Raw genomic sequence first — 123,128 nt, 5'->3', positions numbered from 1 at the left:
GAGCTAAAACGGAGCTAAAATGGACGAAAAACCTTAAAAACGTACCGAGAATGCATATCAGTCAGAAGAACGCTCGAGGAGGACGAAAAGCAGTCGAACGCCAGGGAGAAATCTCTCTGTCGCGATTGAGATTCTCAAAATCTCAGTCGCGAGTTGCGGAGGCCAGATCGAGGGAAAATGAAGTTTTCAAGCTCGCCCCTATATCCCCTGTCGCAACTGAGATTTTCAGAATCTCAGTCGCGACAGCGAACCTTCCTGCACACAAAACACATGTTCGAAATCGGAAAAACACGTCTGTTCGTTCGGATAAAAGCGACCCTTCACCAGCAGACACGACCCGTCATTTACAACCCTTCAACAACTATAAATAAGTGATCCATTTCAGAAATCAAAGTTGGTTAAGTTGGAAAAGTTAGAGAAATTAGAGAAGAAAGTTGTTATGTTGAGTTTCTGATTCAGAAAAGAATCAGAAAGTTAGAGTTCATTTCTGTAAACAATCGTGTTGTACACGAATTGTATTTAGATTAGTTATAAACACAGTATTAGTTTAGTTTTTATTCTGATAGTGGACGAGACCAGTCTCTATTCCGAAGATCCAGCGAGAAGAATTGACGGCTGAAGCGCATGAGGTTTGACGAACCTACGGAGTTTGAGAGAAAGACTGACGACCCGAATCTCAAAGTTTTCGTTGCAATGCTATCCAAGTTTCTACTTCTCTGTTAACTTGTGAAAATTCACATTTCATTAATGATATACTTATTTATTCAATATATTCTTACTGTTTGTTATTTTGATATTGTTCTGACAAAATGATTTTCAAAATGATAAATTGGTGTTTTTATTAAAACGTTCTATTCCATCTTATTCATATAAGAACTTTGTTGAACACTTAACAAATTTAGTTTTTATGGATGACATGATCGCTGATCGCGGCTTATCAGAAATAAAACACTAGTTTGATTAAGGTAGGAATCATCTCAACGCCAGGGGGATTTCTATGGTTCGAAGCCATTTAATTGAGTAAATCGCTATATTGTTACATGTCCATAATCTCACAAAGTTAAAGTTGTTTACTTTGCTTTATGAAAATAAGATCTATTTTATTCCAATTACGGAAGTATCTGTTTTGTAATCAAAATTCCAAAACGGAATTGTTCTCTAAACTCGATATAATCCTTCTATCTAATCCTAATTTACCAAAACCTATTCCATCAACTAAACGTATTTCTTTTATTAAACCTAAACATGTGATTAAACCGAATTAAATAAAGTTTTTGTTAAAAAGCGTTCCCTGTGGGTTCGATATCTTTTATTACTATAAGCGTATACCGTGCACTTGCGGAAATCGCTCAACAAGTTTTTGGCGCCGTTGCCGGGGAACGCCAAAATTTTTGACAAAATTTTAAATTTTTCGTGTTGTATTTCGAATCTAGGTTTAAACATACTTATTTTAACTTTTATAATTTAATAGTTTTCATTTACTAATTTATTTATTTTTCAAAATTCTGTTTTGTAGGTAGTTTCGCTTCGTGCAAGATTTCAGGTTCATGCGCAGTTCTCGAAGTTCAGGCATTGTACCAGACCCTATAGACCCAGAAATTGAGAAAACCATTAGGAAGAACAAGAAAAATAAGAAAAACAAAAATAAGACCCCAGTAAAAACATATACCGAGCCAGAAAAAATGGCAGACCCACCAACACTTATGGAATACGCTAGGCCATGTGTGGTCGGTGTAACCAATAGTATCGTTAGACCCAGAATCACCGCAAACCAATTTGAAATTAAGCCAGCTTTGCTTAATATGTTGCAAAATAATGTAACATTTTACGGGTTACCTAACGAAAATCCTAACACCCACTTAACAAATTTCCTAGAAATTTGTGACACTTTTAAAATCCCAGATGTGACTGCGGAAGTAATCAAACTTCGCCTCTTTCCTTTCACTTTGAAGGATCGAGCCAAAGAATGGTTAACTTCTATGCCAGCCGCAACTTTTGCCACTTGGGAACAATTAGCCCAAGCGTTTTTATCTAAATATTTTCCTTTAGCAAAAACCGCAAGAGTCATAAAGGAGTTAACATCTTTTTCTCAAAATGATAATGAGACTCTTTATGAAACTTGGGAACGTTTTAAAGAACTTCAACATTTATGCCCACACCACCAATTACCCGCTGAACTTTTAATGCAAACATTTTAAAATGGACTAAATCCTACAACTAGGGGTTCATTAGATGCTATGTCGGGAGGGTTATTTATGAAGAAAACATCAGCCCAAGCGAGAGAACTTTTGGAGGAAATGGCAATCAACAGCAGTATGTGGCCCGCGGAACGTGGACATATGCCGGTGGCAAAACCATCATCCTCAGCCTCACCATCAGTTAAAGGTATAGTTGAACTTGATCCAGTCGCAATGCTACAAGCCCAATTTTCTGCTTTATCGCACAAAATTGACCAATTTATGGCACCGCAAGATACCAATGGCAATCCAATCCAAACGGATGTGGATTACGAAAATATGAGTGAGATCAAACAGGTAAATTTTGTCCAAGGGCAAAACCAAACTAATAATCCTTATTCTAATACTTATAATTCTGGATGAAGGAATCATCCTAACTTTAACTGGAAAGATAACAGTAACAATAATATTAGTGCTAATCAAAATCGTACCACTAATTATCAAAATCAGTCAAGAGATACGATTAGCACTTTATCTTCTAAAATCGACAAGTTTATAGATGCTATCAGTGGAAAAATAAGTAATCACGACGATGGTTTTAAACGGATCGAAAATAAATTCGATCAGCTTATTAAAAACCACTCATCTAGCATCCATAATTTAGAGATTCAAATTGGTCAACTTGCTAAATCAATTCCATCCCGAAAAGAGGGAAGTCTTCCCAGCCATACGGAAGAAAATCCGAAAGAGCAGGTGAAGGCTATTACTCTTCGTTCAGGGAAAAATTATCAAGGGCCTGAAATGCCCAAAGATGCAACATTATCAGGAAATGATTTACCAAAGTCCAAAGAGGATATCTTAAACACAAAAATTTCACCATCTGACGCAGGTACCAAAACTTTTGTACCCAAGCCACCTTTTCCGCACAAAGTCCGAAATAAGGACTATGATAAACAACTTCTAACGTTTTTGGATAAACTTAAAAATTTGCACATCAATTTGACATTTATGGATGCAATCACACAAATTCCTAACTATGGTAAGTTTTTAAAGGATTTGATTTCAAAGAAAATCAGTTGGGAAGGAATTTCATCCATTTCGTTAACTGAAGACTGTAGTTCAATAGTATCAAGTAATTTGCCCACTAAACTCAAGGACCCCGGATGTTTTACTATTCCGTGTAAGTTGGGAGATATTGAATTCCCAAGTTGTCTTTGTGATTTAGGAGCAAGTATAAACTTAATGCCATTGTCTATTTTTAATAAGTTGGGTTTAGAAGAAGATATCAAACGTACCAATATGGTTTTGCAATTAGCGGATCAAACCACTAAGAGGCCATATGGTATAATTGAAGATGTTTTAGTCAAAGTCGATAAATTTATTTTTCCTACCGATTTTGTTATCTTAGACTTTGCATATGATGTAAATTGCCCTTTAATTTTTGGAAGACCGTTTATGAACACGGGACGCGCTCTAGTTGATGTGTCGGAAGGGAAGGTAGTTTTAAGGATAGGAGAAGATAAGGTCGAGTTTAACATGAACAAAGCGATGAAATACCCTATGGAGGAATTCGCTTGTATGAAACTTGATTTAGTCGAAGAATGTGTCAATGATGTAATTCAAAGTGAAGAAATAATTGAACCTATAATAGATGAGGAACTAGACGATAAGGACCCAGAGCCTTTGATTCGAGAAGATGGACCAGTTCCGCCTTCAATTGTAACACCCCCTAAATTAGAACTTAAAGAGTTACCCAGTCATTTGAGGTACGCTTTCTTAGGCGAAGGCGATTCTCTACCTATAATTATTTCTAACAAATTAACAAGCGATCAAGAAGAAAAATTGAAAGATGTTGTTAGAAATAGGATAGGAAGTATGGGATGGCAAATTTCAGACTTAAAAGGAATTAATCCTAGTATAGTAATGCATAGAATTCACTTAGAAGAGGACAAGCCACCTAAAGCGGATAGGCAAAGACACTTAAAATCCGAACATGAAAGAAGTAGTCAAAAATGAGATTACTAAACTTTTAGACAATGGAATCATTTATCCGATCTCGGATAGTGAGTGGGTTAGTCCAATCCATTGTGTACCTAAAAAAGGAGGCATAACTGTTGTAAGAAATGATGAAGGTGAACTGATACCTACACGAACCACCACCGGTTGGAGGGTTTGTATAGACTATAGGAACCTAAACAAAGCAACCAGGAAAGATCATTTCCCTCTACCTTTCATTGATCAAATGATCGAAAGGATAGTCGGTCATGCATTTTACTGTTTTCTAGACGGTTATTCCGGATTCTTTCAAATTTACATTTACCCGGATGACCAAGACAAAACAACCTTCACATGTCCTTACGGAACTTTTGTATATAGGAGAATGCCTTTTGGTCTATGTAATGCAGCAGCAACTTTTCAACGATGTATGACAGCAATATTTAATGACTTCATTAAAGACATAATGGAAGTTTTCATGGATGATTTTTCAGTTTATGGAGATTCTTTCAATGCATGTTTACAGAACTTAGATAAAGTATTGTCTAGATGTGAAGAAACGAATTTAGTATTAAATTGGGAAAAATGTCATTTCATGGTAGACGAAGGAATAGTTTTAGGTCATAAGATTTCTGAAAAAGGTTTAGAAGTGGACATAGCAAAGACTTCAGTTATAGAAAAATTACCCCCACCAACCACTGTTAAGGGAGTAAGATCATTTTTAGGTCATGCAGGTTTTTACAGACGGTTTATAAAGAACTTTTCTGTAATCTCCAAACCACTTACTAATTTGCTTATGAAGGATTCAACTTTTGATTTTAATAAAGATTGTTTGCAAGCTTTCAATACTTTGAAAACGGCTTTAGTCAGTACACCTATAATATCGAAACCCGATTGGAATCTACCTTTCGAAATTATGTGTGATGCGAGTGACTTAGCTGTAGGATGTGTATTAGGTCAAATGAAGGATAAGAAACTTCATGTTATATATTATGCGAGTCACACATTGTCCGGTGCACAACTAAATTACACTACAACTGAAAAAGAAATGTTAGCAGTAGTTTTTGCATGTGATAAATTCCGATCTTATTTGTTAGGATCTAAGGTCATCATTTATACTGATCATGCAGCTTTACGATATTTATTTGCTAAGAAAGATGCAAAACCACATCTTATTAGATGGGTTTTATTATTGCAAGAATTTGACATTGAGATTAAAGACAAAAAGGGAGTTGAAAACCTGGTCGCCGATCATCTATCAAGACTTGAGGATGAAAACGGTCCCATCGGTGAAACATCAGGTATTCGAGATGATTTCCCCGATGAACATCTCATGCAAGTACAAAGTGTCATAGCTCTATGGTATGCGGATATAGCCAATTACTTAGCTGCACATGTTGTGCCAGATGGATTGACTTCTCAGCAAAAGAAGAAATTCTTTTCAGAAGTTAAGAAATATTTTTAGGAAGATCCATTCTTGTTCAAAACATATGGCGATGGAATACTTAGGAGATGTGTTAGTGAGTTTGAACATGACTCTATAATGATAGAATGTCATGCTAGCGCTTACGGAGGTCATAATAGCGTAAGCAAAACAGCAGCTAGAATACTTGAATGCGGATTCTTTTGGCCTACTCTGTTTAAAGATGTCCGTTCATTTATTATCCGCTGTGATAAGTGTCAAAGAATAGGGAATATAAGAAGGAAAGATGAGATGCCTCTTACGAACATATTGGAAGTTGAAATCTTCGACGTATGGGGAATTGATTTCATGGGTCCTTTTCCTCTTTCTTTTGGCAAAAATTATATATTAGTAGCCGTAGATTATGTTTCAAAGTGGGTTGAAGCAATTGCAACCCCGACAAATGATTCTAAAGTAGTTGTTAAGTTTTTAAATTCAATATTCTGTCGATTTGGAGTTCCTAGGGTTATGGTAAGCGACGGTGGTACTCATTTCGTAAATAGAGCTTTTGAGTTACTTATGAAAAAATACGGAGTACACCATCGTATCTCTACACCGTACCATCCTCAAACGAATGGTCAAGCAGAAATTTCAAATAGAGAACTCAAATGGATACTTGAGAAAACAGTTTCGTCTTCTAAAAGAGACTGGGCACATAAACGTGACGATGCATTATGGGCATACCGTACTGCATTTAAAACGCCTATCGGGATGACACCTTATAGATTAGTCTATGGTAAAGCTTGTCATTTGCCGGTTGAATTAGAACATAAAGTATATTGGGCTATAAAAACCCTTAATTATGATTTGCAAAGCGCAGGAAAAAAGCGTTTGTTTGACTTAAACGAGTTGGATGAATTACGCTATTTGTCCTACGAAAATGCGAGCATTTATAAGGAGAAAATTAAAAAGTGGCATGATGCCAAAATCAAAATTAAAAACTTTAATGTTGGAGATAAGGTCTTACTTTTTAATTCTAGATTAAAATTATTTCCAGGTAAACTAAAATCTAGATGGGCTGGACCATTTTTGGTTGTTCAAACATTTGATTACGGAACATTGGAGCTAGAAAAGTCTAATGGTGACCGATTTAAGGTCAATGGTAATCGTTGCAAAATTTATTTCGACGGAGTTCCTATTCAAGAAATTGAATCCGTGGATAAATTTTATAAAAATTAATTTCTTTGATTTTCATGTTTTTAATTTATAGTTTTTTAATTTATTATTTATTTTATATTTATAATTATTATTCTTCTTCTTTTTAATTTATTCTTTTCTTTTTGATTTATTTGTTTTTTTTAATTTAATTTATTTACTTTAATTTTTTATTTTTATATATTTATCATTAAGTACAAATGAGTTTTGTTCACATTAAAATTTTAATTTAGTCATGTTATGAAATTTTCATTAAGTGTTAAGTGTTATTGAGAAATTATACATGCAGAAATCTCATTTGAGATTTTCTATGTTCCAGGATTTGGAAATCTCAGTTGAGATTCCGAAAATCTCAGTTGAGAAATTTTCTGTCTTTTTACATTTGAAATAACTGTAAGGGATTACAGTCCTTTTTCTTTACAATTTTCTGCCAGTTAAATCGAAGAGGTATCACTTTGACACCTATTTCTTTCTAACAGACACATCCTTTCACTTATAGGATTTATATATTCCTGTAGGATCAGACTTCTTCCATTTCACTTCATCTTTCTAAATTTCTTTCTCAAGTTCTCAAATCCTACAGACTTCATTTTTCTTTTCTATCACAGACATGACTAAGTCTTTGAAAAACGTTCAAAAACACACTTCTTCTAAAAAGGGGAAAGTTGATATCTCCGATCGATATGGTGCATGGTTTCCCATTTATAACCATGACGAAGGGAAACGTTTTATGCAATTCAGATATGCTCAGTTCTTTGGCATGATGTATCTGGACGAGTTTCTGAACGAGGAACTCGGGATAAGCGAAGACATTGATCGCTATCTGACTAATTTGGGTTGGTCCAAATTTGTTTCTATGAAATTTCCTGTTATTGGAAATTGGGTTCTGGAATTTTTCTCCACAGTTCGATTCGTCAACAAGAGACGTGTTCGTCTCAGTTTTCGTTGTGAGGGGGAGGTATTCACTTTTGGATATCCAGAACTTCACAATTGGTTTGGATTTCCACCCCGAGACACAACTCAACACCATCCTGGAAGGGATATGACTTCTAGAGACATATGGAGGATGCTAACAGGATTTTGGCGATTCAATCCACGTCTTGCCTTTAAAAAATCCATTAATTCTAATTCCATGCTGTATCTGCATAAGTTCCTCTGTCATAGCCTTTTTGGTCGAGTCAGTAGCAATATTGTGAAAGATACTGATCTTTATGTGTTGGGCGACATTTTTCAAGGCAACTCAGTGAACTCCTCGAAGATTCTAATGGAGGGGTTAGTTGCTGCTTCCCGTTCGAAGAAACGGAAGATTGGTTTCGCCAACATCATGTGTGGAATAATTTTAGGAGCCAAGGGAACCATTTCTGTTCCTTGGACTGATACAGAACCATTCCCTATTTTAGACTACGAGTTCTTGGAGAACGAGGGACTTGTCCAACGAGTTTTCCGTTCTGGTCCCACATTCCTTTCTGCACCAGAGAGGCAAGTCTTCGTTCAAACGAAGATTAACAAGGGCAATGCACGTCGTCTGTCATCTAGTTAGGGATATATATTTTATGTGTTTCTGTTTATTGTTTTTAATATATATATATGAGTGATTGTTTGTAAATTATGTTTTTATAATGTTTCTATATAAATGTATATTATGGCATTGTTTATAATGATAAATAAAAGTGCATTGATTCCTTGGTTTATTTCTTTTATTTTAAGGAACAACCTTTGGTTTTCCTTTAATTTAATGTTTCAGTTTTGTTTATCTCAGTTTCAGGGATTAATGTTCACATTTTTGGTACTTAATTTTAAGAGGAATTGGTTTAGAAGTGTTAAAATCATAAAAAACAGTCCCAATTTTACCCAGATTTTTCAGAATCTCAGTTGAGATTTCGAATTCTCAGTTGAGACAACGAAGGAAGAATTTTTTAGGCAAAATTTCGCCCCTTCCCTACTTGCTGTCGCGACTGAGATTTTGAAAATCTCAGTCGCGACTTGCGACATGTAGGTGCGGGATTGGGCGAAATTTGGCCATCTTTTCCTATTCCTACTCTAATTACTACCTATTCAACTATCCTAATCAATACCTATTACTTACACCTATTTAAATCACCTCTTTTTACACCAATCAATCATCTTTTCTCTTCCCAATAATAAGATTCACTCATCTTCCCCATAAATATTTACCCTATTCATCTTCTTCTTCCCCAATTCACCACCATTATCTTTTATTCTACCCTTCATTCTTTCATATTATTTTCATCTATTTCACCCAAATTTCACAAACAAATCAATATGCCTAGACAAAAGACCGTTGCAAACAAAGCCAAGGCCACCGAGATAAATAGATTACGGGTTCAATATGACGCACCATTCGATATTACGTCGGAAGCCGAAGGACGCAAATATCGCTGATTCTCTAATGTCCTAATAGAGTTCGTCGACATGCCTTTTCTTGACACCGACACGGTAAATACTCTTTCTTTTACCGAGCGTATTGATGAATTTCTTACCGTTCTTGGTTGGAAACGATTTGCTAGTATGCGTTTTCCTAGTCTTAAAACACATATTATTGAGTTTTTGGTTACTTTAACCTATGACAAGAAGAAATGAGTTATCTCTTTTCGAAGTAATGGAATCCGTTATGATGTTGGGTATGCGGCCATGAACCGTTGGTTTGGTTTTCCTACTCGGAATTTTTATTCAAAGCCAAAGCCTTTTGATTCACACACGGTTTGGAATACTTTAACCGGTTTAGATGTTTTTAGTCCAAAGAATACATCTAGTAAGCTAATTAAGGATGATTGTCTATTCTTCTTTCACAAGTTTTTATCATTCTCCTTATTTGGTCGGGTTGAAAGTTCAAAAGTGCAAGTTCGTGATTTGGTTGTGTTTGATGCTATTTTTAAGGGTTTGACAATTGATAGTATTTAAATGATATTTACTAATTTAGTTCGAGCTTCCAAGTCCCGCAATAAGCAAGTGCCTATGGGTAATTTAATTACCGGCATTGTTTTGGGCGCTCGAGGTGAATTAGCGGATTATCAAAATATGTCTCATGTTGGTTTACCTTCATTGGCTCTCACGGCGCTTTAAAGAGCCAATTTATTGAAGAAAATGGGACCGCCTGCCTTTATCTCTTATGCGGATCGCACAAGACGTGTTTTTGCTACCATGGGTAGTGAAGCATCGGGTTCTCAAGGTTTAGGTGCCCAAGATGAAGATGAGGAGGATGAAGAGGAATTTGATGAAGAGGAGGAAGAGAAGAACGTTGATGTTAATGCCACCGAGCAAGCAAGTGTGGAACCAAATGAAGAAGAACAAGTTGGATGGCAACGTGTTTTGACACAAATGAACGAGCATAACCATCACATGAATTTGCGGTTAGATGAAGTCGTTGCCAACAATGCCGAAATGAGTTCAAGGATCACTACGTTGAGTCGTGAGCACAAATCTACTCTTCGCCGGTTGCTCTCTTTCTTCCGACGCCAAGGAGTTGAGACTACGCCTTCTCCACCACCATCACCTTGATAGGTTTTATCCTTTCCTTCTTTAACTCATTTTCGTTATTATTATTATGTCTTATTCAAATTGGTACAATATTTTTAATTATGTTTGGTACAATTCTCTTTATTATTATGTTTGAATGTTATGGTACTATATTTTTCATTTCTAATTCGTATGATTTATTTCGTACTATTTTTCGTGTTTTATCGCTTTTTGCACCAATGAGGACATGGTCCAAATTAAGTGTGGGAGGAGGTATTTCATATTCATTTTAATTTTAAGTACGAATGAATGCAACGAATAAGAATGAATGCTATTTATTTAAGTATAAATGCATATTGTTATTCAAGTTTAAGTAAAGTAAAATGCAACATTTTTCAAAAACAAATGCAACATTTTTTAATAAAGTGCAACACTTTTCAAAAATTAATAGCAATTTTTCATAAACATATAATTTTTGTTAAAGTATATATTTCATATGTTTTTAACACTTTAATTTTAAAAATAATGTTAAGCATATTTTAAGGTTATCATTATTAATAGAAATAATATTTCTATACGGGCTATATTTTTACAAATATTTTTACAAATCTCCGATACGATTTTATAAATAACGTATCGAGTAAATGTATATAAGTAAAATTTCTTTAGTTTCAAATCTCTACTTTATATCATGAATTCATGATAAATATAAATCTTATTTTCAATTTTCAATTAGGTTTATAGGAATAACTCGAACTAACATCTTTAGCTTTTTAGCTCGATATTATTTTTCGTCTTACATTAAAAACCAATTGAAGTTTTTAAGGAAACTTTAGCCATAATACATGTTGAATTTCAAGTCAATATAGGATGAATGTGCTATTTTTCTTTCCCAAATTTTATTTTCATGTTAATTAAATCAAGTAGTCGTATTCTTAACTTTTGGCCACGATTGAGACCAACCTTATCACAATCGAGGTATGAAAGGGAAGAACATTAAGTACCGTTTACTTTTGGCCACGATTGCGACCACCCTTATCACGGTCGAGGTATGAAATGAACGTTAAAAATTAAAACAAAAATTAAACGTGTTTAAAGTTTTAAGTAACGATTGCATCCACCCATGGCATGGTCGGTACCTCTTAAACGAACACGAAAGCAAATAAAATGCGTATAAAGTTACGATCGAGACCACCCTTATCTTGGGCGTAACTAAGCAAATATATTAAACCTAAGTCCTTAAATCTATATTTGTAATAGTTTAGGTTTGGGAAAGGAAATTTTGTGCTTAGAAATGCCTTGAGACGAAAGATTCGGAAACATGCGTGCTTACACCGTCCCGAATACTTCAATATAAAAATTGAAATACAAGACGAGTAATATGTCTCTTTTACACTAGCTAGTTTGATGCTTTGCGTATAAATATACCGTGAAAAGTTTATCTTTCGGTTTAACTAGTTCTGTTTATGAAGAGTTTGATTAAAAGAATAAATTCAGTGAAATTTTGCTCGGGACTAGCAAAAGCTTAAGTGTGGGAGTTTGTTAAGCCCAAAATATACCTAAAATATCATATATAAATACGTTAAATTTACATTGAAATCGAGTTAATTATATTCATTTGGAATACTTTTACGTCTTTATTTACTTCTTTGATGCAAGGTACCTAAATATTTGGTAAAATCCAAATAGGAGCAAAAACGGAGCTAAAACGGAGCTAAAATGGACGAAAAACCTTAAAAACGTACCGAGAATGCATATCAGTCAGAAGAACGCTCGAGGAGGATGAAAAGCAGTCGAACGCCAGGGAGAAATCTCTCTGTCGCGACTGAGATTCTCAAAATCTCAATCGCGACTTGCGGAGGCCAGATCGGGGGAAAATGAAGTTTTCAAGCTCGCCCCTATATCCCCTGTCGCGACTGAGATTTTCAGAATCTCAGTCCCGACAGCGAACCTTCCTGCACACAAAACACATGTTCGAAATCGGAAAAACGCGTCTGTTCATTCGGATAAAAGCGACCCTTCACCAGCAGACACGACCCGTCATTTACAACCCTTCAACAACTATAAATAAGTGATCCATTTCAGAAATCAAAGTTGGTTAAGTTGGAAAAGTTAGAGAAATTAGAGAAGAAAGTTGTTATGTTGAGTTTCTGATTCAGAAAAGAATCAAAAAGTTAGAGTTCATTTCTGTAAACAATCGTGTTGTACACGAATTGTATTTAGATTAGTTATAAACACAGTATTAGTTTAGTTTTCATTCTGATAGTGGACGAGACCAGTCTCTATTCCGAAGATCCAGCGAGAAGAATTGACGGCTGAAGCGCATGAGGTTTGACGAACCTACGGAGTTTGAGAGAAAGACTGACGACCCGGATCTCAAAGTTTTCGTTGCAATGCTATCCAAGTTTCTACTTCTCTGTTAACTTGTGAAAATTCACATTTCATTAATGATATACTTATTTATTCAATATATTCTTACTGTTTGTTATTTTGATATTGTTCTGACAAAATGATTTTCAAAATGATAAATTGGTGTTTTTATTAAAACGTTCTATTCCATCTTATTCATATAAGAACTTTGTTGAACACTTAACAAATTTAGTTTTTATGGATGACATGATCGCTGATCGCGGCTTATCAGAAATAAAACACTAGTTTGATTAAGGTAGGAATCATCTCAACGCCAGGGGGATTTCTATGGTTCGAAGCCATTTAATTGAGTAAATCGCTATATTGTTACATGTCCATAATCTCACAAAGTTAAAGTTGTTTACTTTGCTTTATGAAAATAAGATCTATTTTATTCCAATTACGGAAGTATCTGTTTTGTAATCAAAATTCCAAAACGGAATTGTTCTCTAAACTCGATATAATCCTTCTATCTAATCCTAATTTACCAAAACCTATTCCATCAACTAAACGTATTTCTTTTATTAAACCTAAACATGTGATTAAACCGAATTAAATAAAGTTTTTGTTAAAAAGCGTTCCCTGTGGGTTCGATATATTTTATTACTACAAGCGTATACCGTGCACTTGCGGAAATCGCTCAATAATTGTACTAATCCGTTTGTTCAATATTGAGTATAAATATAAATGCAAAAGGAAATAAAAATTAAGACAGGACAAAGTCAGTATGAGAACACAACACAAGCTGAGTGAAGAGCAACTCAGCACAAGAGAAGATAAGCCATCTTCAAAACAACAACTTAAGAATGAAGCTGATCAAAGAAGCTGAGTGGAACGGAACTCAGCATAAAAGAAGTCCGCTTCAGAACTAGATCCTGCAGAACGAAGCTGGCCATGGAAGCTGAGTGAAAAAGAACTTAGTATGAGAATTGGTGACAATCAAAGACAATGACTAGCGAAGTGAAGCTGAGTTATCTTCAGGACAGCATGAATGATCCGTTAGCTAAAGGACAAATCCGACAACTGTCTGCACCAATAATTGAAGCCTTGGAATTACGCAAAATCCAAATTCCGAGATGCATGGGTCAACTGGTCGTTGCTATAAGACAAACTGCCGCAAGAAGACAAAGCCTGTAGGAAGAAGACAAGCCTGACATCTGAAGAAATCAGAAAACAAGATTGGCCTGCACATCTGAAGCTGACCAGAAGGTTGTCCCCCAAAAGAGCCGTTTTGGATTCAACGTACAAATCAAATTCAAATCATTTGATCCTCAAAATAAAACTATAAAAGGACAAGCAATCCTCTTGGATCATTGCCGAATTACAGAATATACAAGAGAGAAAAATACAAGCTCAAAGCACTCAAAAATAAGAAAGAAATCTTACACCAACTTTCTATCCCTGTGTAAATGCTAGATTGATTGTTTTGTAATCATCTAAAGTGTTCTTTATCTGAAAAAGAGCAAATTGTATCAATCGTGAATTGAGAGTGTTGTGCTGAGTATTTGGTTGTAAATACTCAGTGGTAGAGAAATCTAGGTGCTGGGTTGTAGCACTTAGTAGGAGTTGAGTAGACGAATAGAGGAAGATACTCTTGCATATTCAACTTCCTTGTAACCGGTTTGTGCTCTACCCTTAAAGAGCTCAGCATTGGATTCTAAAAGCCCGGAGGAGTCTGGGGACTGGACGTAGGCGGAGAGGTCGAACCAGGATAAGTCATGCTGAGTAACTTCTAACTCTCTCAATATATATATATATATATATATATATATATATATATATATATATATATGTGTGTGTGTGTGTGTGTGTGTGTGTGTGTGTGTGCATGTGATGTTTGTTATATTTACTCAGCATATAAACTGTTTAAAGCTGACACTGAGTAAATTAGAGTGCTGAGTTGGAAGCTAACCACAAAAGTGTCAATTCCCAACTCGCAAGTGAAACAGTCTTAGTCAACATCTGACTAAAGCTGTCTTACACTAAGATCGGCCAAGCTGGCCAAAGCTGAGTTGATAAACTCACTAAAATTATTAAGTCAGCAAGATTAATTATCCAAGAAGTTACATTAGTTCCTAACCCCCCCCCCTTGGAACTAATCACACGGGACCAACACCAACAATAAGTGGCAAGCATCCATCTCCACGATGTCACAATAGACCTCGTCTTGGTATTCCCCGATCTCAAGGGGTACCCTACACCTTTGGGTAACCTTCATCTCACCTACGTCCTTGATCCACCCCACACTATACGGATTAGGGTGCGCCTCAATATCCGAACTTTTGGCTGCCGTGTCGCTGATAATATTCTCTTGACTCCCACTATCAATGATCACATTGCACTTCACCCCTTGCACTAGACATCGGGTTCGGAACAATTGATGCCGTTGATCCGACGCCACCTTACTTGAGACCAAAATTCTTCTTACTACATGTATGGCTTGTCCACCATCATACTCCCAATCATAGTCATCATCAATCGGCTCACAACACACATCCCCTTCATCATGATATTCCTCATCGTCTTCATACCGCTCAACCATGTTGGCGCTTCTTCTCTTGGGACACTCATTTGAGCGGTGACCCAACTCATTACATCGGAAGAATTTGAATGGAGCCGGTCTCGCATAGGGGTTGTTGCCCCTAGGGGGTTGTGTCGCCTTAAAAGGCCTCACATCTCCACTAGGTGCCTTTCCCGCACTTGGCGCCTTGGGATCGCTCAAACTTGCAATACCCTTGCCCTTATCAATACCCTTGGGAGCTCCTCTCCCACCATAAGTATTCTCAACCCCGGCTCTCCTATAGCCTTCACGTCCCCTCAAACTCAACTGTGCCTCAGCCTTCAATGCTAAATTATGGGCGTCTTGCACCCGAATCACCATCTGTGTTCCAATCCGATATTGGATGTTGTACCTCAATCCTTCAAGATACCTTGAAGTCTTTTGGCTTTCGGTTTCCGATAAGTTAGCCTTTGCCGAAAGCCGCAAGAACTCCGAGGTGTATTCATGCACACTCCTTGCACCTTGTGAGCAATTTCGATAAGAGCTGTAGATGTATTGCTCGTAATCGGGTGGTAGGAATCTCTCTCTCAACATCGACTTCATTCTAAGCCAAGATCTAATCGGCTCCCTTCCTCATCTTCTTCTCCCCTCTTTAACATTATCCCACCAAACTGAAGCTCCCCGTTTCAACCGGTAAGCTACCAAACGGACTTTCCGATCCTCCGGTATTCCCGCATAATCAAAGAACCGCTCCACCTCTAACAACCAATCAAGAAAACCCTCTATGTCGAGTTCTCCCCCGAATGACGGTTAAGTCCACTTTCAATTTGAAGGCGTTGTCCCTCTCAAAATTGCCTCCAAACCCCATTCTCACATCCGGCTCGCCCCGATATCTGCCTCTTTCATTACCCCGACCCCCATACGGGTCATTCAAACCAACATTCTCCCTCTCATAACCACCTACAACATCATTATGCACAATATCCATATTCTCAGCATGCACATGCGTGGGACCAACTACATCATTCACATGCACATCATGTCTAGGTCTATCATGCATAGCATTATCATCCATCCTAATCCCCATATTCCTAGCAATCCTAGGCATATCGTAATCATCAAACAAGTCCCCATCACTATCACTATCCTCATTTCTAATGATTACGGGATTAGTCTGCCTTACCTCTTGAACCCGAGGGTCCATGGCTTGGGGTGCATAAGTTCTCCTTGGTGGTGGTGTCAGTTGTCGGTCAAGTAGAGGATGGGCTTGTTCTTCTTGCAGCCGGTGCGGCTCTCCGAGTAAGAGAGCTTGATTATTGCGGGTTGTTATAGTGAGTTCTTCAAGAATGAGACAAATATCTCGGGTACTCGTGTCGTGCTTCTATTCTATCGCTCTTAGAGACTCCATGATATGCTTCACGTTGCCTTCTAGCGTCTCAACTCGTTGCTCCATGGATCTGGTGGCTTCGTTTGTGATACGTGGTTGAACCATTTCCGAGAAGAAGTCTCCGGAAGGAAAACGACTCAGCTCTGATACCAACTGATGTAGAGTGAAATCGACTGAGAGTTTTAATCGTAAACTCACAAAGAATACAATCTTTTCAAGCTAAACTTGAAGGTTGAATAAACCCAAAACAAGGATGAACCTTGAGCTCCAATGGAGGCTTGAGATAAATTTCATAAAAGTTAGGTTTCATTACAAATAATGGAGCTTATATACTCCAACAAAATGAAAGGGGAAAGACTAAAAGCCATTGAATAGGGTTTCTAACAAAACATAGGACAAGGGCTAGGATGGGAAGGGTAAGAATTAATGGCAACCTAATAAATATTGGGTGATGGCAAAACAGTAATTAATCAAGGGCAGGATTGGTCCCCCCCCCCCAATGGTAGAACTTGGAGGAGAAGTATGCTCCTGGCAGGACACGCCCCGCGTGGACCTTGGTACGCCCCGTGTGACTGAGCCACTAAGATGTGAGAGTCTTCGACGAGCACTTCACGCATGGCATTCCGGATTCACGACCCGCGTATTGGAGCCTCTGATCCTGGTGGTCCTCGCTGATGGACTTCACGCGAGGCGCCCCTGGTGGTATGCCCCGCGTAGTCGGCCTCCTGGACAATCTTCACTTCGGACTCTGGTTTCACGCCTCGCGTACTTGGAGATGCACCCCGCGTCATTGATCTCATGGATAATTCTTCGGCAAGGGAGTCCTTTACGCCTTGCGTGCCTGGCTGGTTAGCCCGACTCTCGCTATCCTCGTCTCTTAGCTCAGAGCTCGGTCTTAGGGACAGGATGCCCTCATCAAGTTAATCACTAGCTTCAGCAATCGTCAGACAATTGCAATACATGCCAGTCGGATCATCGGGGAAGTCAATACCATAAGGCAGGTGATCAGCCTTACCTATGGTTGCAAACACAAGAGCTATGCCAAACAAATGGAGCTTTTTCTGATTTTCCATATCAATGACGAGGTGAGTAGAAATGATGATGCCTAATTGTACCAACCTTAGCTTTGTATTTATAGAGTTAGAAAACTTTACAGTAAAACCTCTATATAGGAACACACTTGGGATCAGACTATTTGTATAACAATTGAGAGGTTCTTGCTAAATAGAGTTTGGTAACAAAGGTTTTACTGTATAGTAAATTTGCATACGCTGGTCCTTTGCTTAGTAGTGCAATGAAATTTTCTATGTTTCCTTAATTACAATGTACCAATTAGTTATATTATCAAACAAACAAAAATCTCCACAATTCCAACATGAGTTGTTCAGCGCGTTTTTTTTAAGTGAAGGCTCTTTCAATTAAAGTTTACTACATATAATGCAATGAGAGTTGATTTGAGTGGTAAGTTGATATCTATGTTCGACAATTTCTTATTGTAGATAATATGTTAATTCTATTGTACATATATACTAAAACTCAAATCTAGATATTCTTTAACTAGAAAAGAAATGTAATTTCTAAATTGAGACACAGAAAATTAATCTTCCATAGTGATATCACCACATGGCGTCTAAAAAACCTGAACCAACTCTTGGAGAAAGAGATCGTGTGACATCTCTTCAATGAAATAGAGTAGTATGACTGCATTTCAATGATTGGTTTATAGTATATCCCATCTTCTTATTCATTGTCTTCAAATATGTGTACTAAGTTGGTTGTCCTTCTTTGAAAATTTGTTTGAATGATGATTCGTTACACCGAAAACACTTCAAAGGAGTCGGTATTATAAATTGATTGTTTTTCCAAGACATCTCCTAATTAATATTTGTATAATATGTATTATTACCAGTGTTCTAAAAGTCGGCCAAGTCGCCGACTAATCGGCTGACTAGTCGGCGAAATTCAGAACACTGACCGATTTTTTATAACTGTGCGGGTTAAGTCGGGGGTCCGATATATTTCCACCTAGGCGGTTCAAGTCGGGGTAAATCGGGGCAAGTCGGGCTAGTTGGGCAAGTCAGGTTAGGCGGGCAAGTCGGGTTAGGCGGCTAAAAATCGGGCCAGGCGACAAAAAAATCGGGTTAGGCGGTTAAAAATCGGGTCAAATCATAAAATTATAAAAATTTTGCTACAAAATAAATAATACAAATAATTAATGATCACAACAACTACTAAAAATAATAAAACTAATTTACATAGCACTCTAAATAAAATTAATTTCAATATATTAAATTACGAATTAAATATTTTGAGGAAGAAAATAAAGAATTATTTGATGAATATGGAGAAAGTAGTAGACATATTTTTTTTTATGAATATTTATGGATATTTTATTATTTATTTAAAGTAAATATTTATAATATTTAGATAATATTTATTAATATTATTTTTAGATGTGATCATTTATATTTTAAATATGTTTATATAATATTTATTTAATTATAGATATAAAAAATAGAAAAATACCTATCCGATTAATCCCCGATTAATCTTTTGAAGTCTTGTCCGCCCACTTTTACAACACCGATTATTACTCATCAAATACATTTATTTACCCAAAATATAAAAGTTATTTCACATTTTTTTAATTAACTCTCAATCTATATTTAATAAATAAATTGATTAAAATATCAATTATTTGACTCTTTAAAGCCTCTATATATATATATATATATATATATATATATATATATATATATATATATATATATATATATATATATATATATATATATATATATATTAATAATAATAAAATTTTGATCATCCAAGTGACCGAGTGCAATGTTTTTCAAGGCGGATGAAACAATTCCAGAATGAGTAAAATATCTCCAGATGGGTCCAAGATGAGTGACCAAATTTAATTCAGGCCCAGAAAGCCCAAAGTGGAACTGCCAACTGCATAAGTCGGCCAAGCGAGTCCTTGACCGACAAGTAAATTGTGCCAAGTCACATAGAAAAACCTAGTGGCATTTAATCTTAATATTTTTTTTTTGATAAATTAATCTTAATATTTTCAGACATAATCAATTTTAACTATATACGTTGTCAAAAATTTCAAAGACTGATTTTATTATTATTTAATTATCATATTGAATCTTCTAAAAATTAATTATATCTAGAATTTTTATTGTATTATTAATATAATTACAAAATATTAAATGTGATATTAATATAGTTACAAAGAATCAACAAAAAAATATACGAAACCATTTCCATTTATCAACAAACGTGTTTGAAATATCTAATATGACAGTTAAATAACAGTCAAACTAATCTTTTTTTAATTTTTTATAACGTAGAACTAACATTGATCTTACTTGGAAACGTTAATGTTAAATTTTAACCATTTCGTACATTAAAACTAAATCTGCATTTTATCGAAAAATATAAGTTAAATTTGACCCTTATCCTTTAAGTACTAAAAATATAATTCTGTAATAAAAACACGAAGGTACAAAACGTCTAGCTCACTAAAATTTTTAATGAGCTAATATTTTTAAAATTATTTTAAACAAGTTCAGAAATTAATAAAAAAATTTCTAAAATATAGAGGGTGTTTGTTTCAGCTTTTCGGAGGAGCGTTTAGCGTTTCACTCCAAACTACAGGAAATATAGTTTTTGGTTAGGTTTATATAACCGCAACGTTTAGCATTTTCTCTGAAAACTGCAGGGTTTTGGAGCGTTTCACGAAAAGCTCACAACTGTTTGTTAGTTATATGCTATTGACAAAATTATCCTTCTTATTTCCACAAAATATGTTTATTCTTTAACATTATTTATATTTCTACATAATAATTACCGGAAGAACAATGTTTTGTTGCGTTTAATGAATTTTTTATTTTTTATATAGATTATTTTTATTAATTTATATAACACATTTTTTATTTTATAATAGGATAAGGTGCAAAAATACCCCTAACATTTGTAACTAGTAGCAATTTTACACTTAACGTCTAAAATTATTCAATTATACCCTAATGTTGGCAGCCAAAAACAATTTTACCCCTAACATTGACAAGTTGGGTCAATTTGAGAAATAATTTATCAAAATGTATTCTTGGTCATGAATGTTGTCATCTACACTTCATATGTGCACTATTTTATCATTGTTAGTAACAGATCACAAACATATGATTAAACGTGAATTTTTTTTAAGAAAATAAAAAAAATATATTCTTTTGTACGAGTTGGGAAAAAAATTCAAATATTTCATCGAATTTATAAATATTAATTTTCAATTTTATTATTAAATCACAAAAAAATATGAAATCTCTATTTTAGAACTACTGATATGTGCAGTTGGTGTAAAATAGACCTGTTCAAAAGCCCACTGGCCCATCCAAGCCCGCTCTTCAAAGACTGGGCTTGGACATACATGTTTAGTAATAGGCCTAGCCCGGCCCAAGCCCGCTCTTCAAAGACTGGGCTTGGACATACATGTTTAGTAATAGGCCCAGCCCTGCCCAAGCCCGCTTAGACCCGTGCATAGAGTATGTTGGGCTTGGGATTTGTCTCAAAACCCAGGCCCAACCCAGCCCGGCCTGAAATTTTAATAATAATTTTAATTTAATAACTTTTATAGTTTAATAAACTTTATATTCCAAAAATAAAAAATTTAAATTTCTTCAACATAAAAATTTTCAAACGACGTGTACATATTACTATTTTATTTATTACTATCAAAAAAGTATTTTTTTATTTAGGATTGCATTAATTGATTTTTATTAAAATAATCCTCTAAAATTTAGTTTATTGTATTTTATTATTTATATTTGTATTATAATTTTTTAGTTTAATTTTAATTTTTAAAAAATACAAAGATATTAGTTGGCCGGGCCGGGTTGGGCTTGTGAATTAGTTTTTTTAGCTTGGCCCAGCCCGGCCCGACCCCGATATAAATATAGTGCGGGCTTGGTTGGGCTTGGACAAAGTAATTATGTCATAAGCCCGGTTAGGCCCGGCCCAAGCCCAGTCCGGCCCAGCCCATGAACAGGTTTAGTGTAAAATAAGAAATAAAATATCTATGTTTTCTAATAATATCTGAAATCGAGCAATATTAAGGGTAAAATTGCTCTTAGCTGTCAGGTAAAATTGCACCATTTTAGACGTTAAGAGTAAAATTATTTCTAGTTGTAAATGTTATGGGCATGTTTTCACATTTTCCCTTTCATAATTTCATCATTGATTAATTTAAAACATGTCCATTTTAGACATTTTAAATCTGAACAACAACAGTTCAATATAATTTTACTAAACACTAGTAATTAAACATCTGATAATAAACAGCTAACAGTAACAGCTTACTGCGACTGGAAACAGCTAACATCAATCGCAACAACTATTAGTTAACAGCTGAACCAAACATACCCTAAATCAACATCGAGGATTAAAATTTTAGAATTAAGTAAATTGAAGTATAACTAATTGTGCAGTAATCTAAGTCTCATTAATTAAATCAAACCTATTTACAAGTTAAAATAGCAAAACAAAATAGTGGAAATAAGGGTCAAAACTTTAAGATAGTAGCCTTGATAAGACGATACGCTGCCGTTCCAATAAACTTATTAACATATTCAGTGGGATGGAATCCATCCCAGAACACTGCAAGTCGCCTATTCTCGCACACTGGTCTGTTTGGGATGCACAGTCCGATCTCATTTAACTCACAGCAACCGCTTAATGTTACATTATTTATACCTGCATTTTCAAATATTAGACTCATCAGGATTTTATTTAGGGATATCACTCACTAATATATCTCCAATAGAGTCAAATTACTCTCCGACATGTAGGGCTGTAAATGAACTGACCCATTCAATTTATAAATGAGCCGAGTTTGAGAATAACAAAAATCAGCTCAAATGAGCACGCTTAGTTATAGGTTTATGAACACTAATTATGAGAAAGCTTGGTTCGATTATTATTTTAACAATAGTAGGAAGAAATGTAAAACAACGTACTTTTATATAAATTTTAGGTTCTTAGGTTTCAAAACTATAAAGTCATGTGTTACAGAAATTTTAGTTTTCGCCAAAGTTTTCTTTAATGATGCTCTAACGCTGGCAATAATGTGGCGGGACATTTTTCGCCACAAAACGCTTTTAGTGGCGAAACATTAATCTTTTAAGGAGAAACATTTCCCTACAAAAACGTTGTTTTTTGCAGTGGTTGTTCACGAGCGAAGTTAATGAACAATATCAACGAGCTGCTCGTGACAAACTCATTAACAAGCTCGCGAGCTGCTCACGAAAAAATATTGAGTTCGAGCTGTCAATATTTTTAACGAGCCGAGCATGAGCATGTCAAAACGCACCTCGATTACAGCTCTACCGAGATGGAGAAGCACACAACAAGACATTCGCAGACGGATCAATTTCCGTCGGTGAACCGTTGGTGCTCGTTTGATCACACGAAAAGAAAACTAAGTTATTGCATGTATATTTACCCGGAATATACGTTGCAGGTTCGTATCCGAGTGAGCCAATTTGAAGAAATTTGGCACCAGGAAGGGCGAGATTTAAGCGAAAAAGAAGCAAAGCAAGTCGTTGGTTGAAGAAATTGGCAGCAAAATTAAGCTTGTCAACACAAATAGAGCTTTTTCTGCTAAAAAGGATTGTTGAAACAGGCGTGCATCCTATGCTCGACACTGAATTCACTCCCACCTTCCTTGCTCCAAGCGCATGTAATAGCTAGAGAAATTCAAATTAACCCACAATTTTATTATATATATATATGTAGGACAGAGAGAAATTTTACAGCACTTTGGTGAGTAATACTCCCGAACCAATGAAAATTGAATCCAGTGAAATATAACATACCCTTAATTGCACTGAAAAGTGGTCCATTAGAAGACCAGCATACTGAAAAGGAGTGTACAAAGTGCTTGTATTGTAGCCAGGCATGAAGTAATTGTTAATGTAATCATTATTTCCAGTGGCAACCAAATAGAAGCATTTGTTTAAATGCTCGAAAGCAGCTGTTTCATTGTTGTTGAAAAGGTCGATTATTCGTGACACTGTAACTTGGTGATTCTGCAACTGCTTCGTCAACTCTACATTATCACCCTGCAACCACCAATTCCAAATTTATTTAATGTAGATTTATCTCTAATGTATTAAATATTAAAAATTTATCTTTAACATTACCATTACTTGACAATAAATTTGAACCGCTATTTTACTACGACATCAGACCTTCAAAACAAGTTTGTCGATAAACACATTTTATGATTTTGGCATTTATTTGTAACTATGTTCACTTTTTTTGGGGTTAATTTATATGTGCCAGAGTGAAAATTAAATAACGAGTTTGAACAACGGCAAATTAGTCGGGTCAATTTTTACAAATTTAACCTTAATGTTTCAAGCGAAGTTTAATTGTGAAAAATTGTGAAATTTTTTAGCCATACGCTATAGAAATTGTGAAAAATTAATACTAATGTTTCCAAGCAAGATTAATTTTAGCCATACGCTATAGAAAGTTTGAAAAAATTGTTTGACTGTTAGTTAACTGTTACATCGGATCTTCCAAACAAGTTTGTCGCTAAAATGAAGCAATTTTGTATATTTTTTGTTGTTTTTTTTTAATTATATTAATAATACAATAAATATTTTAGATAGTTTGACAAAAAAAAACTGTGATTAATTTATATATAACAGATTTAGTTTTTTTGCATTTTAACAAAAATTTGTAATTTTGATAGTAATATTGCAAATACTTTAGATATCATTGATATTTGAAAGGTTAAAGTTGACAATTAAATACCAATTAAACTATTTCTTTCTAATTTTCGATAACGTACGGCTAAAATAGATCTTGTTTGGAAATGCTAGGATTAAATATGCATCATTTTCTAGATTAATGCTAGATCTATGCTTCTCTTAGAATATTAGGGTTAACTTTGGTGCTTTGGGGTACAATTTTACCATTTGGTATCACAAAAAGTTTAGGGGGCAAGTGTAACTCCAATTGAGTATTAGAATATTTTCCACCAATTTTTTATTCCAAATAAGGAAAATAAACTACTAATTGATGTTATCATTTAATTAAATGCAAACAAGGGATACTTGTTCTTATATATATTTAAGAAAATTACCGCTTGTTTGCCAGTTTCATAGAGGATTCCAGAAGCTCCCGATGCATAATTTACACCATCCAATATTTCAGACCCATTAGCTTTTAAAAACGAAGGAATTAACTTTTTAAAACCCAATAGCTCACCTGCAAAAGTTCATGTAACACCCCTGCTTAATTAATTAATTAAGACCATGATACTAATAATTAAACAAATAATAATATACCAATTGTATCAGCTGAGGTTTTGCCGTTGGTGAACCTTCCGGTCGGACCGTCGGGAAAATCAATTCCATAGGGTGGATAATTTACTTTAGTTTCAGTGATAAGATTGTTGTTGTTGCCATTATCAACTAAGGAGTCTCCGAAAATGAAATAACATGGAACTTGTTTTTCTTGATTGTTATCATTATTAACAAAAATGGACTTTGAAACTATGATTAATAGGCTAAATGATAGCAATAAACATTGTGGTTTTATTATATCCATTTTCAATTTAGAGAACTGGAAAATTATAGCTATGGGATTAACTTATTAACCCATTTAACCTTTACAATAATAGATAAATGGTCCTTGAATTTGAATTTTTGAGGCAGAGAGAAAGAAAAGGACCATCATAAGGGTAAATTTTAATAATTGTGTGGTAACTCCACTGCCAAGGAAATAGTCTTTTCTCCTTTTTATGATTTTCTCTCCAATTATCTTTTTCTTTTTTTTTTATTTTAAATTCCAGATCTAACGCTTACACAAATTCAATCAACATATAATTCTTTCAAAATAAAATTAAGGCCCCTACACTCTCTTTTTTGTGTACATTCAGCCCTTAGCTATGTAGTCCTTCTATTTTTACACATTTAGCTTAAACATATTGTTAACAAAGAGGCAGAGCCCAATGGGCCTAAAGTGTTAAGGGTCTATTCAAGGAAGGGTAGAAAATGAATTACCTAGAGTAAGATTGTGGTGTTGTCTTTAGTAGTGTTAGTTATATAAATGGGGAAAGGAGAGAGAAGGGGATATTATTGTGTTTTGTTATTTTGGGTAATGCCCTACAGTTGGCAGGAGGAGAGGGGATTGTGTCCCTGCGTAGTCATTTTGTAACTTCATAGTGAAGGTTACACGGTGAGTGATGATGATTCTATCAAGAGAGCAGGGTGCTCGTGCAACGCAGACGGAAGGAAGTTCTGGTGAAGATCTCATGCTAGGGCTACACCCCACTCCAAGACCTCCGAGGAGACACTTGGAATTAGGTGCAGCAACAACACAGCCAATGCTGAACCATCCTTGGCCAGCAGAAGAGTGAAACTGCCTATGTTCGATGGAGCCATCCCACGAGGGTGGCTCACCAGAGCAGAGATGTATTTCCGGATCAACCGTACACTAGAAGAGTTTTGGTTGGATAACACAGAAATTTGTATGGAAGGACCGGTGATAAACTGGTTCAGCCTCCTTCGGGAATCAAATCCGAATTTTACATGGGAAATTTTCAAAGGGGAGTTTTTGCAGCGTTTTGGTCATTTGGAAATACCTAATCCATATGAGGAACTTGCAAGTATTCAACAGCAAGGATCCATAGCAGACTTCATTGAAGAATTCGAATTAATTGCTTCCTTGGTTCCTCACCAACCAGAATTACAATACGTGGGATATTTCGTTAAAGGTTTGAAGGAGGAAATTCGTAACAAGATTAGGATGCATCACCCTCCTACAAGATTGGAGGCAATAAGGTTAGCCCGGACGGCAGAATCGACCATCACGAAAGAGAAGAGAGTCGGTGGAAATTTTCACGTTGGAATGAAGGAAAGAGGTTCTGGTGCAGGTCACGTGACCTCAAGCACTTGGAGAGGGTTTAATGATTCTAGGGCTACTGGGTTGGGCCGAGATGGATCTAATGGGCTAGGTCAAACAGCAAACCTAATTCAGGGATAAGCAGTGAGAATTCGAGAGCCTTTTCACTCTCATCTGTCACGCAAAACTCAATGATATTGAGGAACAGAGGAACAAAGCACATCACGCAAAAAGAATGGGATGACAGGAAGAGAAAGGGCTTATGTTTTTGGTGTGCACAACCTTACTCTCCGCAACATAGATATGGTGAGGGGAAGTTGAGAATCTTGCTCCTGGCTGAAGATGAAGAAGTCAATGAGGAAGGGGAAATTGTTTTTGCAGAGGCCACATTTGTGGAGGACGGGAACGGAATGGATGAGAATGGCGAGTGTCAAGCCTTAGAGTGGAATGGAATGGAGGATTACCAAGAGGCTGATTTAAAAACTTTCAAGTTCATGGGCATAATTTTGGGAATACCAATTTCATTTTTGGTGGATAGTGGGGCTACCCACAAATTCATATCGCATCGTCTGGTGAAATCGTTGGGCTTGCCGAAAGAAGAGGGGAAGAAACTGGTCATCAGATTGGGAGATGGGTATCAAGTGAGAACTTCACATCATTGTCTGCAGCTTAAAATAGTGATGGGTGATTTCGAGTGCAAAATTAAGGCTATTGTGCTCGATATTAGGAACTTAGATTTAATACTCAGAATCGACTAGTTGAAAATGTTGGGGGAGGTCCATCACGATTGGAAATTAAAGAAAATGAGATTCTGGAAAGACGGAAAACAAATTGAGATTAGTGGGATGGATTCAAGACGCCGTGAACCGGCATCACTCCATGTCTGGCTAGAGGAAAAGGGTGCAGGTTTGGTGGAAATTAACTCTGAGAGGATTGGTAAGCACTGTGTGAAAAAGGAAGTTGTGGATGGGAGAAAATTGAAGCAATTAGAAGGGTTGCTTGGGAGGTTTCAGATTGTTTTCACTGAGCCTAGGGGACTGCCCCCCCCCCCCCCCCCCAAGGAAGGTCTGCAATGCTATCAATTTAGTCCCCGAAAGCGGGCCGCTGTGTGTACGACCATACTGTTATCCACATTACCACAAGGATGAAATCGAGAAACAGGTGGAAGACATATTGGAGCATGGAATAATTCAGAATAGTAACAACGCGTATTCGAGCCCGGTTTCGCTAGTGAAGAAAAAAGACGCATCATGGCGGTTGTGCGTTGATTACAGGGCCTTGAACAAACAAATTGTTCCAGATAAGTACCCAATTCCAATAGTAGAAGAGCTCTTAGATGAGTTACAAGGGGCAAAGTACTTTTCAAAGATCGATCTTAAGTCGGTATATCATCAAATTCAAATGAATCGAGGTGATGTTGAGAAAACAGCTTTCCATACTCATAACGGGCATTACGAATATCTCGTGATGCCATTCGGTTTAACTAACGCCCCAACCACGTTTCAAGCAGTTATGAATGACATATTTCGTCCTCTCTTAATAAAATCAGTGCTTGTGTTCTTTGACGACATTCTAATTTTCAGTAAAACTTGGGAGCAACATATAAGTCATTTGGCAGAATTATTGGAGATCCTGAAGCAGCAAAAATTTGTAGCAAATAGGAAAAGATGTCAGTTTGGGGGATTGACGGTTGAATACTTGGGGCATATAATTATAGAGGAGGGTGTTTCCATGGACCCAACCAAGGTTGAAGCAGTGTTGTTATGGCCGGTTCCAAAGACGGTTGTAGACACCGAGTCGGAGGACCTGTGACGAAAACCTGAAAACAAGACGGTGGAAGCGATTGATTCCGGAAGTTTTGAAAAAAAATAATAAAATAAATAAGTTACGGTGGGTCGCTGTTGTTGATTGGATGGCTCGCGAATGCTTAGCGGCATGGTGCGAGTACTTAGCGGCGGCCGGCGCGCGTTCGACGACAGTCGGACACCCGCTCGACGCCCGTCGGACAAACGCATCCAACCAGGAATAGCACGCGCTCGACGTCCGAGCAATGCACGAGCTTGGCAGCGCGGAACACACGTTCGGCGGTCACGACGCGTGGACGCCCGACGGCGTGGAACGTGAGCTCGACGGCCGCAGGGGGCGTGTACGCCCGGCGGCGCGAGACGCGCCCCGGCGGCTGTTGGGCGAGCGCCCAACCGCGTCGGGCTGACGCCCAACGGCAGTTGGGCGCGCACGCCCAACCTCGCGTTGGGCGCTCGCCCAACGCTGTTGGGCGACCGCCCCACAATGTTGGGCGGTAGCCCAACGCAAGGTTGGGCGGCCGCCCAACATGCTTTGGGCGGCCGCCCAACCCCCTTGGGCGACGCCCGATTTTACTCGGGCGTCGCCCATTTGTCCGGGGACCCGTTTGCCTATAAAAGGCACGGATCCCCATGCATTGAAAAAAGGAGGAGGGAGAGAGAATTTTTGATGCTTTCTCACTCTAAACATTTTTAGAGAGAGAAAGTCAATTTTTTGGAGAAAATATTTTTTTCCCAAAAAAATCCAAATTTTCCAAAGTTAAATTTTTACTAAAAAAACACAAAAAACCGAAAAATCACGACTCGTGGAATCAATCGGCTTCGTCTGTCAGATACCGAATTTAAGGTATTATCCGAGGACTAGACTCTTTTATTTTATTTAATTTATTCCTTTCCTTTATTTATTTTTATGTTATAGTTTTTTATTTATTTAGTTATTCTTTTATTTTATCACGTTTTATTTAATTTGGCATATTTATTTAATTTTCGTCTCGTGTTGAATAAAATTCGGTTTTGCTTTAAAATAAAAAACCTCGTTTTGATATCCCAATACGAACCGTGATCCGATAAAAAGGTAGTTCGGGTGTTAAAAACGTTGTAATTATAAGTTTTAATTTAAAAGAATTTCCGAATAATGTTTTAAAATAAAAACGTCGTTTTAGGAACTTCCGTTATTGACTATGATCCATTTTTGGGAGTTCGGAAATCCAAAACGATTGAATTAGACTTAATTTAAAGCTTTTGAATAAATCTGGAAACAGTTGGAGTAGTTCTGTAATTTTCCGTTTCTGTCACTAATTGCTGTTTACCGACGGATTTTCCGTCGGTAAATCTGCTGGAATGTAAAAAATGTTGTTTTGGTCCATCCTTCTTAACTTTTGAGCTTTTGATCCTTTATATATATATATATATATATATATATATATATATATATATATGTATAGTTATGTAATATATGTTTTCAAATTATTTTTTTAGACATTTGGTATATATAATTATTTAGGATGTTTGTATATCATTTTTTATTTTATTTTTAAATATAAGTATATGTATATATATATCTTTTCTTTTCTTCTTCCTTTACTTAAATGGTAATTAATCTCATTTTAGAGGCTTAATATCACTACACATATACTAGCATTTTTATTCACGACAGTGATGACCTCTTCGGATGGCGATGCGCCGTTCGCCATCGCTCACCTCTTCGGAAGGGAGGCTTTTGCTCGTTTCACTTCCCGAGTCTCTGAACCTGTGATGACTTCGTCCATTGCTCCACCCTCCTTCGCGGCGGCTCTAAAAAAGACTATTTCTGCAACATCAATCCCGACGCCATCCCAGCCGATTATCTCTGAGGAGGGAGGATTTATGGCTGTCAAAATCCCACAAGCACTCTACGAGGAGAGAATCAAATCAGTCCAGCACTCGGTGATTGGGAGAATCACATTGAGCAAGGGTGACAGGCCCTGGAAACATGCTGAGTTGAAGCTGAAATTGAACCAGGTATGGAAGAGGGATATGGATTGGAAATTGATATCACTCGGCAAAGGCTTCTATCAAATTGTAATGCCGGATGCCAAAGCTCTTCAAGCAATATGGGGGCTTGGTGCAATTTCGCTGAAGCCAGGAATTACCCCTTGGACCCCTGGCTTCAACCCGGATCAACATAAGTCCACCTCTGCACAGGTCTGGGTAAGACTTTACAACCTGCCTTGGGAATTCTGGGACACAAGAATTATAGCCAATATTGCTAGGGCTGTCGGGGTTCCTCTGCGCTTTGATCAAAACACGGTTAATGGCGAGTTCGGACACTATGCTAGAGTGCTCGTCGATGTGGAGTTGACTCGTGATATTCAATATAAGCTGCGCATCGATACGAATGATCACAAACACTGGATTTATCTGGAATATGAATATCTCCCCACCCTCTGTAACAATTGCTCCTCAATCGGCCACTCGATTGATCAGTGCCGCAAAAGAACAGACGCCATCCCTCAGCAGCAGCACGGAAAGTATCAGGGACATAAAGTTGGGAGGAAAACCCAGGTGGATGACAATAAGGCAAATCGCCCTCAACCTGCAGAATCCTTGAGAAAACCTGTTACTGAAGACAACACTTTTGGTAACCAACTACAATTGGTTGTCCGCAAGCCTGATGACAAGGGAACGGACCTCAATAGGAACAAGGCTGGGAATGACAGCTGGGCCGACTGCTGTGAGGGAGTCAACGGTACAGACTCGAAGAGACAATGCGTGACAAGACGCATGAGGTAAATTTCCTTTCTGAATCTACTGAATGGACAAAGCATGCAATTAGATCAGCTAGCAGAGATGCTAATCTTGGGCAAGATTTTGCTGCTGAGGGCAGTGAATGGATTACAAACCGGAAAAAATCTAAAGCAAGGAAAAATGAGTCTCGCATGAAAGGGCGAGTGAGCTCTCCTGATATACACACATGAATATTTTGTACTGGAACTGCAGGGGGGTCTATAACAAAGGAACCCAACGTGCCCTTAAACTCCTTTGCAGATCTAATCAACCTGATTTGGTTTGCTTAGCGAAACCGATGGTAGTTTTTAACAGGATTCCTGATGTGTTCTGGACATCTCTTGGTTTGCAAATAATCTCTCAGAATGTGAATAATTCTATTTGGCTCTTTTCTAGAATTAACAACAGTAATAGTTGTAGCAATATTGTCAGTCATGAGCAGCACATCACCGTCAGATACAGTCTGAACTCCGAAGACTACCAGATCACCTTTGTTTATGGCAATAACAACGCAAGCAGGAGAAGATATCTTTGGGACTCGGTTCTGGGAGTTAGAGACTGTGTCAGGAGACTTGTGATAGGGGACTTTAATGCAGTTACTGGGGCGCATGAGAAAACAGGCAGAAGCCCGTCTGCAGGGAGCTGCAGAGACTTTAGGGATTTCATTCGGAATGGCGATCTGACTGAGGTTGAAAGCACAGGGCTGCAATTCACTTGGTCGAATGGGAGAATGGGAAATGATCATGTTGAGTGCAAATTAGATAGAGCCTTGGTCAACGAAGACTTCTTGGATAACTGGGATAGAGTCAGTTGCTTGGTTCATCCTCGAAGCAATTCTGATCATAGTCTGATCACTTTGTCTTGTCTTAAGGGCCCTGCCAGAAAAGGAAGATTTAGGTTCCTTTCAATGTGGACCACCCATAGCTCTTTGCATGAGCTGATTTCTGATCACTGGTCCTCTTGCTCTATCTCGCTTCCTCCCGCACAGCTGCTTTGCTACAAGCTGAAAATGCTCCGGCCCAAGCTTCGAGTCTGGAACATGGAGGTCTTTAGCAGAGTTGAAACTAACATTGCAGAAGCTATGTCAAGGTTAGAAGCTGTGCAGGCCAGCATCTCACGAGATGGGTGGAGTGATAGTCTCTCTGAGCAGGAAGTGATTGCTCAACAGGATCTTGATCTCCAGCTTTACAGGCAGGAGCTTCTTCTCAGAGACAAAAGCAGGGAAAAATGGCTAAAGGCTGGGGACAGGAACTCTAATTACTTTCATAGATCGGCTAAAATAAAAAAGATCCAGCCTTCACTGGATAGCCTTCTCATCAATGGTGAGATGGTCAGCGATGAGTCTGTCATTTCCGATCATGTGGTCAGCTATTTGAATCATTGTTTACTGGTGCTGTAAGGCTTGTAGACTACGAGGCTGTCAACTCAGTAATTCCCTAGAGTGTGACTGAGGTGGAATATGCTAGATTGACTGAAAGACCGTCAGAGGCTGAAATAAGAAGCGCTGTGTTTGGGTTGAACAGAGACAGCTCTCCTGGTCCAGATGGATTTGGTGGGGTCTTCTATCAGCATTTTTGGGATATTGTCGGTTCAGATGTGTGCCGGATGGTTCTTAGTTTCTTTGACTCTGGCTGTATGCTCCCCGGGATGAATTCTAGCGTCATTGCCCTCATTCCAAAAGTCGACGGGGCAAACGAATTGCATCAATTCCGTCCTGTAGCTATGGGTAATTTCAATTACAAGATCATATCTAAGATCCTCTCTGCCAGGCTGGCTCCTATCGCAGCCCGTATTCTATCTGACAATCAATTTGGATTCTTGCCAGGAAGAAGTATCCACCATTGCATAGCCGCGGCATCTGAAGGGGTGAACATGCTCAAGAAGAAATGTTTTGGGGGGAATATGGCCTTGAAAATTGATATCAGGAAGGCCTTTGACACTCTTGATTGGAATTTTTTATTGGCAGTCCTTGAAGCCTTTGGTTTCTCCCTGCGGTTCAGAAATTGGATCCTTGAAGTTCTGAGATCAGCCAGGATCTCTATTGCTTTAAGGGGAGGTGTTAAGGGTTTCTTCAGATGTTCATGTGGGGTTCGTCAAGGAGACCCTCTCTCCTCAACGCTATTTGGAATTGCTGAAGACTTCCTCGGAAGATGGGTTTCCAAACTCGTTAGTGAAGGAAGACTTGATCCTATGAGATACACCGGAAGCTCCCCCTTCCCGTCTCACCTTCTATTTGCTGATGATATGATGATAATTTGTCGTGCCTCTGTAAAAAATATGAACTGCATCAAAGATATCTTCAGCTTCTATGAGGCTAATTCAGGTCAGGCCGTAAATTGGGACAAATCTCAAGTCATTTTTGGGAATTTCATTTCGCCTGCTCGGAAAATACGGCTCTCAGACATACTTGGGATCAAAATAGCTTCGCTACTATTGATCTACCTCGGAGTCCCGTTGTTTCAAGGAATGCCTAGAGCTTGCTTCTTACAACCGCTTGTTGACAGGTTTCTTAGCAGATTCAGTATCTGGCGCGGTAAATGTCTCTCCTTTGCAGGTCGACTGACCTTAATAAAAGCCTCTCTGACTGGAGCTCTTGTGCATTCGTTCCTAGTGTATAAATGGCCTGCGAATCTCATTGCCAAAATTAACAAGGCGGTTCGGAACTTCTTGTGGACTGGGGATAAAGACAGCAGGAAATTCATAACTGTGCCATGGAAGATTTGCTGTCAGAACCTTGCGCATGGAGGACTAGGAATCAAAGATTTCAAAATCTTCAATACGGCTCTGATTGCAAAGCTCTGCTGGGAAATAATTCAGGGAAGGAGCTTTGTTGCCTCCCTTTTGCGCATCCGTTTCCTTGAACAATCTGGTTTGCCGAAAAGGTTTTTTATCAAACTCTTCTATTTGGACATCTATGAGAGTCATTTATGACCAGGTGATTGCAGACCAGATTAATATTCCACGGAAATCACAAGCTAGCATGTTCAGGCCCCTTCATGAATTTCGTGTTAATGGTAACTGGACTAACCTGGACTCTCTCTCGAGTAGTGTTCAGGAGGCAATTCGTGGAACTGAAGCTATTGATGAGCGCGATATTTGCATCTGGATGCCGGCACCCTCGGGAAAGCTAACGGTGAAAGATTTCTATGCTGAGCAACGTCACGGGAATATTGTTGAATGGAGCAAACTGATTTGGAGCACCTCCATTCCTCCTAGTCGAGCGGCCATCTGCTGGAAACTCATGCATGGAAGGATTGTAGTTTAGTCCATGATTCAGGAACGGGGAATTACTCTTGCACAGAGATGTGAATTGTGTAAGGCGGCAGGTGAGGATATTGGTCACTTGTTCGCTACTTGCAGGGTTGCAAAGGAGATATGGAAACTTGTTTTTGATATGAATGAGATAGATTGCAGATTTTCACTTGACTTTGCTGATCTGTTTGCTGATATTTGTGCGGCCCGTGTCAGAAGAAGCAGGAGAAAGCGTTGGTGGTACTCTGTGGTCACCTGCTGCTGGTTCATCTGGACCACTCGCAACCGAGCGATCTTTGAGTGTGAGCTTCCTTCAATCCAAATTCTGAAATCTCGCCTGCTGCTTTTTATCCTAGAATTCAATGGAATGGCAACTGACCGGGCTCGGCCTCCTCCTGAACCGGACTTTGTGACGGTGAGGTGGGTCGCTCCATTGTATGGGTGGATCAAGGTGAACACTGATGGTGCAGCAGATCGCAATGGTAATGCGGGTGCCGGAGGAGTGTTTCAAAATTATAGAGGATTCGCTATTGGAAGTTATGCTTTTCCTATCCAGAACTCCCAAGCACATGAGGCGGAAATGAAGGCTATCATCCATGCAGTCAAGGAGGCGTGGGAAAGGACTTGGAGTTGCCTTTGGATTGAGTCTGATTCCAGTTATGCAGTGAATTTGCTCCGTAACAGGGAGAGAGAGGTGCCGTGGAACGTTAGACGAGAGTGGCTGAAGTGCCTTGCCAGGCTTACCGAAATGAATTGGACGATTACTCACATTTACAGGGAAGGAAATCAGGCGGCCGATCGGCTAGCAGCCTTTGGGCAATCGGCTGATAACAACCATTGGTGGGACTCGGCTCCTCCCTTCTGCCAGTCATTTCTGTTTGATGACTTGTGCAATGTTGCACATATCCGCTTTATGTAATCTCTTGTTTTGTCTTTACTTTTTTCTTTCCCTTTGCTTGACCTTCTTCCCTTGTATCCTCTTTTCTTTTCTCCTTTTTTAATAATATCAGGGTTGTCGGCTGTGCCAGGGGTGCCAACCTAGTTGGGATGTCTGGCCTGCCTTCGCGTCCCATCTTTCAGAGAAAAAAATTAATCTCATTTTAAAAGAATATTTACTTGGGGTTTTGGGAGTGATTTATTAGTGGATAAATATGTATTATTTTTGACATTTAAAATTACATTAGTTATGTATATATATAGTTTTGGGATATTTGGGTTATATTAGTTATTATTAAATAAAACTATTTTGGGAATAAATGTTATTTTCTTATCTATGAGTTTTATTTACTATTTTCACATGTTTAAAGTATAAATGTATTATATTTAGTATTTTCATATATGTATTATATAATCTCTTTTCATTAACTTTTATTTCATGCTTCCTTTTTGGATTAAAATGTATATATATATGCTTATATTATTTCCTTTGTTCTTTTGGGCCATTTAGGGGTCCATGTTTCAAATGGGCTTTATTTGGGAGTGAATTTTGGTTTAAATATGTTTATTATTGTAATTATGACTAGTAGAGAATCCATTAAGGAAAAGGGGAAAATAAATCACAAAAAGAGTTTTCAATTTAATTATTTAAATTAATGAATTTTTAGAGGTTCCTAATGTAAATAAATTGAGTTTTCTTGACATTTCAAATCGTTTCTCAAAACACCACGTTTTAAAACCTTAGTCCGTTCCAACGACGGATTAAGCGAACATTGTAATTAAAATCGTTTCTTTGTGAATAATAGAGTTTTGAATTGTTTTCTTAAAGGATTTGTACAAAATAAAATTGACTTGTATGTTTAACCACGTTTTCTTATTAAAGGTTTTTATCTCAACGTTTTCAAACACTCGAGTCGTTCCAACGGCGATTCGGGTGAACTTCATCAGACGGGGTTTTAAAGCGCACCTAAATCGTTCCAACGGCGATTAAAGTGCGAACCATGTAAATAAATTCGTTTTGGGGAAATAAGTTAGCATAGAATTAACACGCAACACGACATGTAAATCACGTTGTAACTAAATCACTTCTTTCTTCCCCCCTCTCTTTGTATGTATATTGAACTGATGTAAATGGGTGATTCTTTACTAATGTGGCTTTTCAATAATATATGCTCAAAACGGTTTCTAAAAAGAGAAAGAAAAGGTTTCAAATGAATTTTAAACTTAAAGAAGTATACGATTAGTCCGTTATCGCCTAACATGCTGAGTAGGAGGCCGGTGGTTCATAACTGGGTGATGTCGGGGTGCCTAGTAGCCTTTCTCCGGAAAGGAGCTAGCCTTCTCGGCTCGTACCTAAGTTTCCCGAACCCACACCGGTCTCCCGCAAGGGATCGGTGTTCATTTTCCCATTCGTGGGTGGCGACTCTTCCATATCTCCGAGCTCCAGTCCTGCCGAGCAGCTTGATTCCACGATTGGTTGCTTTCGGCGCCAATCACCGCTTACGTCGCCATGAGGTTGTCCACCCCCCCGGTCCGCCTGGGAGATTAGGCCGCGACACCTCGTCTAACAAGTGGCGACTCTGCTGGGGAAGCGAGAAATTTGATTCCGGAAGGCGTGTATTAAGCCCTTAACGGGGACGGATCGTATTATTTCTTTTCGTATGCATTCATGTACATTATTGCAAACCTTTTGGGTAATTTTCGCGAAACCTCTAGGGAGAGTCCATTCGTCGCTCGAAAGAGGCTAGTGTAAGTTCCCCCTTACAGTAAGGCGCCAAAGGGTCCCCATCCATTCGTTAGGGGCGAATTTGTGCGGTCCTGTGAGGTACCGCGATCAGCCGTGTCAGCATATAGTAGCCTTAGAAGTTGCCATAGGATTACCCGTTACTATTTTTGGCATGATAAATGAATCAGTTCGTGTTTTCAAATCGCCATGATACGTGTCTAAATCCTAAAGTATGTAAAGAAAATGAAATGATGCGTTAGTATATACTCTTGAGTCGACATACTAATTACCCTAAAACATCGAAACGATTTAAACTAAAGACGACTTAGTCATCTCGTATGAATGAACATGTGCGGCCCGCCTTGTCCCTTTCTGTGTCCCGACGAAGGCACATGTTCGGGAAATGCGTTACGACGTAAGCACGTATTAGTATGCATCGGTTTGGTGTTAAGGATAGTTACATTTTGATACAAAAGACTATATTAACAGTAGCCGTTATTCACATTTTTTAAATAAATTGGGATAAAACGAGATCATAACGAAACGAAAACGAAGAACATTTCTGTTTTGAACGACCCTGTCGTAACGTGAAAATTTTCGCATAAGTAGCCCGTCCCTTCCGAATAAAAGACGAGCTTTTACGTTATGCCCTGTGTCGTTCTTAAGAGAAATGGACGTATCCGCAGAAGCGACTAAGAAAAGAAAAGCGAAAAATGAACTAAACGACCAAAATCATTTTGAATTTACGATATATGTCAATCCCGAGCGTAGTTAAAGAAAATAAACCAATGCCGTTGAATACGTGCCTCGAACGAGTGTATACCCCGTTTAAAATCTCGAAGCCGAATTAAGCCAAACCATATAATTGCGCCATATGGACGAGACTGTGGGTTTTGACTAACGACTCGATCATTTCGACCGTTACCAAAACTGCAAGAAATATGGCCCGATGTACGTGTTTGCTTAAGTCGTGCCTAAAGGAAAGAGAACGGTGATATCCTCGCTTTGAATAAGCATGCGATTCAACGAAACGTTGATTTTCTATAACCACACTAAGATGATATATCCCGTGGATTGGGAAGAACAACGAACTGTTACTAGCCGAAAGGTTACCGTGCGCTCAAAATAAGACTCGCCGTCTTTTCACGTAGCTAAAATGAGCAAAACGAAGAACATTTCTGTTTTGAACGACCCTGTCGTAACGTGAAAATTTTCGCATAAGTAGCCCGTCCCTTCCGAATAAAAGACGAGCTTTTACGTTATGCCTTGTGTCGTTCTTAAGAGAAATGGACGTATCCGCAGAAGCGACTAAGAAAAGAAAAGCGAAAAATGAACTAAACGACCAAAATCATTCTGAATTTACGATATATGTCAATCCCGAGCGTAGTTAAAGAAAATAAACCAATGCCGTTGAATACGTGCCTCGAACGAGTGTATACCCCGTTTAAAATCTCGAAGCCGAATTAAGCCAAACCATATAATTGCGCCATATGGACGAGACTGTGGGTTTTGACTAACGACTCGATCATTTCGACCGTTACCAAAACTGCAAGAAATATGGCCCGATGTACGTGTTTGCTTAAGTCGTGCCTAAAGGAAAGAGAACGGTGATATCCTCGCTTTGAATAAGCATGCGATTCAACGAAACGTTGATTTTCTATAACCACACTAAGATGATATATCCCGTGGATTGGGAAGAACAACGAACTGTTACTAGCCGAAAGGTTACCGTGCGCTCAAAATAAGACTCGCCGTCTTTTCACGTAGCTAAAATGAGCAAAACGAAGAACATTTCTGTTTTGAACGACCCTGTCGTAACGTGAAAATTTTCGCATAAGTAGCCCGTCCCTTCCGAATAAAAGACGAGCTTTTACGTTATGCCCTGTGTCGTTCTTAAGAGAAATGGACGTATCCGCAGAAGCGACTAAGAAAAGAAAAGCGAAAAATGAACTAAACGACCAAAATCATTTTGAATTTACGATATATGTCAATCCCGAGCGTAGTTAAAGAAAATAAACCAATGCCGTTGAATACGTGCCTCGAACGAGTGTATACCCCGTTTAAAATCTCGAAGCCGAATTAAGCCAAACCATATAATTGCGCCATATGGACGAGACTGTGGGTTTTGACTAACGACTCGATCATTTCGACCGTTACCAAAACTGCAAGAAATATGGCCCGATGTACGTGTTTGCTTAAGTCGTGCCTAAAGGAAAGAGAACGGTGATATCCTCGCTTTGAATAAGCATGCGATTCAACGAAACGTTGATTTTCTATAACCACACTAAGATGATATATCCCGTGGATTGGGAAGAACAACGAACTGTTACTAGCCGAAAGGTTACCGTGCGCTCAAAATAAGACTCGCCGTCTTTTCACGTAGCTAAAATGAGCAAACGGATCCTCGACGCTAAGAACAAACGCGTTACGCGATGAGTCCGTTCCCTAAAATAAAATCCAAAAGTGATTTCATCACTAAATAAACACGTGGCTGCGTCTCTCGATAGATCCAAAAGATCCCGTTGGAATCCAAAAATCGAGACACGAACTCACGCAAATAAAAAGGAACGGGTCATCGTCAATAACGAACGATTGGACTAGAAGAATAACTCGTACCACGTCTAAAAACCGAGATACGCTCAAAGGGAGTCAAAACCCGAACTAATGCGTCTCGCGAAAGGACAAAAAATGAGTTATTCCGAAAAGACAATCCAACTTGGTCGAGTTCTTAGTCACTGAACGCTGATGCGTCAAAACGAACTGTGTTGTATGATGAATGTTATACTTTTCCGCAATAATCGACGGCATCACGCGTCCCCTGGACCGCAATGTGAGCCCCAAACCAAAATCCTAGGAAAAAGACTTGGACCATCGAGTGCGTGGAGGAATAAGGGTGGAAGAGAGATGCTGTGATACGTGTAACTAGACTGACGTTTGTTCTTCTTATCTTATATATCCATAAATAAATGAACACACACACCACAAATCATGCATATAAAATCATGCATACATACTAATGGACACCGTTCACGCAGACTTCATCATTAAGCGGTTGTGGTTCCGCAAGAGTAATCGACTAGTCGGGCAGTTGGATCAGTTACGGATCGCCAGTTCCAAATCAGCAGTTGTGACGTCCGAATCATCGTTGTCCGAATCAGCTCAGTATTCGATCAGTATGTCTATGCCAGATGAGAGAATATCAAGGTTAGAAAGAGTGGTAAACAACCTCAACGATCAGTTAACCGCAATTTTAGTCTAGCTGGACGAGCTTGCAATTAAGAGTAACAAGAGTAGCAGTAAACCAGCTGAGAACATTGTGAGCACGGGTCCCCGTTTTGGAGATAACTATCAGGATTGCGTAACAAGCAGTTTGGGGAAGAGAAAGCAAAGGGAAGAGGGATGGAAGCAGCACATCACTCAGGAAGTGCACGATCTACGTGGGGTAAACTCTGGAGGTCAAGACTTTTATAATCTGAAGAACTATTCGTCGGCAACTGCTTTGCCTTTGAAGTTCCGGCTTCCTGTTATGAAGAAGTTTGATGGAACTGGGGATCCTACCGCCCATGTGAACCAATATGTGGCAGCAGTGAAGCACACAATTCTGACCGAGGAACAGATATTAGGGTTGTTCAGTGCTTATCTGGAGGGGGATGCCCTCGTGTGGTTTCATGCGTTGCCGCTGGTGACAAAGAGGGATTGGAAGGAGTTAGCGAAGTCATTCATCGCCCAATATAGCTTCAACACTATGTTTGAGGTTACTTTGAGGGAGCTAGAGAGCACCAAGCAGCAGGCTGGGGAGTCTTTGTCCGACTTTATGAGTAGGTGGAGAGCTAAGGCGACAATTATGAAACAGAAGCCGTCGGAGCAGGATCAGATCCGGGTGGTAATCGGTAATACTTTACCGTATGTTAGGAATGAGCTGCGGTGTATGCCTTTCACCGATTTTAATCAGATGTATGACTACGCTTTGACAGTTGGGGGGGATGGAGAGCCGAAAAGAGCTTATACTAAATGGACGAAGTCGGGGTATAGTACCGGAGGGCCAAGTGCTAATATAGAACCTACCGCAGTGAAAGTGCTTGAACTTAACGCTATCGGGAAAAGGCAGTTCGCCCAATTTGATCTGACCTATGCAAAAGTTTTCGAACGATTGCAGAAAAAGGAGTTGCTGAAAGCCCTTACTCCCAAGAATAAGACAGGACCCACACCATGGATAATAACCAGGGGGTATTGCGAGTTCCATAGTAACTACGGGCACACCATTGAAAATTGTGAGAGGCTAAAGCATGAGATCCAGGATCTGATTGATAAAAAGAAAATAGTCGACCCATCGTTAGCAAGCCCTCCCCCTAAGCGCAATCCATCGCCTAGTCATGGGGTGAGCGCAATCGGATCTGGGATGGAGGAGAGCTTTGTGGTGGAATCATTCTATGAATTTAAGGAAGAGCTTTTGAGTTCCGAAGACAAGTTAAATGTGGGAAATGGATTGCATGTGTCCGTCTTAGGAGAGGGAATAACAGAGGAGGTGATAAATGACGAAGGGAAATCCGAAGAGGTGTCTGTTGGTCCCTTGTAAGGTTGCAAATATAGTTCCAAGGGGGGGTTAGGAACTATTTTACCTTTTTAAAATGATTAGGGCAGATTTCTTTCCTTTGAGAAAAGATTATGTAACAGCGGCACTTAGCAATCAGCAAGACACTGGCTTAGTCAACTAGTGACTAGGTCAGCTTCGTTGCTTAGGTCAGGAAATAACACTTAGAGTCTATTCCTGAACTAACTCGTTGGTAGCGCACAACTCAGCTTGACCTCTTTTACTTGGTCAGTTTTAGTTTGTTTTAAGCAAGCAATATATTAAGGAGTTAAGGGTTAGAAATACTTCACTCAGCGGAGTTATCCAGGTTCGGCTTCTTCTAAGCCTACGTCCTGTCCCCGGAACACGTTCCGAGATTTCCAATTCACTACTGAGCTCTTTAAAGGTAGAGACTCGAAAACCCTTTACAAATCAGAAGCTAAGTATAACAAGAGTACCTTCCTCTATACCTCTACTCACTTCTATTCTACTTCACTAAGTACTAAAACCGAGTACTTAGCTTCTCCTTTCTATTCCTAGAAATGATTAAGATTTGTCCTAAGCAACAATTGCTAGAACACCTTAGATGATTGAGGATCAATCACTCTAGACTTTTACACAGATGAATAAGCTTGTAGTGTAAGAATTTGCTTTTCTTTTGATGGAGAACTTTTATACACGTTTGGTCAGCGTAACAGCTTTAGTTCAAAGTTCTCTGTTGAATGTGGATTCTGAATGCTCTATTTATAGAGAGCTGTGAGAGCTTCTGGTTATTTCGAATTTCGAAATAACCGTTGGAGGGAAACAGCTTCATGTCGCTTTCACTCAGTCTGTTCAACAGTTCTCTTAGCAAATCAGATTCCAGCATCTTCTATTCTTCGGTCAGTGTGGCAGTATGTTCCTCCAAATCGGGTAATGTCAAACAGACAGCTTCCTGCGTCTTCTGTTCTTTACCAACAGAGGAAATACTTGGTCTGGAAGTTGCTTTGTAGTCAGCGGCTGTCTTGTACGTTTTGTCGAGACAGCTCAGCAGCTTCATACCGAAGTTGTCTACGTGGATCTTCTCGATCCTTCATTGGTGAGCTCCGTTTCAATACTCAACGGTAGCGTTTTGAAATACGCGGGCTGAGTGATCTTGGGCTTGTTTGACTTGGGCTTTGACTTCCATATAGGGCTTGGGCCTTATGATCTTTATGTCTTATAACAATTATAAACTCAACATTGAACAAACACATTAGTAACAATAAATCAAAGCATTTAAACTTAATGTGTTATAGAATATTTAATTTCACTTAATTAATTTTGTCAAATCAAAATCCTGTGGAAAGGTGTTTCAACAAACTCCCCCATTTTGATGTTGGCAAAACTAATCAGCAAGGAACTCAGCGTTGAGCTCCCCCATGATAGTTGACCTCATTGATTAAGTGAACTCCCCCGTCAGGGCTGAGCTACTGACTTAGTTTTATTCTAAACATTCTAAGGTTTAATTGAATAAGTCTAAGATCAGTTTTCAGGTATAGGTCAGCTTATGGGTCATATTCTATTTTACTCAGTATTCAGCGGAAATAATGTATAGTGACAGAGCGCTGAGTAATTTATTTGTTCAATGGTTTAGTTTAGACAGGTTCAATCATTAATTTTTACGCAGCATGCATTCAGATAATACTTAGCATTTGAAAAAATGAATAACAAAAGAAGTTAGGCATATTAAATTGCTTGAATAAAAATAAAAATAAAAGGACATTCATATTCTAAATTCTTCCCTAACTTCTAACTTTGAGTTCCTTCTCCTGAATTGCCACTTTTCTCCCCCATTTTGCTAGCATCAACAGTAGGCAAATTCCCGGTAGGGGCAGTGGACTTGGTGAGTTCTTGTAGCAGACGAATTTGACCCTCCAAAGAATTCATGTGATTGACCATAGTCAACATGAGTTCGGTCATTTTGGTCATTTGAGTTGGGGTTGGTTGCTGCGCCTGAACCGAAGAGAAGTGGTTGATCAGGTCATGGATTTCACGCAGAATTTGGTGAGTTACAGATGGATGAGAGGACTGATCTTGAGTGGACTGGTTATGGTTTGGTGGAGGATGAACTTGTTCTTTAAGTAGAGTGTGAGCTGAGGCAATGACATGCCGTCCTGATTCAGTAGCACCTAGGTGTGCAAATTGGGTAGGATTGGGCTCGCACTGAGTGCCTTGAGTAGCATAAGGACTATGGGGTGTGTTGACTTAAGGTGCTGAGTTGCTCTGGTATTGAGTTGGAGGTGGGATTTGAGCTTCTTTTGGACTAGCAGGGGTTTTGGCTTGTTTCTCACTTTGAGGAACAGAGGCTTGTTTTTGTGGAGAATCCTCTTGAGTGATGTTAGGCTCAAGAACAGTTTCTTCTTCCTTATCCATATCTCCTGCTGTTCTCATTTTCTTCTGAGCTGACTCAGCTATTTCCTGATCAGCTTTCTTCTTGTTTCTTTGCATTAGCCTTACTTTTCTTGGGACAGTACGAATATCCTTCGAGCAGGTTCCCTTTTTCTTCTCCTTCTCAGCTTGAGCAATCTCAGATGGCACAGTAGAAGTATACTCAATTTTAGGTTCATTTGTTGGTTCTGTACCCTCATCAGATTGAGCAGTTTCAGAAGACTGCTCCAGATCTGTTAGATTTTCCATTTCTCTAATGGCTTGCTCAATCTCAGCCATAATATCCTCCTTCTCGGTGCTTCCATTTCCGTCATATCCTTTCAAGGGTTGACTATGTGATAGTCCATTCAACAGACCTGCAGTGATAACATTTCCTGATGAACTTATTTCACCTATAGTCTCTATATTCTTGTCCTGTATTATCTTTGTGATGAGATAACCCAAACGGAGCTTCCTTCCACTTCGTTGAAAAGCTCCGACCAAAAAGACAGGAAGATTGAATGGAGTGCTGGTCAGCATATGCCAAATGAAACATTGTTCGAAGTTGGAGGCGGATGAGGGTGAGCTGAGTTTAGGAAAGATGAAGCTGGTCAGCATGAAGTGGACCATCTTCTGATTTTTGCCCATGCAGGTGCTGGGAACTTCTCCTTTGTGGTTTCTGGGTTTACAGAACCCCTTCATCTTTTCTGCGATGGCTTTTGGTATTGGCTCCTTTGTTGTCCTGAACTGGATCCCTGTGTTTGGTATATCTAGCAGTGTTGCTAGATAATCAGGAGTTATCACTATCTTTTGACCTTTAACTGTGGTCTCTAAGTAGTCAGAGTCATCTGCATCAACGTGCAGGTTGGAGTAGAATTCTCTCACTATCATGGGATAGGTTTGTCCGGAAAGAGAGAAGAGACCTTTCCATTTGTTCTTTTCGATCCATTCACAGAATGGTTTCTCAGAAGAGACGAAACCAGAAGGAAAGTATCGGCTCCTTAGTACTTCTTGATTCTTGGTCCAAGAGTGTACCTTAATCATCCTTCTTATCATGCTAGTTGAAGGACCAGCCTGATTAGTGGTTTTGAGGGTTGGAGAGAAGGTATTTTTGCTATAGGACATTTTTGAAGTTCTGAAGTTCTTAAGTGCTTAAGGAAAATTCTGAAGCTTTCTAAAGTTCAGTACGCGTAGAGAGAAAGTAGTGGGGAAATACCCACTATTTATAGATTTTTTAACTTAGGTTTCCGTGTGAATTTAGGTTGATTTTGCCCTTGGGTTGTCCAATCGGCAGAACCCCTGACATTTATGACACTTTAAGACGTATTCGGCGCATGCGCAGTACATATGTCATTACGCGTGTGGTGGCATTAAATGCTAATGATTACTTTTACTCAGCGTGTGTTGTTATAAACGTTTCATATTTTGAGTAGTCAGTTTTGTTCAACGGATAGTTATAGAGATTAGCTACTCGGCATGAGATAACTCACTCAGTGTGCATTTATTTCTGGGCATGTGATTTTGAATGAAAATCTTTAGGCACTCAGCATGGTATCACTCATTCAGCATGCATCATATCACATTTTTACTTAGGAATTTTAAGACAGTGGATTAAACATACCAATGGCTTCTCTCAGTATGCTGAATTGCTCTCGTGCTAGAGGCTTTGTAAAGATATCAGCAAGCTGCTCATCTGTTGGCACATAAGTCAGCTTAATTTCTTTCTTGAGTACATGATCTCTGATGAAGTGATGTCTTATGCTGACATGCTTCATCCTGCTGTGCTGAATTGGGTTCTTTGAGAGGTCAATTGCATTTTTGTTGTCGCATTTGACTTCAATTGTCTTTGTTTGAACACCATAATCTTCAAGCTGTTGCTTAATCCATAGGACTTGAGCAACACAGCTTCCAGCAGCAATGTACTCAGCTTCAGTTGTGGACAGGGCTACTGACGCCTGCTTCTTGCTGAACCAAGATACAAGACAGCTTCCTAGGAAATGGCATCCTCCAGAGGTACTTTTTCTTTCGAGCTTGTCCCGTCCATAGTCAGCGTCAGTGTATCCAATGAGTGTAAAGTCATGAGTATTTGGATACCACAAACCTGCATTTACTGAGCTTTGCAAATATCTAAGGATCCTTTTTACAGCTATGTAATGGGATTCCTTAGGGTTAGCCTGATATCTAGCACAATAACATACTGGGAACTGAATGTCCGGCCTACTTGCTGTTAAGTAAAGTAAAGAGCCAATCATACCTCGGTACAACTTGCTGTCTACTGACTTACCATTCTCATCAGCACAGAGGACAGTGTCAGTGCCCATAGGAGTGGATATTGGCTTACAATGTTCTAGTTCATATTTCTTCAATATCTCCTTGGCATATTTAGCTTGACTGATGAATATGCCATTCTTTCCTTGTTTAATTTGAAGTCCAATGAAGAAGTTGAGTTCTCCCATCATTGACATTTCGAATTCAGTCTGCATTTACTTGCTAAATTCCTTGCACATAGATTCATTAGTAGCACCAAATATGATGTCATCTACATATATTTGTGCCAGCAGGGTATCTTTACCCTTTCTCTTAATGAATAAGGTTGTATCAGCTTGACCTCTGACATAATTTCTAGTCAGTAAGAAGTTGGTCAGCCTCTCATACCAAGCACGTGGTGCTTGCTTGAGACCATACAGAGCCTTTTTGAGTTTGTAAACGTGGTTTGGGAACTTAGAATCCTCAAACCCCGGAGGCTGATTGACATAGACCTCCTCGTTTATTACTCCATTAAGAAATGCACTTTTAACATCCATTTGAAACAGTTTAAAATTCATATAAGATGCATATGCACATAAAATCCTAATTGCTTCTAGCCTTGCCACTGGGGCAAAGGTCTCACCGTAGTCAATACCTTCTTGCTGACTGTAGCCCTGAGCTACAAGTCTTGCCTTGTTTCTGACTACGTTTCCTTGTTCATCCAGCTTGTTCCTGAAGACCCATCTCGTTCCAATGGTCTTTTGGCTCCTTGGATGTGGCACTAGCTCCCATACATTATTCCTCCTGAATTGGTTGAGTTCCTCTTGCATGGCATTCATCCAGAATTCGTCATGCTCAGCTTCGGCAAAGTTCTTCGGCTCCTGAACTGAGACGAAAGCTACATTGCCGAGATACTTCCTTAGTTGATTCCTTGTCATCAGCGTATTTCCAGCTGAGTCAAGAATTGCATTTTCTGAATGCCCTCTTGGGACTCTTATCTCCTTGGGTAGATTCGTGTCTTGTTCTATTTGTGTTTCAACATTCTCTGCAGAAGTAGATGGGTTAGTGAAAGTAATCTTAGGTTCACTCTTACTCTTGGTCAGTCGTTTTGTGAAGGACTCAGTAGCTGGTTCTTGATCAGCAGGTGCTGAGTTTGGTTCATCTTCTATCAGCGGCTGGTATCTTCCTGCAGGGTCAGTTTCATCGAATTGCACATGTATAGATTCTTCTAATACTTGAGTTCTCTTATTAAAAACTCTGTATGCTTTGCTGTTTGTTGAGTAGCCTAGAAAGATAGCCTCATCAGCTTTTGAATCAAATTTGGCTAAGCTATCTTTGGTATTTAAGATAAAACATCTACAGCCAAAGGCACGAAAGTATCCAATGTTGGGCTTTCGTCCTTTCCAAAGTTCATAGGGGGTTTTCTTAAGTATAGGTCTAACTAGAGCCCTATTCAGAATATAGCATGTTGTGTTAACAGCTTCTCCCCAAAAATACTTTGGAAGCCTATGCTCATCCAGCATTGTCCTGGCAATCTCAACCAGAGTTCTGTTCTTCCTTTCAACAATCCCATTTTGTTGAGGCGTTCTAGGAGCAGAGAAATTGTGGTCAATGCCGCTGGCTTCACAGAATTCAACAAACTTTTGGTTTTTGAATTCTCCACCGTTATCACTACGGATATGAGCTAATTTTAGGTCTTTTTCATTTTCAATTTTTCTAACCAAGTTTGAAAATGTCTCAAAGGTCTCATCCTTTCTGGTCAGCAAGATAACCCACGTATACCGAGAGAAGTCATCTACAATGACCAAGGAAAATCTTCTTCCACCCAGACTCAGCGGCTGGACTGGACCAAAGAGATCCAAGTGTAGTAACTCTAACGGACGTTTAGTTGAGACAATGTTTTTACTATGAAAAGATTGTTTGGTTTGTTTTCCAGCTTGGCAAGCGTGGCATAGTTGGTCTTTTTGAAATTTAAGTTCATGCAGTCCCTCAACCAATTGCTTTCTTGCTAATTTGGCCAGGAGGTCCATGCTTACATGACCAAGTCTCCTGTGCCATAGCCAGGAATTTTCTTCCTTTGTGACTAAGCATACAGTGTTAGAAAACTTCTTTTCTAGGTTCAGCATGAAGACATTATCTATCCGAGGGGCAGTTAAAATTAACTCATTCGTTTTTCCCTCATATATTTTACATCCAGTAGCATCAAATATAACTTTTCTCCCATTGTCACATAGCTGAGCTACGCTGAGTAAGTTATATTTGAGTCCGCTGACTAGGGAGACAGATTCAATAGTAGGGTTACCTCCGATGATTCCTGAGCCTACTATCTTACCCTTCTTGTTGTCTCCAAAACTTACACTCCCTCCTCGTTTACGTTCAAACGTGATGAACTGAGTTTCATCACCCGTCATATGCCTTGAGCATGCGCTGTCAATATACCACATCTTTGACTTCTCGGTACATCTCAGGCTTACCTGCATTGTAACTAGTTACTTTTAGGTACCCAATTCTTTTTGGGTCCTGACTTGTTAGGTGCAACAAGTATAGCATCATATTTTATTTTATGGCGACATACATGGACAGTATGGCCATTCTTTCCACAGAAGTCACAACTGACCTTCTGTTTAGGATTTTTTACTGACTTGTCAGCACCCCAGTGCTGAGCGTGCCAGCACACTTTAGTAGTGTGTCCTAACTTCCCACAAAAGTCACATTGGACTCTTCGCTGGGGATTTCGTCTCTGCTGAGTACCTTGGTACTGTGTACCTTGATACTGAGTTCTCAACGGAAAATTGTTTTTGTTTGGAACCTTTAATTGGTTCTGAATGGTTGTGACATCCTTCCTCAGTTTCTTTGAAACTGACTGGACTTCAGAGACAGACTCATGAATGGTTTTCATATTTTCATGCAAAACTGAGTTGTCCTGAAGAAGATATCTGAGGTCACTCAGTTTGACCTCTTCTACTTCATCACAGCGCCGGCTGAGTGCTTTAATCTTCCTGTTACACTTTTTAACAAGTGTATAGAGATCACTCAGGGCGTTACCCATTTCATTTCTGAGTTGAGAGAGTGAGATTACCTCATTAGATTGCTCTTCATTATCTGACTCATCAGATTGGTCAGCATGCTCAGAAATGCATGGCTCAGCAAGTTCGTCAGCCATAAAGCATATCTTCGCTGACTTGGTGGCCTCAGTTTCTGTTGATGAAGATTCATCACTGTCACTCCAAGTAGCCACCATTGCCTTCTTCCCACTTTTCTTGTCTTTCCTCAGCGTGGGGCAGTTTGACTTAATATGGCCATCTTGATGGCACTCAAAGCATGTAACGGGCTTTGAGCTATCCTTCTTGAATTTGCTGTCACTTGAGTCAGCCTTATACTTGTCAAATTTTCTATAAGGCTTTTTGGAATATTTGTCGTTCTTCCTGAACAGCCTCTTCATCTTTCTTGTGAACATGGCCATCTCCTCATCATCAGTTGAACTCCCGTCAGTGGAGTCAGCCTTCATGACAAGTGAATTCTGCTTCTTGTCATCAGATTTTTCCTTCACCTCAAAGTTTTTCATGGATATCTCATGGGTCAGCAATGAACCGATGAGTTCGTCATATTTGTAGGTGGTTAAATCCTGAGCTTCCTCAACTGCTGTCTTCTTTGCTTGCCAGTCTTTTGGAAGACTCCTGAGTATCTTTTTGACTTGTTCTTCCTCAATGAAGATTTTCCCAAGTCTCTTGAGCTCATTAATGATGTTGGTGAACCTTGCGTTCATGTCTGAAATGCCCTCATCATTGTTCATCTCGAACAGCTCGTACAGTCTCATCTGCTGATTCACCTTGGATTCTTTTACTTTGTTTGTTCCCTCGTAGGTGACTTCCAGCTTCTTCCAGATCTCTTGTGCCGACTCACAACCTGAGATTTTGTTATATTCTGCAGCATCGAGCGCACAGTGAAGCATATTGATAGCCGAAGCATGGTTTTGAAGCTTCTTGAGATCATCCTCTGTCCATTCAATTTCAGCTTTAACAACTGACTGGCCAGCAACAACTTTCACAGGTACAAACGGGCCTTGGACTATAGATAGCCAGGCACTCATATTTGTAGCTTGAATGAAGTTCTTCATCCTATTCTTCCAAAAGGTATAGTTTGACCCGAAGAATAGGGGAGGCCTAGTAATGGACAGCCCCTCAGGTAATATCTGAGTTGTCTGGTTTCCAGGGAGAAACCGAGTGCTGTTTTCACCCATGGTATGGATCAACTCAAGGTTGTTAGACCTTTAGTAATGAGCTTTTAGGCTCTGATACCACTTGTTGGTCCCTTGTAAGGTTGCAAATATAGTTCCAAGGGGGGGTTAGGAACTATTTTACCTTTTTAAAATGATTAGGGCCGATTTCTTTCCTTTGAGAAAAGATTATGTAACAGCGGCACTTAGCAATCAGCAAGACACTGGCTTAGTCAACTAGTGACTAGGTCAGCTTCGTTGCTTAGGTCAGGAAATAGCACTTAGAGTCTATTCCTGAACTAACTCGTTGGTAGCACACAACTCAGCTTGACCTCTTTTACTTGGTCAGTTTTAGTTTGTTTTAAGCAAGCAATATATTAAGGAGTTAAGGGTTAGAAATACTTCACTCAGCGGAGTTATCCAGGTTCGGCTTCTTCTAAGCCTACGTCCTGTCCCCGGAACACGTTTCAAGATTTCCAATTCACTACTGAGCTCTTTAAAGGTAGAGACTCAAAAACCCTTTACAAATCAGAAGCTAAGTATAACAAGAGTACCTTCCTCTATACCTCTACTCACTTCTATTCTACTTCACTAAGTACTAAAACCGAGTACTTAGCTTCTCCTTTTTATTCCTAGAAATGATTAAGATTTGTCCTAAACAACAATTGCTAGAACACCTTAGATGATTGAGGATCAATCACTCTAGACTTTTACACAGATGAATAAGCTTGTAGTGTAAGAATTTGCTTTGCTTTTGATGGAGAACTTTTATACACGTTTGGTCAGCGTAACGGCTTTAGCTCAAAGTTCTTTGTTGAATGTGGATTCTGAATGCTCTATTTATAGAGAGCTGTGAGAGCTTCTGGTTATTTTGAATTTCGAAATAACCGTTGGAGGGAAACGGCTTCATGTCGCTTTCACTCAGTCTGTTCAGCAGTTCTCTTAGCCAATCAGATTCCAGCATCTTCTGTTCTTCGGTCAGTGTGGCAGTATGTTCCTCCAAATCGGGTAATGTCAAACAGACAGCTTCCTGCGTCTTCTGTTCTTTACCAACAGAGGAAATACTTGGTCTGGAAGTTACTTTGTAGTCAGCGGCTGTCTTGTACGTTTTGTCGAGACAGCTCAGCAGCTTCATACCGAAGTTGTCTACGTGGATCTTCTCGATCCTTCATTGGTGAGCTCCATTTCAATACTCAACGGTAGCGTTTTGAAATACGCGGGCTGAGTGATCTTGGGCTTGTTTGACTTGGGCTTTGACTTCCATATAGGGCTTGGGCCTTATGATCTTTATGTCTTATAACAATTATAAACTCAACATTGAACAAACACATTAGTAACAATAAATCAAAGCATTTAAACTTAATGTGTTATAGAATATTTAATTTCACTTAATTAATTTTGTCAAATCAAAATCCTGTGGAAAGGTGTTTCAACAGTGTCATCTCAGAGGGCAAAGCCCGTGTTGAGTTTGTTCAGTGGGGTAGAAGATCCCGAAGCCCATTTGTTCGGGTATGTGTGTGCTATGTTTGGGGAACCATACAAAGTGGAAAAAGTCGCTCCAGGGTTCTATCTTTCGCTGGTGGGCGAACCGTTGAAGTGGTTTCAATCGCTACCTGACTCGACTAAGCAGGATTGGTCACTGATGTCGAGCTTGTTTTTGATGAAGTATCGAAGAGACAAAACACAGGTAGGGGAACATAGCGCGATGCAAATCAGGCCTATCAAACATCCGTTTCCCACTGTCAGCAAGTATAATGAAGGGAAGGACCCCATCGAGCACCTGCACTTTTATCTGTCGGCTATGGGTCCTCTAGGTTTCAAAGAGGAGGAGATTACGAGGTTGTTTTGCAACTCATTGGCAGGAGAGTCACTGGTGTGGTACATGTCTCTTCCAATGCACGTTAAAACAGATTGGGCAAAAATGACTAAGAGATTCATCAAGAAATACGTCGCATGGGAATGTCCAGAGGAAATGCCTACATTACCCGAAGAGGAGACACCTAAGGCAGTAACAGCCATGTCTAAGTATAAGGGAGATGAGAACCCCATTGATCACATAAACCGTTTCCGTGCCCACATGCTTGACGCGGGTGTAGACACCGAGTCGGAGGACCTGTGACGAAAACCTGAAACAAGACGGTCGAAGCGATTGATTCCGGAAGTTTTGAAAAATATATAAAGAATAATAAGCTGAGGAAAATTAACGGCACGGCGCGGGCACGCAACGGCATCCCGCACGCGGACGACGATGGTCGAACGCCCGCTTGACGGCTCGAGACGTGCGCGCGGCGTCCGTCGGACGCACCGCGTGTGGCACGCTCTCGACGTCCGAGCAATGCCTGGGACCGCTAGCGGTGCGCGCCCTCGTGGGCCGTTGAGCACACGTGCCTGGCAGCGCGAGGCGCGCGTTCGGCGGCCGCGACGTGCGAGCGTCTGGCTGCGCGGAACGCGCGCTCGGTGGCCACGGAGTGCACGCGTCCGACGGCACGGGGCACGCCCCGAGGGTCGCCGGGCGGGCACCCAACCACGTCGGGCGAACGCCCAACGCGTCGAGCGGACGCCCGACGAGGGTTGGGCGCGGGCGCCCAACCTCGCGTTGGGCGGCCGCCCAACCACAATGGGCGACGCCCAATTTTTTTTGGGCGTCGCCCATTGTTCCGGGATCCGTTTCCCTATATAAGGGCACGGATCCCAAGGTGAAGAGGAGGTCTTTTTGGGGGAAAAACTTTCTCACTCTAAACATTTTTAGAGAGAGAGAGAGTGGATTTTTTTTGAGAAAAATATTTTTTTTTCTCAAAAATTCCAAATTTCCTAAGTTCAATTTTTACTAAATTTTTATTAAAATCGGGAGCTCGCGGTTCGTGGAATCAATCGGCTTCGACTGTCAGATACCGAATCAAAGGTATTATCTGAGGACTAGACTCTTTATTTTATTTAATTTATTTCTCTCCTTCTATTTATTTTTTATTCCTTTAGTCATTTATTTATTTTGTCACGTTTTATTTAGTTAGCGCATTTATTTAATTTTCGTTTCGTGTTAAATAAAATTCGGTTTTGTTTTAAAATAAAAAACCTCGTTTTGGATATCCCAATATGAACTGTGATCCGATAAAAAGGTAGTTCGGGTATCGAAAATGTTGTAATTATAAGTTCTTTTTTTTTAATTTAAAAGAGGTTTCCAAATAACGTTTTAAAATAAAAATATCGTTTTAGGAACTTCCGTTTTCGACTATGATCCATCTTTGGTAGTTCGGAAGTCCAAAACGATCGAATTAGATTTAATTTAAAGCTTTTGAATAAATATGGAAAATATTGGAGTGCTGCTGTAATTTGTCAATTATGTCACTAAATGCTGTTTACCGACGGATTTTCCGTCGGTAAATCTGCCAAAATGTAAAAAATGTCATTTCGGTCCCTTTTTCTTAACTTTTAGACTTTTAATCCCTAGTATGTATATATGATCATGTAATACATGTTTTTCAAATTATTTTAGAACTTTAGTATATATATTTATTTTAGAATATTGGTATATTATTTTTATTTTATTTTACAATATAAGTATAAATATATATATATATATAAGTATTTCCTTTTTCTTAACTTAGGCTATGTTTAAATATTAGTTATTTGATATTTTGAGAAATAATTAATATATATTAGTATATGATATTTTTAGTATTTAATGTGTATAAATATAGTTTTGGGAATAGTTGAGTTATTTTAGTGATTATTGAGTGTAAATCATTTCTTATAAATATTATTTTTTTAGTTATAAGATTCATTTACTACTTTCACATTTTCAAAGTATAAGTATATAGTAACTATTATTTTCATATACATATAGTTCATTTTGTATTAGCTTTTATTCTCATATCCTATTTTTGATTTTAAATGTATATATGTATGCATAAATTACTTTCTTTATTCTTTTGGGCCTAATCTTATGTCCATATTTCAAGTGGGCTTTGTTTAAGTATTGATGATGGTTTAAATGGGTTGTTAACATAATTATAACAATTAGAGAGTCCATTAAATAGATGGGGGAAATAAAAGACAAAAAGAGAGTTTTCAATTGAATTATTTAAATTAATGAGTTTTTTTAGATTTCAAATGCAAATAAATAGAGTCTTTCTTCTTAATATTTCAAATTGTCTTCAAAACACCATGTTTTAAAACCTTAATTCGTTCTAAAGACGGATTAAAGGATCATTGTAATCAAAATCGTTTTCTTTGCAAATAATAGAGTTTTGAACCATTTTCTTAAAGGATTTGTACAAAGTAAAATTGACTTGTATGTTTAACCATGTTTTCTCATTAAAAGGTTTTCATCTCAAGCGTTTTCAAATACTCGAGTCGTTCCAACGGCGATTCGGGTAAACTTCATCCAACGGGGCTTTAAAACGCACCTAAATCGTTCCAACGGCGATTAAGGTGCGAACAGTGTAAATAAACTCGTTTTGGGAAAATAAGTTGGTGTAGAATAAACACACAACATAACATTTAATACGGTTGTAAATAAATCACTTCTTTCTTACCTCTCTCTGTGTATGTATAAACATAAATGGGTGATTCTTTACTGATATGGCTTTTCAATATCATATGCTCAAAACGGTTTCCAAAAAGAGAAAGAAAAGGGTTTCAAATGAATTTTAAACTTAAAGAAGTATACGATTAGTCCGTTATCGCCTAACATGCTGAGTAGGAGGCCGGTGGTTCATAACCGAGCGATGTCGGGGTGCCTAGTAGCCTTTCTCCGGAAAGGAGCTAGCCTTCTCGGCTCGTACCTAAGTTTCTCGAACCCACACCGGTCTCTCGCAAGGGATCGGTGTTCATTTTCCCATTCGTGGGTGGTGACTCTTCCATATCTCCGAGCTCCGGTCCTTCCGAGCAGCTTGATTCCACGATTGGTTGCTTTCGGCGCCAATCACCGCTTACGTCGCCATGAGGTTGTCCACCCCCCGGTCCGCCCGGGAGATTAGGCCGCGGCACCTCGTCTAACAAGTGGCGACTCTGCTGGGGAAGCGAGAAATTTGATTCCGGAAGGCATGCACTAAGCCCTTAACGGGGACGGATCGTTTTACTTCTTTTCGTATGCATTCACGAGCATTATTGCAAACCCTTTGGGTAATTTCCGCAAAACCTCTAGCGAGAGTCCATTCGTCGCTCGAAAGAGGCTAGCGTAAGTTCCCCCTTACAGTAAGGCGCCAGAGGGTCCCCATCCATTCGTTAGGGGCGAATCTGTGCGGTCCTGGGAGGTCCCGCGGTCAGCCGTGTCAGTATATAGTAGCCTTAGAAGTTTCCATAGGATTACCCGTTACTATTTTTGATGTGATAAATGAATCAGTTCATGTTTTCAAACAGCCATGATACGTGTCTAATCCTAAATTATGTAAAGAAAATGAGACGATGCGTTAATATATACTCATGAATCGACATACTAATTACCCTAAAACATCGAAACGATTTGAACTAAAGACGACTTAGTCATCTCATATGAATGAACATGTGCGACCCGCCTTGTCCCTTTCGTTGTCCCGACGAAGGCACGTGTTCAGGAAATACGTTATGACGTAAGCATGTATTAGTATGAATCGGTTCAGTGTTAAGGATAGTTACATTTCGATACAAAAGACTATATTAACGGTAGCCGTTATTCACATTCTTTAAATAAATTGGGATAAAACGAGATCAAGACGAAACGAAAACGAAGAACATTTCTGTTTCGAACGACCTTGTTGTAACGTGAAAAGTTTCGCACAAGTAGCCCATCCCTTCCGAATGAAAGACGAGCTTTTACGTTATGCCTCGTGTCGTTCTTAAGAGAAATGGATGTGCCCGTACAGATGACTAAGAAAATAAAGAAGAAAAAAAAAATGAACTAAACGACCAAAATCATTCCGAATCTACGATATATATCAATGCCGAGAGTAGTTAAAGAAAATAAACCAATGTCGTTGAATACGTGCCTCGGACGAGTGTATACCCCGTTTAAAATCTCGAAACCGAATTAAGCCAAACCATATAATTGCGCCATATGGACGAGACTGCGGGTTTTGACTAACGACTCGATCATTTCGACCGTTACCAAAACTGCAAGAAATATGGCCCGATGTACGTGTTTGCTTAAATCGTGCCTAAAGGAAAGAGAACGGTGATGTCCTCGCTTTGAATAAGCATGTGATTCAACGAAATGTTGATTTTCTATAACCACACTAAGATGATATATCCCGTGGATTGGGAAAAACAACGAATTGTTGCTAGCCGAAAGGTTACCGTGCGCTCAAAATAAGACTCACCGTCTTTCACGTAGCAAAATGAGCAAACGAATCCTCGACGCTAAGAACAAATACGTTACGCGATGAGTCCGTTCCCTTAAATAAAATCCAAAAGTGATTCCATCACTAAATAAACACGTGGTTATGTCTCTCGATAGATCCAAAAGATCCCGTTGTAATCCAAAAATCGAGACATGAACCCACGCGAATAAAGGGGAACGAGTCATTGACAATAACGAACGATTGGACTAGAAGAATAACTCGTACCACGTCTAAAAAACTGAGATGCGCTCAAAGGGAGTCAAAACCCGGACTAATGCGTCTCACGAAAGGACGAAAGACGAGTTATTTTGAAAGGACAATCCAACTTGGTCGATTTCTTAGTCACTGAACGTTGATACGTCAAAACGAACTGTATTGTCTGATGGTTGATTTACTTTCCCGCAATAATCGACAGCATCACGCGTCCCCGGACCGCAATGTGAGCCCCAAACCAAAATCCTAGGAAAGAGACCTGGACCAACGAGTGTGTGGAGGAATAAGGGTGGAAGAGAGATGTTGTGATACGTGTAATTAGGACTAACGTTTGTTCTTCTTATCTTATAATCGTAAATAAATAAACGCACACACCACGAATCATGCATATAAAATCATGCATACATACTAATGGATACCGTTCACGCAGACGTCATCATTAAGCGGTTGTGGTTTCGCGAGAGTAATCGGCTTGTCAGACAGTTTGATCAGTTACAAGTAGACAGTCCCGAATCAGTAGTTGTGGCTTCTGAATCATCTTCATCCGAGTATACTCAGTCTTCCGTCAGTATGTCTGCAACCGACGAGAAGGTGGCTGAATTGGAGAATTCTGTGAATAATATCAACGACCAGCTGGCCGCAATCTTGGCCCAGCTAGCTGAGTTAGCACTGAAGGACAACAAGAGTGGTAGTAAGCGTGCTGAGAATGAGGTGAATGATGGCCCTCGCTTTGGGAATGAGGAGGATTATCAGGATTATGTCCGAAAACAGTTAGAGAAGGAGAAAGCTAAGGAAGAGGAGTGGAGGCAACACATCACACAAGAAGTGCAGGACTTGCGCGGAGGAAGCTCCGGAAGTCAGGATTTCTATAACTTGAAGAATTGCTTGACAGCAACAGCTTTGCCTCTAAAATTCCGGCTCCCTGACATGAAAAAGTTCGATGGAACTGGAGATCCCACCGCTCATATGAATCAGTACGTTGCGGTAATGAAGCACACGATCCTGACCGAGGATCAAGTCTTGGGGCTGTTTAACACTTACCTAGAGGGGGCTGCCCTCACATGGTTCCATGCGCTGCCAATGGTGACAAAGAAGGATTGGAAGGAGTTGGCGAAGTCATTCATCGCTCAGTATAGTTTTAACACCATGTTGGAAGTCACTTTGAAAGAGTTAGAGAGCACTAAGCAGCAGACTGGGGAATCCCTTTCAGACTTCGTGAAGAGATGGAGGGCTAAGGCCGCGGTCATGAAACAGAAGCCGCTTGAGCAAGATCAGATCCGAATGGTGATCGGCAATACGTTGCCGTATATTAAGAATGAGTTGAGATATATGCCGTTCACAGATTTCAATCAGATGTATAGTTGTGCCTTGACTGTCGAAGGCGATGGGGAGCCGAAGAAAGCTTATACCAAGTGGACGAAGTCTGGATATAGTGCCGGAGGGCCTAGCGCGAGTACGGAATCTGCGACAGTGAAAGTGGTTGATCTTAATGCTATCGAAAAGAGGCGGTTCGCCAAGTTCGATCAGACCTATGCGAAATTTTTTGAACGTCTACAGAAGAAGGGGTTGTTGAAAGCCCTTACCCCGTATAACAAAGCTCAACCTACTCCGCAGATTCAGGCTAGAGGGTATTGTGAATTCCACAGCAGTTATGGACATACGATTGAGAATTGCGAGAGGCTGAAACACGAAATCCAAGATTTGATTGAGGAGAAGAAGATAGCTGATCCTTCGTCAGCAAACCCTTCCGTTAGGCGCAATCCATTGCCTAATCATAGGGTGAGCATGATCGGAGTTGGTTTGACGGAAACTGTAGTGATGGAATCTTTTGAGGAAGATGTAGAGGAGTTGTTGGACTCCGTCGAAAGAAGCAATGTGGGAAATGGTTTGTATGTGTCCTTCTTGGGTGAGGAACAAGAGGACGAACCAATGGAGGAGGGATCAAATGGTGGAGCACCATATGACGAGGATAGTGCCGAAGAGACCGGTGAATGGTCGTTTCGGACTATCATACCAAATTTGGGTTTATTCAGTGGAGGAAGGGATCCCGAAGTGCGCTTGCGTGAGTATATGCACGACATGTTTATTGAATCCTTCGGGGTAGATGAAATTGCTCAGTGGTTCCACCATTCGCTGGTAGGTGAGCCTTTGCAATGGTTCCATTCATTGTCCGATTCTTGCAAGCACGATTGGGATCGGTTGTCGGATTTGTTTCTTGAAAAGTATCAGAGAGCTGAGGATAGAACCGCGGAGCACTTTGCAATGCAGATTGGACCCATCAAGCATCCATTGCCAAGGGTGAGCAAGTATAACGGCAATAAGGACCCTATGGAGCACCTTCACTTCTATTTGTCGGCTATGACAGCCTTGAGTTTCAAAGAGGAAGAGATCACTAGCTTGTTTTGTAATTCACTGATGGGTGAACCGCTGATGTGGTACATGTCGCTGCCGATGTATGTTAAGACCGATTGGGCAGCTATGACGAAGAGATTTATCAAGGAACATACGGTATGGATGCTAGCAGAGAAAACTCCTGATTCCCCGTCTTACCAAACACCTGATGCGGTGTTAGCAATGCCTAGGTATGGTGGATACCGAGATCCTGTAGAGCATGCGAGGATATTCCACGATCATATGTATAACGCTGTATTTCCACAGTGCGAGTTGCATGAACATTTTCCGGAAACCTTGATGGGTGAAGCCTTATTGTGGCATCAGGGTCTGTCAGAGGAAGAGATGTGCCATTGGATACCGCTCCGAAATGCCTTTGTGGCGAGATATGAAATGTACATTCCATGGACAGGATCCCTGGATGATCTGGACAGGATTAGGCAATTCCCCGAGGAACATTTTGTGGATTATGCTAGAAGGTGGAGGCACCGTTATGAGCAGTGTAATGAGACAATGAGCGATAAGGTGCAGCTTATGTGCATACAACGAGGCGCTATTCCGTTGGCCGCAAGGAGGATGAGCCGGGTGTCCCTCTGTGACTATGATGAGTTGATAGGTTGGGCCTTGTATGGATCGGCGGATCCCTTTTTCCTGAATCCGAGTGTTCCTCACATCATGGATTTGATGGTCGTAGACATTTGGGCGAGTTCCTCGGACGAGGAGGATGCCAATCGAAGGGTTCCTATTAACATTTGGGACGAGTCGGATGACGAGCCGGAAGTTGCGGTGATGACGAGATCAGGTCGTGTGGCCGAGGGAAAGGCACCAATGGTAGAGACTGAGATTGGAGAAGGTTCGGCTCCTAAGCCCGACGACCAAGTCCTTGAACAGTTGAAGAAGACGCAAGCTAAGTCTACGGTCTGGGAAGTTTTATGCCATTCTAGGTACCATCGTGAAAATCTGATGAAAGAGTTGCAAAATTTGGTTATTTCCACCGATACCGAGCCGACAGCGCTAGTAGGGGCAATTATGGCCCGAAAGAGGACTGAGATCACGTTTACCGACGAGGATCTCCCAGAAGAGGGGAAGGCTCACAATAAGCCATTGTATATCCGAGCGGAAATCAACGGGAAGAAGACTAGCTGTGTTATGGTCGATGATGGATCGGCCATTAATGTTTGTCCTTTGAAGCTCTTGTCCAAGTTGGGAGTGGAGAGAGGAGTCTTCAAGGCCAAGTTGAAAGTGGGGCCGCATGAGGAAGAAACTGAGTTCACGGTGCTGGATATCCCGGTAACCTTTGCTGTATTGTTGGGACGCCCATGGTTCCACAAGTTAGGAGGTGTGCCCTCCACGCTCCATCAGATGATCAAGTTCCCCTTCGGGGAGGAAATAGTGACAATCAGAGCTGAGAAATTGAGCTCGGTGGCAGCATTGGGAATTGAGCCTCAACTTTTCTCCGGATTCCAAGTCTCCGGGATTTACGAATCGAGCATGACCACCGATGTGGTGAAGATGATGAAAGGAGGTTTCATCCCGGGAATGGGTTTAGGAGCACACCATCAAGGGTTATCGGAGTTTCCGGATTTTAAAAGTCAGAAAACCTGAAGGGGTTTGGGATATGAGCAGGGGAGTCCATCCAACATGAGTGCAGAAGGAAAAATAGGCTTGAGGAAGAATTTTGTAAGCGAGGGGCATGGAAAGCCATATTCGGGAACCTCCGAGTCGTGGACTAGCACGGAAGGAAAGATTCTGCCAGGGTTTGAAATCTTCAATGATGTCGCCGACTGGGGCAAAGGAAAGGCGAGCTGCTTTGTCGAGGAGATCATGATGCTGGATTCAAATACCGAGGAGCAGGTCATTACCATTGAAGCGACTACAGGAGCTGAAATTGAGCCTAGTACCTCGAGAGTATATGAGAAGTCCGAAGATATTGAGGATGAAAATTGTATTACTGCTTTGTTTGAGTCTGATGATGTAATCACCCACGCTATCAATGAAATGAATTCCGATTTTGCTTACTTGCTTGATGTTGATCATGATCATTCCATGCATTCTCATTCATATAACATGCCTACATTTGAAATCAATACGATAGAAATGTCAACTTTCAATCTTGGTACGGATGAAAATCCTAAACTTATACAAATTGCTCAAGAACTAACTATTGAAGAGAGAAAAGAATTTGAGAGAATAATTAAAAAATACGAAATTGTATTCGCTTGGACATACGAAGACATGCCTGGAATCGATCAATCAATCGTAACTCACCGTATTCCAACATATCCCGAGGCGAGGCCCGTAAAGCAGAAGCTCCGACGTATGAGACCCGAATGGGCAGATAAGATCAGAGAGGAGGTGAAGAAGCAGTTAGAAGCAGGATTCATCGAAGTGATCGAATATCCTTTTGGGTCGCAAATGTAGTGCCCATCGCGAAAAAGGATGGCAAAGTGAGGATGTGCGTGGATTACATAGATCTTAACAAAGCATACCCCAAGGATGAGTTCGCATTGCCTCATATCGATGTATTGATCGACAGTGCAGCGTCAAGCGTCTTACACACAAATGTGGATGGTTTCATGGGCTACATGCAAGTTCAGATGGCCGAAAAGCACAAAGCGAAAACCTCGTTCACAACTGAGTGGGGAACATACTGTTACAGAGTGATGCCATTTGGTTTGAAAAATGCCGGGGCAACCTACCAGCGAATGGCCACAGCCCTGTTCCATGACATGATACACAAGGAGGTAGAAGTCTACGTGGATGACATGATGGTCAAATCAGAGACAAGAGAAGGGCATTTTGCCGCACTCGAGAAGTTTTTGGCCCGAATTGCAGAATTCAAGCTAAGGTTAAACCCGAAGAAGTGCTTTTTCGGCGTTTCGTCGGGGAAAATCTTAGGCTATGTAATCGGAAATAAGGGAATTGAGGTGGATCCCGATAAAGTGAAGGCTATAAAGGAAATGCCAACACCGAGAAATGAGAAGGAAGTGAGGGGGTTTCTGGGGCAAGTTCAGTATATCAGTCGGTTCATAGCAAGACTCACCACAATTTGCGAGCCAATCTTTAAGTTGTTAAGGAAAGACCAACCCGTCGTTTGGAATGATAAGTGTCAACAGGCGTTGGAGAGTGTCCGAAGTTACTTGTCTAGTCCGCCAGTGTTGAGACCGCCTAAACTGGGAAAGCCGCTTCTCCTCTATGTAGCGATTGAGGAGCGATCTATTGGGGCGATGTTGGCTCAAGAGGGAGACACCGGTGTGGAGCACGCGGTGTATTATTTGAGTAAGAAGTTCCTGGAGTACGAGCTCAAGTACAACATGATCGAAAAGACATGTGTGGCAGTGGTGTGGTTGACAAAGAAACTGCGGCACTATTTCCAATCGTATAAAGTGATCATTATTTCTCGGATGGACCCCGTGAAGTATCTATACCGAACTCCATCCTTGACAGGGAAGTTAGCCAGATGGTTGTTGCTTTTGTCCGAGTTTGACATTGAATATGTGACAAAGAAGGTTATCAAAGGAAGAGCCGTGGCAGAATTTTTGGCTAATCAACCCCTGAATACAGAAGAAGAAGAGATAAGCTATGATTTCCCCGATGAACATTTGAATGCAATCGAAGTTATACCGTGGAAAATGTTCTTCGACGGAGCAGTTAATTCGAATGGAGCCGGAGTAGGAGTACTACTTATCTCCCTGGAAGGAGAAAGAATCCCGATGGCGAAAAAGTTATCCTTCCCCCTTACCAACAATATGGCCGAATACAAAGCATGCATTTATGGTTTGGAGTCACTAGCGGCACTGGGAGCGTCATATGTCGAAATTTGGGGCGACTCCAAGTTGATCATCGAACAGGCACAAGGAAACTGGGAAGTGAGAGAAGAAAGGCTACGTCCGTATCTAGATCAGCTAGAAGGGTTGGCATTAAGATTCAAAGAATGTCGCTTCTATCACATTCCTCGAGCTCAGAATCAGGCCGCGGATGCCTTGGCCACTTTGGTGTCAGTTTGGGACAACCCCCGGAACCTTGCTTCGAAACCATTGGTATTGAGAAGATCTCACAAACCGTGCGACGAAGACGTAATGCTGTTAGGGGCAGATGAAAAACCGTGGTATTTCGATATTGTGAACTTCATGAAAAATGGAACATATCCGGCAGAGTCAGAACCTAGGGATCAAGCTGTGATTAGAAGGCTAGCTCGTCAGTTCGTCATCCACAACGACTTGCTTTACAAAAGGCACATTGACGGATTACAACTAAGATTCTTGGATGCGGGAGAAGCCCGCGAGGCGATGGAATCGGTACATTCAGGAATTTGCGGAGCCCATATGGGAGGAGCAGTACTAGCTAAGAAAATTATTAGGCAAGGCTTCTATTGGCTCACCATGGAAAGAGATTGTAACGAGTATGCGAAGAAATGTCACGATTGTCAAATCCACGGCGATTGCAGTCATCTTCCGGCCATGGAATTACACGTGCTAGCACCTATTTGGCCATTCACTGCTTGGGGTATTGACATCATTGGCGAAATAAGGCCTAATGCTTCAAATGGACATAAGTTTATTGCAGTCGCCATCGATTATTTCACCAAATGGGTAGAAGCAGAGTCGTTTAGCAAACTGGGATCCAAGCAGATGAGAAAGTTCATTGAAAAACACTTGATCACCAGGTTCGGAGTGCCTCATCACATGATCACGGATAACGGAGTCCAGTTTCAGGGGGAAGTAAGGAATCTTTTCCGAGAATATGGCATTGAACATCACAGGTCTTCTCTGTACCGTCCACAGGCTAATGGGGCAGTAGAAGCAGCTAATAAGAACCTTAAAAGGATCCTCGTAAAGACGGTGGAATCACATCGAAACTGGCATGAGCACCTCCCACTCGCATTGTGGGCTTATCGCACGACAGTCAGAACCTCGACTGGGGCCACGCCATTCTCCTTGGTATACGAAACAGAAGCAGTCATGCCGATTGAGATTGAAAAGCGATCGTTGAGAATCGCAGTGGAAGCAGAAATCCCCGAGACAGAATGGGTGAAGAGGCGATGTGAGCAGTTGGCTTTAGTTGATGAGAAAAGAATGGAAGCCCTTTACCATGTACAGTTGTATCAAAGAAGGATGGCTCGGGCTTTCAATCAAAAAGTTAAGACCAGCCCTATCAAAGAAGGAGATTTGGTGCTGAAACAGATCCGTGTGACGCACACTGACCCGAGGGGGAAGTTCAGGCCTAACTGGGAAGGACCGTCGTGAAGAAGATACTAAGCAAAGGAGCGGTGAAGTTAACCACAATGAACGGCATGGAATTCTCCGAACCTACCAATCTGGATAGGCTTAAGAAATACTTTTCGTAAAAAAAAGGAAAAATAAAGAAAAATTCCCGATAGGTTGAAAACCCGCAAAGGGCGACCTATGCAACAATAAGGGAAATCCCAATGGGTGAAAACCCGAAAGGGCACTCATTTAAAAATTCCGGGATAGTAAAAGGAGAGGAGAAAAATCGCCGGGATCCGAAAACCGAAAGGCGGGTCCTGGTAACAATAGTTATGACTTGAGCAATTACAAAAACAATGTATAAGAGACTAAGTATTTCTGTTGTTTGTAAATAAATAAAGGCATGAATATATTTGACGAGAATGATTGGAATCATTATAATCTACCGAATGCATGGTAATATGAATCACGGGTTATACATTTCTTGTCCTACTTTTCACAAAAAGCCTACCTACTATCCACCCCACTCCCTATACATCAGCTATACATCGGAGAAACCCTAATAAAAGCTACAAAGCAACAATGAAAGCTACAAAGCAATAATGAAAACTACAAAGCAATACATAACGAGCCCAATACGGAGGAAAGTCCCAATAGTTCTCAAAATCTCTCAGGTGTGATGCTCGCTCCGCAGATAGTGCCTCCTCGGCAGCACGCGCTCTCTCATCAGAAACTCGCGCTCTCTCATCAGACACTCATGCTCTCTCATCAGCAGCTCGTGCTCTCTCCTCTGCAGCAAGGCGTCTGATCGACTTATCACGCGCCCTCTCCTCGACGGCAAGGCGACCCTCAGTCTCCCATCGCATCACCCCCGACCAGTGGTCGTTCCTCTCTTGGTACACATGACCAACTCGGGCATCAGCTTCCCGCACTAGCTCACTCTGTCTCCGCTCATGGGCATGAAGATCACTCTACAAAAAAAAAACAGATAAGAGGCAGCATAGGCAAAAACATAAATCATACATGCATACATTTCACTACACTAAAGTACAGTAATGATACATACCAGGTGGTCGGTGCAGCGCAAGCTGAGGCGATCTCGTAGGAAGCCGGATAGATCCACGTAGTCTGTACAGGTCTCCCTAGTGGTCAGTGAAGCGTTCGAGGGATCAAACGGGACCCTCGAGGAGAAGATAGGAGGGGCCGCCTCAAATCCCGCATAAGGTGTCCCAGACTCGTCATAGCGGATCGTAGCATAATCCCTTCCGTAGCCTGGTATAGGCACGCCTATGGACGATCTCTCTGGTCGGGCTGCGCTGGAGGACTCGCCAACGAAGTAGGGCTGCTCGCGCGCTGGTGTCTGAGTCTGAGTGCCATCAAAAAAATCAGATAAGTGGGCACTCCTCCAAGATCCCTCCTGCAAAAAAAAAAAACACACAATAAAACCTCCGAGCATATCATGAATAAAATGAAGGGGAACGGAATCACTTACCGGAACCTCCTCCTGACCGAAGACTGCCGCGACAGCCTCCCTCGAAAACACGTCCGTCACCGGATCTACCTCCATCGCTGTCGCCGGGGCATCCCTCGCGCTCAGTAAAGTAGACAAGTAAGGCTCGCGGCCCCCGGCGTGAATCCACACCGCTCTACCCACATACCTACGGGTCAGGTCCCGACGAATGACCGATAAAGGCAGGGTCCGCACCGCGAACATAGAGATGGGGATCTCACCCGGCGTCCAATGAGCGTCTCTAACCCCGGTAATGCCTCGATCCCCTAGATACCACGCCCGCACGCAGGGGCCGGTGAGCACGCACTGCTGCTCCTGGATCATCGACACGTACGCATACTCAGGGTCGAAGTCGAGGTCATCCCACCTGAACTGAATCTAAAGCAAAATACACAAAGAGAAAGTCAGAAAGGCTCAAACCAAAATCTGGCACGATGGGGCAAAATCTACCTGACTCAGGGTCAGCGAGTCAATCCGATCCAGAAGCCGCGACACTATCCGACTCCTCTCAGCGCTCAAGTCGAAGTCCCTCCATCGAATCATAAATGGCAGCCTCGGCACTCTCGGTCGAGGTCGAGACCGGCTAGGAAGGATGTGTCTCTCGTATGCCCACACCTGCGGTAAAAACAAGGACTAGGAGTGTGAAAAATACGAAAAAGATAAGACGGATAAGTCAAAAAGGCGTCACGTACCAGCAGAGCAAAGGTATAACCACCGAAGTCCTTGCGCTTCCGGCAAGTCAGATCCAAAAACTTGTAAAGAAAGGCTAAGCCTGCCCCCGCCCAATCGTAGGAAGCCGCTGCATCCAAATCGCTGAGCGCCTGAATGAGGCCCGCATGTACCTTCCCGCCCTTCGTGCGGAAAATCGTCTCACTCAAAGCGTATACCAAGAAGCTACGAACCGCCAAGTCGGTAGCGTCAGTCTCGCAGAAATCCCGTCTACTCAAAAGGCTAGCAGTGGAAATAAATTTTGCCGGAGTAGACTTGGCGTATAGAGGAACTCCCGGTCCAATCAAGGCAGCAAGCCTAGCAGGGTCGACCCGCGGTCGCATCATACCAAAATGAAAAGGGACGGGAGTGTTGCTCCCTCGCAATCCGGTCAATAGCGAAAAATCTCGAGGCGAGATGGTCATCTCCCCAAAGGAAAGGTGGAAGGTGTGGGTCGAGTCAACCCACCGCTCACACAGGGCCCGTAGGCCAAAAGGATCACACACCCCGTTGGTGCGGGGCAGCGCTGCAATAAAGGATCCGAAGCCCAACTCCTGCACACGGGCTCTCGCCACGGCACCTAGCCTATCATACCATGAGAGAACCTCGGCGGTGGTCCCCGAAATCTCAATGAACTAAAAAGGAACAAGATAAGAAAATTTAAATACAGCTCCTAAAGCATGCAATTGAAAAGAACGCGTTAAGACTAGGTATTCTTTCATTTTCTAACCTAGAGACATCCAGTCAGTTAGGACCAATTTTCTGTAAAAATCTCTCATGTAGGGTCCTTCACGTAAGGTTGAGTCAATTCTTTGATCCACTCTCGTCTGCGGTGACGAGGAGCGTAGATTAGGTTTTACTATTCACGTACGTTAACGGGCATTAGGTAAGTTTTTACTATTCACGTGCACTATTCACGCTTTTACTATTCACGTTCATTAGCTGAGTTTTTACTATTCACGTTGTCACTATTCACGTTTTTACTATTCACGTGCACTATTCACGTTTTTACTATTCACGTGCATTAGCTAAGTTTTTACTATTCACGTTGTCACTATTCACGTGCACTATTCACGTTTTTACTATTCACGTGCATTATTCACGTTTTACTATTCACGTGCACTATTCATGTTTTTACTATTCACATCGTTTTTACTGTTAACATGCATAAATTCGTAGTGTGCTATTCACATGCATATAGCGCGCATTCTTACAAAAACAAACAGGTGTCACGTGTAAATAAAGGAATTCACGTTTTCTAGCTAAAAGTCCTCTAAGGCAGTCTAAGAGTTAGCATGCAAATCATGTTTGTATAGGAGTGCTAAAGCCTAGAGTCCAAATCAAATAAAAGTGAGAAACCACTTACCTCGTTGCAGCGTGTCCTGCTCAAGTGTGTCGTAGGGTCGTGGAAGGTATCCACTCTATCCAGGTTTACATAAACCTCGTCCATGCCTCTAGTGTCATCCCATTCGTCTAAATCCATCCCGAGAATAATCCAAATTGAAGTCTAGTGAGAGAAAGAGGAGAGAGAAGGTGTGGGGTTGAAATGAAACCCCACCACCTTATATAGGAAAAGGGAATGGCATTCCCGTAAATAGTGAAAAAAGTACGATTTGACATAAAGGTAAAAAGTAAATAATTAATTACCAGGTGCACAGACCTCCGATTTGCAGTACGTTTCAGCCTGCATTTCTCCCAGACAGTGACTAACATTGTCAAAACATCAATTCCAGACAACAGCTAATCTTTACAGAACAGTGACACCAGTCAAAATACAGACGACAGTCAATAGAAAAACAATCAGTAGTCTATCTCATTTCGGACTAAGACGTGTGCCCATCGAATCGTCGAGATGATTGCTCCAGTGAGAAAATACAGACAACAGGGTGGTAAGAAAATCCAGAAACAGCCCCCGCTTTTTAGCCATTTGACTCACGGTCGCAGACCGGAGTTGCTTTTGAGCCATTTGACTCTCGGTCGCAGACCGAAGTTGCTTTTTAGCCATTTGGCTCACGGTCGCAGACCGGAGTTGCTTTTGAGCCATTTGACTCTCGGTCGCAGACCGAAGTTGCTGTTTAGCCATTTGACTCACGGTCGCAGACCGGAGTTGCTTTCGAGCCATTTGACTCTCGGTCGCAGACCGAAGTTGCTTTTGAGCCATTTGACTCTTGGTCGCAGACCGGAGTTGCTTTTTAGCCATCTGGCTCGTGGTCGCTGACCGGAGTTGCTTTTTAGCCATCTTCACCACAGTCGCAAATCAGGGTAGCTATTTAGCCATTATCCCCGTGATCTTGAAATAGGGTAGCTGTTTAGCCATTATCCCCGCAATCTTGAAATAGGGTAGCTGTTTAGCCATTATCCCCACAATCTTGAAATAGGGTAGCTGTTTAGCCATTATCCCCGCAATCTTGAAATGGGGTAGCTGTTTAGCCATTATCCCCGCGATCTTGAAATAGGGTAGCTGTTTAGCCATTATCCCCGTGATCTTGAAATAGGGTAGCTGTTTAGCCATTATCCCCGCAATCTTGAAATAGGGTAGCTGTTTAGCCATTATCCCCACAGTCGTAAATCAGGGGTAGCTGTTTAGCCATTATCCCCGCGATCTTGAAATAGGGTAGCTGTTTAGCCATTATCCCCGTGATCTTGAAATAGGGTAGCTGTTTAGCCATTATCCCCGCAATCTTGAAATGGGGTAGCTGTTTAGCTATTATCCCCACAGTCGCAAATCAGGGTAGCTGTTTAGCCATTATCCCCGTGATCTTGAAATAGGGTAGCGGTTAGCCATTATCCCCGCAATCTTGAAATGGGGTAGCTGTTTAGCCATTATCCCCGCAGTCGTAAACCAGGGTAGCTGTTTAGCCATCATCCCCGCAGTCGTAAACCAGGGTAGCTGTTTAGCCATCATCACGGTAGTCGTAAACCAGGGTAGCTGTTTAGCCATCATCCCCGCAATCTTAAAATAGGGTAGCTATTTAGCCATTATCCCCGCAGTCGTAAATTAGGGTAGCTATTTAGCCATTATCCCTGCAATCTTGAAATAGGGTAGCTGTTTAGCCATTATCCCCGCGGTCGTAAACTAGGGTAGCTATTTAGCCATTATCCCCGCGGTCATGAACTAGGGTGCAGCCCGAAGCAGAGTCTCATGCAGTCAAAGAGCAACGCCGGAGCGCGCAGCGCAAAGGTCAGGTATGTTTTCTCCTACTCGTTACGTGTCTTTTACTTTTATATGTTTTACATTGCATGTGTTACGTTAGAAAAAAAACGTTTTCGAACCACACACATCACTGTCAAAATAGAAAAGTAGGGGCAACTGTAGACACCGAGTCGGAGGACCTGTGATGAAAACCTGAAACAAGATGGTCGAAGCGATTGATTCCGGAAGTTTTGAAAAATATATAAAGAATAATAAGCTGAGGAAAATTAACGGCACGGCGCGGGCACGCAACGGCATCCCGCACGCGGACGACGATGGTCGAACGCCCGCTTGACGGCTCGAGACGTGCGCGCGGCGTCCGTCGAACGCACCGTGTGTGGCACGCTCTCGACGTCCGAGCAATGCCTGGGACCGCTGGCGGTGCGCGTCCTCGTGGGCCGTTGAGCACACGTGCCTGGCAGCGTGAGGCGCGCGTTCGACGGCCGCGACGTGCGAGCGTCTGGCTGCGCGGAACGCGCGCTCGACGGCCACGGAGTGCACGCGTCTGACGGCGCGGGGCACGCCCCGAGGGTCGCCGGGCGGGCACCCAACCATGTCGGGCGAACGCCCAACGCGTCGGGCGGACGCCCGACGAGGGTTGGGCGTGGGCGCCCAACCACAATGGGCGACGCCCAATTTTTTTTGGGCGTCGCCCATTGTTCCGGGATCCGTTTCCCTATATAAGGGCACGGATCCCAAGGTGAAGAGGAGGTATTTTTGGGGGAAAAACTTTCTCACTCTAAACATTTTTAGAGAGAGAGAGAGTGGATTTTTTTTTAGAAAAATATTTTTTTTTCTCAAAAATTCCAAATTTCCTAAGTTCAATTTTTACTAAATTTTTATTAAAATCGGGAGCTCGCGGTTCGTGGAATCAATCGGCTTCGACTGTCAGATACCGAATCAAAGGTATTATCTGAGGACTAGACTCTTTATTTTATTTAATTTATTTCTCTCCTTCTATTTATTTTTTATTCCTTTAGTCATTTATTTATTTTGTCACGTTTTATTTAGTTAGCGCATTTATTTAATTTTCGTTTCGTGTTAAATAAAATTCGGTTTTGTTTTAAAATAAAAAACCTCGTTTTGGATATCCCAATACGAACTGTGATCCGATAAAAAGGTAGTTCGGGTATCGAAAATGTTGTAATTATAAGTTCTTTTTTTTTAATTTAAAAGAGGTTTCCAAATAACGTTTTAAAATAAAAACATCGTTTTAGGAACTTCCGTTTTCGACTATGATCCATCTTTGGTAGTTCGGAAGTCCAAAACGATCGAATTAGATTTAATTTAAAGCTTTTGAATAAATCTGGAAAATATTGGAGTGCTGCTGTAATTTATCAATTCTGTCACTAAATGCTGTTTACCGACGGATTTTCCGTCGGTAAATCTGCCAAAATGTAAAAAATATCATTTCGGTCCCTTTTTCTTAACTTTTAGACTTTTAATCCCTAGTATGTATATATGATCATGTAATACATGTTTTTCAAATTATTTTAGAACTTTAGTATATATATTTATTTTAGAATATTGGTATATTATTTTTATTTTATTTTACAATATAAGTATAAATATATATATATAAGTATTTCTTTTTTCTTAACTTAGGCTATGTTTAAATATTAGTTATTTGATATTTTGAGAAATAATTAATATATATTAGTATATGATATTTTTAGTATTTAATGTGTATAAATATAGTTTTGGGAATAGTTGAGTTATTTTAGTGATTATTGAGTGTAAATCATTTCTTATAAATATTATTTTTTTAGTTATAAGATTCATTTACTACTTTCACATTTTCAAAGTATAAGTATATAGTACCTATTATTTTTATATACATATAGTTCATTTTGTATTAGCTTTTATTCTCATATCCTATTTTTGATTTTAAATGTATATATGTATGCATAAATTACTTTCTTTATTCTTTTGGGCCTAATCTTATGTCCATATTTCAAGTGGGCTTTGTTTAAGTATTGATGATGGTTTAAATGGGTTGTTAACATAATTATAACAATTAGAGAGTCCATTAAATAGATGGGGGAAATAAAAGACAAAAAGAGAGTTTTCAATTGAATTATTTAAATTAATGAGTTTTTTTAGATTTCAAATGCAAATAAATAGAGTCTTTCTTGTTAATATTTCAAATTGTCTATAAAACACCATGTTTTAAAACCTTAATTCGTTCCAAAGACGGATTAAAGGATCATTGTAATCAAAATCGTTTTCTTTGCAAATAATAGAGTTTTGAACCATTTTCTTAAAGGATTTGTACAAAGTAAAATTGACTTGTATGTTTAACCATGTTTTCTCATTAAAAGGTTTTCATCTCAAGCGTTTTCAAATACTCGAGTCGTTCCAACGGCGATTCGGGTAAACTTCATCCAACGGGGCTTTAAAACGCACCTAAATCGTTCCAACGGCGATTAAGGTGCGAACAGTGTAAATAAACTCGTTTTGGGGAAATAAGTTGGTGTAGAATAAACACACAACATAACATTTAATACGGTTGTAAATAAATCACTTCTTTCTTACCTCTCTCTGTGTATGTATAAACATAAATGGGTGATTCTTTACTGATATGGCTTTTCAATATCATATGCTCAAAACAGTTTCCAAAAAGAGAAAGAAAAGGGTTTCAAATGAATTTTAAACTTAAAGAAGTATACGATTAGTCCGTTATCGCCTAACATGCTGAGTAGGAGGCCGGTGGTTCATAACCGGGCGATGTCGGGGTGCCTAGTAGCCTTTCTCCGGAAAGGAGCTAGCCTTCTCGGCTCGTACCTAAGTTTCCCGAACCCACACCGGTCTCCCGCAAGGGATCGGTGTTCATTTTCCCATTCGTGGGTGGCGACTCTTCCATATCTCCGAGCTCCGGTCCTGCCGAGCAGCTTGATTCCACGATTGGTTGCTTTCGGCGCCAATCACCGCTTACGTCGCCATGAGGTTGTCCACCCCCCGGTCCGCCCGGGAGATTAGGCCGCGGCACCTCGTCTAACAGCGGGACTCTACCGAAGTGAGTTAGTCCAGCATTTTCCAAAGACACTCATAGGAGGAGCTTTGATGTGGCACCGAATGCTCTCGGCAAAGACAAAAGGGGACTGGGGATCCCTCATGGAGGCCTTTGTGCAGAGGTATGAGATGTACATTCCGTGGATAGGGTCGTTGGAAGATTTAGAAAGGATCAAGCAATTCCCCGAAGAAGCATTCGTGGACTATGCTAGAAGATGGAGGTTCAAGTATGCCTCATGTCGGATCACCTTGAGCGATCAGGAGCAACTCATGTGCATCCGGAAGGGTGCCATTCCACTCGTGGCTAGAAGAATGAACGGAGTGTTCCTCAAGGACTATGAAGAACTAATAGGCTGGGCTCGGTATGGATCATCGGACCCTTCCTACGTAAATCTGAATGTCCCTCACATAATGGATCTGATGGTCGTGGACATTTGGGGAAGTTCTTCCGTCGAGGAAGGTATTAATCAGAGGGTTCCGATCAACATCTGGGATGAGCCTGATGATGTGTCGGAAATGGCTGTTAGCATCGAAGGAAAGATTCTGCCGAACTTTGAGATCTTCAATGACGTCGCTAGCTGGGGCAAAGGAGAGGCAAGCTGCTTCGTCGAGGATCATGATGTTAGACCTGAATGCCGAGGAGCAGGTCATCACCATTGAGGCAACTGTGGGAGCGGTGGACGAGCCCAACACCTCCAAGGCTTATGAGAAACCCGAGAACCCCGATGATGAAAATTGTATTACTGCTTTATTTAAATCCGATGATGTACTCGCCAACACTATCAATGAAATGAATTCTGATTTTGCTTACTTGCTTGATGTTGATTATGATCATTCCATGCATTCTCATTCATATAACATGCCTACATTTGAAATCAATACAATAGAAATGTCAACTTTCAATCTTGGCATGGATGAAAATCCTAAACTTATACAAATTGCTCAAGAATTAACTATTGAAGAGAGGAAAGAATTTGAGAGAATAATTAAAAAAAAATACGAAATAGTGTTTGCTTGGACATACGAAGACATGCCCGGAATCGATCAATCAATCGTGACTCACCGTATTCCAACATACCCCGATACTAAGCCCGTGAAACAGAAACTCCGACGCATGAGGCCGGAATGGGCGGATAAGATCAGAGAGGAAGTGAAGAAACAGTTAGAAGCAGGGTTCATCGAAGTAATTGACTATCCCCCTTGGGTCGCAAATATAGTGCCAATCGCGAAGAAGGACGGTAAAGTGAGAATGTGCGTCGATTATAGGGATCTCAACAAGGCGTGCCCCAAAGATGAATTCACGTTGCCTCATATTGACGTGTTGATCGACAGTGCAGCATCAAGTGTCTTACACACGAATGTAGATGGTTTCATGGGCTACATGCAAGTTCAGATGGCCGAGAAGCACAAAGCAAAAACCTCATTCACAACTGAGGGGGGAACCTACTGCTATAGGATAATGTCGTTTGGTTTAAAGAATGCCGGGGCAACTTATCAACGAATGGTCAAGGCACTGTTCCAGGATATGATACGCAAGGAGGTGGAAGTTTAGATGGACGACATGATGGTCAAGTCGGAGAAGAGAGAGGGGCATTTCGCTACACTTGAGAAGTTTTTGGCCCGAATTGCAGAGTTCAAACTAAGGTTGAACCGAAAGAAGTGAAGGCCATACGAGAAATGCCAGCACCGAAGAATGAGAAAGAAGTGAGAGGATTTCTGGGGCAGGTTCAGTATATCAGTCGGTTCATAGCAAGACTCACCGCAATCTGCGAGCCAATCTTTAAGTTGTTAAGGAAAGACCAACCCACAATCTGGAATGATAAGTGTCAGCAAGCTTTGGAGAGCGTCCGGAACTATTTGTCTAATCCGCCAGTACTGAGACCGCCTAAACTGGGAAAACCGCTTCTCCTCTATGTGGCGATCGAAGAGCGATCTATTGGGGCAATGTTGGCCCAAGAAGGAGACACCGGTGTGGAGCACGCGGTGTATTACCTAAGTAAGAAATTCCTGGAGTACGAGCTTAAGTATAACATGATCGAAAAGACGTGCGTAGAAGTAGTATGGCTAACAAAGAAACTACGGCACTATTTTCAATCTTACAAAGTGATCATTATTTCCCGGATGGACCCCGTGAAGTATCTGTACCGAACTCCGTCTCTAACAGGGAAGCTAGCCCGATGGTTGTTGCTTTTGTCCAAGTTTGATATCGAATATGTAACAAAGAAGGTTAGTAAGGGGAGAGCCGTAGCAGAATTTTTGGCCAATCAGCCTCTGAACGCAGAAGAAGAGGAGACGAACTATGATTTCCCCGACGAGCATTTGAGCGCCATAGAAGTTATACGGTGGAAAGTGTTCTTTGATGGAGTGGTTACCTCGAATGGAACCGGGGTAGGAGCGCTACTTATCTCACCGAAAGGGGAAAGGATCCCAATGGCAAAGAAGTTATCCTTCCTTCTCATCAATAATATGGCCGAATAGAAAGCGTGCATCTATGGGTTGGAGTCATTAGCAGCGCTGGGAGCATCATGTGTTGAAATTTGGGGCGACTCAAAACTGATTATCGAACAAGCGCAGGGAAGTTGGGAAGTAAGGGAAGAAAGGTGGCATCCGTACCTAGAACAGTTGGAGGGATTGGCGCAGAGATTCAGCGAGTGTCGTTTTTATCACATTCCTCGAGCACAGAACCAAGCAGCGGATGCTTTGGCCACTTTGGTGTCAGTATAGGATAATCCTCGGAACCTTGCCTCGAAGCCTTTGGTGCTGAGAAGGTCCCACAAACCATGCTATGAAGACGTAATGTTGTTAGGAGCAGATGAAAAGCCTTGGTATTTCGATATCGTAAACTTCATGAAAAGTGAGACGTACCCGGCAGAATCAGAACTTAGGGATCAGGCTGTGATCAGAAGGTTAGCTCAGCAATTTGTCATCCATAATGACTTGCTTTACAAAAGGCACGCCAATGGTTTACAACTAAAGTGCTTGGATGAGGGAGAAGCCCGGGAGGCAATGGAGTCAGTACACTCGGGAATTTGTGGAGCCCATATGGGAGGAGTAGTGTTAGCAAAGAAAATCGTAAGACAAGGCTTCTATTGGCTCACCATGGAAAGAGATTGTAACGAATATGCGAAGAAATGCCATGATTGTCAAATCCACGGAGATTATAATCACTTGCCAGCTATGGAACTGTACGTGTTGGCACCAGTTTGGCCATCCGCAGCTTGGGGCATTGATATCATCGGAGAAGTGAGGCCTAATGCATCCAATGGGCACAAATTCATCGCGGTCGCCATTGATTACTTCACCAAGTGGGTGGAGGCAGAATCGTTTAGCAAGTTGGGATCTAAGCAGATGAGGAAGTTCATGGAAAAGCACCTAATCACCAGGTTCGGAGTGCCTCACCATGTGATTACGGATAATGGGGTCCAGTTTCAGGGGGAAATGAGAAGTCTCCTCCAAGAATACGGGATCGAGCATCATAGGCCTTCTCCATATCGCCCGCAAGCTAACAGTGCGGTGGAGACCGCCAATAAGAACCTTAAGAGGATTCTCGTAAAGACAGTAGCATCGAATCGGAATTGGCACGAGCAGCTTCCGCTCGCTTTATGGGCTTATCGCACGACGGTTAGAACGTCAACTGGGGCAACGCCATTCTCCTTAGTGTATGGGGAAGAAGCAGTTCTGCCCGTTGAGATTGAGAAGCGATCGCTGAGAATTGCGGTAGAAGCAGGGATTCCCGAGACAGAATGGGTGAAGAAGTGTTACGAACAGTTGGCTTTGGTGGATGAAAAGAGTATGAAGGTTAGGATCAGTCCTATCAAAGAAGGGGATGTGGTGCTGAAACAGATCCGAATGATGCACACTGACCCTAGGGGCAAGTTCAGGTCAAACTGGGAAGGAACATTCCTCGTGAAGAAAATCCTAAGCAAAAGGGCGGTGAAGCTAACTACTATGGACGGCATGGAGTTCTCCGAACCTACCCATCTGGATAGGCTTAAGAAACGCTTTTCATAAAAAAAAAAAGAAAGAAATAAAAATTCCTGATAGGTCGAAAACCCGCAAAGGGCGACTTATGCAACAATAAGGGACATCCCAATGGGTGAAAACCCGAAAGGGCGCTCATTTGAAAATTCCGGGATAATAAAAGGAGAGTTGAAAAATCACTGGGATCTGAAAACCGAAAAAAGGCGGGTCCTGGTAACAGTAGTTGTATCTTGAGCAATTATAAAAATGATGTATAAGCGGCTAAGTATTTCTGTTGTTTGTAAATAAATAAAGGCATGAATATATTTGTAGAGAATGATTGGAATTATTATGATCGACTGAATGCATGATATTATAAGTCATGAGTTATACACTTCTTTTCCCCACCACCAAATAAAAAGCCTACCCAAATATCTTTCTCACATATACCCGCCATACATCGCGGTAGTACTAATAAAGTTGTAAACCGAAATAATGACGGGACTATCAATGAGAGGGAATCCCAAAGTCCCAAAAGCCCTCAAATGAATCAAAGCCTCCGAAGTAAGGTTCCCGCTCCTCGACAACTTGGCGGTTCTCCACCGCAATCCTCAAACTCCCCTCAGCAGCTCGCTGGGCTTCTATATCCACACGGCCCCTCTCCTCGGCTACTCGGCCTCGCTCCTCCCAGTCGGAGCGCTCATCCTCCATATCCCGACAACGACGTCTGATCTAAGTGTCAGCATCCAGTGGCCACTCCTCTTGCCTAACCGCCACGTTCTCTTGTAATCTTCGGTCAATAGGATGGAGGTTTCCCTATAAAGAAAATAGGAGGGAAACATGTATAAAAAAAAGAAAGAAGAAAAAAAAAAGAGAGAAAAAGAGAGAAAAATGTTCATTCATAATCATGGCATACATATCACTACACTAGGTCATACCATAAAAATATTCACCAGGTGATGGGCGTGACTCAAGTCGAGCCGCATGCAGAAATACTCGGATAGCTCCAAGAAATCCGTGCGAGTTTAGGCAGGCTCCGATAGGTAAATTAAAATTCGATCAAGGGGCACAGGCCCCGTTATGGACTGCGGTCTACGGCATCATCAATGGGCACAGGCCCCGCTACGGACTGCGGTCCACGGCATCATCAATAGGCACAGGCCTTGCTACGGACTTCGGTCTACGGCATCATCGACTCCGGTCAAACGCAGACGATTCTGGTAAAAAGAAACGACTGCGGTCACAAACTCTCGGACGAGTGATAAAGCCCAAATATCAAAGCTACTGCGGTCACAAACTCTCGGACGAGTGATAAAGCCCGAATATCAAAGCGACTGCGGTCATAAACTCCCGGACGAGTGATAAAGCCCAGCTATCATCAACGAAAGAACGCCTACGATCGATGTATAGATTAGGGTCGAATATTCGATTTGGAGATCTACAATACAAGAAAACGCCTGCGATCGATATAGAGATTAGGGTCGAACAGTTGATTTGGAGATATACAAACGAAAGGACGCCTGCGATCGATGTATAGATTAGGGTCGAATATTCGATTTGGAGATCTACAATACAAGGAAACGCCTGCGATCAATATAGAGATTAGGGTCGAACGATTGATTTCGAGATATGCGAACGAAAGAATTTTACCTGCGGTTGATTTAGAAACTAGGGTAGCTAGAAAGAGCAACTTTACCTGCGGTTGATTCAGAGACTAGGGTAGCTGGAAAGAGCAATTTTACCTGCGGTTGATTTAGAGACTAGGGTAGCTGGAAAGAGCAATTTTACCTGCGGTTGATTTGGAAACTAGGGTAGCTAGAAAGAGCAACTTTACCTGCGGTTGATTTAGAAACTAGGGTAGCTAGAAAGAGCAATTTTACCTGCGGTTGATTTAGAAACTAGGGTAGCTGGAAAGAGCAATTTTACCTGCGGTTGATTTAGAGACTATGGTAGCTAGAGAGAGAAATGTTACCTACGGTCGTAGACCGAGGTCGCTTTTGAGCCATTTTACCCACAGTCGTAGACTAGGGTCGCTTCTGAGCCATTTTACCCACGGTCGTAGACCGGGATCGCTTTTGAGCCCTTTTACCCACGGTCGTAGACCGGGGTCGCTTTTGAGCTATTTTACCCATAGCCGTAGACTAGGGTCGCTTTTGAGCCATTTTACCCATAGCCGTAGACTAGGGTCGCTTTTGAATCATTTTACCCACGGTCGTAGACCAGAGTTGCTTTTGAGCCGTTTCCACCTACGATCTTAGATCGGGGTTACTCTTGAGCCTTTCTTACCCATAGTCAACATAGGCTAGATTCCGAGAGAAGAACATCCACCGACGGCCGATTCAGAGGCAAGGCTGGAAAGAATCGGAGAACGACACCGGAACGCGCAGCGCGAAGATCAGGTATTCTCCCTCCTACTCTTTACGTGTCTTTTACTTTTTATATGTTTTACATTGCATGTGTTGCGTTAGCAAAAAAAACGTTTTCAAAACACACACATCACTGTCAAAATAGCAAAGTAGGGGCAACTGTAGACACCGAGTCGGAGGACCTATGACGAAAACCTGAAAACAAGACGGTGGAAGCGATTGATTCTGGAAGTTTCGAAAAAAAATAATAAAATAAATAAGTTACGGTGGGTCGCTGTTGTTGATTGGATGGCTCGCGAATGCTTAGCGGCATGGTGCGAGTACTTAGCGGCGACCGGCGCGCGTTCGACGACAGTCGGACACCCGCTCGACGATGCAAAGCGCGCGCTCAATGCCCGTCGGACGCACGCATCCAACCAGGAATAGCACGCGCTCGACGTCCGAGCAATGCACGAGCTTGGCAGCGCGAGGCACGCGCTCGTTGGCCACGGGGCGTGTGCGCCCGGCAGCGCGGAACACATGTTCAGCGGTCACGACGCGTGGACGCCCGACGGCGCGGAACGTGAGCTCGACGGCCGCAGGGGGCGTGCACGCCCGGCGGCGCGAGACGCGCCCCGGCGGCCGTTGGGCGCGCACGCCCAACCTCGCGTTGGGCGCTCGCCCAACAATTGTTGGGCGATCGCCCAACAATTGTTGTGCGGCCGCCCAACAATTGTTGTGCGGCCGCCCAACAATGTTGGGCAGTAGCCCAACGCAAGGTTGGGCGGCCGCCCAACATGCTTTGGGCAGCCGCCCAACCCCCTTGGACGACGCCCGATTTTACTCGGGCGTCGTCCATTTGTCCGGGGACCCGTTTGCCTATAAAAGGCACGGATCCCCATGCATTGAAAAAAGGAGGAGGGAGGGAGAATTTTTGGAGCTTTCTCACTCTAAACATTTTTAGAGAGAGAAAGTCAATTTTTTGGAGAAAATATTTTTTTCCCAAAAAAATCCAAATTTTCCAAAGTTAAATTTTTACTAAAAAAACACAAAAAACCGGAAAATCACGACTCGTGGAATCAATCGGCTTCGTCTGTCAGATACCGAATTTAAGGTATTATCCGAGGACTAGACTCTTTTATTTTATTTAATTTATTCCTTTCCTTTATTTATTTTTATGTTATAGTTTTTTATTTATTTAGTTATTCTTTTATTTTATCACGTTTTATTTAATTTGGCATATTTATTTAATTTTCGTCTCGTGTTGAATAAAATTCGGTTTTGCTTTAAAATAAAAAACCTCGTTTTGATATCCCAATACGAACCGTGATCCGATAAAAAGGTAGTTCGGGTGTTAAAAACGTTGTAATTATAAGTTTTAATTTAAAAGAATTTCCGAATAATATTTTAAAATAAAAACGTCGTTTTAGGAACTTCCGTTATTGACTATGATCCATTTTTGGGAGTTCGGAAATCCAAAACGATTGAATTAGACTTAATTTAAAGCTTTTGAATAAATCTGGAAACAGTTGGAGTAGTTCTGTAATTTTCCGTTTCTGTCACTAATTGCTGTTTACTGACGGATTTTCCGTCGGTAAATCTGCTGGAATGTAAAAAATGATGTTTTGGTCCCTCCTTCTTAACTTTTGAGCTTTTGATCCTTTATATATATATGTATAGTTATGTAATATATGCTTTCAAATTATTTTTTTAGACATTTGGTATATATAATTATTTAGGATGTTTGTATATCATTTTTTATTTTATTTTTAAATATAAGTATATGTATATATATCTTTTCTTTTCTTCTTCCTTTACTTAAATGGTAATTAATCTCATTTTAAAAGAATATTTACTTGGGGTTTTGGGAGTGATTTATTAGTGGATAAATATGTATTATTTTTTACATTTAAAATTACATTAGTTATGTATATATATAGTTTTGGGATATTTGGGTTATATTAGTTATTATTAAATAAAACTATTTTGGGAATAAATGTTATTTTCTTATCTAGGAGTTTTATTTATTATTTTCACATGTTTAAAGTATAAATGTATTATATTTAGTATTTTCATATATGTATTATATAATCTCTTTTCATTAACTTTTATTCATGCTTCCTTTTTGGATTAAAATGTATATATATATGCTTATATTATTTCCTTTGTTCTTTTGGGCCATTTAGGGGTCCATGTTTCAAATGGGCTTTATTTGGGAGTGAATTTTGGTTTAAATATGTTTATTATTGTAATTGTGACTAGTAGAGAATCCATTAAGGAAAAGGGGAAAATAAATCACAAAAAGAGTTTTCAATTTAATTATTTAAATTAATGAATTTTTAGAGGTTCCTAATGTAAATAAATTGAGTTTTCTTGACATTTCAAATCGTTTCTCAAAACACCACGTTTTAAAACCTTAGTCCGTTCCAACGACGGATTAAGCGAATATTGTAATTAAAATCGTTTCTTTGTGAATAATAGAGTTTTGAATTGTTTTCTTAAAGGATTTGTACAAAATAAAATTGACTTGTATGTTTAACCACGTTTTCTTATTAAAGGTTTTTATCTCAACGTTTTCAAACACTCGAGTCGTTCCAACGGCGATTCGGGTGAACTTCATCAGACGGGGTTTTAAAGCGCACCTAAATCGTTCCAACGGCGATTAAGGTGCGAACCATGTAAATAAATTCGTTTTGGGGAAATAAGTTAGCATAGAATTAACACGCAACACGACATGTAAATCACGTTGTAACTAAATCACTTCTTTCTTCCCCCCTCTCTTTGTATGTATATTGAACTGATGTAAATGGGTGATTCTTTACTAATGTGGCTTTTCAATAATATATGCTCAAAACGGTTTCTAAAAAGAGAAAGAAAAGGTTTCAAATGAATTTTAAACTTAAAGAAGTATACGATTAGTCCGTTATCACCTAACATGCTGAGTAGGAGGCCGGTGGTTCATAACCGGGCGATGTCGGGGTGCCTAGTAGCCTTTCTCCGGAAAGGAGCTAGCCTTCTCGGCTCGTACCTAAGTTTCCCGAACCCACACCGGTCTCCCGCAAGGGATCGGTGTTCATTTTCCCATTCGTGGGTGGCGACTCTTCCATATCTCCGAGCTCCGGTCCTGCCGAGCAGCTTGATTCCACGATTGGTTGCTTTCGGCGCCAATCACCGCTTACGTCGCCATGAGGTTGTCCACCCCCGGTCCGCCTGGGAGATTAGGCCGCGGCACCTCGTCTAACAACGGTAAAAGGGGTGCGGGGTTTCCTCGGGCTGACGGGATATTATCGAAAGTTTGTGGCGGATTATGGAAAGATTGCTAGGCCATTGACAGATTTAACTAGGAAAGATGGATACACGTGGAACCCGAGAGCACAAAAAGCCTTTGACGCACTAAAGCAAGCCATGACAAGGGCTCCGGTGCTTGCCTTGCCAAATTTTATGGAGGTTTTCGACATTGAATGTGACGCTTCAGGCAGAGGAGTGGGGGCTGTTCTAATGCATAATTCGAAACCAGTGGCTTTCTTTAGTAAGGTTTTGGGGGAGCGAAACTTAATGAAGTCTGCTTATGACAAAGAAATTATGGGGCTGGCATTAGCGATCCATCATTAGAGGCTGTATCTTTTGGGATGAAGATTTCATGTATTCACAGACCAAAAAAGTTTGAAACATTTACTAACTCAGCAGAACTGAGTGGCCAAGCCATTGGGATACCAATTCGACATTTTTTATAAACCGGACAAGCTCAATATGGCTGTTGATGCCTATCAAGGTGGGAAGAAGAGGGGGAACTATAATTGATCAGTTCGTACCCAAATTGGGACGATGGCGCACAACTAATGAAAGAAGCAAAGAGTGATCATCAATTACAAAGGATTCGAACTCAGTTGCAAAAGGATCCGATGTCCAAACCGAGATTTCAGATTCGGGGAGATGTTTTACTATACAAAGGAAGGTTGGTAATGTCATCTAACTCTTCTTTAATTCCATCCCTTTTGCATGAATTTCATTCAACCCCTGTTGGAGAACATTCGAGATTCTATAGAACTTATAGACGTTTGGCTACGAATGTCTATTGGGTGGGGATGAGTAAGACAGTGCAGGATTTTGTGAAATAGTGTGATGTCTGTCAGAGGTTTAAGACCTCCACATTGGCACCAGCGGGGCTGCTATATCCTTTAAATATTCCGGAGGTGGTATGGACAGAGTTGTCAATGGATTTCATTATCGGACTTCCCAAATCAAAAGGGTACGATGCGATTCTAGTAATTGTGGATAGACTAAGTACGCTCATTTCTGTACATTAAAGCATCCGTACTCAGCCAAGTCAGTAGCAGAGGTTTTTACCAAAGAAGTAATTCGTCTACACAGGATTCCCACCGCCATCATTAGCGATCGAGACCCAATCTTCATGAGCGTTTTTTGGTCTGAATTGTTCAAACAACAAGGAACTAAGCTGCATTTTTCCTCCGCCTATCATCCGGAGACAAATGGCCAAATTGAAGTTACAAATCGATGTCTCGAAGCATATCTGAGATGTTTTGCTGTGGAACAACCACATACTTGGGAAAATTAGATACACTTGGCAGAATTTTGGTTCAACACCACGTTTAGAGTGTTGGCGGCCATGACTCCGTTTGAGGTAGTGTACGAACGGAAACCACCCACCCCGTTCCAATTTGTTCCGGGCGAAGTCCGAGTGGAAATGGTAGCAAGGGAATTGACAGATAGAACCCAAGCATTAGCACAGCTGAAATTCAATCTAAACAGGGCACAACAAGCAATGAAAATTAGAGCATACCAATGGAGGAGGGATGTCACTTTTGAGAAGGGAGATTGGGCCTTCTTGAAGTTACGCCCTCATCGACAACAGTCTGTTGCTAAGCGGATTAACCAGAAAATGGCAGCGAGGTTTTACGGGCCTTTTCAAGTCATTAGGCGCATAGGAGAAGTGGCCTATGAACTACAACTTCCCCCTCAGTCGAGGGTTCATCCGGTATTCCATGTGTCCATGCTGAAAAGGGCAGACAAGCCTCGATCTGTAGAATCGTCTTTACCGGAGGGTTACGAAGTAGCAATGGAAGACACGGTTCAACCAGATCAGGTCTTAGCTAGTCGCACAACCAAAAAAAAGGGGAACAAGTCAAGCAATTGTTGATCAAATGGCGGGACAGGAACGCTGATGAAGCTACTTGGGAAGACGAGATTTCATTCGTTCTCAATTCCCCACTCTAGGTCTTGAGGACAAGACTGTTCTTTCAGGGGGTGGCAATGTTAACAAAGAGGCAGAGCCCAATGGGCCTAAAGTGTTAAGGGTCTATTCAAGGAAGGGTAGAAAAAGAATTACCTAGGATAAGATTGTGGTGTTGTCTTTAGTAGTGTGTTGTTAGTTATATAAATGGGGAAAGGAGAGAGAAAGGGGATATTATTGTGTTTTGTTATTTTGGGTAATGCCCTGCAGTTGGTAGGAGGAGAGGGGATTGTGTCCCTGCGTAGTCATTTTGTAACTTCATAGTGAAGGTTACTCTATTTTACTGTTTCATCAATATATCAAGCTTTCTCATTTGTCTTCTCAACTTTTCCTGGGTATTCTTGTAGTAATTACTGGGTGCCTAGTGATTTTCTTTAACACATATACATTAAGGAGTAAATTGCACCAACAGTCACCAAAGTTTGAGATTAGTTTTAAAAAGATCGTTCTATTTCAATAAAGTAATTGAAGTGTCATTTATGTTCAATAAAGTTATTGCGACCATTTTAGACCGAAAAAATCACGGGAATAATGACGTGGTAGACGTGTTGAAAATGACTGATACGTAGGAGTTCGTTGTTTCCAACGTGTCTCTAATGTCACTCTTCGTGTGATTTATTGTACATCGGAAATAGCCGCTTTATTGTAATAAAATGAAAGTTCAATAACTATTGAAACAAGAAGAAGTTCAATAATCTTTTTAAAACAGACTCTAAACTTAGGACCATCCGAGTGATTTTTCTTTATAGATAATGAAAGGTTGAATGTGTAAAAAATTTAAAAAGGGACTGTAAATTTTACAAGTCTATAGATTCATGAGCTTTGACATGTGAAAATAGCAAAAGTATAATTAGGAAGTACAAATGTATAAACTAATCCTAAAATAAAATAAAAATCATTTTATAATTAAGTTCACAAGATTTTCATCAAAGATAAAAATGAAATTCCTGCCCCAACTCTATTGGCTATTTCAGTAGGATGAAATGAATCATAAAACAAACGTAAATTCCTGTGTTGACATGGATCTTCATTACTACTGCACAAACCATATTCATTTACTTTACAACACCCCTGCATTTCGATCCCAAAACCTGAAACAAAACAACAAATAAAAATATCAATTTCAGAAAAACTAAACTTATTGATCGACCATATATATAGAGTCAATAATATACCAGGAGTTGAAATATATTCTTCCACAATTCCATAAGTGTTCAAGTAGATAAACTTCGCATCAGTTACGTCGGTATTTAGCTCATCGACAAGTAATTCGAGCCTGTGGTTGAATAGATTCGCAGCCTGGTTCATCGAGTCCACACATAGCTTACCGTTCCTTTCACTGGATGCCGTGGCTCCTGGTGTGCATCCTATGGGACCAATTCCAGTTACAGCCACCTTTCTTGCTCCCGAATTATACAAACTCTAAACAAAAATCGAGCATTCAGTTTTTATGATATTAATAGATCGGGAAATGAAACTCTGAGAAAGCTGGTGGCGGAACTACAGGGGTTGCGAAAATTATTTAAAACTACCAACAAAAAACCGTCGTAATCATTACCAAATCCGTCAGTAATTTAGTAATGCCCAGAATCAGCGACAAGACTAAATTGGCGACGAATATATCTGTAAATTTTAATTACCCAAAATATCTGTGTTTCTTATTAAATTTTTATCCATGACGTCCCAATATTTGGCTTTGGTTCCGCCACTAGGCTGAAACTCCCCAGCCATCAGCACCAGGGTGGTGGCACCCCTGGCAGTCCCCTTAATTTATGTCTCGGATGTCACCCCAACAGAAAATAAACGTGGCCCGCTAAAAAGCGCTAGGCACCTTTATTTAATTTTTTTGGGCCACTAGCATGCCAAAACAATGGCATGCAGGGCTAAAAAAATTAGCTAGCTCTTACAAGTTGGGACTTAGAGCTGCCCCTAACATCTTAGGCCGGTTCTGCCACTGTATATTGGTTATATAAAATTTAGGTAACAGTAATATTACTAACCATAATATGTTGAGAATAGTCCATCATGAGAACTTGTGCATATTGCTCTAGAGTGTAGTCGCTGCTAGTATTGTATAAATCGGGCAAGAAATAGTTGTTTATGTAATCATTATTTCCAATTACAAATGAATACAAGCATTTATTTAAGTGATCCGCGGCAGATTCGCTTCCAAGAATGTCAACAATTCGTGAGATTATAACTTGGTGATTTTTGAGCTGCGTGACCAAGTCAATATTAACACCCTACAAAAATAGAGATCAAACATAAGTTAATACGAAATTCGATCATTCTAACACATCATTAGTAGTTGTTTAACGAAATTAATACCAGTTTCTTGCCCGTTTCTGTTCGAATTCCAGCCGAACCGGATGCATAATTTACTCCTTTGAGTATGTCTGAGCCTCCACTTGAAGAAACGTTTAGAAAGGATGGAATAAAGTTCTTAAACCCCAAGAGTTCACCTGCCATCAGATGAAAACACATATATTACGGTGGTTCCACTACCACAACAAGAAAATTACGGTTGTGAGAGCCTCAGTGGCGGAACGAGAGACAAATATTCGGAAGGTCAATGGAAAAAAAATGAGAAGAAAAACAGATTTTTCTTTGCGATCGACAATCAGCGACGGAAATATTCCTCGCTAATCCGGCTGAGGTCAAATTTGTCAACGTAACCAATCCAAATAACATGATATGGTTGCTGTTATAAAAAAATGATTTGGTTGCTCGTTTTTCACCTCTTGTTTGTCTATTTTGGAAAAAACAGATTTTTCAAACAGTAAACCCTCACAACAAACAGCAACAGCAAGTAAACCAAATGAACCCATATGTCATTAATAATTTATTAAACATGAGTACCTAATTGAATATACTAAATAATTAGCTAGGAAGAAGAAGTGGTTCACCGATTATATCAGCAGCTGTCCGGCCATTGGTAAACCTGCCGGTCGGACCATTGGGAAAGTCAATACCGTATGGCAGGTAATCAACCTTAGCCGCGGTTGCAAGGTTGTTATTATTGCCGCTATCCACCAATGAGTCTCCAAAAATGAAGAAACAAGGTACTCTTTGCTTTCCATTAACCTTAGAGCATCCAAATACAAACAGAATCAAAATGGCAAACAAATGAAACTTATTCTGATTTTCCATGTCAAAAGAAATATGGGTGATGACTAATTTCTTAGCATTGTATATATAGAGTTTTGTGAAAGAAAATAAGATGAATGACATCAGATTATTAAATATGTAAAGGCTACTAGTAGAATGGAATAATTTCCACAATTCTTATTTAGTTTCGTTGATTAAAAATAAAAAGTACCAATCAAATTACAAGTAAAATCTCCACATGACCCACATGTTCTATTTTAAAATGATATATAGTCACAAAAGAAAATATAATTGACCAAATCCACTCAATATAATTCAAGAAATTGACAGGAAAATTCCTTTTCCGCAGTTCATTAATAGTTTAAATTTAAAAAATAGGTGTATACATCAATTATATATATCATTTGCGTCATCAGCTGGAATGTGAGGGAATTTAAAATTAAAATTCAAGGCTATCAGTACATAATTAATCGGACAGATCTTTAATAAAGAGCCACTTAATAATTTATGAATATTACGTGTCTTGCTATTTTTTATTAAGTTATTTTTTTGGCAGATGATAAAAGTTTTTTTTTTTTTTTTTTGATGAACAGAATAGCTTTATTAAAATGATAGCAGAAACTGGTCTTTAAGACACAGTTCTAATATATCAGCAGGTACATTTTCAGCAAAAATAATAGGAAAAGAGGCTGATTTGGCTTTCTGGGCTAGAGCATGAGCGACAGCGTTACCGTCCCGTTTCACGTGAGTGACCCGAGCTTCCGGGAATCCGCTGAGCAACTGCCTTGCGTCCTCCAAAATCATCGTGCCGGCTCCAGTAATCGCTCCACCTCCTTCTAACGCTGCTGCAATACCAGCATTATCAGTCTCGATTATGATCCGTTGCCAATCTCCTTCGCGAGCAAACTCCAGCCCTTTCATTACCGCCTGTAATCCCGCATTTCGACATTTAGGGAGATACCGCCCGGGACAGCAGCAGCCGCAAGCACGTCTCCTGCTGCGTCTCTGATAATAACCCCAATTCCTCCAATGATGCGGACATCCTAACTGGGATCACTGATCACACGCGCCCTGGCGGATCCTCAAACATCAGGCCCACGGAGGTTTATACCTAGGGGGGCGGATCCCCAGGACATACAAGCGGGGCGGATCTAGGAGTACGCCAGGAGGCGTATCAACATCTACCTTGGGCGGATCTCTAGGCTACTTCCTCCCGAAGTAATTCACCAACAACCCTGACAATCCGTACATGTACCATTGTACTGATTGTCGGGGCGTATCACCCATTTTACCCTTTTATGGATAGCCTTATCGGAACCCTAGTAGGGGTAGTCCTTGTCTTTTATTATCATTAGTAGGAGGTATTTAAACCCTCATTTTGTAAGGATGTAAGAACTTTTATCAATCAAATATTATTCTCTTTGAGAACCTAAGGTTTTATACCTTGTTATCGGGATTCACTCCTTCTAGTTTAGCTAGAGAAGAACCTCTTTGTTGGTTTACGATTAAAACCTCCATTTATCGTTTTCAATCTGTATCAGTTGGTATCAGAGCCGATCGTTTCCTGACCCGAAACTTCTTTTGGCAATGGTTCAACCCCGACAACCGCAAGATTCCATGGAAACCAGTGACTGGAGGTATGAGGAGCCGAGGGAGCACCTCGCGGAACAGATCCAGGCCAGCCATGAGCGGCAGAGGCAAACCGACCAACGGTTCCTGGAGCTAGCCACCTCCCTAGAAAACTTCAAACTGGAGGTTCTGGCATTAATCCGACCAACCGCGGGAGGATCGACCCAGAGAAAGGAAGGAGTCCCTGAACAACAGCTTCCACAAACGGGTCCTAGGGATCCTGAGGTAAGAAGACCCAACTTTGTCCTTGTGCATAACGCTGATAGTGATAGTGATGACTTTGAGGGTATCGGGAATGATGATACCGTTAGAACTATGAGGGATGTTGGGCCTGTTGACAACCGACGTGTGGAGGTTGCTAGAGTATATCCAGGTCTAGGAAACTTTGATAGAGATGATGCCTTTAAGCTAAAAATAGACTTACCGTCTTTTGGAGGCGAACTTGATATAGAGGGATTCTTAGACTGGTTATCGGAAGTTGAACGTTTCTTTGAGTATGCTGGGATTCCTGATGAGAGGAAGGTGAGGCTGGTGGCGTATCGCCTGAAGGGTGGCGCATCAGTTTGGTGGGATCAGATGAGGGAAGAAAGAAGAAGAGGGGGCAGAGATCCGATTCGATCTTGGCTACGGATGAAGGCGATGTTGAGGGAGCGGTTCTTACCACCGGATTATGAGCAGTATATTTACAGCTCCTACAGGGGATGCTCTCAAGGGACCTGAAGTGTCCATGAGTATACCTCCGAGTTCTTGAGGCTTTCGGCAAGGGCCAACTTGTCAGAAACTGAAAGCCAAAAGACCTCTAGGTATCTAGAAGGGTTGAGATACAACATCCAGGATCGTATTGGCACACAGATGGTGGTTCGGGTACAAGATGCCAGAAATTTAGCCCTCAAGGCTGAATCTCAACTAACCGGGAGATCCAGGAGATCCGCCACTACTGAGTATACGCATGGAGGAAGAGATCACGTGAGGTCTTATGACAAAGGCAAGCAGGTGGTGAGTGCCAGTGGGGCCAAGGTCAATAGTGTGGGAAGAGGATCTATCGGAGATACTAGGCCATACAAGGAAGCACCTATACCACCTAAGAGCAACAATCCGTATGCGAGGCCAGCGCCTTTCAAATGTTTTCGGTGCAATGAGCCAGGCCATAGATCCAATGAGTGTCCTAGGAGGAAGAGCGCCAACATGGTGGAGAGGTATGAAGATGACTATGACGAAGGGGATGAAGTATTTTATGAACCCTTGGGAGAAGATGATGATGAGGCGTATGAAGAGAGATACGCCATTCATGTGGTATGGCGTTTGTTAGTCTCTAGCCGGGTAGAGGGAGATCAGAGGCACCGACTATTCAGGACCCGCTGTCTTATGAAAGGTGGGCGATGCAATGTGATAATAGATAGTGGGAGCCAAGAGAACATTGTGAGCAGTAGCGCCGTTCAGAAATTCGGGTTGTTGGCGGAGGCGCATCCCGACCCCTATAGGGTGGGATGGATCAAAAACGTGGGTGAACTTAGGGTGACCTAGAGATACAGGGTACCTATTGTGATTGGTGATTATAGTGATGAAGTCTGTTGCGATGTGGTCGATATAGATGCCTACCACCTATTGTTGGGTCGGCCCTGGCAGTTTGATAACGATGCCATCCATGCAGGCAGGGAGAACACTTACAGATTTGTGAAGAATGGGGTGAAGTTCGTCCTTACGCCAATGATGAGAGAGCCAAAGGCCGACGAGAAGTCTACCTTGGTAGTCTGTCCTACACACAAATCGTTTGTCAACGAATGTGAAGAGAGCCAGATGGTGTATGTGGTAATGGTTAAGGCGAATCACGAGTCCGCCCGAAGGGGCGAAAGGGAGATGCCGAATGAAGTGACCCGCCTACTTGGCGAATATCAAGATCTGTTCCCTGACGAACTGCCGAGTGGGTTACCACCTTTGAGGGACATCCAGCATCATATTGATCTTGTGCCCGGGGCTAGTTTGCCAAGCCTTCCCTATTATCGAATGAGTCCAAAGGAAAATGACATCATGAGGCAGAAAGTGGAAGAGCTCATTGAGATGGGATACGTTAGAGAAAGTATGAGTCCATGCGCCGTCCCAGCCCTACTTACGCCCAAGAAGGATGGATCTTGGCGGATGTGTGTGGACAGCAGGGCTATCAACAAGATCACTATCAAGTATAAGTTCCCTATTCCAAGGCTGGATGATATGCTAGACCAGCTTGGCGGATCCCGAGTTTTCTCCAAGATTGATCTCAGGAGCGGTTATCATCAGATACGAATTCGATCTGGGGATGAGTGGAAAACCGCCTTCAAAACCAGAGATGGATTGTATGAGTGGTTAGTTATGCCATTTGGGATGACTAACGCCCCTAGTACTTTCATGAGGATGATGAATCAGGTACTTCGCCCGGTGATTGGAAAATTTGTAGTTGTGTATTTTGATGACATCCTGATTTATAGCGAGACCTTGGTGGAGCATGTGGAGCACTTACGGATAGTGTTTGACCTATTAAGGAAACACCAGCTATACGCCAACACTAAAAAGTGTGACTTCGTCATGGAAAGTCTGGTTTTCCTTGGGTTCATGGTTAGTGACGAGGGGGTCCAAGTTGATGGGGAGAAGGTAAGAGCCATCCGAGAATGGCCTACTCCGAGGAATGTGGGGGATATCAGGAGTTTTCATGGGCTAGCAACATTTTATCGCCGATTCATCAAAAACTTCAGTTCCATAGTGGCCCCGTTGACGGAATGTTTGAAGAAGGGAAGGAGGTTCGAGTGGGCGGATGCCCAACAGAAGAGCTTCGCCCTGATCAAGGAAAAGTTGAGTATAGTGCCCGTGCTGGCGTATCCCAATTTTGATAAACTGTTCGAAGTTGAGTTTGATGCCAGTGGAGTTGGGATTGGTGGAGTTTTGATACAAGAAAAGAGGCCCATTGCATATTTCAGTGAGAAGCTCTGTGAGGCACGGCAAAAGTGGGCCACGTATGACCAAGAGTTTTATGCTGTAGTGAGGGCATTGAAAGTATGGGAACATTACTTGGTGGGGAAAGAATTCATCCTCTACACTGACCACCAAGCTCTCAAGTACCTGGGAAGTCAGAAGCAACTTCGAAGTTCCATGCATGCCCGGTGGTCTGATAGGGGTCAAAAACCCCTATCTTTGGGTACGGTTTTAGGACGGGTTTTAGGGTTATTTAGCTAATAAGCGAGCAATTCTCGCATTTAAATGCTTTTGTGTGAGTTAGTTAGAAATTGGAAACGTTCTATTTACTTTTCGTCGTTTAGGCTCGTTTTGTGATCAATTTAGGCAAATACGGCCAAAATAGCATGCATAGTATAATTCTGTATCTTTTGGAGCTAATTGGTCCGTCAAAAGTCGCACCAAACGAAGCGTTTGCTCAAAATAAGCGATTGACGGATCAATTTAGCTTTTGGACTAATGTTATCTGGAGTTTTTATACGTGCGCAGGTGTAAATTCGGGCGAAAAAGGACATCGAGGTTGTTCGTCACGCTTCGGGAGCATTCCGGGCGAAAACGCTCGACGAGCAGGGCCCCGTGGGCCATTTCTGCTCGCCGAGCAGGCCGCCAGAGGCCTGCTCGGCGAGCAGGGGGCTGCTCGTCGCGAGCAGCTCGCCCTGCTCGGCGAGCAGCCCTGCGGGAATTGGTGAAAAAGACCAATTCCGCCCCCACGAAGCCACGATTGGCCCCACGTCTTCCTACACCAATAAGGACACGAAAATAGGTCAAAACGAGGCCCGAGCCGCGTCTATAAATAGGATTTTTCCATTGTAATTTAGAGATCTTTTTCCTTTGTAATTTTCTTAGCTTTTCACCTTGAGAAATCCTCTCCACCTCCTCCATATCCTTCAAACCTCCATTGAAGACACCTCCGAAGCTCCATTCACCGAGGATTGCTCAAGCTTCATCCTTAAATCCTAGAAAGACTCCTGCATTGGTAGACAGGTTCCCTGAAAGGGATTTTTCTTCTTTTACATTCTGTCTAGCCTCTGATACATGCTATGAATTCTAGGTTTATTGTAACTTCGTGACAATGTTTCCATCTTTGATATATATTATAGTTCTTGTTTATTCAATTGTTTTGATGTTTTAATCTTTGTCTTACGCTTTGCCTGATTGGTTTAACTCATTCGATAATCCCAAAATTAGGTTGGCACATATTGCGAGCTGAATCTGACATAGTCAGTGCCTATAGGATTGACGACCCTATAGAAGATTAAGCCCAAATTACTGAGCCTTAGAGCTAGTTTCGGCCTTACAAGGGAATCACGAACTAGGGACTTTAGGAGGATAGGTCGGGTTAATCGCCTTGGACACAAGTGACTTAGGTTTCAATTCAATTGTTTAAACATTCTTTTTTCATTATCATCGTATCCCTTCATGTTCCTTCGGTTAATTGCATTGGTAAAAGATCACTTAGGAGTAGTTTAACTTAATTAGGGGTAGAGTAACTCAATTAGGCGTAGAATAACTTAGTTAGAATCGGATAACTTAGCTAGGAATAGCGTAATTCAACCTAGGAGTAGATTAATTTAAACAAACCAACTCAAAACCCCCTAAGCCTAGATAACATCCGAGATCGAGTAGCTCGGTACTTGCAGAAATAAATCCTGTGGACGATAACCTGGACTTAAACCAGAAATTTATTACTTGATAACGACGGGGTACACTTATCCCTTAGTGAGTTCTCATCTAACCTTAGGTGAGGGCGCATCAAGTTTTTGGCGCCGTTGGCGGGGATTTATTTCTTCTGCAATATCGAACCAAAGGTCGACTTGTTAGTTTAGGCATTCCTTGTGAATATATCCTTTGTTAATATCATTTATACTTGTTTATATCTTACTTACTTATATTCGACTATAACTTATACTTGTATACATAAATACTTGTTGATCATATTATTTGTACTTATAAAATCGTTCCTCCAGCAACTATGGATAACAGAGCGTCAAATCCGTCCATGAGCGATCTTAACACAAAAATGGATTTCCTTGTGGCTTCATACAGCCATAATGACCAACCAAGGACACCATTTTGCGAGAGATGCGGCCAGAATCACCCCGATAGGGTATGCCACATCAACTATTACGTACCTAGAGGTGAGAATGTAAGTTATTTGGGTAATCATCAAAGGTATAATTCTGAACCCTCAACTTACAACTACTACGATCAGGAGCATACGCGATATCCACCGGCGCCCTACATGGCACCCGTGGATATCCTTCCATGTCCCCATTCTAACTCTGATTTTTATGGCAGGCAAACAGAGTACTCAGGAGGAATAATGACCCTCTTAAGAGAGATATCCGTCCGATTGGCAGCCAATGAGGAGGCATGCAGGACCCTGAGTAACCAGCTTGCCACGATCAGACAAGAAGAAAGGGAATACCAAGAGGCGTTCCTCTTACAAGGAGAGGCAATTCATGCCATCGCCCTAAGGAGCGGTAAGGAAGTGGCCACACTCGTGGCACCTCCATCGCAAACGTACCCGTCACCTCAGGTAAGTAAGGAACCGGAAGTGGTAAGCAACCCCGGTCCCGCATCTGAAACTCCAGCTCCTGAAGTAGCTGTAGAAAAAGTAGTTAGGCCTTATACACCAAAACTGCCATTCCCTCAGAAGCAGAAAAAGGCCAACCTAAATAAGAAATTTGCTCGGTTCTCATAAATCCTTAGTAGATTAGAAATAAACATTCCATTAATGGAAGCACTAGAGGAGATGCCGAACTATGCAAAATTTCTTAAAGACATGTTGTCGAAAAAGAAAAAGTTTGGGGAAAATGAGATAGTGGCTTTAACAGAACAATGCTCGGCCATAATCACCCATAAATTACCCCCCAAGCTTAAAGATCAGGGGAGCTTTACCATCCCGTGTAGGATAGGCAACATGCACATAGATAGGGCATTATGCGACTTAGGAGCAAGTATTAATCTCATGCCTTTATCAATTTTCAGGAAATTAGGACTCAGAGAGCCTAAACCGACAAACATGACACTACAGCTGGCGGACAGGTCGATCGCACGGCCTAGAGGCATAGTTGAAGATGTATTGGTGAAGGTGGACAAACTGATCTTCCCGGTCGACTTTGTGGTCCTCGACATGGAAGAAGATGACTCCGTCCCCATTCTTCTTGGGAGACCATTTCTTGCAACCGGTAGGACACTGATAGACATCCATAGAGGTAAATTGGTCCTAAGGGTGCAGGACGAAGAGGTAACATTTAACGTTTATGAGTCTATGAAATTTCCTCAAGAACGCTCCAAAAGTTGTAACTTTGTGGATGCACTAATAGATGAATGTATTGAGGAAGTTGACCTTAACATAAGAAATGCCTCTTTAGAACTCGGTCTAGGTGGTGAGGAATGTGAAAACTCGAATGAACCATTTGAAGATCTCCCACCTGAAAAATGTTATTGGGTTAAGGGTAGAAAAGAGGACCTTGATCGTGAGATCAAACCTAAGCCTAAAACCTCGTTAGAGGAACCTCCAAAATTGGAGCTTAAACCCTTACCCAACAACCTGAAATATGTTTTTCTTCAACTCCCACAGATTTACCCGTTATTATTTCTTCTTTGTTGACAGTTGAACAGGAAGAAAAATTGGTGGAGGTGCTGATGGAACATAAAGGGGCTTTTGGATGGTCAATCCACGACATCAAAGGCATCGACCCCAAAATCTGCACGCATAGAATTTTCCTTGAGGAAGAGATCAAGCCATCTGCCCAACCTCAACGACGGCTCAACCCTAACATGAAAGAGGTGGTAAAAGTCGAGGTCATAAAACTCCTCGATGCAGGTATCATCTTTCCGATTTCTGATAGCCAATGGGTAAGCCCGGTTCAATGCGTGCCCAAAAAAGGGGGAACAACGGTAATGGAAAATGAAAAAGGGGAATTAATCCCAACTAGAAAGGTTACGGGTTGGCGTGTATGCATAGATTATAGGAAATTAAACGAGGCCACCCGTAAAGACCACTTTCCCTTACCATTTATTGATCAAATGTTGGAACGGTTGGCAGGGCACGAATTTTTCTATACTTTAGATGGGCTATCCGGCTATATGCAAATTCCTGTGGACCTTTTGGATCAAGAGAAAACCACATTCACTTGCCCCTATAGGACTTTCGCATATAGGCGGATGCCTTTCGGATTGTGTAATGCTCCTGCCACGTTCCAACGTTGTATGATGGCTATGTTTTCTGACATGGTCGAGGAGTTCCTAGAAATTTTCATGGATGATTTTAATGTTGTAGGACCTACTTTCGACCAATGTCTTGAAAACTTGGACCGAGTCTTAGAACGTTGTGAAGACAAGAACTTGGCACTTAATTGGGAAAAGTGCCAGTTCATGGTCCAAAATTGTATAGTTTTAGGACACAAGGTGTCGGGAAAAGGGATCGAGGTCGATCCGGAAAAAATTGAGGTAATTGAAAAACTGACACCTCCTACCAATGTGAAATTGGTCAGGAGCTTTTTAGGACATGCGGGGTTTTATAGACGGTTCATAAAAGACTTTTCAAAAATTACTAAACCCCTCACTCAATTATTATTGAAAGATGCTGATTTTAATTTCAATGAAGAATGTATGCTTGCATTTAAATTACTGAAAAAGAAATTAATTGAAGCACCCGTTATGGTAAGTCCGGATTGGTCCCTTCCCTTTGAGTTAATGTGCGATGCCAGTGATCTGGCTGTAGGAGCCTGTCTTGGGCAGAGGGTAGATAAACTTTTTCGCCCAATCTTCTATGCTAGCAAAACCTTAAATGATGCACAGCAGAATTATTCAATAACTGAAAAGGAATTGCTAGCCGTAGTGTTTGCCTTCGACAAATTTAGATCTTATTTGGTGCTGTCTAAGGTAATTGTTTTTACTGACTATGCATCCTTGAGATATCTGATGAGCAAGCAGGATGCAAAACCTAGGCTGATCCGTTGGATCTTACTACTCCAAGAATTTGACATCGAGATCAGAGACAAGAAAGGGGTGGAAAACGTGATAGCGGACCACCTATCCAGGTTAGAGTCAGATCAGAAATCCTTAGAGCACGAGGAAATCAAGGAGGTATTCCCGGATGAAACGTTATATTCGGTAAAAACTCTCCCCTGGTTTGCAGACATCGCGAACTACAAAGTCGGTAACATTCTTCCTCTTGATTTAGATGCAAACAAAAGACGTAAGTTTTTGTTTGAAAGCAAACAATATTTTTGGGAAGAACCTTATTTATTTCGATTCTGCACCGATGGCATGATTAGGAGATGTATACCTGAGGAGGAGGTAGAGTCAGTGATTAATATGTGCCACTCTAGGGAACCAGGCGGCCACTTTGGGCCAGATAGGACAGTAGCAAAAATCCTCCAAAGTGGGCTTTGGTGGCCACAAATGCATAGTGATGTCAATAGTTATATTAAATATTGTGATGCATGTCAGAGAGTAGGGAATATTTCTAGGAGGAATGAGATGCTTCAACAAGGCATACTCGTCTGTGAGCTATTTGATGTTTGGGGCATAGACTTTATGGGACCTTTCCCTATGTCACACACCAACCAATACATTCTTGTCGCGGTTGATTATGTCTCTAAATGGGTAGAGGCCAAAGCCTTACCCACAAATGATGCTCGAGTAGTGATAAAATTCCTGAAAAAGAATATCTTTACCAGATTTGGCACCCCTCGGACTATCATTAGTGATGGGGGATCCCATTTCTGCAATAAGCAGTTTGACACGTTGCTCCAAAAGTATGGCGTAGCCCATAGGGTCGCAACACCTTACCATCCTCAGACAAGTGGTCAGGTAGAAGTGTCAAACAGAGAGCTAAAACGCATTCTTGAGAAAACGGTGGGGAATGCTAGGAAAGATTGGAGTCTTAAACTGGACGATGCTCTTTGGGCATAGCGGACAGCATTCAAGACTCCCATAGGAATGTCCCCCTACCGTTTAGTTTTCGGGAAATCTTGTCACTTGCCTGTTGAATTAGAGCACAAAGCTTATTGGGCGCTGAAATTTCTAAACTTTGACCCTAAACTTTCAGGTGACCTACGGTTAACACAACTGCATGAACTAGATGAGCTCCGATATAACTCTTACGAGAATGCCAAATTGTACAAAGAACGAACCAAGAGGGTGCACGATAAAAAAGTACAGCGGAAAACCTTCCAAAAAGGCGACCAAGTGCTGCTTTACAACTCCCGATTGAGATTCTTCCCTGGAAAGCTCAAGAGTAGATGGTATGGACCATTCTCAGTTCTTGATGCACATCCCTCCGGTATGGTTGAGATTATGTTGAATGATGGAACCACCCAGAAAGTAAATGGACATCGACTCAAACTTTATCTCGATAAAGACACATCGGGTGTCCAAATCCTCCGTCTTCAAGATGATCAGTAAGTTGTCTTCTCCACCCTAACTCTTTACACTCGTACTTCATGATTTGTGATGCAATGTTGGAACTTATTGCATATTTTTAGTGTGAGGAGGAGGGGTAGACAAACTTACAAAAATTGTATAAATTTTTAATTTTTGTTGCGTCGTGTCTAGTTTAGTTTAGCGTTTTTGGGTTTTATTTATGTTTTGCATGTTTAGGACCTAAAACCGTGAACCTCCTTCGAATCTAAACTTCGTTATTTGTCCTTGAGGGCTGAGAACCGAATCTAAGATTGCATGACAACTAGTTTAGGTGTAGGACACAATCCTTGTATCTATAAAAGCATGAGCTAAAGTTTGCATTTAGACCCTACTTTTGAAGAAATGCTAAAATCATTACTTAGGTAGATAACTTAAGAATTGAAGGCATGTGATGTTGAACTTGAGTTTGGGGAAAACTAGTAAACACAAAATTGAAACCCAAAGAATTGTGAGTTGAATTTGAGCCTAAGAGCGAACATCAAAAAGCTCTTTTTCTTGACATTTTTGTGTGAATGCTTTGACTTGTGGAAAGATTACAGATTTTGCACCTAATACTGTGTTGAACCTACATGCAATGATTTGAGATGATAAACGATGAATCAGCCTCATTAGAATTAACCCTTTTCTTTACCTTATTTTTTTTTCTTTTTCATCCACTCTAGGAAGCCCCTTTGAGCCTACATTTTTGTAGTTTATAGATTTTTCTTTCGTTCTAACCTGTTTTTGCAAACCACAACTTGGTTTGCTATTTAACCCAATTTATTTTGCAAAGCTCAATTAGAGCCTTTGTTTTCTAGCGCTTTATCTTTGTTTATGGCATTACAGTAGCAAGCCAAAAGGCTAAGAAGTGAGTGAGCATCACTATCCAAAAAAAAAAATCAAATCAAAAAAGAGAAAAACAGAAAAAGAAAAAAAAAGAAAAGAAAAGAGACGAGCAAAAGGGAAGAACTCCATTCCCCAGTTCTTAGAAAAATCAAAAAACGTCTCGAAGAAAACATCCCAAAAAGAAAATAATAAGGGATGAATAAAAAGCTCAGTCACTTTATATTTGCTAAAGCCATTTAAACTTTGTTTTTGTAGCGCTAGAACTAATAACCCTTGTTGTACCTTTAACCCTCTAACCACATTACAACCCCGATTAGAGGCTGTTTTTGATATCATCGGAATCATATAGCATAGTAGAGGAACGTGGATGAACGTGCAAAATCAACGTAATCCTAAGCAAGAACATAAGCCGAGAGTAAACACTTTAGCCACCAAAATTGTGTGAAATGAGTGAACTACCTATGGTGAGGTGTTTTATTTAGCGATCCCTTTAAACTCGTTTAATTGAACATTTGTCCATTTGCTTAAAACTATGACCCATGATAATTGAAATGCGGCTTTTGGATATCGTGTCTCTACTTTGTATTTCCGAATGCATGTAATTACAGATGCTCGAAATTGTGTCAAGCACCTAGTCAAACCGGGAGGTTTTCTAGCTTGCTTGTGATGGCGGGTTTAGTTTTTAGTTTACTTGGGGACAAGTAAAGTTTTAAGTGCGAGGAGGTTTGATAGGGGTCAAAAACCCCTATCTTTGGGTACGGTTTTAGGACGGGTTTTAGGGTTATTTAGCTAATAAGCAAGCAATTCTCGCATTTAAATGCTTTTGTGTGAGTTAGTTAGAAATTGGAAACGTTCTATTTACTTTTCGTCGTTTAGGCTCGTTTTGTGATCAATTTAGGCAAATACGGTCAAAATAGCATGCATAGTATAATTCCGTTATCTTTTGGAGCTAATTGGTCCGTCAAAAGTCACACCAAACGAAGCGTTTGCTCAAAATAAGCGATTGACGGATCAATTTAGCTTTTGGACTAATGTTATCTGGAGTTTTTATACGTGCGCAGGTGTAAATTCGGGTGAAAAAGGACATTGAGGTTGTTCGTCACGCTTCGGGAGCATTTCGGGCGAAAACGCTCGACGAGCAGGGCCCCGTGGGCCATTTCTGCTCGCCGAGCAGGCCACCAGGGGGCTGCTCGTCGCGAGCAGCCCTGCTCGCCGAGCAGCTCGCCCTGCTCGGCGAGCAGCCCTGCGAGAATTGGTCAAAAAGACCAATTCCGCCCCCACGAAGCCACGATTGGCCCCACGTCTTCCTACACCAATAAGGACACGAAAATAGGTCAAAACGAGGCCCGAGCCGCGCCTATAAATAGGATTTTTCCATTGTAATTTAGAGATCTTTTTCCTTTGTAATTTTCTTAGCTTTTCACCTTGAGAAATCCTCTCCACCTCCTCCATATCCTTCAAACCTCCATTGAAGACACCTCCGAAGCTCCATTCACCGAGGATTGCTCAAGCTTCATCCTTAAATCCTAGAAAGACGCCTGCATTGGTAGACAGGTTCCCTGAAAGGGATTTTTCTTCTTTTACATTCTGTCTAGCCTCTGATACATGCTATGAATTCTAGGTTTATTGTAACTTCGTGACAATGTTTCCATCTTTGATATATATTATAGTTCTTGTTTATTCAATTGTTTTGATGTTTTAATCTTTGTCTTACGCTTTGTCTGATTGGTTTAACTCATTCGATAATCCCAAAATTAGGTTAGCACATATTGCGAGCTGAATCTGACCTAGTCAGTGCCTATAGGATTGACGACCCTATAGAAGATTAAGCCCAAATTACTGAGCCTTAGAGCTAGTTTCGGCCTTACAAGGGAATCACGAACTAGGGACTTTAGGAGGATAGGTCGGGTTAATCGCCTTGGACACAAGTGACTTAGGTTTCAATTCAATTGTTTAAACATTCTTTTTTCATTATCATCGTATCCCTTCATGTTCCTTCGGTTAATTGCATTGGTAAAAGATCACTTAGGAGTAGTTTAACTTAATTAGGGGTAGAGTAACTCAATTAGGCGTAGAATAACTTAGTTAGAATCGGATAACTTAGCTAGGAATAGCGTAATTCAACCTAGGAGTAGATTAATTTAAACAAACCAACTCAAAACCCCCTAAGCCTAGATAACATCCGAGATCGAGTAGCTCGGTACTTGCAGAAATAAATCCTGTGGACGATAACCTGGACTTAAACCAGGAATTTATTACTTGATAACGACGGGGTACACTTATCCCTTAGTGAGTTCTCATCTAACCTTAGGTGAGGGCGCATCATGGTCCGCCTTCATAGATAAGTTACCCTATAAACTTATCCATAAGGCTGGAAAACAAAACAAAGTGGCGGACGCCTTGAGTCGAAGGGTGTCACTAATAAAAACAGTCAACCTGGAGACTGATTGTTTTGAACACATCAGAGGAGAATACTTGGCGGACCCTGACTTTGGCAGTATCTGGGAGAAGTGTCAACACCAGCATAGGGATGGGGCGTATCGTCTGATGGATGAATATCTCATGAGGGGCAACCAACTTTGCTTACCCTGCACGACATCACACTCAACTTCGAATGTTATATTTGCCAAAGATGGCGGATCCCTTGGAGGGCATTTTGGGTGAGACAAGACGTATGAAGCAATGAGTTCTCGTTATTTCTGGCCTAAGATGAGAAGAGATGTTGCCTACTTAGTAGAACGATGTTATATTTGCCAGACCGCCAAGGGACGCACTACAAATGCTGGCTTGCAGCTACCTTTGCCTGTGCCAGAGACCATATGGGAGGATCTGTCCATGGACTTCGTCCTAGGGTTACCCAGAACTCAGAGAGGCATGGATTCCATCTTTGTCGTGGTTGATCAGTTTTCAAAGATGGCTCATTTCATACCATGTCCCAAGACTAATGATGCCTCAGCGACTGCTAAGCTATTCTTCAAAGAGATTGTCAGGCTACATGGCGTACCTAAGAGCATTGTCTCGGATCGTGATACGAAGTTCCTCAGTCACTTCTGGCGGACGTTGTGGGCTCTATTTGATACGTCTCTGAAGTTTAGTACCACCGCCCACCCTCAAACAGACGGACAGACCGAGGTGGTCAATAGAACTTTGGGAAACCTACTGCGCAGCAAATGTAAGGATAAACCCAGGATGTGGGATGTGGTTTTAGCCCAAGCTGAGTTCGCCTACAACGGCTCTGTACATTCGGGAACCGGGAGATCCCCATTTGAGATGGTATACACAAAGACCCCGAATCACGTCCTTGATATAGCCCATCTTCCTAAAGGAAACGTGACTGCCAACCAGCTGGCCAAGGATTATGTACAGATGCACCAAGAGGTGAGAGAGACTCTTGAGGAGAGAAATCAGAAATTAAAGGCTAAGGCGGATGAGCACCGCAGGGACCTACAATTTGAAGTTGGGGATGAGGTTATGGTATATTTGGGCAGAGAGAGACTCGCCAACGCCCCAAGTAGCAAGCTCCGGCCTAAGAAATACGGGCCATATAAGATCACCAAGAAGGTCAATGCCAATGCCTATCATATAGCCTTGCCGAATTGGCTTGGTAAAATCTCACCAGCATTCAACATCCGTGACCTTAGCCCATGGAAGCCGGATGGTCCTTTGGACTTCAACCAGGGCGAATCAGTGCCGAGATATTTTAAAGAATGAGAGAATGATGCGGACATCCTAACTGGGATCACTGATCACACGCGCCCTGGCGGATCCTCAAACATCAGGCCCACGGAGGTTTATACCTAGGGGGGCGGATCCCTAGGACATACAAGCGGGGCGGATCTAGGAGTACGCCAGGAGGCGTATCAACATCTACCTTGGACGGATCTCTAGGCTACTTCCTCCCGAAGTAATTCACCAACAACCCTGACAATCCGTACATGTACCATTGTACTGATTGTCGGGGCGTATCACCCATTTTACCCTTTTATGGATAGCCTTATCGGAACCCTAGTAGGGGTAGTCCTTGTCTTTTATTATCATTAGTAGGAGGTATTTAAACCCTCATTTTGTAAGGATGTAAGAACTTTCATCAATCAAATATTATTCTCTTTGAGAACCTAAGGTTTTATACCTTGTTATCGGGATTCACTCCTTCTAGTTTAGCTAGAGAAGAACCTCTTTGTTGGTTTACGATTAAAACCTCCATTTATCGTTTTCAATTTGTATCATCCAATTATGTCATTTAACCATGTGGCATCCACATTTATCTTTACAAAAGGATGTCGAGGAGCCGACCATGTGCCGTTTCTGTCCAAATCCCGTATCAGCTGATGTGGGTTCGATCTGATTTTTGCCTCACGCCAATCACAGTGGAATCTGTCCGCACGGGTCATTACCTCTTCCGCTTCCATTTCCACAACCTTATGAACCAATTGGTTTCGTCGAAACCAAATGAACCACAGTATCGCCCCTATCTTTCCCATTTCCTCTAATTGCATAAAAGTCCTTACCCACTTCAACCAGCTTCCCAAGTCATGCTGCTGTACTTTCCATCTAATATCAAACCCAAAGAATTCCTTCCAGAACCGCTTAACTTCAGCACATTTAACCAGTGAGTGATAAGGTGTTTCTTCAGCAGCATGGCATCTCGGACAGCAGTCAGGTGCCTCGACTCCTCTTCCTCGAAGCTGCTGGTAGGTTGGTAGGATATTTCTCATGGCTCGCCATAGAAAATGCTTCGTTTTCAGTGGTAGCTCCAACTTCCATACCCATTCCCACTCGGTATTCTGCGATATTGATCCCGTGGCTCGACCTTCCTCAGCAAGACGCATCTTTTCTGCCAGAAAGTAGGCGGACTTAACAGTAAAAGCTCCGGATTTTGCTGCTGGCCAATAAATTTCATCTTGGGGAAGTCTGTGGTTTAGCGGCAATTTCTGGATTGCAAGGGCTTCGTCGAGGCTGAAGACGGAGGGAAGCATACCATAGTTCAACTGTCTCGTATCCGGATTAATTAAGTTATCAACTGTTTCAAACTGCACATCCTCAAACTTGGTCAGTGGTCTCCTTGCATTTAGGTGAGGAACCCAAATGATTTCTTTGAATCAAATGATTTCTTTGACTTTTTTTTAATTTAATTAAGGTTAATGTATTATATATATGACTATAATTAATTAAATGAATTATTTATTTATTTTTGTCTAGCAGTAATTTAGTTATTGAGATTAATATTAATATTATATGCAATCTGGATATTATTATATACAATCTTTACTTAACACACTATATCACAGTACAAATTCTAATCCACATTTTATATTATATATTTATACTCATTCAGCATGGCGTAATGATGTATGAGTCTAATTTTTATTGGAGTTTACTTTGTGATTCGCATAGTTGATTTTTTTTTTTTTTTTAATATTAACCTTTAAACTCGTTGTCATAAAAAAATATATATACATATAATCATTTCGCTCGGATTCGATATTATATAGGGAAAAGTATAAAAATAAACCTTATGGTTACGTCTGTTTTCGAACAGCACCTATGTGGTTCAAAAGTTTGCAAAATGATACCATGTACTTCATTCCGTTAGCAAATATAGACATTTCTGTCTAACGGTGTTAAAAATGCTGAGATAGCAGTCAAAGTCAAAAGATTTGGAGGATAAATTTATCCTTTCATTTATTTAATTTATTATACTTTTAAAATATTAAACATTGCCCAATTACAACCAATTACAAACTAGCAGCTCATCTATCTTGCTCTCACATCTCTCCTCTTCCATCTCAAAAACGTTTTTCATGGCTATGGTTGGGTATACAAAAAAAAAAAAAAACTCAGTTGCCATGGATATCATTTACTGTGCTATAATTTATCCTTCATTATCTAGTTCTTTGTTTTATATGATAAATTAATGTAGATGAAAATGATAATAATATTAATTTATCACATGAATTTTTCAGTCTTAATTTTGAATTAAAAATGGAACAGTTCATATCATATCACCATCACCGCCCCACCGTCGTCACCTCAACCGCTGCTCCTGAAGACACCAGGGATCCTTGAAATCAGACAAATTTCATTGAAATCGGCCATTACCAATCACAACTCGTTCGGTCATCACCTCAACCGCTGCTCCTGAAGACACCGGGGATCGACGGAGAGGATACGGCGGAATAAGGCAAAGGCCGTAGGGAAAATAGACAGCTGAAATACACGATCCTCATACAGAAACAAAAGTCTGGCTTGGTACATTCGATACGGACGAAGCCGTCGCTTGCGATCCTAGTAGGCTAGCAATTGTTTTTTTTTATTATCTATAACTTGCTGGTCCTTACAGAAAAAATTTCACCATTGCAAAGGTTGAAGACGAAGAAAAGAGGGAGGTGTTGCAATGTTGATGACGAAGAAGAGAGGGAGGTGAGGTGTCTGTTTTCAACTGGGTAAGTTTTAATATTTTAAAAAGATAACAAATTATAAAATATAAAATAAATGAAATGGTAAAATTACTCTTTAGATTTTTTGACTTTGACTGCCACCTCAGCATTTTTAACACCGTTAGACAGAAATGTCTATGTTTGCTAACGGAATGAAGTACATCGTACCACTTTGCAAACTTTTAAACCACACAGGTGCTATTCGAAAACAGGCGTAACCACAAGGTTTATTTTTGTACTTTTCCCTATTATATATGTACTAAAAAAAAAAGAAGTATGTGCTTTACAGTCCTATGTTAAAGTTTAAAAATAAAATATTATTAACGATTTAATTTCAATCTTGATTTGTTTATCAAAAATTGATTCAATATAATTTGTCATTTCTCACATTTATCGTCAAGGAAATGTGGTTGTTGATTCTCTTGTCTTTTTTGTTCGTTTGGTTGATAGTTTATATTGGTGGGATTTGATTCCAAATTTTTGTTGTTCTACTTTTTTGCATAATCTTGAGAGGTGTGGTTTTTACTGTTTCTCTTGACATGGTTTTGTTTTGAGCTTTTGTATTTGGTTCTTTGTAACTTTTCTTTGCTCTTTTAATAATATTAGTTCGGGTTTGCTGTGATTTTCAGAGGTGCCAGCATAGCTGAGATGTCTGATTTTTGAGTTTTCTCGTTAACCAGCCTTTAATAAAAAAAATCCCCAAAAAATGATTTGTCTTTCTAAGAAAGTAAATGTTCTGTAAACGAAACAATTAACAAATGACTTAAAGAAGGAAAAAAATCCAAGGATTTCTAATTGATTGTACTTATAAAAACTTTAACTAGCTTAAACGGTACTATTAATGAAATTGAAAATCAACAAAAAAAAAAAAAAAAAAAAAGAGTTTTAAAAATTTCCTTCTTTTTATCAATTTTTTAATCTTTTTGTTTACAAAGTGGAAAGGGAAACAATAAATTACAACAAAAATTATAATAAATCCGTTGAAATAGCTTGGAAAATATGAAAATAAACCAACAAGTACGCAATTGGAATTAAATTAATCGAAGCGTTGAATGGACAAAAAACAACCTGCGGGACTCGAACGTTGTTGGTTAATCATGATTCACATACCATCAAAATTCAACTTCGAGGGTTGATGTAGTCGAAATTAATTTTTCGACAAAAGTGTAATTTACCAGATTAACACAAATGTAAAGTTTCAGACGCAAGGCTTTGGGTGAAGATGATATTATGGGGGTCAGAAAAGATTTTAAAATGTATGATTTCAGATATAGTTTCAAGCGAAACGAAATCCTAATCTCAAAATATGTTTATTGAAGATGCCAAGGAAACAAATAACACCGAAAAATTCCAATCGGGGTGATCACAATAATTGTTCAAAGTTAGTATTTAGACAAGATGTTTGTAGAAGAAATTGGATAAAAAATAGTGTCCTAGGGTGTTGTACGACTTCAGAAAGGGTTTTGGGCGAAACGAAAATTTTGAAGTCGAAGTTGGTATATTTGGAAATCAAATGGAAAAAATTATTCTGGAATTCATGAACTCGAGGTGATCGAAAAAAATGGTGGAAGATGGCTGGTTGAATCTGATTTTTTAGGACAGAAAACAAATTTTTAGTGAACTTTGGAGTAATAAGAAACTTGTATTCAGAGTCTGTGTCGGGAAACGAAAAATTTGAGGTCGAAGTTGGATTGGTGAAGAGTTTTTCGAAATGGAAATTAGGCGAAACGAAGGTAGGGAAGTTGGTGAAAATATGTGTTGAAATTGTGTATGTGCTAGTTTTTGTTGTGTCTTGGTTGGGTGGGGATTGATTCTAATATTTATGCTCTTATTTATAAGTTTTGAAGGCTTGGGAATCAAGGTTTGCAACTTTCACTAACTCCACTACTTTCTATTTTCGCTCTCCACTAATCCCTAGTACTTCAAAGTGAAAATTAGAGGCAAAAAACATGGTTGTAGATTGAAGAAAATTGTAGCAAAGGTGCTATAAAAATAGTTGTCCACCTTTTTTATTTCAGCTTTTGTTTTTCTCACGCAACTTCGAAAAATCATATCTCCTTCAATACAAGTCCATTTTAGCTCCATGAGTAGATATCGGATTCTTGGACATCTCTAGTTTCAGAATTTCATGTCTTCATACCAAGATTGTTTCATGCTTCGACAAATTCGTTGAAGTATGGTATCTGTTATTGCTAAAAATAACAACTAACTTTACATTTTTTTTCCTTTTCTTTTATTCTTTTTGTTTGTTTTCTGATTTTTTATTTTTTATTTCACTTTCATTTTGCCAAATTTTATATTAAAATTAATTATATGTTTGATTTGCATAAAAATGAAAATTTATTTTTACCACAAACAAACATAAAATACTAGAAAAAAGGCATTAGCGACGCACTTTTAATATCATTAGCGACATTACAGTCGCCTATAAAATATGGCCTCTTGATAACTAACGATAATGAAGTGATGGTACAAAATGCTTTTGAACCATCCAACTACCAAGAGGCTACTGAAAGCCCACAACCAGCTTAGTGGCTTGCAGCCATGAAAGTTGAGATACAATCGTTGTATGATAACAAAGATTGGAACTTGGTTAGTCCACCACTAGGTGTTAAGGTAATCGATAGCAGATGGATTTTCAAACTAAAGGCAATAACACATTTAAGGGCGACTGATAGTCAAATGTTTCAAACAGATCCAGGAGATTTATTATGATTAAACCTTCGCTCTAGTTGTTATGCTCAAATCCATCAGGATAATTCTTTCCATAGCAACATTTCATGATTATAAAATTTGTCAAATGGATGTCAAAACTTCTTTTCTAACTGGAAAACTCCAAGAGGATGTTTGCATGTATTAGCTAGAGGATTTTGTCGATCCTAAATATCTTGATCGAGTTTGCAAACTTCAAAGATCCATTTATGGTTTGAAGCAAACATACTCATAGCTAGAATATTCATTTTCATGAATTAAACAATTAAAGAATTTGGCTTCTTCAAGAATGAAGATAAGCTTTATGTGTACAAAAAAGCTAGTGGGTGCATAGTCACCTTTCTCATCCTATATAAGGATGCCATACTACTCATTGGTAACAACATAGCAACACTCTTGAAAGTCAATGAGTGGTTGGATAAGTGTTTCGTAATGAGAGACTTGGATGAAGCCTATAGGGATAGATTAATGTAGCTTCACGGACTAAATCAGTCATGCTACATAGACAATATTCTTAAAGGAAACTATATGCACGTATGCCAAGGAAACTCTAAGCACGTGAGAGAGGAAAACGATCACTAGGGAAATTTTATTTCAACTATGGTGGAACTTCTAGGAGTGTTTAAAATTGGATAGGTTATTATAATCCTTCCAAACTCAACCTGTCAAATCCATGAAAGGTAGCTTTTGTCACGTCCGTGTCTAAATTCTTAGAATTTATACCTTGATAGTAATATATATTATAATTATTAGGTGTGTGATTTTTATTTGGTGTTATAGGAAAAATTTGGAGTTAATTTGATGATTTTAATTGTAAATTAAAAGTTTAGGATAATCTTAAAAGATTATATAAATATTGGAGGATCAAATATGATATTTGTTAAATTTGATATATATATCAAAATCAGATCAGGCGGTGATATATATCTTTTCTTTTCTTTTTCTTTTTCTGTTTGATCAGTTTTCTCTCGACCGTTTCTCCACCGTTTCTTTGATTTACGGATATTCGACCGTTCGAATTACTCGAAATTGAAAACATAGCATCCTTATACATAGATCTAAGTCCTAACCGAAATTTTTTTGAGTTTCGGCAGTGTTTGGAGGGAAATGTCTTAGATAGAATTTAGAGGAGAATTGAGCGGGTCTGTTTTCTTCAATTAGTGACCAAGGTAAGTAACTATCAACTATATTTTGGGTTTTATGTATATAGATACATATATAATCAAAGAATTTTCAGAAATTGCTATTTCAGGGTTTATTCGGGTATTTTGTAAAATTAGGATTTTTCAGGATTTTGCTTTTTATTGTGAAATTATGGTTCAAATGAAGCTATTGACTATGCTTCTATGTGATTTTCAGGTTTTACTTGATTATGTTGATTTAAGACTCAATTTGGTTGATTTACATATATACATATATGTTTTTGGTTTCAATGTATATATATATATATATTGAATAAAATGAATTTAATGATTTCTTACGAATTGTTTTTGGATTGAGAAATTTGTTGCGGTTATTGTTGTTATTATTTTGGATTGAAGTCCAAATATGATTTTGTTAGTTGTGATATTTTGAAAGATAAAATGGTTTTGTCCATCTAGGATTGCCCGGGGTATGAGTTGTAAGTTGTAAGACCATACCTAATGGCGGTATGGCCAGAGTGCACGGCTGGTAGTCCTAACTGTTAGGCAATGAACGAGATATAAATGAGATATCTCGATATTGTTATGATTGATGTTATGATCTACACGGGTGGAATTCGAGGATGGATACAATATTATATATTTTATATGTTTTTGGTTTACTACTTTGACTATATTATGAACTTAAGTTTTGAGTATATTTTATAAGGTTTGATGATTATATTATAAACTTAAGTTTTGAGTATATTTTATAAGGTTTTGATTAAATCCCTTTATAAACGCATATATGTAGCTATGTTAAATAAAGTTGGTTTTTATGGCTGATAGTTTCTTACTGAGATTTTTTTTTCTCACATTTTTAAATGTTTTAATGTTTTTAGGTGAGAAAGTACAGGATATAGAGAAGGTTACCGACCGATTAGGCGAGATTTGGAAGTTGGCTGCTTATTGTTAGAATTATGGTTAGAACTTTGATATTGCAATTGTAATATAGTGATATTTATGATATTTGGAGACTATTAAGTGTTGATTATAATCCTTCTATTTCACGTCCGATGCCGATTGAGGTCGTCTAGGGTCGGGTGTGACAGCTTTTACGGGGTTGAATGGATTATCAAACTTGGGATGTGTTTGGTTTAAACTATGGAATTGGGAACGGAATGTGGCGGAATCAAAATCAGAATGGCTATTTATTTAATATGTTTACTTCAATCTGGAATAAGAATTCGATTCCTTTTGAAACTATTTGGTTCTTTAATGAATACAAAATTTATAAAAAAAATAGTTTAATAAATCATAATAATTAGAACTTCAATCAGGTTCTTTTATGTAGTCGACACGATTTTACAGTGTCTTTTTCTCCGTGCCTAGCGAACAAGGGAGCCCATGTTATTGCACGATATGCACTGTCTAATGCTAGCGAGTTTGTGTCTTTCTCTACCTCATCATGGCTACAGGAAACTATTTGTTCTGATTTGCATCATTAATTAAGCTGCTACTTTGATCAAAAAAATATAAAAAAATTAAATCATTCAGAAAAATAAATTAATGGTTTGTTACTGATAATTTTTTCTTTTACTCTAAAAAAAATTGTATTATAAATTGGTAAGGTAAACATTTGTATATAATATATCTATATGTTAGACACACATTACATCTGTTTTAAAAATGTTCGATGTGATTAACCAAAAATGAACACAGAAAACATATATAAACAGTAAAACTGGAAATTAAAAGGAAAAAGATAGACAAATCTAAGGCATGTATTAGCAGTTTCCTTAAGACGATGTCGTCGCTATTGACGATCGTCTCCCAGGACACAATAGATTACGCAAGCGAACTCAAACCGTGTGTAGCCTAGTTATCACCGGAGTAGGAAAACAAGAACAATGTGAACAGACAAAGAGTATTTTGAAAAATTTCAACAACAGCTTTTAGCAGCTTTTTCAACTTTTCAACTAACTGTGAATTTGACAATCCATTCTATATAAATAGAACTTGAAAGGATATGTCTTTTCACGAACGAACACGACTGTACACGGACAGACACGACTGTTCATGACAGACATGACTATTCATAAAAGGATGTGTTTGTTGGTATATAAATTAATATATAATTTTATTCAATTTTTCCAACAATCCCCCACATGAATAAAATTAAAAACGAGACGATTAGGACATGGTGATAAGTTTCTACAGGAGATATCTACATAGGATAGGTAACTAATGTGCCTTGAACCTTCCCTTGTGAAAGTATATTTACTTTACTGGCTGACTAGTAGACGCGATGTCTTTGAACTATTCTGCTGTTTGTGTAAACGATGATATACCCCACACAGATACCAACATAACACGGTATGGTTCTCATGGTTATGTTCGTTATGGTCATGAACATCGTCTGGTTCTACGAGAGTTTAAGAGAACTAGGCCCCACACTAGTCTCCATCGAAGCGACCCCACTTCACTCTGACATAGGTGATTTATTTGCTCAGAATACTGATGCACAATGTATCATTAAAAGCATATAGCTTAACCTTTTCCCGTTGGTGTCACTGTTTACATCTAGGAATAGACGAGGGTTTAACCCCCACAGTGAACGTGTAAGGTTTATGCAATTAGGTTGTCCCTTTGAACCTAGATCTTGGGATCTCCAGTCAATTAGGTAGGGTTTTCCTTCACATAACGCCTCTTCTCTATGGGCTTTAGTCTCATTCCTTTCAATGATTTTTCAATTTGATCTCGGTTTAACCTCTAGGTTAGCGGATCCGCTGTGTTATCCTTTGATTCTACAAAATCAGTTAGAATGACACTCGTTGAGATCAATTGACTAATGGTGTTACCACATAGAAGCTTTTCTACCTGAGTTCATCATTCGGAAGCTTTTTATCCCGCATATTCACCAATTGATATGATATTTTTCTTCGATTCCATCATTGAGACGTACTTATTTTAAGGTGATTTGATTTTTACATTTTTAGTGACTTTCATAAATTAAATCTAGCCAGCTAATGTTCATCTACCAGCGTTTAACTCGGCTAGATAACATCACTGCTCAAATTTTTCAATTAATGACATTTCACATTTTTAATGTAACTCCACCCTCACGCGCGAGAATATCAAATATGGAATTTTCGCATATCATCATCATCTTTAAAGAAAACATATTTTTCTTTTATCACAAAGTCTTTAAAATTCATATCGATGAATTTTCCTAGACTTTCGTTGTGGCTTACAAACGTTGCCACTGGTACAAGTATGCCTAAAGCATATGAAGTGACCGTGTGTTTAAAACCGGATTCATCTTCAATTAATGTATATGTACCAACACATGTCAAAAATTAATCTGTTTAGACAAATAGAAATATGACAACAACTTTTTCTTCCTGAAATTCCAAACAAACAATGTTAGTATCGGAAAAGTATAATCTATCTAACCAAATAGATACATAACAAATAATTAACATTAAAAAAATATAAACTATATATATTTTTATGTTGTCCACTTGTCCAAATATAATTTTTCAATTATAATTTGTTCGTCAAGATAATTCATCATCAAAGTATTCCTGTTCGTCAAAACAACTACAAAAGTTGCAGGATCTAATTAAACTTTTGATGAAAAGAAAAATGCTAAAAGAAAAACCATGAATTTTCTTTCTGTGCATACATCCATCTTTCCATTTGTTTTTTTTCCTGCATATGCATGTCAACCTTTTGTTTGCATACAAATACTAAAACAAACATGTTATCTTTTGTTAATTAAAAAACAAACTTGTTCTAGTTAAGAATGTTTGTTGGGACCATCTTCTTATTATCTTTTGCCAATAATAAGGTGCAGTTTGACAAATTGATTGGAATGTCACGTTCGTGTTTAAAAGTTTCAATCTTTGTACCCGATATAGGTTATAATGTATATATATATATATCTTTTGAAGTGTTAACTATTTATGATTTTAAGTATAATATTAGGTTCAATTTAATGTTTTTTAGGTGTAAATTAAAAGTTAAGGGTATATTTAAAGAAATTATAAATTAAAAGGATCTCAATTGATATTTTTGAAATCACGTGTATTCCTCCACTAATTATGAATTTGAAATTTATGATGAAAATATTGTTTTTAGTGGATATAATAATAATAATAATTAATTGGTTACATTATAGTATTAGGATGGTATATTAGGATGGAACATGATGTTATTGTTAAATGTATAGTTTGATATAGGGAAGATTATGGAGATAGAGAGAGATAAGTAATGACACAATTAATGGTTTGAATCACCTTAGTGATTATAGCTCAGAGGCCTTGTATTTATAGTGAGCCAATAGTAGTTTGTATAGGAATACAATACACAAGTATAATCGTATTAGAACTCTACCTAGCTAGGGTTATAGACAAATTGAAACTCTAACTAGATAAGAATCTATTTACAGAGATAATAGGAACATTATCTCTAACACCCCCCTCAAGCCGATTGCGGGCACGAACAAAGAGGCGAGAGCGTAGGATCATGAAGCGAACCGGAGCTATCGGCTTGGTGAGTATGTCTGCAACCTGATCATCGGTGGGAATAAATCTGACACTGAGAAAACCTCTGTGAACTTGTTCACAAACAAAATGATAATCTAGCTCAATGTGCTTCGTACGGGCATGGAACACTAGATTTGAGGTGAGATAAATTGCTGCAACATTATCACACCATAGCTGAACCAGGGTGGGTAAGGGAAATCCGAGATCCGAGAGAAGAGATTTGAACCATAGGAGTTTTGTTGTGGCATTTTCCACTGCCTTGTATTCACTTTCTGTTGAGGATCTGGCTATTATGGGTTGCTTGCGGGTCTGCCACGATACAATGCTGGATCCAAGGTAAACACAGAAGGCACCCGTGGATCGTCGATCATTAGGACACTCTCCCCAATCACTATCTGAGTAACAATGGATGTGCTGTATTGGTTTGATGGACATGACTATGCCAAAGTCTGATGTGCCCTGAATATAGCGTAAGACCCTCTTAACTCCTTTCCAGTGCTCATCAGTCGGACAGTGCAGAAACTGACATAATTTGTTGACTGCAAATGCAATGTCAGGACGAGTGAATTTTTAAGTATTGAAGTGCCCCCACAATGCTTCGATATTCATCTCCAGAGGTTAAGCTGGTGCCTAGCTCCTTTGAAAGTGTTGGCGTGGTGGCCATGGGCATTAGTGTGGGCTTGGAGTCAATCATCTTCACTCTGTCTAGGATGTCAGCCACATACTTGGCCTGACACATGTGAATGCCATCCTTCTCATATCTGATCTCAATTCCGAGAAAGTATTCTGCCTTGCCAAGATTGCGAATGGGAAATGTTGAAACACCTTTCCACATGATTTTGATTTGACAAAATTATTTAAGTAAAATTAAATATATTCTAAACACACTAAGTTTAAATGCTTTGATTTATTATACTAATGTGTTTGTTCAATGTTGAGTTATAATTATTTATAAGACATAAAGAGTAAAAGGCCAAAGCCCAATACGGAAGTCAAAGCCCAAGTCAAACAGATCAAGACAACTCGGCCCGCGTGTGTGAAACGCTGTCGTTATGATCAAAACGCAACTCAGCAAGAGAAGGATCTAGAAGACCTTCGTTGAACAACTTCGGAGTGAAGCCGCTGAGTTGAATCGACAAAGAGTACGAGACAGCAGCTGAGCAAGAACAACTTCCAGACAAAGTAATTCCACTTTGGGTAAAGTTCAGAAGACACAGAACGCTGTCTAGTTGACCTTACCATAAATGGAGAGACATTCTGCAGAGCTGACTAAAAGCTGCTCAACACTGACCGAGGACAGAAGATACTCAAATCTGATTGGCCGAGAGCTCTGAGCAAGACTGAGTGACAACGACAGGAAGCCGTTTCCCTCCAACGGTTATTTCGAAATTCGAAATGATCGATGCCTCAGACGTCTCTATAAATAGAGCCATTCAGTTGCTTCATTTTACACATAACTTGATTAAGCCATTTACGCTGACCAAAATTCTACTCAAAGTTCTGCAAGAAAAAGCAAAGCAAATTCTTACACCAAATTCTATATCTTTTGTGTAAAAGTCTAGAGTGATTATTCAATCATCTAAAGTGTCTTAGCAATTGTTGTTTAGGACAAATCTTTATCATTTCTAGAGATTAGAAAGGAGAGGCTGAGTACTCGGTTATAGTACTCAGCATGAGATTAGGAGTGAGTAGAGGTATAGAGGAAGGTACTCTTGTTATACTCAGCTTCTAAGTTGTAAAAGGTTTGATGCTCTACCGTTAAAGAGCTCAGTAGAGAATTCGAAATCTCGGAACGTGTTTCGAGGACAGGACGTAGGCTTGGAGGCCGAACCTGGATAAATCTGCTGAGTAATATCTTTCTAACCTTAAACTCCTTAATACATATATTGCTTGCTTAATCAAAACTGACCAAGTAAAGAGGTCAAGCTGAGTTGTGTTTATTGAGTGTCTGAGTTCAGGAATAGACTCAAAGTGCTATCTCCTGACTCAACGAAAGAAGCTGACTTAGTCACCAGTTGACTAAGCTAGTGTCTTATTTACTCAGCGCGCTGTGTAATCCTTTTTCAAAGAAAAAGAAGTCAGCCTTAACGTATTAAAATTTTAAATAGTTCCTATCTCCCCCCCCCCTTGGAACTAACTTGTTACGTTATAAGGGACCAACAAGTGGTATCAGAGCTCTAAATGCTCACTGTTAGAGGTTTAACTACCTTGAGCTGATCCCCACTATGGCTGAAAACAGCACTCGGTTTCTCCCAGGAAACCAAACAACTCAGATCTTACCTGAGGGGCTGTCCATTACTCGGCCTCTCCTATTCTTCGGGTCTAACTATACCTTCTAGAAGAATAGGATGAAAAACTTTATTCAGGCAACAAACATGAGTGCATGGATTTCAATAGTCCAAGGCCCGTTTGTTCCTGTTGAAGTTGTGGCTGGCCAAACAGTTGTTAAAGCTGAGGCCAAATGGACAGAGGATGATCTCAAGAAGCTACAAAATCATGCTTCAGCTATAAATATGCTTCACTGTGCGCTTGATGCTACAGAATATAATAAGATATCAGGTTGTGAATCGGTGCAAGAGATCTGGAAGAAGCTGGAAGTCACCTACGAAGGAACCAACAAAGTGAAGGAGTCTAAGGTGAACCAGCAGATAAGATTATACGAGCTGTTCGAAATGAACGATGATGAAGGAATATCTGACATGAATGCAAGGTTTACAAACATCATCAACGAGCTCAAGAGACTTGGGAAGATCTTCACCGAGGAAGAACAAGTCAAGAAGATTCCTAGGAGTCTTCCTAAAAACTGGCAAGCAAAGAAGACAGCTGTTGAGGAAGCTCAAGACTTAACCACCTATAAATATGATGAACTCATCGGCTCACTGCTGACCCATGAAATCTCGATGAAGAATTTCGAGGTGAAGGAAAAGTCTGAAGACAAGAAGCAAAAGTCTCTTGTCATGAAAGCTGACTCCACTGATGGGAGCTCAACAGATGATGAGGAGATGGCTATGTTCACCAGGAAGATGAAAAGGCTGTTAAAAAAGAATGACAAATATTCTAAGAAGCCTTATAGAAAGTTTGATAAGTATAAAGCTGAGTCCAGCGACAGCAAATACAAGAAGGACAACTCAAAGCCCATTACATGTTTTGAATGTCATCAAACTGGCCATATTAAGTCAAGCTGCCCCACGCTGAGGAAAGAAAGGAAGAACGGCAAAAAGGCAATGGTGGCAACATGGAGCGACAGTGATGAGTCTTCATCATCAGAAGCTGATGCCACTGAGTCAGCAAAGATCTATTTTATGGCTGACGAACTTACTGAGCCGTGCATCTCTGAGCATGCTAACCCCTCCATTGCATCTGACGATGAGGAGCAATCAAATGAGGTAATATCACTTCCCCAGCTCAGAAATGAAATGGTTAATGCCCTGAGTAACCTCTATACACTTGTCAAAAAGTGTAATAAGAAAATTAGAGCACTCAGCAGGCGATGTGACGAGGTTGAGGAGGTCAAACTGAGTGACCTTCGATATCTTCTTCAGGACAACTCAGATTTGCATAGTAATATCGGAATTATGCAAAAGTTTGTCTCTGAGGTCCAATCAGATTCCAAGAAACTAAGAAAGGACGTCACATCCATTCAGAACTAACTAAAGGTTCCAAACAAAAGAAATATTCCTCTGAATGCTCAGTACCGAAGTACTGGTCAGCAGAGATGGAATCCCCAGTGGAATGTCCAGTGTGACTTCTGTGGGAAGAAAGGACACACCACAAAGGTGTGCTGGCACGCTCAACACTGGGGTGTTGACCAGTCAGTGAAAAATCCTAAACGGAAAGTCAGCTGTGACTTCTGTGGAAAGAATGGCCATATTGTCCAAGTATGCCGCCATAAAATAAAATATGATGCTTTACCTGTTGAACCTAACAAGCAAGGACCCAAAAAGAATTGGGTACCTAAAAGTAACTAGTTACATTGCAGGTAAGCCTGAGATGTGCCGAGAAGTCAAAGATGTGGTATATTGATAGCGCATGCTCAAGGCATATGACTGGTGATGAAACTCAATTCATCACATTCGAGCGTAAACGAGGAGGAAGTGTAAGTTTTGGAGACAACAAAAAGGGTAAGATAGTAGGGTCAGGAACCATTGGAGGTAATCCTACTATTGAGTCAGTCTCCCTAGTCAGCGGACTCAAATATAACTTACTCAGCGTAGCTCAGCTATGTGATAATAGGAGAAAAGTTATATTTGATGACACTGGATGTAAAATATTCGAGGGTAAAACTAATGAGTTAATTTTAACTGCCCCTCGCATTGATAATGTCTTCATGCTGAGCTTGAAGAAAAAGTTTTCAAAAACTGTATGCTTAGTTTCAAAGGAAGAAAATTCCTGGCTATGGCACAGGAGACTTGGTCATGTAAGCATGGACATCCTGGCCAAATTAGCAAGAAAGCAATTGGTTGAGGGACTGCCAGAACTTAAATTTGAAAAAGATCAACTATGCCACGCTTGCCAAGCTGGAAAACAAACCAAACAATCTTTTCATAGTAAAAATGTTGTCTCAACTAAGCGTCCGTTAAAGTTACTACACTTGGATCTCTTTGGTCCAGTCCAGCCGCTGAGTCTGGGTGGAAGAAGATTTTCCTTGGTCATTGTAGATGACTTTTCTCGGTACACTTGGGTCATCTTGCTGAGTAGGAAGGATGAGACCTTTGAGACATTTTCAAATTTGGTTAGAAAACTTGAAAATGATAAAGACCTAAAATTGGCTCACATCCGAAGTGATAATGGTGGAGAATTCAAAAACCAACAGTTTGTTGAATTCTGTGAAGCCAGCGGTATTGACCATAATTTTTCTGCTCGTAGGACGCCTCAACAAAATGGGGTTGTTGAAAGGAAGAACAGAACCTTGGTTGAAATAGCCAGGACAATGCTGAGTGAGCATAGGCTTCCAAAGTACTTTTGGGGAGAAGCTGTTAACACAGCGTGCTATATTCTTAATAGGGCTCTTGTTAGACCTATACTAAAGAAAACCCCCTATGAACTTTGGAAAGGACGAAAGCCTAACATTGGATACTTTCGTGCCTTTGGCTGTAAATGTTTTATTTTAAACACCAAAGATAGCCTAGCTAAGTTTGACTCAAAAGCTGATGAAGCTATCTTTTTAGGCTACTCAACAAACAGCAAAGCATACAGAGTTTTCAATAAACGAACTCAAGTTTTAGAAGAGTCAGTACATGTTGAGTTCGACGAAACTAACCCTGCAGGAAGATATCTGCCGCTGACCGAGGATGATCCACACTCAGTACCCGCTGATCAAGATACAGCCACTGAGTCATTCCCTCAAGGGCTGACCAAAGGTAAAAGTGAACCAAATATTGTTTTCACTGACCAGTCTTCACCTGCAGAGATTGTTGAAACACAGACAGCACAAGACATAAATCTACCAAAGGAGATAAGGATACCAAGAGGACACTCAGAGAGTGCTATTCTTGATGCCGCTGAGAATACCCTGATGACAAGAAACCAACTCAGCGCAATGCAAGAGGAACTTGACCAATTCAGAAGAAACGATGTATGGGAGTTAGTGCCACATCCAAGGAGTCAGAAGACCATTGGAACAAGATGGGTCTTCCGCAACAAGCTGGATGAGCAAGGAAATGTAGTCAGTAACAAAGCAAGGCTTGTAGCTCAGGGCTACAGTCAGTAAGAAGGTATTGACTACGGTGAGACCTTTGACCCAGTGGCATGGCTAGAGGCTATTAGAATTTTATGCGCTTATACAAGCTATATGAACTTTAAACTGTTTCAAATGGATGTTAAGAGTGCATTCCTTAATGGAGTTATAAACGAGGAAGTTTATGTTAATCAACCTCCAGGGTTTGAGGATCCTAAATTCCTAAACCACGTTTATAAACTCAAAAAGGCTCTGTATGGCCTCAAGCAAGCACCACGTGCTTGGTATGAGAGGCTGACCAGTTTCCTGCTGACTAGAAACTATGTTAGGGGCAAAGCTGATACAACCTTATTCATTAAGAGAAAGGGTAAAGATACCCTGCTGGCTCAAATATATGTTGATGATATTATTTTCGGTGCTACTAATGAGTCAATGTGCAAGGAATTTAGCAAGCAAATGCAGACTGAGTTTGAAATGTCGATGATGGGAGAACTCAACTTCTTCCTTGGACTTCAAATCAAACAAGGGAAAAATGGCATCTTCATCAGTCAAGCTAAATATGCCAAGGAGATATTGAAGAAATATGATCTTGAAAATTGCAAGCCAATATCCACTCCTATGGGCACTGACACTGTCCTCTGCGCTGACGAGAATGGTAAGTCGGTAGACAGCAAATTGTATCGAGGTATGATAGGCTCTCTACTTTACTTAACAGCAAGTAGACCAGACATTCAGTTCTCAGTATGCTACTGTGCTAGATATCAATCTAACCCTAAGGAATCTCATTACATAGCTGTAAAAAGAATCCTTAGATATTTGCAAAGCTCAGTGAACGCAGGTTTATGGTATCCCAACACTCATGGCTTTACACTCGTTGGATACACTGACGCTGACTATGGACGAGACAAGCTAGAACGGAAAAGCACCTCTGGAGGATGTCATTTCTTAGGAAGCTGTCTTGTATCCTGGTTCAGCAAGAAGCAGGCGTCAGTAGCCTTGTCTACCACTGAAGCTGAGTACATTACTCCTGGACACTGTGTTGCTCAAGTCCTATGGATTAAGCAACAGCTTGAAGACTATGGTGTTCAAACAAAGACAATTGAGGTCAAATGCGGCAACAAAAGTGCAATTGATCTATCAAAGAACCCAATTCAACACAGCAGGATGAAGTATGTCAGCATAAGACATCACTTCATTAGAGACCATGTACTCAAGGGTGAGATAAAGCTGACCTATGTCCCAACGGATGAGCAGCTTGCGGATATCTTCACAAAGCCACTGGCTCGTGAATAGTTCAGCATACTGAGAGAAGCCATTGGTATGTTTAATCCTCTTCAGTAAATTCCAGCTCTTAATATAGACTCACGCTGAGTGAATTAACATGTTGAATGATCTATTGTTTGCTGAGTGAATAAATGCATGCTGAGTGTTTAATGTTAAATGAATGAATATCACATACTGAGCAAACATTGGCACCGAGTAGTTACCTCAAACTGAGAAATCATCCGTATAAAACTGACTACTCAGAATATAAAACGCTTAGTATTCTAAACACTGAGTATAAGATCTGTTGCATTTAATGCTGGAGCACGCGAATAGCCACATAGGATGATGTATGCTCCGAATGTGTCATAAAATCCAGGATTATTGTCGGTTCACAATCCCAAGGCAAAACTGACACATGGATTCGATAAGATCCACTTTTCACCGCTATAAATAATGGGCAAATCCCCATTGTTATCTCTTTACACTTACCGAATTCTCTGGCAAAGCATTCTCTCTCTAAAATTCTCAAAGCTTCCCAATCTTTTTCTGAAACTATGACTAAGGTTTCCGTTAACATCTCCGGTGTCGGTCACCCTAATACTAGTTCCGATGAACCCTCTAGGCAAACTACTTCGCCTGAAACCACAAAGGTCACTACGCCGAGCAAAGGCAAAGCTGGCCAAGCCACCTCCTCTAAAGGAAAGCCGACCAAGGTCAGAACCTACACCAAAGTCTTCGCAGACGTTAGGGAATGCAAAATCGACTTCTCACGATGGTTCTCTGAGGCCTTCGTAACAACCGAGCAACCATTCTGTGAATGGATATCGAAGAATGGCTGGACTGAGCTGTTCTCCATTAGAGATCCCACTTACCCTGACCTAGTAAGGGAATTCTACCACAACTTACGGGTTGCTAACGATAACCAGGACTATCTAGTAACCGTGGTAAAAGAGAAAACAATCTTCATCAACCCTACCTACCTTGCCAATTTGCTGAAATTGAAGAATGAGGGTACAAAGCTGAGAAGGAAGGGTGATCATGAAGGAACTGGGTATGTTGCCACCTTCTGCAAGCCTGCTGGCCATTCTGGAGAAATCTCAAGTTCATCAATGGGCCAGCACCAAAAGATGGCACACTATCTGCTGACCAATTACATCTACCCCAAGATTAATTGCACCAGCTCAGCGACAAATTTCGAGCAATGCTTCATATGGCATATGCTGACCTACAAGCCCATCAACATGCCAGTTTTCTTAATAGCCGGCTTCCAGAGGAGCACTGGAACTTTAAGGCTGGGCTCACTCATAACCAGAATCCTCAAAGATCATCAAATTAATCTCTTCGAGGAAACTGAGGCCCAAGGGTCTGAGATCACAGCTGCTTCACTGCGTGCCTTGAAGTATAACCAACCGATTAAGAAAGGCAAAAATGCTGATGAGGCTGATGAGGAGACAACTGTCTCAAAGAAAGGGAAAAGGACAAAGGCTCCAGCTGCCCGAAAGAGGAAAGCTGTTGGGACTCCTTCAAAGAAGGCTGAGCCTCAAACCAAGAAGCTTAAGTCAGCTTCTCAAAAAGGTCAGGAGAGACCTAAGTCAGCCGAGAAGAGAAGCAGGAAAGATGAGCCTGAAATAGAGGAAAGAACAGATGCTGATGAGCAACCTCAAAAGAAGCAGAAGTCTTCTGTGCTGACCCCTATTGATGCTATCCCTACTGACATCGTTGTTCCTGGTGATTCTCACTACACACAGTGTCAAGGAACTGAAGCTGAGCATCAAGAAGATGATGTGGAACTAGATGATCACTTCATCACTCGGGTGGAAGAAGAACTAGATAACGATGATCAGGATGATGAGGAAGCAAAAGAAGAAGCAAGCGGTCAGGATGACGCTG

At 40.4% G+C, this 123,128-nt stretch overlaps 1 protein-coding gene and 1 non-coding gene across 2 annotated transcripts; both read right to left on the bottom strand.

Moving 5' to 3' along the window:
• Positions 1–2,060: 2,060 nt before the first annotated feature.
• LOC136234320 (small nucleolar RNA R71) lies at positions 2,061–2,167 on the bottom strand. Its single transcript, XR_010691209.1, has one exon. It is a non-coding gene; the product is annotated as a small nucleolar RNA R71 (small nucleolar RNA).
• A 19,964-nt stretch (positions 2,168–22,131) lies between these two features.
• On the bottom strand, positions 22,132–87,667 carry LOC136233700 (uncharacterized). Its single transcript, XM_066023409.1, has 13 exons — positions 87,400–87,667; positions 86,822–86,955; positions 86,494–86,736; positions 85,669–85,915; positions 85,410–85,584; positions 59,254–59,258; positions 56,989–57,048; positions 36,310–36,343; positions 24,926–25,146; positions 24,721–24,845; positions 23,444–23,689; positions 23,071–23,314; positions 22,132–22,322 (listed from the first exon to the last, which is right to left on the bottom strand). The coding sequence occupies exons 1-13, from the start codon at positions 87,641–87,643 to the stop codon at positions 22,132–22,134; spliced, it is 2,169 nt and encodes a 722-aa protein (XP_065879481.1). The 5' UTR covers positions 87,644–87,667.
• Positions 87,668–123,128: the final 35,461 nt, after the last annotated feature.

Source organism: Euphorbia lathyris, chromosome 6 (assembly GCF_963576675.1).
Source record: "Euphorbia lathyris chromosome 6, ddEupLath1.1, whole genome shotgun sequence".
Taxonomy (NCBI): Eukaryota; Viridiplantae; Streptophyta; class Magnoliopsida; order Malpighiales; family Euphorbiaceae; genus Euphorbia; species Euphorbia lathyris.
Note: the sequence above shows the minus strand (reverse complement) of the source record. Positions and strands in the feature narration are given on the sequence as shown.

Bases quoted from the DNA above. Each gene is read 5' to 3' on its own strand.
- LOC136233700 (XM_066023409.1), bottom strand. From the start codon at position 87,643: ATGGAAAATCAGAATAAGTTTCATTTGTTTGCCATTTTGATTCTGTTT. The intron at 85,916-86,493 runs GTTAGTAATATT...ATTTTTGTTTAG, and splicing joins ACTATTCTCAACATATTATG to AGTTTGTATAATTCGGGAGC. The intron at 24,846-24,925 runs GTATATTATTAT...GAACTTTTGCAG, and splicing joins AACCTCAGCTGATACAATTG to GTGAGCTATTGGGTTTTAAA.